Genomic DNA, 121,896 nt, shown 5'->3' on the forward strand with positions numbered 1-121,896 from the left:
GCTGTTCACCTTCCCCTTTCAGTATGTCCTGCAGCCGATCTGAGACATCCCTGACCCGTGCACCCGGGAGGCAACATACCATTCGGGAGTCTCGTTTTCGACCACAGAAATGCCTGTCTACTCCCCTTATGATTGAATCCCCTATGATTATAGCCCTGCCAGTCTTTTTCCCGCCCTTTTGTGCAGCAGAGCCAGCCACGGTGCCATGAGCCTGGCTACTACTGCCTTCCCCTGGTGAGTCATCTCCCCCAACAGTATCTAAAACGGTATACCTGTTTTGGAGGGAGATGACCGCAGGGGACACCTGCACTGTCTTCCTGCTCTTTCTCTGCCTTTTGATCACCCATTCCCTGTCTCCCTCACCAACCCTAATCTGCGGTGTGACCAACTCACTGAACGTGCTATCCACAACCTCCTCAGCATCGCGGATGCTCCAAAGTGAGTCCATCCGCAGCTCCAGAGCCGTCATGCGGTCTAACAGGAGCTGCAGCTGGACACAATTCCCACACATGAAGGAGTCAGGGGCATCGGCCGCGTCCCTGAACTCCCACATTGAGCACGAGGAGCATAACACGGGTCCGGGATCTCCTGCTATTTTTACACTTTACCTTAACTGATTACAAATATAAGGATTTTACTAACCAATCACAATACTTACCAACCCAGGAAGAGTTAAATTTCTCCCAGCTACTTACCTTCCCGACAGACCCCTGGCCACTGCTCCCGCCGAAAATCACAAGTTCCCTCCACTATCCCTGATCGGCCCGACTCTCACTCTGATCATCCTCTTATTTCTCACATACGTGTAGAACGCCTTGAGGTTTCCCCTCATCCTTCCCGCCAGGGCTTTTTCATGCCTCCTACCTCTCCTCAGTCCATTTTTGAGTTCCTTCCTGGCTACCTTGTAACCCTCTAGAGCCGAGTCAGATCCTTGCTTCCTCAGCCTTACGTGAGCTTCATTCTTCTTCTTCACTAGAAGCTCCACTTCTCTTGTCATCCAAGGCTCCTTCACCTTACCTTTCTTTCCTCGTCTCAGTGGGACAAAACTATCCAGCACTCGCAGCAAATGCCCCTGAAACAACCCCTACATTACTGCATTTCTCCAAGAACAATTGTTCCCACTTTATGCTCCTCAGCTCCTGTCTAATGGCAGTATAATTTCCCCTCCCCCAATTAAATACCTTCCCATACTGTCTGTTCCTATCCCTCTCCATGACTATGGTAAAGGTCAAGGTGTTGTGGTCACTGTCACTGAAATGCTCTCCCACCTGAGGTCACCCTGTCCTGAATCCTCCGTGCGGGAAGCAGCTGAAATTCCCTTACCTGCCTTCTCACAAACGCCCTCACCTGCATGTACTTAAAAGCGTTTCCGGGGTGGGTAACCCAAATTTCTCCTCCAGCACCCCCAGGTTAGCAAAAGCCCCGTCGATAAATAGGTCCCCCATCCTTTTAATCCCGGCCCGATGCCAGCTTAGGAATCCGCCATCTATCCTGCCCGGTGCAAACCTATGATTATTCCGTATTGGGGACCAAATTGAGGCCCTCAATTCACCCCTGTGTCTCCACTGCCCCCAGATCCTCGGTGTTGCCGCCACCACCAGGCTCGTGGTGTACCGCGTCGGCAAAGGTGCCGTCACCAGCGCTCCCAAGCTGGTGCCCACGCCTGACGCCGCCTCTAATCTTTTCCATGCCACCCCCTCTCCCTCCATTACCCATTTCCGAATCATTGCCACATTGACTGCTCAGTAATATCTACACAGGTTCGGTAGCGCCAGCCCACCCATGTACCGACTACGCTCCAGAAACAGCCTCTTGACGCTCGGGATCTTACTTGCCCATACAAACCCCATAATGCTCCTGCTTACTCGCTTAGAAAAGGCCTTGGGGATGAGGATGGGCAGGCACTGGAACACAAACAGGAACCTAGAGAGGACTGTCATCTTAACGGACTGCACTCTGCCCGCCAGGGAGAGTGGCAACACGTCCCATCTCCTAAAGTCTTCCTCCATCTGGTCTACCAACCGAGCCAAATTAAGCTTATCATAGAATTTACAGTGCAGGAGGAGGCCATTCGGCCCATCGAGTCTGCACCGGCTCTTGGAAAGAGCACCCTACCCAAGGTCAACACCTCCATCCTATCCCCATAACCCAGTAACCCCAATCCACCTAACCTGCACATCTTTGGACTGTGGGAGGAAACCGGAGCACCCGGAGGAAACCCATGCACACACGGGGAGGATGTGCAGACTCCGCACAGACAGTGACCCAAGCCGGAATCGAACCTGGGACCCTGGAGCTGTAAAGCAATTGTGCTATCCACAATGCTACTGTGCTCATGCAGGGCCCCTCCACCACCACCCCCCCCTCCCCCTCCTCCCAGGACGTCCCCTCCACCACCCCCCCCCCCCCAAGGTTGCTGCTGCTGCTGACCGACCTTCCTCTAACGCTCCGTGAGATAGTCTAGGAACGGTTGCCACCGCCTGTAGAACCCCTGCGCAGACCCTCTCAAGGCGAACTTAATCCTCTCCAACTTTATGAACCCAGCCATATCATTTATCCAGGCCTCCAGGCTGGGGGGCTTCGCCTCCTTCCACATTCCCAATGACCCAGGGCCTCCTGCCCCCCTCCTTCCTTCGAACGCGAGGAGCGGCCCCTCCAAAACAATACCCATGCCCATTAAAACACACACATCACACCCAATCACCCATTCCCAATCCCCAGCTTTCCCAAAACCCACAGCAAACCATTAGTTTGAGTCCAATTTTTCATTCTGAATAAAGGTCCACGCCTCCTCTGGCGTATTGAAATAATGGTGGCGGTCCTGAAAAGTGACCCACAGTCGTCCTGGCTGCAACAGCCCAAACTTCACCCCCTTTCGGTGGAGAACCACCTCAGCCCGGTTGAATCCTGCCCTCTTCTTAGCCAGCTCTGCCAAGTGTGATGATATGCATAAGGCAAGTTTATACATAATATTATGCATGATCTATGACCACTAGGTGGCAGTGTAAATCCATCACATGACCCTGTGGGCTGGGAGTTGGGAATGGGTCGAGCTGGAGGATAGATATATTTTGCAGTAGTTCCACAATAGTTAATTAGTGTTAGTAGTTCATTATTTTATTTCTCCCACTTATCTTATCATGCAGTTCTTCTACAATAAATTATTTAAACTAAATGTTCACTTGATCCTTCACTTCAGTTAGTCTACAGAACATGACACCGAGGGAGTAACGGGGGCGGCCAGGAGGTGGCAGTGTGGTCGGGCACGGACCACCATTTCCGCAACCAGCCATGCGTCTGCGCATGTCGCTGGCTGCCCCACTGTGAACTTAGCGCCACGGGTCATAGAATCATAGAATCATAGTATTTACAGTGCTGAAGGAGGCCATTCGGCCCATCAAGTCTGCACTTGGAAAGAGCACCCTACCCAAGCCCACACCTCCACCCTATCCCTGTAACCCAACTTAACCTTTTTGGACACTAAGGGCAATTTAGCATAGCCAATCCACCTAACCCACACACCTTTAGACTGTGGGAGGAAACCGGAGCACCCGGAGGAAACCCACGCAGACACGGGGAGAACGTGCAGACTCCGCACAGACAGTGACCCAAGACTGGAATCGAACCTAGGACCCTGGGGCTGTGAAGCAACTGTGCTAACCACTATGCTACCGTGCTGTTTCATATGGGTGCCTCCCCAGGCCACCCACCTAGGTACCCTCTGGCCCCAACTGATCCATCAATGGGATGGATGTGCTCCAGCACAACCAGTTCTTGGCTGGGGTGAGCGTGTGTAGGGAGTGGAGTGTCTATATGCAGCTCCTGCTGGTCAGGCTCTCCAGTTCTGATCCCGACCCCGGCATGCACTGGAATTGCACTAGTTCCACGTGGCGCCTGTGCGAGCCCATTAACCTGATCTGAATTGCTCCGGGACCGGCACCGCTTACAGGCCCTAAAACACTCACGATTCAGTCCCGGCATCAGCACTTAGTCTCCCAGAAGAATATCATCCTCTCTCTTAATTAACTGTTCTCTCAACAAGTTCTGGCATCATCAATGACTTATGTGCATATCCACTGAGGTCACTTTGTTCCTGCACCTCCTTAGGAGTTTCTCCCTTTATTTCACATTCTACAAAATGAATCATCTCAGACGTCTCTGCATTTGGATTGGATTGGATTTGCTTATTGTCACGTGTACCGAGGTACAGTGAAAAGTATTTTTCTGCGAGCAGCTCAGCAGATCATTAAGTACATGAGTAGAAAAGGGAATAAAAGAAAATACATAATAGGGCAATACAACATATACAATGTAACTACATAAGCACTAGCATCGGATGAAGCATATAGGGGTTAGTGTTAATGAGGTCAGTCCATAAGAGGATCATTTAGGAGTCTGGTAACAGTGGGGAAGAAGCTGTTTTTGAGTCTGTTCGTGCGTGTTCTCAGACTTCTGTATCTCCTGCCTGATGGAAGAAGTTGGAAGAGTGAGTAAGCCGGGTGGGAGGGATCTTTGATTATACTGCCCGCTTTCCCCAGGCAGCGGGAGGTGTAGATGGAGTCAATGGATGGGAGGCAGGTTCGTGTGATGGACTGGGCGGTGTTCACGACTCTCTGAAGTTCCTTGTGGTCCTGGGCCGAGCAGTTGCCATACCAGGCTGTGATGCAGCCCGATAGGATGCTTTCTATGGTGCATCTGTAAAAGTTGGTAATTTACCTTCATCTACTACTTTTGTGCCCAATCCACCAACATGTCCAGGTCCTTTTGAAGTTCAAGACAATCCTCTTCACAGTTGACAATGTTTCCAATCTTTGTATCATCTGCAAATTTTGAAATCTGCTCTGAACACCACAGTCCAGGAGGGCCATTAATATATAATCAGGAAAAAGAAGGGTCCCAACATTGGCCCCTGGGGAACTCCACAACAAACCTTCATCAAATCTGAAAAACAGTCATTTCTCACTACTCTCTGTTTCCTGTCACTCAGACAATTGCTTATCCAAGTGCCTCATTTTCCTTTCTTCCATTGGCTGGTATTTTGCTCACAAGTCTCTTGTGTGACACTTTATCAAAAGCCTTTTGAAAATCTATATACATCACATCAACAGCGTTACCCTTATCAACTTTCTCTGTTACTGTCTCAAAAAACTCCAGCAAGTTAGTTAAATGTGAATTTCCCTTAATGAATCCACACTTGCTACCTTAATTATCCTGCCCTTGTCTCAGTACCATTGATTTTGAACTATAGTATCCGAAAGTTTCCCTACCACTGAAGTCAAACTGACTGGTTTGTCATTGCCGGTTTTATCCTTGCACCTCTTTTTAAACAAGGCTGTAACATTCACAACTCTCCGGACCTCTAGCACCATTCCTGTGTCTAAGGAAGACTGCAAGATATCATTCGTGCTCCTGAAATTTCCACTCTCACTTCCCTCAGTATCCTTGGCTCCATCTCATCCAGTCCTGGTACCTTATCTATCTTAAGTAAAGGAAGCTTTTCTTTTTATTTTTTTTATTAGCATTTTATAATTTGTTACAAATAACACAACATGCATATAAAAACTGTTAACAGTACAGAACAATTACTCTTCGTACATAAAAACAGAAAAAGGCAGGAGAACACCAGAACATTGGTTCATAAACCTTGTGCCTCTAACTATATAACAGACCAGCTAGAGAATAGGGGGGAAGAGGATAAAACAATGGAGATTAAGTAATAAGATGCACAATGGTACTCCATGACTTATGGAAAACCTTGTAGGAGCGGGTCAGACATAGCCCAGCCTATAAATTTGAGACGGGGGTCCCACACTTTTCAGAATGTATCTGATTTGGAACAGAGTACAGAAGTCAAGATCTCCATAGGAATAATTAAATAATTATTGAATTATGTAGGCAGTGGGGGAGTCCTGGGGGGGGGTCGGCAGGATTTGCATTGTTGGGGGAAAGTGGCCCTCCGATGGACTTTGGAGGCAACTCCCTAAAAGAATTCACGGTAGCACAGTGGTTAGCACAGTTGCTTCACAGCTCCAGGGTTCCAGGTTCGATTCCGGCTTGGGTCACTGTCTGTGTGGAGTCTGCACGCTCTCCCCGTGTCTGCATGGGTTTCCTCCGGATGTTCCGGTTTCTTCCCACAGTCCAAAGATATGCAGGTTAGGTGGATTGGCCACTCTAAATTCCCCTTAGTGTCCAAAATGGTTTGGTGGACTGGGTTACCGGGATAAAGGGGATCGGGTGGAGGCGTGCGGTTTGGTGGACTGGGTTACCGGGATGAAGGGGATCGGGTGGAGGCGTGCGGTTTAGTGGACTGGGTTACCGGGATGAAGGGGATCGGGTGGAGGCGTGCGGTTTAAGTCGGGCGCTCTTTCCAAGGGCCGGTGCAGACACCAGTTGGCTTCCTTCCGCACTGTAAATTTTATGATTCTATAACAGCAATCCAATTCTCGCCGCATGAAGTCCGGCCCACAGGACTGGAGAATCACACAGGCTTGGAGAATCCGGTACCCAGTCCGTTAACAGGATGTAGTTGGGTCAATTTGACCCATTTGTCTCCTCCCGCTGACATGGGATGTGAACTTTAACACCGTCGCCATCGCTGGTGCATCGGAATGGGATTGGTGCGGGGTGCTGATCTGATTTTTGGCTGATGCTGGATTCACTGTTGCATCGGCAACTCTACAACCAATGGTGGGCGGCAGAGAATCCAGCCCAAGGTTTTGTTGTGTTCCATATAAACAAGCTAATCACCCCTTTCATCTCCTTATGACCCAGAAGATAGCAAGGTTGGCAGCATCTGCAAATGATATAGTAACCTAGACAACACATTAATCTTCACCAATACAATCCTCCCCAGCCAGGATATCGGAAGGGGATCAGTGGGTCAAGTCCCACCTAATAGACGCAATTGACTGGGGGAAATTTGCCCCAGACAATTACTTAAACAAGGGGGTAACTACAACACCCAGGTAAGTAAACCCTGAGGGGGACCACCTGTAGCGCACAAAGACTCACGAGAGACGAATAGAAATGAAGTCGATGAGGCTTTATTAAGCGTGACTTGTTCCCCGCAGTTCAGCAACAGACTGGCCTGCGGGGGAGAACTCCTGGTTCTTATACTCCGCCTTCAGGGCGGAGCTAGAGATCAACAGCCAACCAGGACCCGGGATCTGTCAGCCAATGACATCACGGCTTCACAGTGCCACATGACCCCTAATGCACACTACCACATTCACCCCTTGTTAAAAATGAACCCGGCGGGGTGGTGCTTCGCATGGTGGTAGGGGTTTACAAGTCCTGGGAGGAAAAAAAACATTTGCATGTCATCACAGTGCCCTACACTGGGCTATGTACAGGGTTTTTTGTTTTGAACTATTTACAGTATTCGTAAGAGGGAAAAAGGAAAAAAAATTCTCGTTAAAGTTCACAACATTCTAGTGTTACACCGATGCCACGAGTCGGTCGGGTGGTCTGGTCGTCCTTGTCGATCGCCTCAGCCCCGGTGGTGGTGGTGCTTGTTCCAGTGTTGTCGTCTCCGGGAGCTTTACGGTTTCTGCTTCAGCTTCACTTCTGGTCGGACCTGGGAGGAGGACCGATCCTCCCGGGAAGGGGGCGGTCGCGGGGTGCGCCGGTGGCAGGGAGGGGGTGATTGGTGTCGAGGGGGTGTGCGTGTTGCCGGCGGGCGCCAGATCTCGCAGGGAGACCGTGTCCTGTCGGCCGTCGGGGTACTCCACATAGGCGTACTGCGGGTTCGCGTGGAGGAGGTGAACCCTCTCGACCAACGGGTCCGACTTGTGCGCCCGCACATGTTTCCGGAGCAAGATGGGTCCTGGGGCCGCCAGCCAGGTCGGCAGCGACGTTCCAGAGGAGGACTTCCTGGGGAAAACAAGGAGGCGCTCATGAGGCGTTTGGTTAGTGGTGGTACACAGTAGCGACCGGATGGAGTGGAGGGCGTCCGGGAGGACCTCCTGCCACCGTGAAACTGGGAGATCCCTGGACCGTAGGGCCAGTAGGACAGTCTTCCAGACCGTGCCGTTCTCCCTCTCTACTTGCCCGTTCCCCCGGGGGTTGTAGCTGGTCGTCCTGCTCGAGGCTATACCCTTGCTGAGCAGGAACTGGCGCAGCTCGTCACTCATGAAGGAGGACCCCCTGTCGCTATGGACGTATGCGGGGCAACCGAACAGTGTGAATATGGTGTTAAGGGCTTTAATGACTGTGGCCGCTGTCATGTCAGGGCAGGGGATGGCGAAGGGGAAACGGGAGTACTCGTCCACCACGTTCAGGAAGTATGTGTTACGGTCGGTGGAGGGGAGGGGCCCTTTGAAATCCAGACTGAGGCGTTCAAAGGGACGGGAGGCCTTGATCAGGTGCGCACTATCCGGCCTGAAAAAATGCGGTTTGCACTCTGCGCAGATGTGGCAGTTCCTTGTGACTGTACGGACCTCCTCCACGGAGTAGGGGAGGTTGCGGGACTTTATAAAATGGTAGAACCGAGTGACCCCCGGGTGGCAGAGGTCCTCGTGGAGGGTTTGGAGACGGTTAATTTGTGCATTGGCACATGTGCCGCGGGATAGGGCATCGGACGGCTCGTTCAGCTTTCCGGGACGGTACTCATAGTTGAAGGTGGAGAGCTCGATCCTCCACCTTAAGATCTTGTCATTTTTAATTTTGCCCCGCTGTGCATTATCAAACATGAAAGCTACTGACTGTTGGTCAGTGAGGAGAGTGAATCTTCTGCCGGCCAGGTAATGCCTTCAATGTCGCACAGCTTCCACTATGGCTTGGGCTTCCTTTTCCACTGAGGAGTGGCGGATTTCTGAGGCGTGGAGGGTTCGGGAGAAAAAGGCCACGGGTCTGCCCGCTTGGTTAAGGGTGGCCGCTAGAGCTACATCGGAGGCGTCGCTCTCGACCTGGAAAGGGAGGGACTCGTCGATGGCGCGCATCGTGGCCTTTGCGATATCCGCTTTCATGCGGCTGAAGGCCTGGCAAGCCTCTGTCGACAGAGGGAAGGTCGTGGTCTGTATTAGGGGGCGGGCCTTGTCTGCGTACTGGGGGACCCACTGGGCGTAATATGAAAAGAACCCCAGGCAGCGTTTTAGGGCTTTGGAGCAGTGAGGGAGGGGAAATTCCATGAGGGGGCGCATACGTTCGGGGTCGGGGCCTATTATCCCATTGCGCACTACATATCCCAAGATGGCTAGCCGGTTTGTGCTAAAAACGCACTTGTCCTCGTTGTATGTGAGGTTCAAGGCTTTAGCGGTCTGGAGGAATTTTTGGAGGTTGGCGTCGTGGTCCTGCTGATCGTGGCCGCAGATGGTTACGTTGTCGAGATACGGGAACGTGGCCTGCAACCCGTGTTGATCAACCATTCGGTCCATCTCTCGTTGGAAGACCGAGACCCCGTTTGTGATGCCAAATGGGACCCTTAGGTATAATCGCCCGTCTGCCTCGAAGGCTGTGTACCTGCGGTCACTTGGGCGGATGGGGAGCTGATGGTAGGCGGACTTGAGGTCCACGGTGGAGAAGACCTTATATTGGGCAATCCGATTGACCATGTCGGATATGCGGGGGAGAGGGTACGCATCTAGCTGTGTGTACCTGTTGATGGTCTGGCTATAGTCTATGACCATCCTTTGCTTCTCCCCGTCTTTACTACTACCACCTGTGCTCTCCAGGGACTATTGCTGGCCTGGATTATGCCTTCCTTCAGTAGCCGCTGGACTTCGGACCGAATGAATGTCCGGTCCTGGGCGCTGTACCGTCTGCTTCTAGTGACGACGGGTTTGCAATCCAGGGTGAGGTTTGCAAACAAGGATGGGGGCTCAACCTTGAGGGTTGCGAGGCCGCAGATAGTGAGTGGGGGTATTGGGCCGCTGAATTGGAAAGTTAGGTTCTGCAGATTGCACTGGAAGTCTAATCCCAGTAATGTGGGCGCGCAGAGTTGGGGAAGGACGTAGAGCCTGTAGTTTGTAAACTCCCTCCCTTGCACCGTTAGGGTCACTATGCAGAAGCCTTTTATCTGTACGGAGTGGGATCCTGCAGCTAGGGAAATCTTTTGCGCGCTGGGACGGATGGTCAAATAACAGCGTCTTACCGTGTCGGGGTGGATGAAGCTTTCTGTGCTCCCGGAGTCGACCAGGCATGGTGTCTCGTGCCCATTGATCAGCACCGTTGTTGTCGTCGTCTGGAGCGTCCGGGGCCGTGCTTGGTCCAGCGTCATTGAGGCCAGACGTGGTCGTAGTGCTTCAACGTCTTCCTCGAACCCCGTGGAGCCGTCGATGCTGGGGTCCATTGTTGCCGTCCAAGATGGTGGCGGGGGGTGAACAAAATGGCTGCCCCCATGCATCGCACATGGCTGGGGGGTCACAAGATGGCGGCGGGGGTGGACAAAATGGCCACCCCCATGCGTCGCACAGGGCTGGGGGGGTCCCAAGATGGCGGCGCCCCTCCTCCCCTCGTGGTGGCCGGGACTCAAAATGGCGGCGCCTGCGGGTCGCACATGGGGCGATGGGGGGGTTGGGGAGCGTTTGAAACGCGCAGGACTCCTTCTTCTCCGGGGACAGCGGTGGCCGGGACCCAAGATGGCTGCGCCTGCGGGTCGCACATGGGGCGCTGGGGGGGTTGGGGAGCGTTTGAAACGCGCAGGACTCCTTCTTTTCCGGGGACAGCGGCGACCCCCCGGGACCGGCACACAGCCGCGAAATGGCCCTTTTTCCCGCAGCTCTTGCAAATCGCTGCGCGGGCCGGGCAGCGCTGCCGGGGGTGTTTCGCCTGGCCGCAGAAATAGCAGCGGGCCCCCCGGGACGACTTGGCGTCTGAACCGCGCAAGCCTGTGGTGGGGGGGGGGTGTTTGTCGCGACGGGGGTCCACGGAGACCAAGGGGCTGCCGCGCGGTAGGTGCCGTAGGCGCGGGCGTTTCGCGCGGCCACATCTAGGGAGGCTGCAAGGGCCCGTGCCTCTGAGAGTCCTAGCGACTCTTTTTCTAAAAGTCTTTGGCGGATTTGGGGACAGTTCATACCTGCCACAAATGCACCGCGAATTAACATGTCCGTGTGTTCAATCGCGTTTACCGGCGGGCAGCTGCAGGCCCGTCCCAAAATTAGCAGCGCGGCGTAGAATTCGTCTAGCGATTCTCCGGGACTTTGCCGTCTCATTGCAAGTTGGTAGCGTGCGTAGATCTGGTTCACTGGGTGAACATAGATGCTGTTTAGTGCTGTGAACGCCGTCTGGAAATCCTCTGCGTCTCCTATGAGAGGGTAAATTTCCGGGCTTACCCTCGAGTGCAGGACCTGTAGTTTCTTGTCTTCTGTGACCCTGCCGGGGGCCGTTCTGAGGTAGGCTTCGAAACAAGTCTGCCAGTGTTTAAAAACTGCTGGTGAGTCCACTGCGTGGGGGCTGATCCTCAGGCATTCCGGGACGATCCTGAGCTCCATAGTCCTTTAAGCACGCTTAATAAATTGTAGCGCACAAAGACTCACGAGAGACGAATAGAGATGAAGTCGATGAGGCTTTATTAAGCGTGACTTGTTCCCCGCAGTTCAACAACAGACTGGCCTGTGGGGGAGAACTCCTGGTTCTTATACTCCGCCTTCAGGGCGGAGCTAGAGATCAACAGCCAACCAGGACCCGGGATCTGTCAGCCAATGACATCACGGCTTCACAGTCCCACATGACCCCTAATGCATACTACCACACCACCTAAAGAGGAAGTTAGCAAAGACGGGATGCCTTCTTCTGAGCCCACTCACTGTATAGCCTCAGATTTTATAAAATTAATTTTGTAACCTGAAAAAATACAAGGGCGCAATCTAACCGAGTGGTAGCGAACAGGAATTGCAGGGAGTTTCCCGACAGCTGACCTGGCGAGGTGGTCACCGGTATCCAACGGTAATTAGGCCACTTATTGGAGCACCATGGGATTCACGCCTTAAATGACTGTCACGTCGACTGATTTGCTGGGACCGCGCTTGGCAGCTCCCCGCTAATGAGGGAGAGCAGCACTTAAACCAATCCTGCAGAGCAATCCCAGACAACATGCAGCTATGCCACCGTGCAGATACCGACCTGGCCAGGCTCATAGATGCGGCGGAATCAAGATAGGATACCCTGTTCCCCCAGGAGGGCAGAGGGTCAGCCACTGGGCAGCCATTGCTGCCTGGGAGGCAATGGCAGGTGCTAGCAGCTAGGAGAGCATGACACGGAGGACAGCTACTCTGGGCTGCAAGAAGGTCAACGACCTCCACTCGGCCACAAGGGAGAGTTGGCATCGGCCCCCTGGCACCAGTCGCATCAGTCACCCCCTTCCCCAGCACAATACTGTCACGTGCCCCAACACTCTCTGGCATCCACCAGTATACCCCACCCATGACCAATGTCGGGGCCCACGGCTGTCCCCAACAATAATGCCCATCCCCACCCTCCGGTGCATGAAACGTGCAGCTCACGATGCCCCCTCTGTGTCCTTGCAGGAGAAGTTAGCCCTCGACAGATGGGACAGGGCCCAGACAGGTGGCAGGGTGCTGGATCTCAGAGTCCTCACTCCCTACGAGGAACAGGCCCTGGAGGTCGTGGGTTGGCGAGGACCACAGAGGTGAGGATCCACTGGCCCCCACCCAGATGAACTGTCACACGTGAGTTGTTCATGCCAGAATGGTGATCCTTTCCTCCCACTGACCACATTCTCTCGCAGTATCGCCCCCCACCCATTTCCCAAGAGAATACCTCGGGGGGGAGCTCCGAGGATGCCACCATCGTCGCATCATGGCTGTCATCCCCACCCTCCACCAGCGCTGAAACACACACCTCTGTGGGCAAATGTAGTGGACAGGCTTCTGGGACACATTCTGGTCAGCGCCACACAATGCAGATGCACATTTAGTTGAGGCAGGAATGTCCAGGGGAGGCAGCAGTCAGAGGTCTGCTGGATCCCAGCACCAGGTGGGTCCCTATCAGATGCTGAACTCCCCTAGCTGCTAACACCTGCCACTGCCTCCCAAGCAGCAATGGCTGCCCTGTGCCTGACCCTCTGACCTCCTGGAGGGAACAGAGTATCCTGCCTTGATCCCCACAACCACAATCTATTAAAAGTTGTGGGTCAGGTGAACTCCATGATACACTTTGGGATTCTCTAAACCCTGACCCATAACAAATTGGGGGCTCGTCCAGGATAAAAGTCTATCTATTGGATTGGCTCAGAGAACTTAAAGACAGTGAGGGGTGAGCATATTGTGTTTGCTTTTCAGGTGTGGTATTCCAGTATAAGTTGGGAGTGTGTTGTGGACAATGGCTCTTTCAGAGGCTCTGACGTTTTTGGGGGTGGAGATGGTCACAGGCAGTACCTCACGGACAGAGACTAAAAACAAGCTTTTAGATTTGGCAAAAACATTGCAGTTAACATCACCTGACAGAATGCGAAAAGATTAGGTACTTACGGTGCTCGCTGAGCGTTTAAAATTGCCTGAGATACAGTCTGAGTCATTGGAAATGGCAAAGATCCAGTTGCAGATTAAGCATCTTGAACATGAAACAGAATTAAAGCAGCTTGAATATGCAATGAGAGACAAAAAAAGAGAAAGGAGATACAGATCAGGGAAAAAGGAAAGGAGAGAGAAGAAAGAACAAAAGAAAGAATAGCCCTGGCAGAACAAAAAGAAAGAGGAAGGGAGGTACAGATCAGGGAAAAAGAAAAAGAGAAAGAGATAGAAAGGAAAGAGAAAGAGATAGCAAGGAAAAAGAAAAGGAAAGAGGAAAAAGAAAAGGGGAGGGAGGAAAGGGAAAAAGAGAGAGAGTTTGAACTTCAGAAAATGCCATGAAACACATATCAAGTGATAGGGAAACCTCAAGCAATGATAAAACCAACGCCCCTAATACCCATTCCAGCATTTGAGGAACATTTTAGTGGTTTTAATTGATTGCGTAGGCCCGCTTCCTAAAACAAAAAGTGAGAATCAATATCTTTGGACTATAATGGATGTGTCTGCTAGGTTTCCAGAGGCCATTCCAGTATGTAATATTACAGCCAAAAGATTGTGGAGGAGTTACTTAAATTCTTAACTAGATATGGACTACCCACAGAAATACAATCGGATAAAGGATCATATTTTATCTCAAAGATATTCAAAGAAGTTATAGATAGCTTAGGAATACTTAAATTCTTTACTAGATATGGATGACCCACAGAAATACAATTGGATCAAGGATCACATTTTACCTCAAAGTTATTCAAAGAAGTTATGGATAACTTAGGAATAAAACAATTTAAATCAACTGCGTACCATCCAGAATCGCACGGAGCGTTAGAAAGGTGGCATCAGACATTTAAGACAATGTTGAGGGCTTATTGTCAAGATTATACAGAGGACTGGGATAAAGGAATTCCATTCATACTCTTTGCAATTAGGGATGCACCTAATGAGTCAACCAAATTCAGTCCTTTTGAACTAATTTTTGGTCATGAGGTAAGAGGACCATTTAAATTGATTGAGGAAAAATTGGTGAGTGAAAAATCAGAACTTACATTATTGAACGATTAAATAGAGCAGGTGAATTGGCTCGACAACATTTTAAAATTGCACAAAATGTGATGAAATGGGTAGCGGACAAGAAATCCAAAGTTCGTAGTTTTGCCAGTGGAGATAAAGTTTTAGTATTGTTGCCAGTGGTAGGTGAACCTTTAAAAGCAAGGTTTTGTGGACCTTATCAGATTGAAAGTAAATTAAGTGAGGTGAATTATGTGGTAAAAACGCCAGATAGAAGGACGACTCACCGAGTGTGTCATGTGAATATGCTTAAAAGGTACTTTAAAAGGGAAGGAGAGAAAGAGGAGGAAGTTTAAATGATTCTAACTCAAAGTGACGAACCAAATCCAGATGATTTTGAATTTGACATACCTCAAATTAAATTGGAAAACGAGGATGTTCTTAAGAATTGGGATAAATTGTTGAGTTACCTTCCAGAGGAAAAACGGACTGACCTGAAAGATATTGATATCACATGGGCAAGTTTGTGGAGATAAATTGGGAAGTAATAAAATGGATATACATGATGTAGATGTGGGAAATGCTGATCCAATCAAACAACATCCATATAAGACTTAACCCTTTAAAATTGGCACAGGTTAACAAAGAGATTGAAAGTATGCTTAAAAATGGCATACTTGAAGTGGGTTGCAGCCAATGGAGCTCACCCATAGTGATGGTACCTAAACCAGATGGTACCCAACAGTTGTGTGTGGACTATAGAAAGGTTAATGCAGTTACAAGAATGGACTCTTATCCTATCACACGTTTGGAGGATTGCATTGAGAAAGTGGGACAATCAGCTTTTATTTCCAAACTGGATTTACTTAAAGCAGGCATTGTCAAACTCAGGGGCGCGACCCGTGGGTGGGTCGCAGACGGGTGTCGGGATGGTCGCCGAGGTGTCCGTCGCGGCACTCCCAATCGCGTAAATCTGCGCGCAACATCCGCAGCAGCCGGCTCTTAATAATGCCGGCTGCAAGCGGCCTTCAAAATGGCCACAAACATGTAAAGAAAATGCGGCTGCACTGTGCATGCATGCCAGATCATCGGCGCGCATGTGCAAAACTATGCGTATACACACCGATGATCGGTGTGCATGCGCAGTGCAGTCGCTTTTTTTTTTAAAACGGTCGCAGCTTTTTGTTTTACAAGTTCGGAGGAGTTTTATTCATTTATTTTATTATTACATTTTTATTTTTTTCATTTATTTTATTAATTCTTTTTTACAAGTTCGGGTTTTTTTTATTCGATAAAATCTTACAGGAAAAAAAATGCAGAACTTTGGACAGATGGAGACTCCATACTTTCCGACACCGGAAGGCTTCACCTTCATCCAACAGGTTCCATTGGAGGAACATGTACGAGGGCCAAAGGGACCCAAAACCATTTTCTCCATTTTTGTCAGCAGCAAACAAGGTAAGAAAAAATGGTGGGTCGCGAAGGTCGGCCGGCGTGGGTCACGAAGGTCGGCCGGCTTGGGTCGCGAAGGTCGGCCGGCTTGGGTCCCGAAGGTTGGCCGGTTGGTAAAAATGGGCCCCTGGAAAAAAAGTTTGAAGAACATTGACTTAAACGTTACTGGCAAGTACCTTTATCCGAAAGGGCGAAGGGATTTCAGCTTTTGTGACTCCAGATGGTATATACTAATTCAAAGTTATGCCATTTGGCATGAAAAACACCCCAACCACATTTATTCAGTTAACTAAAAAAGTTGTTTCAGGATTACCCAATTGTGCGGGATACATCGACGATCTGGTAATTTTCAGCCAGACATGGACAGAACATTTAAAACATCTGATGGAGTTATTCGATCAACTTCAGGAGGCGGGTTTGGTGGTAAACCTAGCCAAAAGTGAATTTGGAAATGCCCAAGTCACTTTCCTTGGCCATACAATCGGACAGGGCTGAATGGTCACACGGGATGTGAAAACAAAAGTTATTGGGGAGTTTCCGATACCCTCGACACGAAGGGAAATAATGCGATTTCTTGGCATGAGTGGATTTGATCGACATTTGTGACAAATGTTTGTAGCGCGGTTGTTCCACCGATGGACTTGCTGAAGAAACGTCGAAAATTTCAGTGGATAGTGGCGTTTCAACTGGCAGTTGACTACCTGAAAGCTGTGATAACCAATGCTTCTGTGTTGAAGAATTACAATGGACTCTGTGATCAGATTGAACTAAAGTATCTGACTTTAAAGCGAAATGCCGAGGCGTAGAGAAATGGATGGATCACGCAGAGACCTTCTTGTCCAAAGAGACTGTCAATCAAGAAGGATTCCAGTTGGAGGAAGAAGAACAAAAATGGACTATGTTATTATAAATGTTTGCGTTTTTGTTTGTTAAAAAAGAAATGTATATTCACTGTCCATATTTCTTAAAGGAAAGTGAAAAGGTGAAAAATGAAACCATCTTGAAGTTGATGGGGGCTTTTTTTCTGGGGGGGGGGGGAGGTGTCATGTGAGAGTACCTTTAAGAAATGGGTGTTTATAAAATAGCTGTAGTGGATGTACCTTTAAGAAATGGGTGCTTATCAGTGATGTCAGAGTGTGGGTGGAGCTGGGCTGTCTGTCTGCTTTTACTTCGCTTTAGGCGGTCTGCTACAGGGTCTGTTTAGTTTTGTTTTAGACTTGGAGCTGCAGTCACAGCAAGAAGGTGTATTAATATCTCTCTCTGCAATCTAAAGATCGTCTCCAGATCCATTGGTGATTTAAAACTAATACCTGTTTCTGTAGAGAAGTTAAACTTGATGTCTTTCTGTAAAAAGGTTTTTAATTTGTCTTATGGTATTGTGATCTGACAAGACTGGTATAAAGAAAAATTGAGAAGCCCAAGAGGATGTTGGTTGCTATGCTATTAGGTTCTATTGCTATGTTGGCAACAAAAGGACATCCAAGCAGACTTGGGGGCTGCAGATGTGCTTCCTTCCCCCAGTGAGCTGGGAGGGGCAATTCTGTACACCACAACCTGCTGATGGCAGCTCCCTCCCCCCCCCCCCCTCCCCCCCTCCCCAAGTAGCCACCTATATCACAATGCCAAGGGGTCCATAACCAAAGTGATAGCTGGAGGAGATTCAAAAGGACAATCTTGGCAGAAGAGAAGCACCACAAACCTACACTCCTAAAAAGTAAATCTTGGAAATGGTGTTGGGGGAGGCAAGCTTAAAAATGGCTTTAAAGGGAAATTTCAGTCAAGTTTGGGATAAAAGTAAAAGTAACTGTTGATTATATTTTCAAACATTGTTCTAGCAGGGGCATGGGAACCTGGATTGTAGTTTTAGGGTACGGGAGAATGAGAGTAGAGAGGTCAGGAGCACAGATTTGACATCGCAGGAGGGGGCCAGTGTTCAGGTAGGTGGTTTGAAGTGTGTCTACTTCAATGCCAGGAGTATACGAAATAAGGTAGGGGAACTGGCAGCATGGGTTGGTACCTGGGACTTCGATGTTGTGGCCATTTCGGAGACATGGATAGAGCAGGGACAGGAATGGATGTTGCAGGTTCCGGGGTTTAGGTGTTTTAGTAAGCCCAGAGAAGGAGGCAAAAGAGGGGGAGGTGTGACGCTGCTAGTCAAGAGCAGTATTACGGTGGCGGACATGCTAGATGGGGACTCTTCTTCCGAGGTAGTATGGGCTGAGGTTAGAAACAGGAAAGGAGAGGTCACCCTGTTGGGAGTTTTCTATAGGCCTCCAAATAGTTCTAGGGATGTAGAGGAAAGGATGGCGAAGATGATTCTGGATAAGAGCGAAAGTAACAGGGTAGTTATTATGGGAGACCTTAACTTTCCAAACATTGACTGGAAAAGATATAGTTCGAGTACAATAGATGGGTCGTTTTTTGTACAATGTGTGCAGGAGGGTTTCCTGACGCAGTATGTTGACAGGCCAACAAGAGGCGAGGCCACTTTGGATTTGGTTTTGGGTAATGAACCAGGCCAGGTGTTGGATTTGGAGGTAGGAGAGCACTTTGGGGACAGTGACCACAATTCGGTGACGTTTACGTTAGTGATGAAAAGGGATAAGTATACATCGCAGGGCAAGAGTTATAGCTGGGGGAAGGGCAATTATGATGCCATTAGACATGACTTGGGGGGGATAGGTTGGAGAAGTAGGCTGCAAGTGTTGGGCACACTGGATAAGTGGAGCTTGTTCAAGGAACAGCTACTGCGTGTTCTTGATAAGTAAGGGGAGGAAGGCGTCGAGCGAGGGAACCGTGGTTTACCAAAGAAGTGGAATCTCTTGTTAAGAGGAAGAAGGAGGCCTATGTGAAGATGAGGTGTGAAGTTTCAGTTGGGGCGCTTGATAGTTACAAGGTAGCGAGGAAGGATCTAAAGAGAGAGCTAAGACGAGCAAGGAGGGGACATGAGAAGTATTTGGCAGGTAGGATCAAGGAAAACCCAAAAGCTTTCTATAGGTATGTCAGGAATAAAAGAATGACTAGGGTAAGAGTAGGGCCAGTCAAGGACAGGGATGGGAAGTTGTGTGTGGAGTCTGAAGAGATAGGCGAGATACTAAATGAATATTTTTTGTCAGTATTCACTCAGGAAAAAGATAATGTTGTGGAGGAGAATGCTGAGACCCAGGCTATTAGAATAAATGGCATTGAGGTACGTAGGGAAGAGGTGTTGGCAATTCTGGACAGGCTGAAAATAGATAAGTCCCCGGGGCCTGATGGGATTTATCCCAGGATTCTCTGGGAAGCCAGGGAAGAGATTGCTGGGCCTTTGGCTTTGATTTTTATGTCATCATTGGCTACAGGAATAGTGCCAGAGGACTGGAGGATAGCAAATGTGGTCCCTTTGTTCAAAAAGGGGAGTAGAGACAACCCCGGCAACTATAGACCGGTGAGCCTCACATCTGTTGTGGGTAAAGTCTTGGAGGGGATTATAAGAGACAAGATTTATAATCATCTAGATAGGAATAATATGATCAGGGATAGTCAGCATGGCTTTGTGAAGGGTAGGTCATGCCTCACAAACCTTATTGAGTTCTTTGAGAAGGTGACTGAACAGGTAGACGAGGGTAGAGCAGTTGATGTGGTGTATATGGATTTCAGTAAAGCGTTTGATAAGGTTCCCCACGGTAGGCTATTGCAGAAAATACAGAGGCTGGGGATTGAGGGTGATTTAGAGATGTGGATCAGAAATTGGCTAGCTGAAAGAAGACAGAGGGTGGTGGTTGATGGGAAATGTTCAGAATGGAGTTCAGTTACAAGTGGCGTACCACAAGGATCTGTTCTGGGGCCGTTGCTGTTTGTCATTTTTATCAATGACCTAGAGGGTGGGTGAGTAAATTTGCAGACGACACTAAAGTCGGTGGTGTTGTCGACAGTGCGAAAGGATGTAGCAGGTTACAGAGGGACATAGATAAGCTGCAGAGCTGGGTTGAGAGGTGGCAAATGGAGTTTAATGTAGAGAAGTGTGAGGTGATTCACTTTGGAAGGAATAACAGGAATGCGGAATATTTGGCTAATGGTAAAGTTCTTGAAAGTGTGGATGAGCAGAGGGATCTAGGTGTCCATGTACATAGATCCCTGAAAGTTGCCACCCAGGTTGATAGGGTTGTGAAGAAGGCCTATGGAGTGTTGGCCTTTATTGGTAGAGGGATTGAGTTCCGGAGTCATGAGGTCATGTTGCAGCTGTACAAAACTCTGGTACGGCCGCATTTGGAGTATTGCGTACAGTTCTGGTCACCGCATTATAGGAAGGACGTGGAAGCGTTGGAGCGGGTGCAGAGGAGATTTACCAGGATGTTGCCTGGTATGGAGGGAAAATCTTATGGAGGAAAGGCTGATGGACTTGAGGTTGTTTTCGTTAGAGAGAAGAAGGTTAAGAGAAGACTAAATAGAGGCATACAAAATGATCAGGGGGTTGGATAGGGTGGACAGTGAGAGCCTTCTCCCGCGGATGGAAATAGCTAGCACGAGGGGACATAGCTTTAAACTGAGGGGTAATAGATATAGGACAGAGGTCAGAGGTAGGTTCTTTACGCAAAGAGTGGTGAGGCCGTGGAATGCCCTACCTGCAACAGTAGTGAACTCGCCAACATTGAGGGCATTTAAAAGTTTATTGGATAAGCATATGGATGATAATGGCATAGTGTAGGTTAGATGGCTTTTGTTTCGGTGCAACATCGTGGGCCGAAGGGCCTGTACTGTGCTGTATCGTTCTATGTTCTATGTTCTAGTCTGTTAATATTAGCATTCAGGCTCTTGGATTTCTGTGTAGCAATTAGCTGGAGCATGCTTGGATTGCAAATAAAACAGACCTGGTACTTACTGAGGTCAGATGTTCTTGTCTGCTACCTACTTCAGGGGATAGTCCTTCAAATAGCTGGCATCAGCAGGTGAAGTTACAAGATTGAGCAAGAGCCTCTGATGGGTGTGTGGCGCACAAAGCCGGTGCCTTCCCCCGCATGCCAGTTTACTATCGGGCTGCTGGGGAACAGACACGCTTAATAAAGCCTCATCGACTTCACTCTGTTTGTCTCACGGAGTCTTTGTGCGCCACAATTTATTAAGCGTGTCTGTTCCCCAGCAGCCCGATAGTAAACTGGCATGCGGGGGAAGGCACCGGCTTCTTATACTTCGCCTTCAGGGCGGAGTATGAGGTCAACGGCCAACCAGGACCCGGGATCTGTCAGCCAATGACATTAGGGCTTCCAGTCCCACATGACCCCCAATACATACTACCACAGGGTGCTGCACCTAAGGCCTACTCAACCATGTGACAAAAGCTCCAAGGTCCAGATATCACCTGGATCACAGCTGTCCAAACTCCGAAGTATACTGCCTGCTTAATATTGGGAAAGCCTGGATTGGGTTAAACAGGATTTTTAAAAAAGAGAATACCCAGGAGGCCTTGTTCATAGTGGATGCGGACTTCAACCAGGCCTAAATTCTACCAACACATCTCCTGCCCCATAAGGACCCCCACCCCAACTTGTTTGGCCACTGCTGCACAAACATGAAGGGCACCTATTGATCCATGCCCCAACCCGGTGCCCCTGCCATACCAAGCAGAAACTTAGTGGGAGAGTCTAGTTCAGATGCTGGTCCGAAGCAATGAAAGAGGACCTATGCAACTGCATGGAGTCAGTGGACTGGTCCATATTCAGCAGCCAACCTAAGTATGCCACCACTGTCAAGACTTCAATAAGTATATAGAAGATTGGGTGCTAAAGGAGATAGAACATGAGGTAGGACATGCGTCCCCCAACTGGAAACCATGGTTTAACCAGGAGATTCACTCCCTACTGAAGGCCAGGTCTGATGCCCAAGACAAGCAACCCTGACCCATACAAGAAATCTCAGGACGACCTCGGCAAAGCCATCAGGGACGCCAAGAGACAATATCAGACTTGCTAAAGTCCCAGACTGTCGGTTGTGGCAAGTATTAAAGAGAACGGTTACAAAGCAAGCTAAGTAGAATCTCCAGCAACAGCGCACCCACTGTAGCCATTTAAAATGGCCACCTGCAAACGACTACAGGAATTGTGGTCAATTTGGGACACAGACAGGTACACAGCCTCTGTGTATTGTGCAAAGAAAACAGACCTGGTAAGAAACTCACAGTTCATTAAAGATCCATTTTCCCCAAGACAATAGCATTCACATTAAGGACCATCAATGACAGCAGACCAACTAGTGCCACCCCACTCTCATTTGGAAAGGCCTACGTGCCTGGGACAATGATAGCTAGAACCCGCCCAACCAGCGAGGTATCCGCCCGCTAATTGGCGAAGATCGATGAGGGTGATCAAAACCCTATCGATCTGTTGGACCTGGAGTAAGGACACCCAAAACGGCGCGAAAGAGATAGAACATAGAACATAGAACAATACAGCGCAGTACAGGCCCTTCGGCCCACGATGTTGCACCGAAACAAAAGCCATCTAACCTACACTATACCATTATCATCCATATGTTTATCCAATAAACTTTTAAATGCCCTCAATGTTGGCGAGTTCACTACTGTAGCAGGTAGGGCATTCCACGGCCTCACTACTCTTTGCGTAAAGAACCTACCTCTGACCTCTGTCCTATATCTATTACCCCTCAGTTTAAAGTTATGTCCCCTCGTGCCAGCCATTTCCATCCGCGGGAGAAGGCTCTCACTGTCCACCCTATCCAACCCCCTAATCATTTTGTATGCCTCTATTAAGTCTCCTCTTAACCTTCTTCTCTCCAACGAAAACAACCTCGAGTCCATCAGCCTTTCCTCATAAGATTTTCCCTCCATACCAGGCAACATCCTGGTAAATCTCCTCTGCACCCGCTCCAAAGCCTCCACGTCCTTCCTATAATGCGGTGACCAGAACTGTACGCAATACTCCAAATGCGGCCGTACCAGAGTTCTGTACAGCTGCAACATGACCTCCTGACTCCGGAACTCAATCCCTCTACCAATAAAGGCCAACACTCCATAGGCCTTCTTCACCACCCTATCAACCTGGGTGGCAACTTTCAGGGATCTATGTACATGGACACCTAGATCCCTCTGCTCATCCACACTTTCAAGAACTTTTCCATTAGCCAAATATTCCACATTCCTGTTATTCCTTCCAAAGTGAATCACCTCACACTTCTCTACATTAAACTCCATTTGCCACCTCTCAGACCAACTCTGCAGCTTATCTATATCCCTCTGTAACCTGCTACTTCCTTCCACACTATCGACAACACCACCGACTTTAGTATCGTCTGCAAATTTACTCACCCACCCTTCTGCGCCTTCCTCTAGGTCATTGATAAAAATGACAAACAGCAACGGCCGCAGAACAGATCCTTGTGGTACTCCACTTGTGACTGAACTCCATTCTGAACATTTCCCATCAACCACCACCCTCTGTCTTCTTTCAGCTAGATGAAGGATAAAAAGCCCTGCACACTAGGGATCGGCCTCTTTTGGGACCGGCCTGTGCGTGACCAACTGTAGCAGAACAACCAAATTCAAGGACCCGCGACCATTTCCTGAAGGACGAGTCCAGCTGAGCCGAACCCAACAACTTCCAACCGACCACATGGACCCGGATAAAGGCCTTGTCTCACACAGTGCCGGTCACTTGAAGTTAAGTAAAGGTCATCTTAGTTGTTAGGTGCAGTTTGGTACGGAGCCGCGTGTATTACTGCATAGAGATACAAGTCCAGTGTTATTAATAAACTGTGTTTTGAGCTAACATACTGGTTGTGTGGTCATTTGGTCAATATAAGAAACAGCTTGTGGTTCACCTAAAGGGTAAAAAGGCAACATTTATTGGCGACTCCGCCGGAACCTCGATTAGCTGTCTGTGCGGAGTCTGCACATCCTCCCCGTGTGTGCGTGGGTTTCCTCCGGGTGCTCCGGTTTCCTCTCACAGTCCAAAGATGTGCAGGTTAGGTGGATTGGCCATGATAAATTGCCCTTAGTGTCCAAAATTGCCCTTAGTGTTGGGTGGGGTTACTGGGTTATGGGGATAGGGTGACGGTGTTGACCTTGGGTAGGGTGTGGTGCAGACTCGATGGGCCGAATGGCCTCCTTCTGCACTGTAAATTCTATGAAATCTAGAAGTGATTCTGTTACTCCGAGGGATCTCACAACTTTGAATTAAATTGGGGAAAGAGAACAAACCACAAGAGTAAGTTTCATATCGAGAATGATGAATCCACAGCAGCAACCCGAGGTCGCAGTAGCCGACAAATCAGAGCAGTGCCCCGTATGGGAGGATGTGTTGAGAAAGTATTTAAAGGGGAAAGGATGGCCCCTTTGGTCGAATGTTTGTGCACAAATACGGAGTCAGGTCCAGGGAAGATAGGACAGACTTGGTGGGAGAATTTATGCGAGGTATACAAGTAGAATGCCGCAAGGTTCAGAAAGCCAATAGCAATAGTGTGCTGCTTGGCACAGTTGCGAGGCACCGAGGAGGTCGTCGAGACGCCCCGCAGACAGTTAGTAGAGGAGGAAGAGAATGAGGGAAACAGTAGAGAAAGGAAGAACATTATTGAGGAACTCCGGGAGAGGTTAGCCGCCAAAGACAGGGAAATCGCCGATGTTAAACGCGCCCACCAGTCTTGCAGAGTACACCTTAGCAGCTTCCAAACCCAGTATGACAAGGCCTATCAAGACACAGCGCGCAGTCTTGATGAGAGGAGACTGAACACCAGGTCACCCAATCAACAAAGAAATGCGCCGATTTACAGGCAGCTTTAAGAGCGCTCCACCCGTCCACTGAAGGACACAGGCAGAGCACCGTTGACCACGTTAAATGCCAGCGAAAGATAGGTAAGCTCCAGACGTTACTTTCAGTTCAGAATGTTTTTATGTGTACCTTCGGGACAGACGAGACAGATGAGGAAGAGATGGCAGATTGGGAAGAGTTAACTGAAAGCGCACAAATGTATGTTAAAGGAACGGAAAGTCAAAAGCAGCCGCCACGCAGCCCAAAAAGAAACGCACCGGCAGCACCGGCTGCACAGGGGGCACCAACCCCCACCCCTGCCCCTGCCCCGACACCCATGAATCCGATAACCACAGAGAGAAGGATTAGAGACCAAGCAGGCCCAGATATCACCTACACCACCCCACTTTCGGTAACCCAGTTAAGGGACACCTGCGGTATAATTTACTCCATTTCAGCCCACCGCAGACCCATATAGCTTCTTCAAGGAGGTGCGCCAGCAAAAGGTCATGTACGGGTTACATGAGAGGGAGGAAGTAAAATTGATTGTAATGAGTCTCAGCCAGTCAGTACAATCAGCTTTGCTAGAACCCCAAAACGTAGGAGGAGGAACCCTAGAGGAAATGAAGGCCACAATATTAGATGCTATCGGATACAACAAAGGAAATCCGGTCAAGGGTTTGAACAAATGCAGGCAAAAGAAAGGGGAACCACCGCCTTTGCTGGTCGCCTCTCGAGACATTTCAAGGCAGTACACGGAAATTTAAACCGCGCTCACCTAAATGAGGACGAAACCACTAAATGGTCCCGTACTTTAGTTTCACATGCCACGGAAGCAGGTAAAGGGCTTGCACAAACTATGACCTGGCAGTTACTATACACAATGAGATTTGGGTACTTAGATGCCTATCCAGAGCATGGGAACAGTTACTTCAGGATCAGATGGACCAAAGTGGATTAGAAGCCACAATGTCCCAGTAAGAACTAGCCAGGAACCCCCATGGATAAATGAGGGCACAAGAGAGGAACATTACCCTGAGAACAGCATCCCAGAGCATAAGGCCCAGCCCACACACCACGAGGTTCATGTTACAATTGTGGACAAGTAGGACGTTTCGCCCGCGAGTGCAGACAAAACCCCCACACAATAAACAACCTCAACAGCCCAACCTCCCCCCCCCCAGAAACAATGGGCCAGACCACGATTGCCAGCCGCGACAGCTAGAAGGCAACATTCGCTCCATGCATAACGCAAATGCCCGATCAGATAACCTTGCTTATAACTCCCTAAATTGACGGTGTCCAGTGTTTCCAACATGGGTCTGAGACATGCGCTAGGATAATGTCGGAAGACCGGTAGTCACAGGCATAGTCTGGGGACATGCAGTGGATTTTCTTTGGGACACAGGAGGATCCCGACCACACTAAATTCCTCAGACCTTTTCCAAAAAACACCCTGGCCCACCACCGATACCATTACACTCAGTGGATTCACAGGCCACATGCAAGAGGGATACATCACAGCCCCTATACCCGTCCAAATAGAAAACATAGCCACTACCCACCCAGTTGTTCTAGTAGAACTACCCCCGACTGCAGAACACATCCGAGGGATAGGTTTCATTAAGTCATAACGTCTCCTTCGACCCGTAAACAAGTGTGCCTGGCGAATGTCCAAGACAGCGAGAGCCCCGCCACGCTCTCAGTAGGAGATTACGAAAACAGGATTTGCTCAGTAGGGGACTATTGGTTTCACCCTTCGGCAATAGCACAGACGCCACCATTAGACGGGTATTAGCCACACACAAAAGGTGCATTTGCCCAACACAAGCACGACTGTCGGCAGATTCCAGGTATGATTATGATCTCAGATCCCGACCCCAAACCACAGAAACAGTATGGATTTCCGCAGCAGGCTGAGGGCGAAATTTTAAAGGTTATTAACAATCTGTTAAAACAAGGAGTGATTCGACCTGTAGCTTCCACTAATAATGCCCCGATTTGGCCCGTAAAGAAACTAGACGGTTCATGGCGACTCACCATTGACTACTGCGAACGAAACAAAGTTACCCCTTTAACAGCTCCCACCATTGCCACGAGTCCCACGACCATGCTTAAGCAGGGAGTGCAAGCAAAGTATATTACCGTGCTGGATATCAGCAATGGTTTTTGGTCCATTTCCCTAGATCGGGCTTGCCAGTATAAATTCGCATTCACTTTTCAAGGCCAACAGTACATGTGGACGTGTCTTCCCCAAGGCTTCCATAATTCCCCCTCCATTTTCCAGACAGCTAGCTGGTGGTCTCTCCGAATTCTCCCGCCCCGAATGTCTAATTCAGTATGTAGACGACCTGCTCCTGCAAACCGATACCAGGGAAGAGCACGTGGTTCTATTAGCTAAATTACTAACCCTGCTCCAGTCCATCGGATGCAAGGTAAACCCCCAAAAAAGGCACAGATTGAGGGAAAAGGTACTTTATTTAGGCACCACTATTACCCACGGCAAACATGAAATTGAACAAAAATGAATGACTCCATTGTGAAATTGCCCCTGCCCCATAATGTAAGTGCATTCCGCTCACTTCTAGGTTTAGTGGGACATTGCAGAAATTATATTGATAGTTTTGCCACCAAGGCCGCCCCGCTCACGAGCTTCTGAAAACAAACACCCCATGGAATTGGCTTCCCCAGCACCCAGACGCCATAGACGATTTAAAACACGGACAAGGTAAAGCTTCTGCTTCACAAGTCCCCGACCCCGACTTGCCCTATGCCATAGAGGTAGCAACCACCGACCGAACTCTATCAGCAGAGATCCTACAGGAACGCCATGACAGACTAGGACCGGTAGCCTAAGCCTCTACAGTTTTAGACCCCGTAGAACAAGGATTTTCTGCCTGTGAACGAGACTTGCTTGCAGTCTTCTGGACAGTCCAGTACTTGGCCTACATTACAGGCCTCAACCCAGTCCCGATATTAACCGAGCACACCCCCACCCAACTGTTGTTCGATGGCAAACTAAAGGATGGTTAAGTTAGCCAGATCAGAGCAGCTCGCTGGACACTTATTACAAGGCAGGGATATTTCTGTGAAACGCACCAAGACCCACACGTTCCGAGCAAACAATTACAATAGGCAGGGACCCCACACAAATGCCAGATAATTGCAGCCACACACCCCACACAGGACCCTTGGTTCCCAAATCGCTACAACCACGTGTAAATGATGAGACACAAGGTTCCCAAGACACAGGGGACACAGTAAAGATCTATGTAGATGGCTCCTCCACTGTTGAGGATGGAGTAAGAATCACAGGATGCGGGATTTACATGGAGGACTCACAGGGACGCCCACTAGAAGAGGTATCTTTAAAATTACCCGGCCACTTGGGTTCGCAGGCAGCCGAACTCACAGCCATAGCTTATGGAATGGATTACCCAGACTCCTTTCCAACACCTGCAGACATATACAAGCTGTGTGTTTGCAACAGTTTAACCAAATTCTTTCCCCTATGGGAATCTCGAGGTTTTGTATCCGCCGACGGAAATTCCACAGAGCCTACCACCCCCAGTCCAGCGGCATAGTAAAGCGCATGAACCGCACTTTAAAAACGACCATTGGGAAAACGGTACAACAGAACAATTCCACTTGGGACACGGTACTACCCTTCGCTCTCATGATTATCAGGAACACAGTTTCCAGTTCCACAGGTTTCACCCCCCCAAACCCTTATGACAGGGATACCCGTGAAAGGCATTGAATATTTATTAGGGCTCGATTTGGCAAATTCCGCAGTAACCGCGCTCACCCACGAAAAAGCAGTGCAACAGGTCACATAACATTAAAGCGGCACAACTAGCTGCTGCTGTCCGACTAAGCGCGAGGAAAAAGCAGAGTAAAGCCAGCTTTGACAAAAAGGTTTACCCCATAGAGTATACAGTCGGCCAGCAAGTTATGATCTCGTTGTACAACCCCAGCTCCTTCCTAGCTTCTAAATTCGCAGGCCCCTACTCCATCTCTGACAAAGTAAGCCTCTCGGTGTACAAGATAGCATACCCCAACAGTAAGACTGGTTGGTTCCACATCGATCAACTCAAACTCTACGGATCATGACGTAGCCACGCCCACCATTTAGACTTGGTAATGGGAGAGGATGACGCTCTGTCCACTAACGATTCAGCCCGCCCCCCACTCCAACCCCGCCCCGCCCCCCTCTCCAACCCCGCCCCGCCTCTCCTCCCCCGCCCCCCCTCTCCTCCTCCAGACAACACTCTCCCCTCGACTCAGTCCATAATCACCGGTATCAACCTCGAAATTGGCTCTGATGATAGCCTCCTGGATTTGACTACCATCCCTAGCAACTGGCGCAATCTCTCCGCCACCCTAGCCCCCGGAACGACGCCTTGGATTTGTTCGACCCCTTGTACGACCGTCCCCGCCCAACGACTCTGCCTACACCCACTCCCAGCAACGTTGCTTCCACTTCCAGTACACCAGTTCCCGACTACCCTCCATCACACCACAACCCCGATACTCCTTTTTGGCACCGTGACAATTCCTACAGGTTGGTAAGACATGACGAATCGTACCATCCACAGGCCTATGCGGCTAATGCTCAAAATCTGTAGACATGAGTCTGGCAACCAGGAGAAGGTGATGATTTAAGCAATGAGCCCCTTCTGGGAAATGATTTCATGGAACTGATGCAGGCAAATATCTAAGATGTCCAGATGATGAGAAACGGACACTACCTAGAATTGAGGTGTCCAAATTTCTGATGGAGCCTGCCCGTCTTCTTGTTTTTAACCTCCTCTTCTCTCTAAAAAATGGTTTTAATCTATGTCGGCCCGACACTCAGTTATACAGTCGTAGCTACTCTTGTGATTGAAACATCAGACGCGGTCTACCCACTACAAATTCTTCCTGTTAATCCTGGTCACCCAGGTAGGGAGTCACGGCACTGATCCCTGCCATACAGGAAAGCACCAAAATTATCCGGTCAATCACGCTCGGGTAGTGGAGTAACGGCACTAATCCCCGCCCCACGCATTCTTGTCCCGCAGCGGCCCACACGCACCCCACGTTTCTCATCATGCTCGCTGGAATGGTTTACTACACATTTTGCTGCTTTGGGCAGGTCTTGAATCTTACTTTCCGCTCCAAACCTAAACCCTTGTTTCCTCCACTATTCCTTCAGACCCCTTCGGGTCACCTCCAAATGCTACCTACACATAAAAACACAATGGTTGCTGATCACTGCTCCTACCTCTGAGCCCTTGGGATGAAACTCTATAAAACTGGCCGCCCTGAAATTCTGCTGGTTAAGCAAAGCCTCAACTTCCCATGGTTGTTAGTAAAGATGGAGAATGGTCAAAGAAAGCATCTGCCCACTCATCACATCAACCACACAAGCTGTGAGACACTGGAACATTTGAATTGAGACACTTGGGATTAGTACTTCAAAATTTTTAAATTAAAAAAAAAAAAAAAAAAAAAAAATGGGGGAGTCACACATGGTGACAATCATAAAGGGAAATTGGAACTAAGAGAGAGTCTAACACACAGATATTAACCAACGATACTGACATGATTCTATCCACTGACATGATACTAGTCAAATCCGGGAGGCTCTCCTCAGTCAATTTCAAGGTTGATTCCCTAGGATTACACGGAAACCAGACACCGCAGGATGAACTGTAGCCATGTAAAATGGCTGCGTTCCGATTAATCTGGCCAAAACCCAGTTTAAAATGTCTAACCCGAAAGACTGCTGGGAAAAGCAGCCAAAAAGACACAAGCAGGCAGCTGCAGACAGGTTTGCACATTCAGCTCTGGGAACGTAGCCCAGATCGATACTCAGGGCTATCAACAGCCCATCAACCCAGGTATCCGCAGTTGCATTCAGGACTGTTTACACCTAATCTACTCAGACATCCACAGTTAAATCAGCTATCCCCGGGAACAATTGCAACATATTAGCAATTGAATACTGGGCCAGACCTGTCGGCGCCTGCAGTGGCCGAAACAAAGACAGGCGAGCGACCACCCCCCGATCAAGGAATCGCCTCACCATTGGACACATCGACCCCAGAGACTGGGGACAGAATCCAATCACTTGGGACTCAGGGTCAAGGGCCGCCCCGGGAGGCGGAAAGCCCCTGGGCCCTATAAAAGTGAAGGTCCAAGTTCAGATCGCTCTCTCTCATCTTCGCCTGCTCGAGACCTTCGCAAGACCAGCCACCGTGTATCATAAGTTTGAATCCAATGATCGCTATCCGGTAGAGACACCTAGCCACCGACCTGTAGCAGCCTTTTGAATCCCGCGGGCCAGATTTGATTGGACAAGCCATTCGTTTCCCTGACCTGGTGGGCTCTTCCTAAGTTAAGTATTGGCCAGCAGTGATAGGTTTATTATACAAATAGTAGTATTAGGGTATTAATATTGCTTGTTGTATATAATAAATGACAGTTGTTTTAATCCTTACTAAGCGATGTGCTGTGTTATTTATCATAACCTGAACCACGTGGCAGTATCATAAAGATACCTGGCGACTCATGAGCAAAGGTGACCTAAACAGAGCAAATAGACTAAAGCTAGAAAGAGTAACATATCCAGCACACATGGTCTTCGTATGGATAATTGCCGCACTTACCAAACTCCGAACACAAAGAACAAAGAACAATTACAGCACAGCACAGGAACAGGCCCTTCGGCCCTCAAAGCCTGCGGCGATCCAGATCCTCTATCTAAAACTGTTGCCTATTTTCTAAGGATCTGAATCCCACTGCTCCCTGCTCATTCATGTATCGGTCTAGTGTTATGGGCGAGGCTTTTCAGAACCCCAAAATGTATCATGGAGTTCAACCAACCTCTCTCTTTAATGGATTTGTTGCTTTTCCGAGCACACGGCTTTTTCCCTAGGTGTGGGATTACAAGTATGGACACGTGGGTTTTTAAACACAAAACACTGTTTATTCAATGAACTCAACTTAACATCTTAAATAAACATTGGATCTCTTAACACCCCTTACTTCAAAGATGACTCAGAAAATATGGCAACAGTAAATAATTCCTTAAAATGTTCCTTCAAACTTCCAAGAGACTTAACACCTTTAAACAGAATCACATCAGACTTTACTTTAAATCACCCAAATGATCCAGAGATAGTCTTTCATAGCAGAGGTCACAGCAACTCCAGCTCACTGCAAAACAAGCTGCTTTTCAAACTGAAACTAAAAACCTGCAAAACACAGACTGCAAAATGGCTGAACTGAGGTGAGCTCCACCCACCTCTATGACACTGTTTTCTTAAAAGGTACTTTGAGATAATACCCTAATACTACTATTTATATAATAAACCTATCACTACTGGCCAATACCTTTTTTCTTAAACATCCAGTTCTTAAAGGCACTCTCGCATGAAACTAGATACATCTTAAATGATGCTATCGTGCCCGCCTCTACCACCTCCGCCAGCAATGCGTTCCAGGCACCCACCACCCTCTGCATAAAGAACTTTCCACGCACATCTCCCTTAAACTTTTCCCTCCTCACCTTGAACTCATGACTCCTAGTAATGGAGTCCCCCACTCTGGGAAAAAGCTTCTTGCTATCCACCTTGTCTAGACCTCTCATGATTTTGTAGACATCAATGAGGTCCCCCCCTCAACCTCCATCTTGCTAATGAAAATAATCCTAATCTACTCAACCTCTTTTCATAGCTAGCGCCCTCCATACCAGACAACATCCTGGTGAACCTACTCTGCACCTTCTCCAAAGCATCCACATCCTTTTGGTAATGTGGCAACCAGAACTGCACGCAGTATTCCAAATGTTGCCAAACCAAAGTCTTAATAATTGTAACACGACCTGCCAACTTTGTACTCAATACCCCTTCCGATGAAGTAAAGCATGCCGTATGCCTTCTTGACCACTATTGACCTGTGTAGCCTCCTTCAGGGTACAATGGACCTGAACACCAGATCTCTCTGTACATCAATTTTCCCCAGGGCTTTTTCATTTACCGTATAGTTCGCTCTTGAATTTGATCTTCCAAAATGCATCACCTCGCATTTGCCCAGATTGAACTCCACCTGCCATTTCTCTGCCCAACTCTCCAATCTATCTATATTCTGCTGTATTCTCTGACAGTCCCCTTCACGATCTGCTACTCCACCAATCTGAAGTGTCATCTGCAAACTTGCTAATCAGACCACCTATAACTTCCTTCAGATCATTTATGTATAATCACAAAGTGGTCCCAGCACAGACCCCTGTGGAACACCACTGGTCAGAGTTCTCCATTTTGAGAAACTCCCTTCCACTACTACAGTCTCCTGTTGCCCAGCCAGTTCTTTATCCATCTAGCTAGTACACCCAGGACCCCATGAGACTTCACTTTCTTCATCAGCCTACCATGGGGAACCTTATCACATGCCTTACTGAAGTCCATGTATATGACATCTATAGCCCTTCCCTCAATCAACTTTGTCACTTCCTCAAAAGAATTCTATCAAGTTGGCAAGACATGACCTTCCCTGCACAAAACCATGTTGCCTATCACTGATAAGCCCATTTTCTTCCAAATGGGAATAGATCCTATCCCTCAGTATCTTCTCCAGCAGCTTCCCTACCACTGATGTCAGGCTCACCGGTCTATAATTTCCTGAATTATCCCACTACCCTGCTTAAACAGGGGACAGCATTAGCAATTCTCCAGTACCTCACCCATGTTCAAGGATGCTGCAAAGATCTGTTAAGGCTCCAGCTATTTCCTCAGTAACCTGGGATACCAAGGACTTTCTACAACCACCCCCCAGCTGCAGGGCAATGTGGCACCCTATGGGTGCCTAAGAACAAAAGCATATTTGGAAGCAATAACCAACAGACAATTTACAGAAAGCCCAACGGGACCACAATCAGAATGTTACATTAGCACAACAGAAAAGAGGAGAATGGTGGGAACTTACTAACAAAGGGTGCCCCAAAATTAGATGTTTAAATAAAATTGCAGGGAACACAATAAGAATCAGACACAATTGCCCCAGGCCACCCACTAAGGTAATTTGGCAATACACATAATTATAGTAGTACCTAAGCCAGCCCTGAATGCCACCACCCCACAGATCACCTCCAGTCACAATACCACACAACTGTTGAGACCGAAACCCCTACCTGGTGGGAAGGCATTGCAAAATGGAATCCACTCGCCTGATTGCAGTAATCTATAGTGCAGTCCTCACATTCAAACTCCGTAAATGGAAAGCAAAAGCCTCCAGGCCCGCTATATACAGTTTGAACCCCCCTCTTTGGAATCCAATAGAGCGCTATTAAGAATGTACCAAAAAACTGCTGCTAAATGGACCCTTTGCCTCTGTACTGATGAAATGGAATGAGGAAGAATGTGGTGCTGCTTTTTAAGTTTTGTAGATTGTGTGGTGTTGTAGATAAATTCTTTGTAAAAACAGCAGCTCAAGCGTAGCATAAAGTTTTAGTTCGCAACCAACTGTTTAGTATGAATTGAAGTTATATAATTAGCCCATTAGTCGTGAATTGATTTAATGAATGGATGAGATTAGGTAAAATTGTACAATGAATTCTAGGACAGTTGAGTTGGACCTGAACGGAGTGGCCGGCTTAATAAGGTAGACTACAGAATCAAGACTGATCACCAGGATCAAAGGGATGGAATAGCGCCATTTAAAATGGCCACCTGCAAAGGACTATGGGGATTGTGGTCAATTTGGGACACAGACAGGTACACAGCCTCCATGTATTGTCAACTCCCAGTTCATTAAAAATCGATCAACATTTTCCCCAAGACAATAGCATTTGCATTAAGGACCAAATTTAAAGTCGCTTCTTCCCCACTGTTACCAGACTCCTGAATGACCCACTTATGGATGGAGTGGAGGATCTCTGTAGCGCTACACTATGTCACCCCCTATCATGTCCATCATATGTATGGAATGTGTACCTGTGACTGTTATTTCCATTCCTGCATTCTGGGTCGAAACAAGATTTCTGCAAATAAAACATGCAAGAAAGCCCAAAGTACTTTTATATATATTTTGGCCCAAAGAATTTTGACTGCAATTTTATATCCTTAGCCAAGGTAGTTGGTCTGATCCTATTAACCGTGGCTATTTCATGGTCACACAAAACAAAGGCTTATTTGTCTGTCAAATTTTTTTATTCGTAGAGTCTACAGTTCAATTTCACTACATTGAGAAGCAACAGCTCTTGGTCTCTTCATGAACACTGCAGCCATCACCAGCAGGGACAGAGAGAGCATCATTAAGCCAATGGATACTCCTTCCAAAACCCAGGAAGGAGATTCAGCAGCACCTAGTGGGAGATTAGAAGACATGATATTTGAGGACATGACATTTGAGAAGAGTTGGCAAGTTACCTATTGAAGAGGCTCTACTTACCATTTGCTTCATGCAGTTTCTTTGCCTCGAGATCATCTCCCAGGAAGATGGGACCAGGAGCACTCACTAATGTTCCCTTGTGGTCACTGATGCTTCTGCGTCTCTCTATTGGGAAGAGAGAAGAAGGTTAAACAGTTCTGACCCAATTCAAACTAGTCTAGTTCATCAGATGGTCAATACTTGACCCACAACCAAGCTCTCTGAAAATATCCTGAAATTAATTATCCAACAAGGAATGTGAATTAGAATTTCAGCTATTTATTGATGACACTCCACATGTAGTGGCATTGCTAGATGCAGACCAGGTCAATGTTCACAATGATAGAGGGATGTGACAGGCCGAGAGAGCAGAGTACCCATTTATAGAAGGAGCTGTTCATCTCAGAAGCCCTTTAACAAGGGGTCTTTTGCTTTGATGAAGCACAAGAACTCACTTGGGCCAAAGAACTCAATTGGACCACATTTGGATACACAGTCATCCTGGCTAGAGGGTGAACAGACTTCAGCACTGCAGTGCAGGTAAACCTGAAGAGAAAAAGAAAGTTGTTTTAGCGAGAGCAACCAAGTTTGTTAATGTCAGTAAGAGAATCTCTGCTGGAGTTATTCTTCAGTTTGGTTACCTGTCCAGAGAGAGGTTGCTTCAACTCTCCATCCAAGAAAACAAAGGTCTTCACTTCAAACCGCTTGTGATGTGTTGGGAACTTCAGGCCAGAAGACACATCCACTGGGTGTAGAAGAGTCAGATAATCATCACCCTCATAGGGACACCTGTCACCATGGAAGCATTCAGCACATCAAATCTGCACCAACTCCCAAGAGCATTCGACCAAAGTCCACAATATCCCAACTTACACATGTTTGGACACCCAAGGACAATTTAGAATGGGAAAGCCTCCTAGTCTGCACATCTTGGGGAGGAAACCCATGCAGACATGTGTCTGACTAACCAAAACGCCATTTATCAAATGGGTGTACTCCGTTTGACTATTGAAAGCACCCTAGAATCACTGGAGATAAACTCAGAGTGCTCATTTGCCAACTTACAGAACAATTAGAATAGACTGCACGTTTCCCATCTGCCCAAAATTAGAGCTTCTCGTCTAGGGAACAGATTGCACAGGTTTGTTTAACATTTGGCCAAGTTCTTGTGGCCAAGAGACTGGGTTCAGTTGCTACATTATTGGTGTAGAGTTTTCACTCCTTCCCCTTGGTTTATGCCTCCTGCAGCATGGAGATTGGCAAGATACAGGAATCAGTCTCATCATATTGCTTCGGTGTCTAAAAACCATTAGCCTTCCCATTCAGACTTACCCATCCACCAATAAACTCCATTGCACTCCATGGTCTGGGGCATGAACAGGAGTTGCCCAGCAGTCATGCAACCTCAGGACAATCATTGGGTCAGTGCGATCCAGGACACGAACCTCCACAAACACTGGTTCCTGAAGGATTCTCTGAATGGGGTAGTCACTATCCACATACCAGGATCTGTAGTCACCACCTGAGAGGCAGACACAAGAACCAGTCACTCCCCGTATGGATACATCCCCACTGCTTCCATAAACCATTACCCAGGCCAGCTCTACCTTTTGCTATTCGCAATTCCAGTTCCAGAATCCCATCTTCAGAAGCAGGAGGTGGAGGAGAAACAGTGTAAACGGTGACATTGATCTGTAAGCCAGTCTCTTGACTCCCTGTGTACTTGCACTGGACATGAAGGCTGCAGAGAGACAGAAGTAGGTGGAGCTTCATTTAGTAACACGTCCCCTCCCAATACAAACATCTCCCACCATCCCCCTACCTGAAGGTGCTGTCCCGGGTTATTGAACCCAGTTTCCCAGTCTGAATCATCCTCTTTCCCAAGACATTAGTTTCATATACCAAGGATCCATCTTCCTCCTGCAATGAAGAGGCTGTTTTAATAAGAAGCAGACTCCTTCACTGGGAAAATGCTTTGACCCTTCAATACTCACCCGCTTGCTGGAGCCACAAGAGGTAATTGGAAAGTGGAAAATCACAAATTCAGCAGTGGTTACTTTAGGCTTGCACTCGGCCTCTTGTCCATCCTTCACATACAGAGATGACAGGTTGAGGGCAGGACGGGTCAGGTTCCTGGAGATCACGATGAGGAACTGACCATCAGCTGTGCACACTGCAAAATATAATCCAGCTGCTCAATCTTGTCTGGATATCAGACATGTTCAAACTCTGAAGGAAGCACATCTCCATTATGCTGAAGACAGACAAATGTTGAGGCCCACAACCCCTAGACACCAAAGGACAAGTCCAAGATGTGCAGGTTAGGTGGATTGGCCATGATAAATTGCCCTGAAAGTGTCCAAAATTGCCCTTGGGTGGGGCTACTGGGTTATGGGGATAGGGTGCTCTTGCCAAGAGCCGGTGCAAACGCAATGGACCAAATGGCCTCTTTCTGCACTAAGTTCTATGATAATTTAGCATAGACCATCCACCCAGAGCAAACATGTAAGCTCCAGTCACCCAAGGTCAGGATCAAACCTGGGTGACTGACAGTGAGGCAGCAGTGCAAACCACTGTGCCACCAAACCTCCTCTCCAGCCCCACAAGCCAATAGGGTAGCCAACCACCTTGGAAGTCATGGCACCCAAACCATCAAGTGTTTTAGACCAGAGATAGGCCTGAACAATAAGTCAGTACAGGGCTAAAGCAGCCAGCCAGCCAATATGCTCAGAGTGGATATATGTCAGTGAAGGCATTCAAGACTTGAAGCTTCAGATGTCAAATACTCATTCCCACCCTGCGCCATTACACAGAGACAGCAACAAATCCCTGGATTAGTTCCTGATTTGCCAAGTTGGATTTTCTCATCACTAGTCTGCTCCCTAGACTGGGGACAGGGTTTGTTACCTGGGCTCTTTCTCAGATCGTAGAAACAGGGATGGGGACTGGAGCTCTGCGGATCAAAGCAGCAGCCCTGGCGGCTGCACTCGGTACTGCTGACCCCGGAGTGACCGCACTCAAATCTCCAGCCTGGCTCTGGGACACAAACATCATTCCCGAGGAGTGGCAGCTGGGCTGAGAGTAACGAGCCGGCCAGGAGGCAGAGCGAACAATAACCCAACCAACGTCCCATCCTGACTACTGAATCAGGATAATAACTCCCCCAAACACCAGCCCGCTTTATAGCCGGGAAGCCGCCTCCAATCCCTGTTGTTGTATTTTAGGTCCCAATTTCCCGGCTCCCTGACCCACGAGATGTTGCAATTGCGATCAATTATTTATTCCCAGTTAGGTGCATTTCCGAATGAAGTAATCTGTGAACACGAGGCGTGTTAGCCTTTGATTCCTCGCGCTGGGTCCATCTAATCCCGAATTCTAACTGTTCCTCAATAATTAGATTTGGTGAGGGTGTTTTGCCAGCTGTTACGATTTTGTCATTAATGTGGCTCACATTATTACTTAATTTGACTTCATTACAGGTATCATGGACTCGGACAAGCTGAAGTCACAACATTACATCTCACTTGCAATGGTGTGGCTTAAAGTCATGGATTGAAGTCACATGGCAGGGATCTGGGGCAGGATTCTCCCTCATGCTGAAATCGGGAAAGGCGATTGGGCGGAGAATCGGTTTTGATGCTGAAGTCGTGGCGAGCGCCAGGTTCACAACAAACCGAAATTCTCTGGTGCGTCGACAGCGGTGTCAATGCGTTCTACTCCGCACGTACAGTAAACACCATTTGCATATCATTTACGGGCCTGGCCTGGTATTTTCCAGGCCCTTTGCGATTCCCCGCCTCAACTGGGGGTAATTTCGGACGCCGCAGTTCACGTGTGCTTTTAAAAATTGCGAAACAGGCGTCGTGGCTGATGAGGGAGAGAGAGGAGGGAGGACACCGAGAGGCGTGACTGTGAGCAGCCGGACCCGACACTGGCTGGGATGGCCGGGCTCGGTGTGGGTGTGGGGGTCCCTGCCAAGGGACTGGGGCGGTGTCCAGTCACAGACCGCCATTGCTGGGGCCTGCAAGGCAGCCATCTTGCTGCACACCCCACAGACCACCCACTGTGGCCCCTGGTCTGCAGAGTGCCACCAGCTGTATGGGTACCCCCACCTCACCACCCCTGCACCCCAGCCCCCACCCTCTACCCATCCACCCCCTGCACCCTACCCTCCGCCATACTACCCCCATAACCGGCCTCCACCCACCGTCGCGGCATCACATGGCTCGTTCACAGTACCCCCAACAAGGGGCCGCTGTACGGGGGCCACGGAGCGTGCCGCTGGCAAGTGCTGCACTAACCAACGGTTCCGCTGCCAGCAGGGACGGGCGCCAGGGTCAGAGGCCCCCAGGGGAGCAGGCACCAATAGCGCCAGGTGTGCGGGGATGGGGCTACATGCAAGGGCAGAGTCCACAGTGCCAACCGGGGACACCAAATAGCCTGTTGGACCTGGTTGGGATGGGGGTACGTACCATGCTAGCATGTCAGCCTTTCACCCATTGCAGATAATGGCTATTGGAATACAACCAGCAATGGTGGCCTTCCTCCTCATCGCTGCAGCCCTGGGGGTTTGACTACCGTGTACGAACTGGAGCTGCTCAAGGAGGAGGAAGCTGTCGCAGCCTGCCCCAGAAGAACATGGGGCAGTCGGTGAGGATGGAGTGCTGACCACCCAAGAGGCTGAGGAGGAGATGCGAAGGAGGCCGGACCAGGTATGCCATCGAACACTCCGGTTGTGCAGGGGGACAGTGTGAAATATCTGCCAGATCATGGCGTACCTGACTCCGCGGGGGAATCAGGAAGGACACCCTCGCCCGGTGGCCATCAAGGTGGTGGTCACCCTGAACTTTTACGCCACGGGGTCCTTCCAGGCATCGAGTGGGGACCCGTCGGAGCTCGGTGCACATGTGCATCCGTGCCGTCATGGAGGCCCTATATGCCCAGTCGGCACAATACATCCACTTCAATGTGGACCGAGCCCAGGGCAGCACGGTGGCACAGTGGTTAGCACTGCTGCCTCACGATGCTGAGATCCCAGGTTCGATCCCGGCTCTGGGTCACTGTCCATGTGGAGTTTGCACATTCTCCCCGTGGGTGGGTTTCGGCCCCACAACCCAAAGATGTGCAGGGTATGTGGATTGGCCACGATAAATTGCCCCTTAATTGGCAAAAATGAATTGGGTATTCCAAATGTAAAAAAAAAATATGGACCGAGCCCACCAGGCTGCCCGGGCAGCGGTGTTCGCTGCCGTCACCAAAATGCGCCATGTCCAGGGGGTGATCGATGCGATGTGTCATGTGAGAGTACCTTTAAGAAATGGATGTTAAGCAATGTACCTTTCAGAAAATAGTGATGTCAGAGAGTGGATGGAGCTGAGCTCAGTTCAGCCATTTTGAGGTTAGTTCTGGGTTTTAGTTTCAGTTTGAGGAGAAAGCTGGGAATGTCTGTGTTTAGCTGAGAGCTGCAGGAAGAAAACACAGAGCTGGTCTGTGGATGTCTGCAAATCCAAAGACTATAAATATATTGAATGTAACCTCATGTCTGTTTTTGAAGGTGAAGTCCTTTGGATGTTTAAAGGAACAGTTTGAAGGATTATTTAGTGTTGTAGTCCTTTGGGGTTATCTTTGAAGTAATGGGTGTTAAGATATTCAATGTTTGTTTATAAAAGGTTTTCTTGAGTTCATAGAATAAACATTGTTTTTTAAAAAAAAACATTTGTCCATAATTGCTGTATCACACCTGGAGAGTACGCCGTGTGCTTCCCACACCACAATCTATTAAAAGTTGAGGGTCGGTTGAACTCCATGAAACACGTTGGGGTTCTGTAAACCTGGACCCATATCAATTGGGGGCTCATCCGGGATAAAAGTCTATCTATTGGATTGACTTAGTGAACTTAAAGACAGTGAGGGGTGAGTCTATTGCGGTTGCTTTTCAGGTGTGGTATTTTAGTTTCTGTGGGGAGTGTGTTGTGGACAATGGCTCTTTCAGAGGCTCAGATGTTTTTGGGGGTGGAGACGGTAACACGCAGTACCTTATGGACAGAGACTAAAAGCAGACTGTTAGATTTGGCAAGCATTGCAGTTAACATTACTGGACAAAATCCAAAAAGATGAGGTAATTATGGCGTTGGCTCAGCATTTAAAGTTGCCTGAGATACAGTCTGACTCATTAGAAATAGCAAAGATCCAGTTGCAGATTAAGCAACTTGAACATGAGAAAGAATTAAAGCAGATGGAATACGAAAGAGAGAGAGCGGAAAAAGAAAGAGAGAGAGGAAAAAGAAAAGGAGAGAGAAGAACGGAGAAAAGACTAGCCCTAGCAGAACAAAAAGAAAAAGAAAGGGAGATACAGATCAGGGAAAAAGATAAAGAGAGAGAGTTTGAACTTCAGAAAATGGCCATGAAACATGACAGTCAGTTAAAATTAGCAGATGTAAAGGGAAACGATAGTTGGATGATAGTGATGAGGATAGGGAGAAAGAGCGTCAAAGTCAAAGGCTTGGTGGGAATCTATTTAAATATGTCCAAGCATTGCCAAGGTTTGACGAGAAGGTAGCTAAACAAATGAAATGGCCACAGGACATGTGGGTATTACTGATTCAAACAAAGCTGGTAGGTAGAGCTAGTGAAGGCTTTGCATCACTACCGGAGGAGGTATCTGGGACGTATGAGGAGGTGAAAAAATCCACCTTAGGTGCATATGAATTAGTGTCTGAAGCCTACAGACAAAGGTTTAGAAATTTAAGGTAAAAATTTGGTCAAACATATGTGGCAATTCCCCTCTATTTTTCATGTGTTCTAAAAACCCTTCTCAAAAACGTAATTTATCTGCAGCGCCGAACAATAAATTGGGTAACGATATTTGGCCACTAGGGGGCACTTGGAACTACGATAATTGCATTTCTGCTGAGAAAACTATTTGGCAGAGAAGCGCCACGAACAATCACTATTAATGAGTTGGAGAGATGACGCCCGTAGAAAAGGGATTGATGATTGTGTGGATGGTAAAGCAAAAAAGTGGGAGACTTTAAAATTGGAATGTGAACTTTGGGATAGAAAGCATAAATAACAAGGCGAAAATAAAAAATCTCCAACCAATAGGCAGAGAGGGCTAGCCCAGCAGATTAAACGAAAGGAAGATCCTCCCAGTTGCTCTGGCATGCCGATGTTTCCCTATTCAGGCGATACGGAAGAGGAGGAGGATTTAACCCCTGGACCCCACCCTCATCCTGCACACACCGATTCTACAATTCCACCGTCCCAAGTCCAGACTCCCCCTTATGGTCCCACTGCCAATGAAACTCCTGCTAACGCATCCCCTGTAGCAACACGCACTCGGTCACATACGCAAGCCGTTAATATGGAACAACCCTTCACCTCTGTTAATCAGGCTTTTCTTGGTTTATCACTCCAACCTAAGGAGGAGGAAACTTTTCCGCCGCCATCTCCACCCCGCAAATTATCCCATTAGGAGTGTTATTAACCCCCACGCTGGTGATAATGACGACCCATTCATTGAGGTGTGGCAGGCTTTTAAACCCCATGAGCTATGTTTGATCATGGCCCAATGTCCCTCCTGCAAAGAGGACCCAGAGGGGTTCACTGAGTTTTTGAGGAGAACTGCGACCATGTACGGTGCTACCGCAGGTGATCAATATTCTCTGATTTATTCATCCCTTCCCCCAGAATTAGGGGAAAGATGGAAAAATGAATTAGGACTTCATGGGGAGACGTGGACGGCCTTCAGCGCCGCACACCAACTGGAGGACGATCAGCGTACTTTAATGTTCCCTGCACTAAAACGGGCTCTCCGTAAACCCGTTGACATCGCCAAACTCCTTGAATGTACCCCCACTTCTAAGGAAGGTGGTCCAGAATTTTTTGACCGCTTTTGTGGCATGCACACTCTTTACTTCGGGGACTTTGCTTTCAATGCAGGCACACAGTCTCCCCAATTTAATGCACTATTAAAACAGGTTTTGCCTGAACGCGTAGCATCCAGTATTAAAACTAATAACATGGACTGGTCTGACAATTCTAAACCTCAAATGAAATGTGCTGTGTCTTATTATTGGAGCAATGGCCGCAACCGTGAGACCTGTTACAAAGACACTTCGCCCAAAATTAAATCCGAATTTATCCAACGCCCCTCTGAAAGAAGAGCTCCTAAAGGTCAGAACTCTCAGACAGATTCACGTTAGTATCGCCCAGATTGCACGGACCCTCCTGAATTTGGTTACCGCTCACAGGCTCCTTACTCCTTCACTCCACACATGGAGGATTTCGACAGCGCTCCTCCGCGTCGTCCTCCTGCCAAACATAATGTCACTTGCTTCAACTGTCAACGTACAGGCCACTACGCTAGGGATTGTCCAGCACCCCGACGGCAAGGTAGATTTTAACACCGTCGGCAGACACCCTTTACTACCTCTAACCCCTACTGACTAGCCAGATCAAACTTTCCGATCCTCTCAACAGACCACTCTGACGAGCCCACCGCTACGATTTACATAGAGGGCGTGCCTATCCCCTTCCTGATTGACACTGGCGTGACTCATTCTACGCTAGACTGGACATTAATTCAGAAACATTGCTTTCCCCTTTCTGATAAGCATGTGGATCTTGCTGGTTACATGGGGGAAGGTGCTGTTTATCCACTTACGAAGCCGCTCTCTGTTCAATTTGAGGGCCGGGAATGTTGCATCCCTTTCACAGTTACCCGCGTCCTCGGTGTCAACCTGGCCGGACGTGACTTGCTGTGTCCCTTGCAGGGGGAAATTGTTTGCCTTGATAACGGCATTACTATATCAGCTATCCCGCAGGCCCAGCTTCAAAACTTTCCCCTTTTCATTACTCCACAGTGGTGGTCGGTTGATTTTGATCCCTCACACTTTTCACCTCCCTTAAATATTCCCGAACCACATGTCACTCTTTGCTACGATCATACAGGATGCTCGCCCGATTTGGAGAGCATTTACCAAGACGCCCTCGGTTCTCTACAATCCGTTTCCTTTGTTGGCCTCGCTAAGGGAAAAGAAGGGTCTGCCTTTCTTGTCAATTTACCGCATGGCCTCTGGCGTCAGTCGGGACTTGTGTCACCCCACGTGACCCTTTCTGTGAACAGAGTCAAATCCTACCCGCAGGCACTTTAGAATATTTTCAACGCCTATTTGTCCTCATTGGCACACTGCACCACCATCGTTCAGTCCAATCAAGGACTTCTGAACTACCCGCAGATTTATGGGCGGCCTCCAAACACAAAGTTGGTCTCACTAATGTCCCTCCCGTTGTTATTAAAGTTAAACCTAACATGCCTTTGCCCTCGATTTCACAGTACCCTTTGTGCCCCGAGGCTGAAGAAGGAGTCTCGGTCATGATTCAATCGTTCCTTCAACAGGGAATTGTGGTACCATGCCAATCGACCTGTAACACCCCGATTCTTCCAGTTCCTAAGATGGGAAGAACATCCGAATGGCGTTTGGTCCAAGACCTCCGACGTATTAATCAGATAGTGGAACCCTTACATCCTATTGTCCCAAACCCGGCGACAATCCTTAGTAATGTCCCACCGGAAGCGACTGTTTTCACCCTTGTTGATTAACAACAGGGGCGAAATTCTCCCCCAACGGCGCGATGTCCGCCGACTGGCGCCCAAAACGGCGCCAATCAGACGGGCATCGCGCCACCCCAAAGGTGCGGAATGCTCCGCATCTTTGGGGGCCGAGCCCCAACATTGAGGGGCTAGGCCGACGCCGGAGGGATTTCCGCCCCGCCAGCTGGCGGAAATGGCCTTTGTTGCCCCGCCATCTGGCGCGGAAATGACATTCGGGGCGGCGCATGCGCGGGAGCGTCAGCGGCCGCTGACAGTTTCCCGCGCATGCGCAGTGGGGAGAGTCACTTCCGCCTCCGCCATGGTGGAGACCGTGGCGGAGGCGGAAGGGAAAGAGTGCCCCCACGGCACAGGCCCGCCCGCGGATCGGTGGGCCCCGATCGCGGGCCAGGCCACCGTGGGAGCACCCCCCGGGGTCAGATCGCCCCGTGCCCCCCCAGGACCCCGGAGCCCGCCCACGCCACCTTGTCCCGCCGGTAAATACCTACTTTAATTTATGCCGGCGGGACAGGCAATTTCTTGGCGGGACTTCGGCACATCCGGGCCGGAGAATTGAGCGGGGGGGCCCGCCAAACGGCGTGGCCCGATTCCTGCCCCCGCCCAATCTCCGGTACGGGAGACTTCGGCGGGGGCGGGAGACTTCGGCGGGGGCGGGATTCACGGCGGCCAACGGCAATTCTCCGACCCGGCGGGGGTCGGAGAATGACGCCCCATGCCTTTTTTGCGATACCCCTCGCCCCTGAATCACAGTATTTGTTTGCCTTTACATTTAAGGGCAACCAATACACTTGGACTAGGCTCCCACAGGGCTTCAGTCATTCTCCAACCCTTTTCTCACAAGCATTGCACTCCCAGTTAGCGACATTATCAACTCCTGGTGGCTCCACCATCATCCAATATGTTGATGACTTATCAGAGCGCCAGCCCTGACTTCAACGCTAACCAGCGTGACACCATTTACCTGCTCATCCGTCTCCATTCATGGAGATATGTGATCCCGCCCACTAAAGTTCATAAAGGCCAACGGCAGGTCAAATTTTTGGGTGTCCTAATAAGTGGTACGGATCGCTCCCTTACTCAGGAACGCATTACTCCTATACTGCTGACCCCATTTCCTACATCGCCCAAGCTGATGCGAGCCTTTTTACGATTGGTGAACTTTTGCAGACAATGGATTCCGAATGTTACTGTCCATACTAAAGATTTAACTCCATACTCCTCTCAAAATGCTCCTCTTAAGTTGGAACTTCCTGATTGAGCAAAACAATCTTTTGTTACTCTCTAAAATGCCCTGGCTACCGCCCCAGCACTAGGACGACCTATGTATGACAGACCCTTTCAGTTGTACGTTAATGTTCTTGATGAATGTGCCACTGGTGTTCTGTCACAAGAACACGGTCACCGGCGTCGCCCGGTCGCCTACTATTCTACGAAATTGGATCCTGTAGCTTGCGGTCTACCTGCAGGCAGCTGCAGAGAGGTTTGCATATTCAGCTCTGGGAACGTAGCCCAGATCGATACTCAGGGCTATCAACAGCCCATCAACCCAGGTATCCGCAGTTGCATTCAGGACTGTTTACACCTAATCTACTCAGACATCCACAATTAAATCAGCTATCCCCGGGAACAATTGCAACATATTAGCAATTGAATACCGGGCCAGACCTGTCGGCGCCTGCAGTGGCCGAAACAAAGACAGGTGAGCGACCACCCCCCGATCAAGGAATCGCCTCACCATTGGACACATCGACCCCAGAGACTGGGGACAGAATCCAATCACTTGGGACTCAGGGTCAAGGGCCGCCCCGGGAGGCGGGAAGCCCCTGGGCCCTATAAAAGTGAAGGTCCAAGTTCAGATCTCTCTCTCTCTCATCTTCGCCTGCTCGAGACCTTCGCAAGACCAGCCACCGTGTATCGTAAGTTTGAATCCAACGATCGCTATCCGGTAGAGACACCTAGCCACCGACCTGTAGCAGCCTTTCGAATCCCGCGGGCCAGATTTGATTGGACAAGCCATTCGTTTCCCTGACCTGGTGGGCTCTTCCTAAGTTAAGTATTGGCCAGTAGTGATAGGTTTATTATATAAATAGTAGTATTAGGGTATTAATATTGCTTGTTGTATATAATAAATGACCGTTGTTTTAATCCTTACTAAGCGGTGTGCTATGTTATTAATCATAACCTGAACTTTAACCACGTGGCGGTATCATAAAGATACCTGGCGACTCATGAGCAAAGGTGACCTAAACAGAGCAAATAGACTAAAGCTAGAAAGAGCAACATAATTGGCGACATCCTGACGGGACACGACATAGAAGTGGAAAACCACTCCGGGAGAACCCCAACATTTTGAATTAGAATCCAATCGGAAAAAAAAAAAACCCACAAGTGTTCAAGCGGTTCTGGTTAATAATTCACAATTCGGAAGTGTGTGTATGCATGCGTAACTAACAGGGTTATAAGGCAAAGATTTTTTGTTGCGTCAAAACTATCGGCAGTCGGTATTTCGGAAATTAGCGCACGCCGTACCCGGATCTACCACACCACCTTGGCCCCCTGTTCCAAATTTGAACGTAACGAGCAGATACGAGAGCCATGCAGGCAATGCAAGCGATGCAGCGCCTCATGAACCTCGAAGATTTTGCTGTCGCACCAGTCAGCAGCGTAGGAGCGGGACAGTGTCCCGTTTGGGAAGTGGAAAACCACAAAATTCTGCAGGGCAAAGGATGGCCCGTGTGGAGCGGTTTCTGCAATAATGACGACTCAGGCCTCGGAAGTATAGGGCATACTTGGTGGGAGAACCTGAGTGAGATCCACAAAAAGAGTTTAGCAAAAGCGCGCAAGCCGATGGCAATTGTGTCCTGTCTGGCACAGTTGCGAGGCACAGAGGAGGTCGTCAGGACGCTCCGCAAGGAAATAGAAGGCATACATCAGATAAGTAAAACCGATATATGTGAAATTGAGAAAGAGAACCAAGAATTGAAAGGGAAATTAGCAGCAAACGATGAAGAGGTGGCTGACGCCAAACGGGGTCACCAATCTTGTCTGGCGCACTTGAGTAGTTTCCAGTCACAATATGAGAAGGCTTATCAGGACCTGCAGCGTGCAGTCCTGGTAAAGAAAGAAACAGAAAACCAGTTAGAGAAGCTCCAAAAACAATGCAGTGATCTCAAGGCAGCCTTGAGAGCGCTCCACGCCACAACAACGGAACAAAGGCAGAGTACTTTAGACCATGCAAAGTGCCGAAAGCAGATTGCAGACTTGAAAGCACTGCTTTCTGTCCAAAAGGGATTTCAAGATACCTTTGGGAAAGTTTAGAACAGGAAGACAGCCCTGATTGGGAAGAACTGCAAGAGACAGCGCAGAGATATGTTCAGGGAGCATGTGCGCAGGGAAAACCCCAAAGGAGGAAAGCACCCCCACCCCCCACACAACAGATAATACAGGCTCCCATGAACCCTGTAACGACCCACCGCACCGCCACAGCATACGAGGCGGAGGTCTTATATTCCACCCCCCTCACAGTGACCCAATTATGGGACGCGTGTGCCAAAATCACACCGTTCCTCCCCGCTTCAGACCCACACCATTTCTTTGCCACCGTCAAACACCAGGCGACCATGTACGGCCTGGATGAGAAAGAGCAGGTAAAGCTCACGGTCCTCAGCTTAGACCCATCGGTCGCAGCAACCCTTCCCGACCCACAGAATGTTGGAGGAGGCACCCTTGCAGAAATGCATACCGCGATCCTGGCTGCGATCGGGTACAACCGGGGCGACCCCGTAGACTGTCTGAATAAATGCAGACAGAAAAAGTCTGAACACCCCACAGCGTTCGCAGGACGCTTGTGGATTCATTTTGAAGCCGTTTTCGGCAACGTAGATCGTGCCCATTTGTCCGCAGACAATATGGCCAAGTGGACCCACACCCTTATCTCCCATGCCACGGAAGCAGGACAGAATCTCTTAGCAATTATGACCCCTCGGAGGAGGCTCATAATGAGAAGTGGGTGGTCAAGAGATTGTCCTGCGTTTGGGAACAAGCGGCTCACGGTAAATCAGCCACTAGAACACCCGAGGAAAACCAAGCCGCCGCAGACGTGCAGGCAGTAAGAACCACTCTTCACAACCGCGCCTGGGTAAACGAGGGAAAGAACAGCCCCCCAGCCAAACCGCAAGAGTGCTGCAATTGCGGCCAATTGGGACATTTTGCTAGGGAATGCAAAGGCCCTAAGAAACCACAGAGTGCCCAACCGACAGGCACTCGCGATAAGAAAAAGGCAGAACCCGTAGCAACCGAGAACTGAGGTGTCCACATGATGATTTAAAGGAGACACTTGGTGAAAAGTGTTGTCCTTCCTGATGGAACCTGCAGAATGTTTTATGTTGTCTGTCTGTTTGTTAAATGTTGTTCGTTGTCTGTCTGTTTGTTAAATGTTGTTCGTCCTACAGGAGAATTTTCTCACCGCCCCACACCCATTCACTTTTTAACTTTTCCCACTGACACCCACCGTGGCCACACGCCCATTCTGCCGATACCTCTGAGGACTTGCCTCAGACACCCGATCGTAACTACTCTTCTGATTTGATGGTAGAATCAGAACAGTAACCCCACCATGATGACTACATTTTTGTCCGTTCTGTGGTCGCTCAGGCAGTGGAGAAACGGCGTGAGACCCGCCCTGCCTGGGGACCCCCCCGTTGGTCAAAAACGCTCGGGTAGGGAAGATACGGTATTGGTAGCCGTCCTACCCGGGGACTCCACCCAAATCGTGCCCGTCGCGGCCCACACGCACCCCATTCGAACTTTTCTTTCAAAAACCGTTTTATTTTATTTAGGCAACCTTTGGGTTGCTGCCACATGCTATTTACATCCGAGAGCATTTGGATGGTAAAGTTAGCACTGGTCCACCATTGGGAAGTGTGCCGTGTCCAAACATTTGTTTTGAAAAAAAATGGGGGGCGGAAGAGTCACATGCTGTGACCAATTATAAGGGTTTAATTGGCCCCAAGAAGGACAGACACACTAACACACCAGATATTAAACCGAAGTATTTACACACACTACGCTTGTCTTACAGAACTCCAGAAGCTCCAAGTCCGGAGAAAACAAGCAAACAGGAAAAGAAAGAAGACAGCCATGAGGACTCCTTTTTTCATGCTCAACATATTTATGATGGACTTTTGGTTGCGCGGGAACGCGGACCCCATTACTCCAAACCCCCCTGCCGTTAACGCTTCACTGCCCCGTAGTACCGAGGGCCCAGTCACCAATCACGCTGCGTTATCCTGGTGTGCCAAGCTCATAACTTGGTACTCTCTATCATACATCATTGAGGCACTGTTGGCATTGGCTATACTCAGTTGTGCAGTACAGACCATGCACCTCCGCAAGTGGAAAAGGAGAGCGTACCGCGCTCGAACCCCGGTCTATCGGATCCAATCCCCGATATTCGGCTACAACCAGACCCCAGAGACATATGAATAATAAAACATGCACTGGCGGTTTGTTTGTTTTTCCTGTAAATAAAAAAAGAGAATGTATGGAAATGTATGATCCTGAGCTTGACTGCCAAGCCAGGAAAGAATATATTAAATGTTGTAATTGTCATTGTATAGAGAGATAAGACTAAGTTTGAAGAATTGTTTAGGTAAACTTAGGTTCCCAGTTTATTTTTTCCAGACACATGCCCCTGCCTGACATAGCGCCCTCAAGAATCGTTTAGGTAAATTTTTGTGCATCGCTAGGGTCAGAGTAGTGGCCATGTGGGAGGTGCCCCCCCAGTCGGGAAACGTAGAGGACAAAATTTGTGTGATCCTTCACGCTTCGCGTTAGGATCAAAAGGCGGGAATGTAGCCATGTAAAATGGGTGCGTTCCGATTAATCTGGCCAAAACCCAGTTTAAAACGGCTAACCCGAAAGACTGCTGGGAAAAGCAGCCAAAAAGACACAAGCAGGCAGCTGCAGACAGGTTTGCACATTCAGCTCTGGGAACGTAGCCCAGATCGATACTCAGGGCTATCAACAGCCCATCAACCCAGGTATCCGCAGTTGCATTCAGGACTGTTTACACCTAATCTACTCAGACATCCACAGTTAAATCGGCTATCCCCGGGAACAATTGCAACATATTAGCAATTGAATACCGGGCCAGACCTGTCGGCGCCTGCAGTGGCCGAAACAAAGACAGGTGAGCGACCACCCCCCGATCGAGGAATCGCATCACCATTGGACACAGACCCCAGAGACTGGGGACAGAATCCAATCACTTGGGACTCAGGGTCAAGGGCCGCCCCGGGAGGCAGGAAGCCCCTGGGCCCTATAAAAGTGAAGGTCCAAGTTCAGATCGCTCTCTCTCATCTTCGCCTGCTCGAGACCTTCGCAAGACCAGCCACCGTGTATCATAGTTTGAATCCAACGATCGCTATCCGGTAGAGACACCTAGCCACCGACCTGTAGCAGCCTTTCGAATCCCACGGGCCAGATTTGATTGGACAAGCCATTCGTTTCCCTGACCTGGTGGGCTCTTCCTAAGTTAAGTATTGGCCAGCAGTGATAGGTTTATTATATAAATAGTAGTATTAGGGTATTAATATTGCTTATTGTATATAATAAATGACCGTTGTTTTAATCCTTACTAAGCGGTGTGCTATGTTATTAATCATAACCTGAACTTTAACCACGTGGCGGTATCATAAAGATACCTGGCGACTCATGAGCAAAGGTGACCTAAACAGAGCAAATAGACTAAAGCTAGAAAGAGCAACATAATCCAGCACCCATGGTCTTCGTATGGATAATTGTCGCACTTACCAACCAAACTCCGAACACAAAGAACAAAGAACAATTACAGCACAGCACAGGAACAGGCCCTTCAAGCCTGCGGCGATCCAGATCCTCTATCTAAAGCTGTTGCCTATTTTAAGGATCTGAATCCCACTGCTCATTCATGCATCTGTCTAGTGTTATGGGCGAGGCTTTTCAGAACCCCAAAATGTATCATAGGAGTTCAACCAACCTCCCTTTAATGGATTTGTTGCTTTTCTGAGCACACGGCTTTTTCCCTAGGTGTGGGATTACAAGTATACACACGTGGGTTTTTAAAACACAAAACTCTGTTTATTCCATGAACTCAAACTTAACATCTTAAATAAACATTGGATCTCATAACACCCCTCACCCCTAACTTCAAAGATGACTCAGAAAATATGGCAACTGTAAATAATTCCTTAAAATGTTCCTTCAAACTTCCAAGAGATTTAACACCTTTAAACAGAATCACATCAGACTTTACTTTAAAATCACCCAAATGATCCAGAGATAGTCTTTCATGGCAGAGGTCACAGCAACTCCAGCTCACTGCAAAACAAGCTGCTTTTCAAACTGAAACTAAAAACCTGCAAAACACAGACTGCAAAATGGCCGAACTGAGGTGAGCTCCACCCACTCTATGACACTGTTTTCTTAAAGGTACATTGCTTAAACATCCAGTTCTTAAAGGCACTCTCGCATGACACTAGATACATCTTAAATGATGCTATCGTGCCCGCCTCTACCACCTCCGCCAGCAATGCGTTCCAGGCACCCACCACCCTCTGCATAAAGAACTTTCCACACACATCTCCCTTAAACTTTTCCCCTCTGACCTTGAACTCGTGACTCCTAGTAATGGAGTCCCCCACTCTGGGAAAAAGCTTCTTGCTATCCACCTTGTCTAGACCTCTCATGATTTTGTAGACATCAATGAGGTTCCCCCCCCCCCTCAACCTCCGTCTTGCTAATGAAAATAATCCTAATCTACTCAACCTCTTCATTGCTAGCGCCCTCCATACCAGACAACATCCTGGTGAACCTCCTCTGCACCTTCTCCAAAGCATCCACATCCTTTTGGTAATGTGGCAACCAGAACTGCACGCAGTATTCCAAATGTTGCCGAACCAAAGTCTTAACAATTGTAACATGACCTGCCAACTCTTGTACTCAATACCCCTTCCGATGAAGGAAAGCATGCCGTATGCCTTCTTGACCACTATTGACCTGCGTGGCCTCCTTCAGGGTACAATGGACCTAAACACCCAGATCTCTCTGTACATCAATTTTCCCCAGGGCTTTTTCATTTACTGTATAGTTCGCTCTTGAATTGGATCTTCCAAAATGCATCACCTCACATTTGCCCGGATTGAACTCCACCTGCCATTTCTCGGCCCAACTCTCCAATCTATCTATATTCTGCTGTATTCTGACAGTCCCCTTCACTAGCTGCTACTCCACCAATCTTAAGTGTCATCTGCAAACTTGCTAATCAGACCACCTATACCATTTATATATAATCACAAAGTGGTCCCAGCACAGATCCCTGTGGAACACCACTGGTCAGAGTTCTCCATTTTGAGTAACTCCCTTCCAGTAAGACTGTCTCCTGTTGCCCAGCCAGTTCTTTATCCATCCAGCTAGTACACCCGGGACCCCATGAGACTTCACCATCAGCCTACCATGGGGAACCTTATCACATGCCGTACTGAAGTCCATGTATATGACATCTATAGCCCTTCCCTCAACCAACTTTGTCACTCCCTCAAAAGAATTCAAGTTGGTAAGACATGACCTTCCCTGCACAAAACCATGTTGCCTATCACTGATAAGCCCATTTTCTTCCAAAGCCCATTTTCTTCCAAATGGGAATAGATCCTATCCCTCAGTATCTTCTCCAGCAGCTTCCCTACCACTGATGTCAGGCTCACCGGTCTATAATTTTCTGAATTATCCCACTACCCTGCTTAAACAGGGGACAGCATTAGCAATTCTCCAGTCCTCCGGTACCTCACCCATGTTCAAGGATGCTGCAAAGATCTGTTAAGGCTCCAGCTATTTCCTCAGTAACCTGGGATACCAAGGACTTTCCACAAACGCCCCCCAGATGCAGGGCAATGTCAGAGTGGCACCCTATGGGTGCCTAACAAAAGCATATTTGGAAGCAATAACCAACAGACAATTTACAGAAAGCCCAACAGGACCACAAATCAGAATGTTACATTAGCACAACTGAAAAAGGGAGATTGATGGGAACTTAACAAAGGGTGCCCCAAAATTGGATGTTTAAATAAAGTTGCAGGGAACACAAGAATCAGACAAAATTGCCCCAGGACACCCACTAAAGGTAATTTGGCAATACACAATTATAGTACCTAAGCCAGCCCCGAACGTCACCACTCCACAGATCACCTCCAGTCACAATACCCCTCCAGTCACAATACCACACAACTGTGGAGACCGAAACCCCTACCTGGTGGGAAGGCATTGCAAAATGGAATCCACTCTCCTGATTGCAGTAATCTATAGTGCAGTCCTCACATTCAAACTCCGTAAATGGAAAGCAAAAGCCTCCAGGCCCGCTATATACAGTTTGAACCCCCCTCTTTGGAATCCAATAGAGCGCTATTAAGAATGTACCAAAAAACTGCTGCTAAATGGACCCTTTGCCTCTGTACTGATGAAATGGAATGAGGAAGAATGTGGTGCTGCTTTTTAAGTTTTGTAGATTGGTGTAGATAAATTCTTTGTAAAAACAGCAGCTGAAGTGTAGCATAAGTTTTAGTTAGCAAGCAACCAACTGTTTAGTATGAATTGAAGTTAAATTATATAAAAAACTTTAAATTTAGATATAATTAGCCCATGTAGTAGTGAATTGATTTCATGAATGGATGAGATTAGGTAAAATTTGTACAATGAATTCTAGGACAGTTGAGTTGGACCTGAACTGAGTGGCCGGCTTAATAAGGTAGACTACAGGATAAAGACTGATTAGGATCAAAGGGATGGAATATCGCCATTTAAAATGGCCACCTGCAAAGGACTATGGGGATTGTGGTCAATTTGGGTCACAGACAGGTACACAGCCTCCATGTATTGTCAACTCCCAGTTCATTAAAAATCGATCAACATTTTCCCCAAGACAATAGCATTTGCATTAAGGACCAAATTTAAAGTTGCTTCTTCCCCACTGTTACCAGACTCCTGAATGACCCACTTATGGATGGAGCGGAGGATCTCTGTAGCGCTACACTATGTCACCCCCTATCATGTCCATCATATGTATGGAATGTGTACCTGTGACTGTTATTTCCATTCCTGCATTCTGGGTCAAAACAAGATTACTGCAAATAAAACATGCAAGAAAGCCCAAAGTACTTTTATATATATTCTGGCCCAAAGAATTTTGACTGCAATTTTATATCCTTAGCCAAGGTAGTTGGTCTGATCCTATTAACCGTGGCTATTTCATGGTCACACAAAACAAAGGCTTATTTGTCCGTTAAATTGTTTTATTCATTCAGAGTCTACAGTTCAATTTCACTACATTGAGAAGCAACAGCTTTTGGTCTCATGTACACTGCAGCCACCACCAGCACAGACAGCGACAGCATCATTAAGCCAATGGATACTCCTTCCAAAACCCAGGATGGAGATTCAGCAGCACCTAGTGGGAGATTAGAAGACATGATATTTGAGGACATGACATTTGAGAAGAGTTGACAGGTTACCTATTGAAGAGGCTCTACTTACCATTTGCTTCATGCAGTTTCTTTGCCACGAGATCATCTCCCAGGAAGATGGGACCAGGAGCACTCACTAATGTTCCCTTGTGGTCACTGATGCTTCTGCGTCTCTCTATTGGGAAGAGAGAAGAAGAAGGTTAAACAGTTCTGACCCAATTCAAACTAGTCTAGCTCATCAGATGGTCAATACTCGACCCACAACCAAGCTTTTATTTAGTGCAAGTGAAAATATCCTGAAATTAATTATCCAACAAGGAATGTGAATTAGAATTTCAGCTATTTATTGATGACACTCCACATGTAGTGGGATGCAGACCAGGTCCATGTTCACAATGATAGAGGGATGTGACAGGCCGAGAGCAGAATACCCATTTATAGAAGGAGCTGTTCATCTCAGAAGTCCTTTAACAAGGGGACTTTTGCTTTGATGAAGCACAAGAACTCACTTGGGCCAAAGAACTCAATTGGACCACATTTGGATACACAGTCATCCTGGCTAGAGGGTGAACAGACTTCAGCACTGCAGTGTAGGTAAACCTGAAAAGAAAAGAAAGTTGTTTTAGCGAGAGCAACTAAGTTTGTTAATGTCAGTAAGAGAATTTCTGCTGGAGTTATTCTTCAGTTTGGTTACCTGTCCAGAGAGAGGTTGCTTCAACTCTCCATCCAAGAAAACAAAGGTCTTCACTTCAAACCGCTTGTGATGTGTTGGGAACTTCAGGCCAGAAAACACATCCACTGGGTGTAGAAGAGTCAGATAATCATCACCCTCATAGGGACACCTGTTACCATGGAAGCATTCAGCACATCAAATCTGCACCAACTCCCAAGAGCATTCCACCCAAGTCCACAATATCCCAACTTACACATGTTTGGACACCCAAGGACAATTTAGAATGGGAAAGCCTCCTAGTCCGCACATCTTGGGGAGGAAACCCTGGCAGACATGTGTCGGACTAACCAAAAAGCCATTCATCAAAATGGGGGTACTCCGTTTGACTATTGAAAGCACCCTAGAACCACTGGGGATAACAAACCCAGTGAACGCTCATTAGGTTTGCCAACTAACAGAACAATTAGAATAGACTGCACGTTTCCCATCTGCCCAAAATTAGAGCTTCTCGTTTAGGGAACAGATTGCACAGGTTTGTTTAACATTTGGCCAAGTTCTTGTGGCCAAGAGACTGGGTTCAGCTGCTACATTATTGGTGTAGAGTTTTCACTCCTTCCCCTTGGTATATGCCTCCTGCAGCATGGAGATTGGCAAGATACAGGAATCAGTCTCATCATATTGCTTCGGTGTCTAAAAGCCATTAGCCTTCCCATTAAGACTTACCCATCCACCAATAGACTCCATTGCACTCCATGGTCTGGGGCACGAACAGGAGTTGCCCAGCAGTCATGCAACCTCAGGACAATCATTGGGTCAGTGCGATCCAGGACACGAACCTCCACAAACACTGGTTCCTGAAGGATTCTCTGAATGGGGTAGTCACTATCCACATACCAGGATCTGTAGTCACCACCTGAGGGGCAGACACAAGAACCAGTCACTCCCTGTATGGATACATCCCCACTGCTTCCATAAACCATTACCCAGGCCAGCTCTACCTTTTGCTATTCGCAATTCCAGTTCCAGAATCCCATCTTCAGAAGCAGGAGGTGGAGGAGAAACAGTGTAAATGGTGACATTGATCTGTAAGCCAGTCTCTTGACTCCCCGTGTACTTGCACTGGACATGCAGGCTGCAGAGAGACAGAAGTAGGTGGAGCTTCATTCAGTAACACATCCCCTCCCAATACAAACATCTCCCACCATCCCCCTACCTGAAGGTGCTGTCCCGGGTTATTGAACCCAGCTTCCCAGTCTGAATCATCCTCTTGCCCAAGACATCCGTTTCATATACCAAGGATCCATCTTCCTCCTGCAATGAGGAGGCTGTTTTAATAAGAAGCCGACTCATTTGTGGGAAAATGCTTCGACCCTGCAATACTCACCCGCTTGCTGGAGCCACAAGACGTAATTGGAAAGTGGAAAATCACAAATTCGGCAGTGGTTACTTTAGGCTTGCACTCGGCCTCTTGTCCATCCTTCACATACAGAGATGACAGGTTGAGGGCAGGACGGGTCAGGTTCCTGGAGATCACGATGAGGAACTGACCATCAGCTGTGCACACTGCAAAATATAATCCAGCTGCTCAAAGTCTTGTCCGGATATCAGACAGTTCAAACTCTGAAGGAAGCACATCTCCATTATACTGAAGACAGGCAACAAATGTTGAGGCCCAGCTTCGAAGACACTCTAAGAAACCAATATTACCTGCATGGGAGAGACCTCTAGGTCAGGTAAAATAGAGAGATGTCAAATAATTAATTTGACAGGTACATGGGTAGATCAACATAATATTGCCCCTGCCTTTTACACCGTTTTCAGTGTAGATAACACAAGTGCCAAGCCAATTAGGACTTCCTAGATCAAGTGACTGTGGAGCATGCTACAGGCAAAGATTCAATAACCTCTTGAAACATGGGAACTGAACAGTATTAGCTTTGTACATAGTGAATCACCTCCTTCAATAGATACGAGAACTAAACTCCCCACAGTAGCTACTTCTGACAATGCCATCTGCCCTCCCACATAGTGAAATCAGTTAACTAGCACGACTAGTTATCAGTAATTCAAAGCCAATGTTGCTGCTCATCTTTTACAAAGAGGTAGCCTTCACAACAGAATCATCCATTAATGAGGAATAGAGTCTCTGCAATGGAGAAAGATGCCTTTTGGCCCATCAAGTCTGCACCACCCCTCAGAGAGCACTAACCTAGGCCCATTCTCCATCCTATCCCCACAACCCCTAGACACCAAAGGACAAGTCCAAGATGTGCAGGTTAGGTGGATTGGCAATGATAAACTGCCCTGAAAGTGTCCAAAATTGCCCTTGGGTGGGGCTACTGGGTTATGGGGATAGGGGGCTCTTTCCAAGAGCCGGTGCAAACTCAATGGACCAAATGGCCTCTTTCTGCACCAAGTTCTATGATAATTTAGCATAGACCATCCACCCAGAGCAAACATGTAAACTCCAGTCACCCAAGGTCAGGATCAAACCTGGGTGACTGACAGTGAGGCAGCAGTGCAAACCACTGTGCCACCAAACCTCCTCTCCAGCCCCACAAGCCAATAGGGTAGCCAACCACCTTGATGGTTTGGGTGCCATGACTTCCAAGTGCTTTAGACCAGAGATAGGCCTGAACAATAAGTCAGTACAAGGCTAAAGCAGCCAGCCAGCCAATATGCTCAGAGTGGATATATGTCAGTGAAGGAATTCAAGACTTGAAGCTTCAGATGTCAAATACTCATTCCCACCCTGCGCCATTACACAGAGACAGCAACACATCCCTGGATTAGTTCCGGATTTGCCAAGTTGGATTTTCTCTCTCCACTAATCTGCCCCCCTAGACTGGGGAGAGGGTTTGTTACCTGAGCTCTTTCTCAGATTGTAGAAACAGGGATGGGGACTGGAGCTCTGCGGGTCAAAGCAGCAACCCTGGCGGCTGCACTCGGTACTGCTGACCCCGGAGTGACCGCACTCAAATCTCCAGCCTGGCTCTGGGACACAAACATCATTCCCGAGGAGTGGCGGCTGGGCTGAGAGTAACGAGCCGGCCAGGAGACAGAGCGAACAAAAACCCAACCAACGTCCCATCCTGGCTACTGAATCAGGATAATAACTCCCCCAAACACCAGCCCGTTTTATAGCCGGGAAACCGCCTCCAATCCCTGTTGTTGTATTTTAGGTCCCAATTTCCCGGCTCCCTGACCCACGAGATTTTGCAATTGCGATCAATTATTTATTCCCAGTTAGGTGCATTTCCGAATGAAGTAATCTGTGAACACGAGGCGTGTTAGCCTTTGATTCCTCGCGCTGGGTCCATCTAATCCCGAATTCTAACTGTTCCTCAATAATTAGATTTGGTGAGGGCGTTTTGCCAGTTGTTACGATTTTGTCATTAATGTGGCTCACATTATTACTTAATTTGACTTCATTACAGGTATCATGGACTCGGACAAGCTGAAGACAAAACATTACATCTCACTTGCAATGGTGTGGCTTAAAGTCATGGATTGAAGTCACATGGCAGGGATCTGGGGCAGGATTCTCCGTCATGCTGAAATCGGGAAAGGCGATTGGGCGGAGAATCGGTTTTGATGCTGAAGGCGTGGCGAGCGCCAGGTTCACAACAAACCGAAATTCTCTGGTACCCCTTTTCACGGTAACTTCATTGAAGCCTACTTGTGACAGTAAGCGATTATTATTAGGATGGGTGCAAGCATGTGGTACAGGGTGGGGGTTCGGACGCTCTCCAGATTTGGGGGAGGCGGTTGGGTCACAGTGTGTGGGACGGGGGTTAGTGCTAGGGGCACAATGTTGCTTACTCACCCTCGCCGCCCTGAGGAGGTTGTGCCTGTCCAAACGGTGCTGCGCACGGCGCTGACCATCTCGGCCGTTTGCGTCCAGGGCTGGCGAACGGGAGAATGGCAGCCTCCTTCCCACCGGCCTCTCCTCCACGGTGTCTAGCAGGGTTTAATAATAATCTTTATTAGTATCACAAGTAGGCTTACATTAACTGCAATGAAGTTACTATAAAAAGCCCTTAGTCGCCACACTCGTCCACCTGTTTGGGTACACTCAGGGAGAATTCAGAATGTCCAATTCACCTAACAAGCACGTCTTTCGGGACTTGTGGGAGGAAACCGGAGTGCCCGGAGGAAACCCACGCAGACATGGGAAAAGCGTACAGGTTCCGCACAAACAGTGACGCAAGCCGGGAATTGAACCCGAGTCCCTGGTGCTGTGAAGCAACAGTGGTAACCACTGTGCTACCGTGCTGTCCACACTAGGGGCGGGATTCTGCGGGAATCGGCCGGCGGGCAACTCCGGCGGGAAGGAGTGGCGTGATCCACTCCGGCATCGGGCCGCCCCGAAGGTACGGAATCCTCCGCACCTTCAGGGGCTAGGCTGGCGCCGGAGTGGTTTGCGCCGCCCCGGCTGGCGCGGAAGGAGCTTGGCGCCACACCAACCGGTGCCGAAGGGCCTCCGCCGGCCGACCCGAATTGGCGCATGCGCGGGAGCACCAGCGTGTGGTGGCGTCACCCCAGCACATGCGCACGGGGGGTTCATCTCCATGTCGGCCATCGCGGAGGTCCACAGCAGCCGATGCGGAGGAATACACTGCCCCCACGGCACAGGCCACCGTGGGGGCACCTCCTGGGGCCAGATCCCCCCCACGCCCCCCGGAGGACCCCGGTGGCCACCCGCGGGCAAGTCCGGCCTAAAACGGGCGGCCACTCGGCCCATCGCGGGCCGGAGAATCGCCGGGGGGGGGGGGGGACTGCAGCCAGTGGCCGCCGACCGGCACGGCACGATTCCCGCCCCTGCCAAATCCCCAGCGCCGGAGAATTCGGCAGCCGGCGGGGGCGGGAGTCACGCCGCCGCCCCGCCGATTCTCCGACCCAGTGGGGTGTCGGAGAATCCCGCCATAGGCATAGGTTTCCAGTTCAGCGATAGTGAACCTCAGATCTGGCGTCTTGCTGCCATCTTGTTGGCTGGAACGCCCCAGTGTCACCACTTAATCTCAGGAACGGCGAATCCTGCCGCTGAGCACCTGATGCGCAATCAATTGCACAAAGACGCAGATTGGGTACAACTGTGGCTATATTACAGTCAGATGCGTGGCCTCCTGCTGCAGCTGGCGAAATGGCAGGGCACTGGAGGTCATGCATATTTATACAGTTCTTAGTGGGGGGAGCCAGCCGGCAGGGGCTACCGGCGAACCTGTAGTGCAGGTCCTACCTTACATCCCCTAAGACAGTGGTCCACCACATTCACCCCCTGTTAAAAATGAGTCCGGCGGGGGTGATGTGAAACTATATACAAATAGTACAATTATGTACAATGTTAAGAAGAAAAAAAAGAAATGTCCATGTTGACGGTCCGGAGTCGGTCAAAGGTTCAGCCAGTCCGGTGCTTTGGTGCTTCATTGGGAGCGGCGTAACGGTGGCGGCGAAGCCGGAGCTGGCAGTGGTGGATGTGGCACCGATGGCGGTGGTGGCGGTGCTGATGCTGGCCAGTCATCGGGGAACTCCGGGAGCGTGCCGAAATCCTCTTTGTTCTCTTGTGCGGAAAGTGGGGTGTGGTCTGGTGGGGTCAGTGTTGGCGGCGCGGTGGGAGGGGGGTGGCGCATGGGTGGGGGGGGGGTGTTGTGGTGGAACCTGATGGTGCCAGGTCCCTGAGTGAGACTGTATCTTGGCGGCTGTCGGGGAACTCAACGTAGGCATATTGAGGGTTGGAGTGGAGCAGGTGAACCCTGTCCACCAAGGGGTCCGCTTTGTGGAGTCGGACGTGCCTACGGAGAAGGACCGGTCCTGGAGCTGCGAGCCAAGTCAGGAGCGATACCCCGGATGTGGACTTCCTGGGGATGGTAAAAACATGTTCATGGGGTGTGTTATTAGTGGCGGTGCACAACAGTGACCGGATGGAGTGTAGAGCGTCAGGAAGGACCTCCTGCCAGCGAGAGGCTGGAAGGTTCCTGGACCGTAAGGCCAGCTGGACGGCCCTCCAATCTGTCCCATTCTCCCGTTCTACTTGCCCATTTCCCCAGGGCTTTTAGCTGGTCATCCTGCTGGAGGCTATACCCCTGCTGAACAGGAACTGACACAGCTCATCGCTCATGAATGAGGATCCCCTGTCACTGTGGATGTAGGCGGGGAAACCAAACAGAGCGAAGATGGTGCTGAGGGCCTTGATGACGGTGGCAGACGTCATATTGGGGCATAGGGTGGCGAAGGGGAATCTGGAGTACTCATTGACCACACAGAGAATGTACGTGTTACGGTCGGTGGAGGAGAGGGGCCCTTTGAAATCCACGCTGAGGCGTTCAAAGGGGCGGGAAGCCTTCACCAGGCGCGCACGGTCTGGCCGGTAGAAGTGCGGCTTGCACTCCGCACAGACCTGGCAGTCCCTGGTGACTGTCCTTACTTCCTCGACGGAGGAGGGCAGATTGCGAGCTTTGACCAGGTGGTACAATTGAGTGACCCCCGGGTGACAAAGGCTGTCGTATACGGCCCGGAGTTGGTCCACTTGTGCGCTGGCACATGTACCTCGGGAGAGGGCGTCTGGGGGCTCGTTGAGTTTACCGGGGCGATACAAAATCTCGTAATTATAGGTGGAGAGCTCGAGTCTCCACCGCAAGATTTTATCATTTTTGATCTTGCCCCGCTGTGTGTTATTGAACAGGAAGGCTACCGACCGTTGGTCAGTGAGGAGAGTGAATCTCTTACTGGCCAGGTAATGCCTCCAATGCCGCACAGCTTCAACGATAGCTTGGGCCTCCTTTTTGACGGATGAGTGTCGAATTTCAGAGGCATGAAGGGTGCGGGAAAAGAATGCCACGGGGCTGCCTGCTTGGTTTAGAGTGACAGCAAGGGCGACGTCTGAAGCGTCGCTTTCTACTTGAATAGGCAGTGACTCATCCACTGCGCACATCCCAGGCTTGGCGATGTCTGCTCTGATGCGGGCGAAAGCGTGTTGTGCCTCGGCCGCGAGGGGGAATTGGGTGGACTGAATGAGTGGGCGGGCCTTGTCCGCATAGTTTGGGACCCACTGAGCGTAGTAGGGAAAGAACCCCAGGCAGCGTTTGAGGGCCTTGGGGCAGTGGGGGAGGGGAAGCTCCATGAGGGGGCGCATGCAGTTGGGGTCGGGCCCGAGAAGAACGTTTTGGACTACACAGCCGAGAATGGCTAACCGGGTCGTGCTGAACACACACTTCTCTTTGTTGTAGGTCAGGTTGAGAAGAGTGGCAGTGCGGAGGAATTTATCGAGGTTGGCATCATGGTTCTGCTGCTCATGGCCGCAGATGGTGACATTATCTAAGTATGGAAAGCTGGCCCGCAAACCGTACTGGTCGACTATTTGGTCCATCTCCCTTTGGAAGACCGAGACCCCATTTGTGATGCCGAAAGGCACCCTAAGGAAGTGGTAGAGGCGACCGTCTGCCTCGAAGGCAATGTATGGCCGGTCCGACTTCCGGATGAGGAGCTGGTGGTAGGCAGATTTCAGGTCAACTGTTGAGGCGATCCGGTACTGTGCAATCTGATTGACCATGTCAGATATGCATGGGAGGGGGTACGCGTGGAGCTGCGTGTATCGATTGATGGTCTGGCTGTAGTCCATGACCATCCTGTGTTTCTCCTCAGTTTTAACCACTACCACTTGGGCTCTCCAGGGGCTGTTGCTGGCCTCGATAATATCCTCCTTAAGCAGCCGCTGGACTTCGGACCTGATGAAGGTCTTGTCCAGGGTGCTGTACCGTCTGCTCCTGGTGGCAACGGGCTTGCAATCTGCAGTTAGATTAGCAAAAAGGAAGGGGGGATCGACCTTGAGGGTCGTGAGGCTGCAAACGGTAAGGGGGGGTAAGGGCCTGCCGAATTTGAGGGTGAGGCTCTGGAGATTGCACTGTAAGTCCAGGCCCAACAGGAGTGCAGCGCAGAGATTGTGAAGGAAATAGAGGCGGAAGTTACTAAATTCTACGCCTTGGACCGTGAAGGTGACTGTACAGAAGCCTCGGATCGGGACGGAGTGGGATCCGGAGGCTAGGGAGATCCTTTGATTGGCAGGGTGGACCGCGAGGGAGCAGCGCCTTACCGTATCTGGGTGTACGAAGCTTTCGGTGCTCCCGGAGTCCAGCATACACGAGGTCGCGTGGCCGTTGATTTTCACCGTCGTCGACGCGGAGGTCAGGTTGTGCGGGCGAGATTGGTCCAGCATCATCGAAGCGAGCTGCGGGTAGCCGTCGGATGCTTCGGGTGGCGAGCCTGTGCGGTTTCGATCTCGGGATGTCCGGAGACCCTGTGGGGGACAAAATGGTGGCGCCCATGGTGCGCACATTGCAGGGTCGGGACAGGATGGCGGCGCCCATGGTGCGCACATTGCAGGGTCGGGACAGGATGGCGGCGCCCATGGTGCGCACATTGCAGGGTCGGGACAGGATGGCGGCGCCCATGGTGCGCACATTGCAGGGTCGGGACAGGATGGCGGCGCCCATGGTGCGCACATTGCAGGGTCGGGACAGGATGGCGGCGCCCATGGTGCGCACATTGCGGGGTCGGGACAGGATGGCGGCGCCCATGGTGCGCACATTGCGGGGTCGGGATAAGATGGCAGCGCCCATGGGGCGCACGTGGCCGAAGGGGGGCAAGATGGCGGCGCCCATTGGTCGCACGTGGCCCCAGGAGGAGAAGATGGCGGCTCCCATTGTGCGTCTGGCGTGGGGGAGGGGGCGATAGCGGGCGCGATCGCAGCGATTGCGCAGGCCTTGCACACAGCCGTGAAGTGGCCTATTTTACTGCAGGATTTTCAAACGGCAGTGCGGACCGGGCAGTTTTGGCGGGGATGCTTCCGCTGAGCGCAGAAGTAGCAGCGGGGACCTCCGTGGTGCGCGGATCGGCGTGCGGCGCAGGCGTATTGGGAAGGCAGGGCCCCAGCTGAGGAGGTCATCGGCGGGGTTGTCGTCTTTTAAAATCTTTCCTACTTCAAGACTGTGAGAAAAAACAACTTTACAACTCTGTTTCAAAATAAATAACTTTGTCTTTATTGACCAAAGTCTGCATGCAGATGGCTACAGGTTAGAGAGAGAGAGAGCTGTTAAGGTAAACCTGCTCATTCTTTCTCAAGCTCGCAAAGACATGGAGAAAACGTTCAATATTTATACACAAGCTGTATCATTTTACAAAAACAGACCTTGTTCAAAAATGTCAATACAGTCATAACTTCTGATCAAACATGTTGTCATGGAAAGACCCTGACTCGGCTTATTTGCAGTAGTTTGTTTTTAGAGGAAATAAGACGTGGTCCTATTTTGTTTTTCACCTCTGCCCTCATGATGCCTTGACGCAGATGGACCTAGGTCATGAGGAAGTTGTGTTATTAGGACATTCCTAGATCGTGGCTTTGTTATCAGGTTTTAATAAGGTCAGGCACTATCTTCCCTCTTCTGGCCTTGTATGATACAATTATGTGGATTCTTAGCTTTGTCTAGTTTGTCAGGGTCTGATCTTGGCACTAGCTGACACAGCTTTCTCACACTTGGTTACATAAGTTGGCTATTTTTCCCATCATGCTATTGCTGAGTTTGTACACTTTCACATTCCCTCCTGTTGTCCCATCAGGACAACCACTCAATTTGTTCAAATAGGGATATTCAGGAGACGGGTGTAAATACATTGACACAAGCATCCAAGCAATCCTATTGCTAATAGTAATAATATGAAGGCCTTAAAGATCCAATCGAACAATCCGTGTCCCAGCCAACCTAACCAACCTGGTGGGTTATAATTGTGAAATTCTTGGCCAATTTCTTGAAGTTGATCCGCCTGTCTTCTTATATGGTCAGCTAGGTTGGTAATATTTTCAGAGGCATCTGGGATATAAGTACAGCATTCCTGACCTATAATGGCACACGTTCCTCCCTGCGAGGCTAACAGATAATCCAGAGCCATTCGATTTTGTAATGCCACTGTCCGGACAGCCACCAGCTCAGCCGAGACCTCGGCTAGTGCCCGTCCGGTTGCCCTGGATTCTGCTGCTGTTATGTTCGACAGTTGTTCCAATGCCGAGGCCATAAGGATCAGTTCGTTTGCTGCCTTGCCTGTTCCGTATTGTGGAAAGGCGATCATAAAGAACTCCTCGGTTTTACTAATGGTCCTCCTGATTCGTGAGGAATGTTGTTTAAGGGAGAGTAGGTGGTGCATGCAGGGTACGACATATCCTAGATAACAGGACCCTGTCCAATTTCTGGGAAGCCAGGAGTATGCTTTAGTGCCACATATGAAATAGGTCCCGTTATAGGCCGTAAAATTCTCAGCCATTGTCATCCAGGGTACCTGGGAATTATGCGTTCATGAGCTATTTGATGTTTTATTCCACACCCTGGACCAATCAAGAACAAACATACCCTTGTTGGAGATGTTTGGTATCGGTCCCTGCCATTCAGTTGTAAGATTACACCTACTCTGCCCCATTGATGGTCCTTCTCCTGATTTACTAAAACATAGGGATCCTTGCGCAGTGCTCGATGGGATGGTAAGGGCAGGGGGATTCAAAACATGGGGATATCCAGGTTGATACCAGGCTGAAAATCTAGTCATCCCATAGCCAGCTGATTTCCAAATTTTCATATCTCCACCGAACCCCTGTGTTCGGTTTTGACGCAGTATCCACTCAACTGTTTCTGCTAAGTGGAATGGGAGTGATTGGAGAGGTAGCCTCTCCTTGGAATGGATGGGGATACGGGTACAAACCCAACAGTTACTTACATTCAATCTGTCAGCATAAATATATGACATATATAGAAAGCTATTAGCACGCAGCTCTTGGTCAGTTTGTTCGCCTACTGTCGAATGGCCATTAAGACCAATTAGTCCAAATAGTCCAAATGTGATAATGAAGATCCTCATTCTGCGTCCTCGTTGGGGCTGGAACCAATCTTCTTACAATCTGATAGGTGTACCCAACTCGAACGTCCTTCGAGTTTAACGGCAGTCGGTGTAGTAGTCAGCAATACCTGAAAAGGGCCGCTCCAGCGTTGCCCTAACTTCTCTCTGTCCCAATTCTTTATCAGCACGTAGTCTCCTGGTTTGACTACTGGATATCGAGGGATCTTTGTTCCGGCTGCTGCTGGGAGATGGGCCTGTTTTACCTGCGAGTGGAGAAACTTTAAAGAAAATGTTAATTGCTTCAAATAACTCAGCATTTTATCTCCCATAACGTGGAGGTCTACTCCCTCTAGGGGGTCTTCATGGGCATCCCAGGGAGTCCTCATTGGCCGACCGTAGACTATCTCTGCAGCTGACAGTCCGGACCGCGAATGTGGAGTAACCCTCATGTGAAACAGTGCCAAAGGCAATACCTTTAGCCAATTTAATCCAGTTTCTTCGGTCAATTTAGATAATTTTTCTTTTAAGGTCCCATTTGCTCTCTCTACAATTCCTGCTGCCTGTGGATGATACGCGCAGTGCGGCTGTTGTTTAATTTTGAGTGCTTCGCATAATTCAGAATTGATTCGAGCCACAAAATGTGTTCCATTATCTGAGCTCATCATTCTGGGAATCCCAAATCGGGGAATAATTTCTGTCAATAGTAATTTTACCACCGTATGTGCAGTACAGTTGGTGGTGGGGAAGGCTTCAATCCATTTACTAAATACATCAATGATCACTAAACAATATTTATAGCATTGTACTTTAGGTAATTCAATAAAATTAAGCTGTATGCAGGCAAAAGGACCATCTGGCAAGGGGGTTGTTCCGGGAGGGCATTTAATGCCTTTACCCTTATTATTTTTCATGCAAATAAGACATCGATCCAGCCGCATTTGTGCTGCTGTATTCAGATCTGGGTGCCACCAAGTTTTCAAAAGTAGCTGTACCATTCCCTCCTTGCCAAGATGGGTACAAGAATGCAAATAATCAATAAGTATCGGCAATAACGAATCTGGAACACAAACTTGACCTACTAAGCCAGAGGTTTTGTGTCAACGAGTGCGAACACCCCATTGACTTCCATAGTGTGCGCTCAGAATCAGAGGCGTCCCTCTGTAACCTTTGAATTTCAGCTAACTCTGGCATGCCCTTTTTTGCTAGAATAGGTAGCTGATTTAAAGCCTGTGTACCCCCTGCGGGAACAATCATAGGGGCTGATGCAGACGCTGCCTTAGCGGCTGAATCAGCACGGGCGTTTCCTAATTGCACAGGAGTGCCCCCGGAAGTGTGCGCAGCACATTTAATGATAGCCAATTGACGAGGAAGTTGAATAGCAACGAGGAGATTTTTAACCCAAAGAGCATTTAGAATGGGAGAGCCTGCAGAGGTAAGGAATCCACGTTGCTGCCAGAGGCGGCCAAAATCGTGGGTGACACCAAAAGCGTACCTAGAGTCTGTGTACACATTCGCACTTTGGTCTTTGGCCAGAACACAAGCTCTAGTAAGGGCGAATAGCTCGGCTTTCTGCGCCGAGACTGGAATCTGGAAAGCAGCTGCTTCCAGAATGTCAGTGTCTGTAACAATGGCATACCCCGATTGCGGGACACCCATTTGGGAAATAGAAGAACTGCCATCAACATAAAAAGTGAGATCAGGATTATCAAGAGGGTCAGTTAAATCGGGACGAGGTGCGGTAAGGAAGTGATTCCTAAGCAAACAATCATGTGGTGGATCAACAAGTACATCAGGGGGATGTTCGAGGAATGCTGCGGGATTTAAAGTGGAACAGTAATGGAAAGACAGATATGGGTTCTGTAATAGACCTCATATCGGCTCAAGCGGGCCTGTGTCAGATGCTGGGTCTGCTGAGATGTAAGGAGAGCCACAACAGAGTGTGAGGTATACACATGCACGGGCTGATGAAGGGTTAGATTAGAGGCTGCCTGAGCTAACACATGTACAGCAGTGAGAATTTGAGTGCAGGGGGGCAAACCACAAGCTACTGGATCCAATTTAGTAGAATAATAGGCAACCGGACGGCGTTGGTCACCATGTTCCTGTGTCAAGACACCCGTGGCACATAGGTCAAGGACATTAACATACAACTGGAAGGGCCTGTCATAAAGAGGTCGTCCTAGAGCCGGGGCGGAAGCCAGCGCGTTCTTGAGAGTAACAAAAGATTGCTGTGCTAAATCGGGTAGTTCAAACTTAAGGGGTGAATTCTGGGAGGAATAAGGAGTAAGCTCCTTGGTATGAGCAGTAACATTCGGAATCCATTGTCTGCAAAAGTTCACTAAACCTAAAAAGGCTCTCATCTGCTTCGGCGAGGTAGGAAGTGCGGTTTGCAAAATGGGAGTAATACGATCCTGCGTAAGGGAACGTTCAGTAGCGCTTATCAGAACGCCCAGAAATTTAACCTGCCTCTGTCCTTTGTGTACTTTATTAGGTGGTATTACATATCCCCAGGAATGGAGACGGGTGAGCAGATAAATGGAGTCGCGTTCGTTAGAAGCAAAGTCAGGGCTAGCAAGGAGTAAGTCATCGACATACTGTATAATAGTAGATCCCCCCGGGGGTGTCAAAGTAGCTAATTGGGAGTGCAGTGCCTGTGAGAAGAGTGTCGATGAATGAATGAAACCTTGCGGTAGCCTAGTCCAAGTGTACTGGTGCCCTTTGAATGTGAAGGCAAACAAATACTGGGATTCAGCGGCAAGGGGTATCGCAAAAAAGGCATGTTGTAAGTCCACAAGGGTAAAGACAGCTGCCTCAGGCGGGATATTACTGAGGATTGTAGCCGGGTTAGGGACCAGGGGATGCAAGGGTTCAACGATTTGATTGATACGGCGGAGGTCCTGGACCAAACGCCATTCAGACGGCCGCCCAACCTTAGGAACCGGAAGAATAGGAGTGTTACAGGGCAAATGGCACGGAACCAAAATTCCCTGTTGAAGGAAGGACTGTATCATGCTGGAGATTCCTTCCTCAGCGTCAGGGCGAATAGGGTACTGAGAAATGGAGGGCAGGGCACACCGGACTTAACCTTAATGAGAACTGGAGGCACATTAGTAAGACCCACTTCGTGATTGGACGCAGCCCATAAGTCTGCAGGAATCTCTGGGGATGAGGAACGGTTGGTCCGATGGTGGTTCAATGTACCATCAACACAAAAGGGCTGTGAAAAATACTGTAACGTGCCTTCAGGGAAGGTCTGTCGTCCAGTATAAAAAGCATCACATTTTCCTTGGAGGGTAGCAACCAGAAAGCCCAGTGACCTGGCACTGTAGCCTGCATTGACAGTGAGGGTAACGTGAGGTGCCACTAGTCCAGACTGATTCCAGAATACGAGGGGCACTTCAACAAGAAATGCAGAGCCCTCTTTTCCCTCAGCATGAGCGATGAAAGTAACCGCCACCATGGACCCGAGGGAGTCCCGGTAGATGGTCTCCAAATCGGGCAAGCACCCCGTGTGGTCAGAGCAAAGGGTCACGTGTGGATGAGGAACATGCAAGGGAGGTAAAAAATTGGAGGGATCAAAATCAACGGACCACCATTGGGGAGTGAAAAAAAGGGGTATATTTCGAGGCTGGACTTGTGGAGCCGTGGAGATCGTGGCTTTGTTATCAGGTTTTAATAAGGTCAGGCACTATCTTCCCTCTTCTGGCCTTGTATGATACAATTATGTGGATTCTTAGCTTTGTCTAGTTTGTCAGGGTCTGATCTTGGCACTAGCTGACACAGCTTTCTTATACATGGTTACATAAGTTGGCTATTTTTCCCATCATGCTATTGTTGAGTTTGTACACTTTCACATTCCCTCCTGTTGTCCCATCAGGACAACCACTCAATTTGTTCAAATAGGGATATTCAGGAGATGGGTGTAAATACATTGACACAAGCATCCAAGCAATCCTATTGCTAATAGTAATAATATGAAGGCCTTAAAGATCCAATCGAACAATCCGTGTCCCAGCCAACCTAACCAACCTGGTGGGTTATAATTGTGAAATTCTTGGCCAATTTCTTGAAGTTGATTCTTCTTATATGGTCAGCTAGGTTGGTAATATTTTCAGAGGCATCTTGGATATAAGTACAGCATTCCTGACCTATAATGGCACACGTTCCTCCCTGCGAGGCTAACAGATAATCCAGAGCCATTCGATTTTGTAATGCCACTGTCCGGACAGCCACCAGCTCAGCCGAGACCTCGGCTAGTGCCCGTCCAGTTGCCCTGGATTCTGCTGCTGTTATGTTCGACAGTTGTTCCAATGCCGAGGCCATAAGGATCAGTTCGTTTGCTGCCTTGCCTGTTCCGTATTGTGGAAAGGCGATCATAAAGAACTCCTCGGTTTTACTAATGGTCCTCCTGATTCGTGAGGAATGTTGTTTAAGGGAGCGTAGGTGGTGCATGCAGGGTACGACATATCCTAGATAACAGGACCCTGTCCAATTTCTGGGAAGCCAGGAGTATGCTTTAGTGCCACATATGAAATAGGTCCCGTTATAGGCCGTAAAATTCTCAGCCATTGTCATCCAGGGTACCTGGGAATTATGCGTTCATGAGCTATTTGATGTTTTATTCCACACCCTGGACCAATCAAGAACAAACATACCCTTGTTGGAGATGTTTGGTATCGGTCCCTGCCATTCAGTTGTAAGATTACACCTACTCTGCCCCATTGATGGTCCTTCTCCTGATTTACTAAAACATAGGGATCCCCGCGCAGGTTCGAACCCTGCTCGCAGCGCCACTGTCGTCTTTTAAAATCTTTCCTACTTCAAGACTGTGAGGAAAAACAACTTTACAACTCTGTTTCGAAATAAATAACTTTGTCTTTATTGACCAAAGTCTGCATGCAGATGGCTACAGGTTAGAGAGAGAGAGAGCTGTTAAGGTAAACCTGCTCATTCTTTCTCAAGCTCGCAAAGACATGGAGAAAACGTTCAATATTTATACACAAGCTGTATCATTTTACAAAAACAGACCTTGTTCAAAAATGTCAATACAGTCATAACTTCTGATCAAACATGTTGTCATGGAAAGACCCTGACTCGGCTTATTTGCAGTAGTTTGTTTTTAGAGGAAATAAGACGTGGTCCTATTTTGTTTTTCACCTCTGCCCTCATGATGCCTTGACGCAGATGGACCTAGGTCATGAGGAAGTTGTGTTATTAGGACATTCCTAGATCGTGGCTTTGTTATCAGGTTTTAATAAGGTCAGGCACTATCTTCCCTCTTCTGGCCTTGTATGATACAATTATGTGGATTCTTAGCTTTGTCTAGTTTGTCAGGGTCTGATCTTGGCACTAGCTGACACAGCTTTCTCACACTTGGTTACATAAGTTGGCTATTTTTCCCATCATGCTATTGCTGAGTTTGTACACTTTCACGGGGTCCAGGAGGGGTAGGAAGGGGTAGAAGGGTGGGCAGCACGGCGGGAGGGGTAAGATTGCACATTACGAGATGCGACCGTCATGGAGAGCGCCAAGGTTTTCATCTTCGTCAGTTCGAGCGTGGCCCCCTCCAGTAATCATTCTCGGATGCGGTCCGACGCAATCCCCGTCACGAAAGCATAGCGCACGATGAGATTTGCATGTTCGGCGGCCATAACGGCCTGACAGTCACAGTCCCGGACGATTGGAATCAGGACGCGCCAGAAGTCTTCAATGGACTCACGAGGTAGTTGCGAGCGGGTGGCGAGTACATGCCTGGCGAAGAGCGTGTTCGCCTTCTGTGTGTAGTGTTCTTTAAGGGGTTCCATTGCTTTCGCATAATTCGTGGCGTCTTGGATCAACGGGAACACACTGGAGCTCAGTCTGGAGTACAGGACGGTTATCTTCTGAGCCTCCGTTGGCACAGGGTCCGCAGCGTTGATGTAGGCCTCAAAACATGCTAGCCAGTGAGTAAAGTCTTTTCTGGCATCGGGCGAGTGCGGATCCAGCTGCAGGCGATCGGGTTTGATTCTGATATCCATTCTGTGGAAAAATCTGACTGCAATAAATTGATGCGCAATCAATTGCACAAAGACGCAGATTGGGTACAACTGTGACTTTATTGCAGTCAGATGCGTGGCCTCCTGCTGCAGCTGACGCAATGGCAGGGCACTGGAGGTCATGCATATTTATACAGTTCTTAGTGGGCGGAGCCAGCCGGCAGGGGCTACCGGTGAACCTGTAGTGCAGGTCCTACCTTGCATCCTCTAATACATGGTTCACCACAGCACCAGTCCTCATCTGCTACTCCAGTGCAGTGCAGAGGGAGTGCTGTACTGTAGGAGGGTATGCCTTTCACATCAGTTGTTCAGCAACTTGGAGGTGACTATACCTTTTGCAGGAGGGTACTAGAGTGTTTCCTAGTGCTAAGGTCAATATTTACTCCTCAACAAACAACAAAGAACAAAGAAATGTACAGCACAGGAACAGGCCCTTCGGCCCTCCAAGCCCGTGCCGACCATGCTGCCCAACTAAACTACAATCTTCTACACTTCCTGGGTCCGTATCCCTTTATTCCCATCCTATTCATGTATTTGTCAAGATGCCCCTTAAATGTCACTATCGTCCCTGCTTCCACCACCTCCTCCGGTAGTGAGTTCCAGGCACCCACTACCCTCTGCGTAAAAAACTTGCCTCGTACATCTACTCTAAACCTTGCCCCACTCACCTTAAACATATGCCCCCTAGTAATTGACCCCTCTACCCTGGGGAAAAGCCTCTGACTATCCACTCTGTCTATGCACCTCATAATTTTGTAGACCTCTATCAGGTCGCCCCTCAACCTCCGTCGTTCCAGTGAGAATAAACCGAGTTTATTCAACCGCTCCTCATAGCTAATGCCCTCCATACCAGGCAACATTCTGGTAAATCACTTCTGCACCCTCTCTAAAGCCTTCACATCCTTCTGGTAGTGTGGTGACCAGAATTGAACACTATACTCCAAGTGTGGCCTAACTAAGGTTCTATACAGCTGCAACATGACTTGCCAATTCTTATACTCAGTGCCCCAGCCAATGAAGGCAAGCATGCCGTATGCCTTCTTGACTACCTTCTCCACCTGTGTTGCCCCTTTCAGTGACCTGTGGACCTGTACACCTAGATCTCTTTGACTTTCAATACTCTTGAGGGTTCTACCATTCACTGTATATTTCCTACCTGCATTAGACCTTCCAAAATGCATTACCTCACATTTGTCCGGATTAAACTCCATCTGCCATCTCTCCGCCCAAGTCTCCAAACAATCTAAATCCTGCTGTATCCTCTGACAGTCCTCATCGCTATCCGCAATTCCACCAACCTTTGTGTCGTCTGCAAACTTACTAATCAGACCAGTTACATTTTCCTCCAAATCATTTATATATACTACAAACAGCAAAGGTCCCAGCACTGATCCCTGTGGAACACCACTGGTCACAGCCCTCCAATTAGAAAAGCATCCTTCCATTGCTACTCTCTGCCTTCTATGACCTAGCCAGTTCTGTATCCACCTTGCCAGCTCACCCCTGATCCCGTGTGACTTCACCTTTTGTACTAGTCTACCATGAGGGACCTTGTCAAAGGCCTCACTAAGTGAGTCCCAGTCAATATTGGGGAAGTTGAAGTCTCCCATCACCACAACCCTGTTGTTTTTACTCTTTTCCAAAATCTGTCTACCTATCTGCTCCTCTATCTCCTGCTGGCTGTTGGGAGGCCTGTAGTAAACCCCCAACATTGTGACTGCACCCTTCTTATTCCTGATCTCTACCCATGTAGCCTCACTGCCCTCTGAGGTGTCCTCCCGCAGTACAGCTGTGATATTCTCCCTAACCAGTAGCGCAACTCCGCCACCCCTTTTACATCCCCCTCTATCCCGCCTGAAACATCTAAATCCTGGAACGTTTAGCTGCCAATCCTGCCCTTCCCTCAACCAGGTCTCTGTAATGGCAACAACATCATAGTTCCAAGTACTAATCCAAGCTCTAAGTTCATCTGCCTTACCCGTAATACTTCTTGCATTAAAACATATACACTTCAGGCCACCAGACCCGCTGTTTTCAGCAACTTCTCCCTGTCTGCTCTGCCTCAGAGCCCCACTGTCCCTATTCCCTAGTTCTCCCTCAATGCTCTCACCTTCTGACCTATTTCTCCCGTGCCCACCCCCCTGCCATACTAGTTTAAACCCTCCTCAACTGACATCATTGAAATAGATTATCTGCTTTATGATATTAAATAATATATCTGTAATATAAACCTGGTCCCAGGAATTGTGATCACGGCAGGTACCTTCGATGTTTGTAAAAACCTATCTGGTCCACTCTTCACTTTAGGGAGGCAATTTTCATAATATTCCTACAGTGCTAGGCAGCATGGTGCTGCAATGGTTAGCACTGCTGCCTCACGGTGCTGAGGACCCGGCTTCGGTCCCCGCCCTGGGTCATTGTCCATGTGGAGTTTGCACGTTCTCCCCGTGTTTGCGCGGGTCTCACCCCCACAATCCAAAGATGTGCAGGATAGGTGGATTGGCCACACTAAGTTGCCCCATAACTTTGAAAAAAAAATGGGTACTTTAAATTAAAAAAAAAAGAACTGCTGCAGTGCAGAAGGAGCCCATTCAGCCCATTGAATCTGCACCGGCTTTCCAAAAGAGCACCCACCCCCAAGCCCACTACCCCCGTAACCCCACCAAACCTGTACATCCTTGGACACTAAGGGGCTATTGATGATGGCCAATCCACCTGGCCTGCACACCTTTGGATTGTGGGAGGAAATCAGAGCACCCGGCAGAAACCCACGCAGACGTGGAGAGAACGTGCAAACTCCAAGCAGACAGTCACCCGAGGCTGGAATTGAATCCAGGTCCCTGGTGCTGTGAGGCTTATTCTGAAGGCAGATTGAACAAACTAGTGATGTATACCCTAGAATTTAGAACGTTAAGGGGTAATTTGGCTGAAGTTGTCGGGAAACAGATGAAGAGAGACAATTTCTGGTGGTTGGGAAATCTAGATATGGGAGACATGTCTGAAAGTTAATGACACTGTCTGTCAGGAGTGAATTTAGGAAACATCGCTACACATCAATGGGTGGTAGAAGTTTGGAACTCCTTTCTGGAAATGGCAGTTGCCGCTAGGTCAATTGTTAATTTAAAATCTGAGATTGATAGAGTTTTGTTCAGCAATGAATATGGGGCAAAGGTGGAATGTGGAGTAAGGTCACAGATTGGACATGATCTAATTGAAAGCTGCTCCAGTCCAGCTACCACACTGAACTCCACACACAATGTGGAAAATTGTTCAGGTTGTGCTGTCTATAAGAAGCAGGACAAATCCAATTTGCTCCATCAGTCGCTCTCAATCATCACCAGGCAGCGCTATTAATCAGCACTTTTTAAAACAATAACCTGCTCACCAATTCTCAGTTCAAGTTCCGCCTGGGTCTCTTGGCTCCAGATCTCATTACAGCTTTTGTTCAAACATGCGTAAAAGAGTTAAATTCCTAATATCAAGGCTGCATTTTATCGAGTGACACTGAGGAGCACTAGCAGAACTGGAGTCAATGGTAATCTATGGGTGTAGCTACACCTCAGAGACTGCTGTGATTCAAAAAGGCAGCTCACCACCACCTTCTCAAGGGTAACTAGGGCTGGGCAATAAATGCTGGCCTAGCCAGCGACACCCACATCCCATAAATTAATTTTTTAAAATCTGGTGGAAATCTCTTTGCTGGCTGGAAGCATTCCCAGCGCAAGGAAGATGGTTATGGTTGTTGGAGGTCAAATATGGCAACTCGAGAACAACTCTTCAGGAGTTGCTCAGGGTGGTAGTGTCTTAGACCCAGCCATCTCCGGTTGCTTTATCAATGACCTTCCCTCCATCATAAGATCATGGGGATGTTCGCTGGTGATTGTAGAATGTTAGTCCAATTTCAACTCCTCAGACACTGAAGCGCCTGGATACAACAAGAACTGACCAATATTCAGGCTTGAGCTGATAAGTGGCAAGCAAATGTCATGACACAGAAATGCCAAACAAGAACAAATATAATTATCTCCCTGTAATCTTCAGTGACACCACCATTGAATCGCCCACCATTAACATCCTGGGAGTTACCATTAACCAGAAACTTGGGTGACCATCCATATAAATACTGTGGCTATAAGAACAGGTCAGAAACTCACCTCATGATTCCCCAAAATCTGACCATCATTTACAAAGTCCAAGTCAGGAGAGTAATGGGATATTCTTCACTTTTCTGGATGAGTGCAGCTCCAACAACACTCAAGAAGCTCAACACCATCCAGGATAAAATTGTACCCACCTCGACCACTGCCTCTGGCAGCTCGTTCCAGCTGCTCACCCTCTGTGTGAAGAAATTTCCCCTCTGGTCGCTTTTGTACTCTCACCTTAAACCTATGCCCTCTAGTTCTAGACTCCTCTACCTTTGGGAAAAGGTGTTGACTATCTACCTTATCCATGCCCCTCATTATTTTACAGACCTCTATAAGATCACCCCAAGCCTCCTATGCTCCAGGAAAAAAAGTGCCAGCCTATCCAGCCTCTCCTCATAGCTCAGACCATCAAGTTTTAGGGCAGCATGGTAGCATTGTGGATAGCACAATTGCTTCACAGCTCCAGGGTCCCAGGTTCGATTCCGGCTTGGGTCACTGTCTGTGCGGAGTCTGCACATCCTCCCCGTGTGTGCGTGGGTTTCCTCCGGGTGCTCCGGTTTCCTCCCACAGTCCAAAGATGTGCAGGTTAGGTGGATTGGCCATGATAAATTGCCCTTAGTGTCCAAAATTGCCCTTAGTGTTGGGTGGGGTTACTGGGTTATGGGGATAGGGTGGCGGTGTTGACCTTGGGTAGGGTGCTCTTTCCAAGAGCCGGTGCAGACTCGATGGGCCGAATGGCCTCCTTCTGCACTGTAAATACTATGACTATGACTATGAAATTCTGGTAGCATTCTCGTAAATCTCTTCTGCACTCTTTCTAGTTTAACAATATCCTTCCTATAATAGGATGACCAGAACTGAACACAGTATTCGATGTGTGGTCTTACTAATGCCTTGTACAACTTCTCCCCGTGTCTGCGTGGGTTTCCTCCGGGTGGTCCGGTTTCCTCCCACAGTCCAAAGATGTGCAGGTTAGGTGGATTGGCCATGATAAATTGCCCTTAGTATCCAAAAAAAAAGGTTGGGTGGGGTGGCTGGGTTACGTGAATGGGGTGGGGGGGGGGGGGTGGGCTTGGGTAGAGTGCTCTTGCCAAGGGCCGGTGCAGACTCACTGGGCCAAATGGCCTCTTTCTGCACTGTAAATTCTATGATTTTGTAAACAAGACGTCCCAACTCCTGTATTCAATATTCTGACCAATAAAACCTTGCGTGCTGAATGCCTTCTTCACCACCCTGTCCACCTGCGACTCCACCTTCAAGGAGCTATGAACCTGTATTCCTAGATCTCTTTGTTCTGTGACTCTCCCCAACTCCCTACCATTAACTGAATAGGTCCTGCCCTGATTTGATCTACTAAAATGCATCGCCTCACATTATCCAAATTAAACTCCATCTGCAATTCATCGGCTCACTGGCCCAATTGGTCAAGATCCTGTTGCAATCTTATATACTTCACTATCCACTATGCCACCAATCTTGGTGTCATCTGCAAACTTACTAACCATGCCTCCCACATTGTCATCCAAATCTTTAATATATATCACAAATAACAGTGGGCCCAGCACTGATCCCTGAGGCACACCGCTGGTCACAGGCCTCCAGTTTGAAAAACAACCCTCCACAACCACCCTTTGGCTTTGGTCGCCAAGCCAATTTTGTATCCAATTGGCTACCTCACCCTGGATTCCGTGAGATTTAACCTTTTGCAACAACCTACCATGCGGTACCTTGTCTAAGGCCTTGCTAAAGTCCAGTTAGGCAACGCGACTGCACTGCCCTCATCTACCTTCTTGGTTACCCCTTCAAAAAACTCAATCAAATTGGTGAGACATGACTTTCCCATAACAAAGCCATGCTGACTTTCCCTAATTAGCCTTTGCCTGTATAAATGCCTGTAGATCCTGTCCCTCAGAATACATTCTAACAATTTGCCCACGACAGAAGTAAGGGTAACCGGTCTGTACATAAAACATAGAACAGTGCAGCACAGAACAGGCCCTTCGGCCCTCAATGTTGTGCCGAGCTTTGTCCGAAACCAAGATCAAGCTATCCCACTCCCTGTCATTCTGGTGTGCTCCATGTGCCTATCCAATAACCGCTTGAAAGTTCCTAAAGTGTCCGACTCCACTATCACAGCAGGCAGTCCATTCCACACCCTAACCACTCTCTGAGTAAAGAACCTACCTCGGATATCCCTCCTATATCTCCTACCCTGAACCTCATAGTTATGCCCCCTTGTAACAGCTACATCCACCCGAGGAAATAGTCTCTGAATGCCCACTCTATCTATCCCCTTCATCATCTTATAAACGTCTATTAAGTCACCGCTCATCCTCCTCCGCTCCAATAAGAAAAGCCCTAGCTCCCTCAATCTTTCCTCATAAGACCTACCCTCCAAACCAGGCAGCATCCTGGTAAATCTCCTTTGCACCCTTTCCAATGCTTCCACATCCTTCCTATAGTGAGGTGACCAGAATTGCACCCAATATTCCAAGTGTGGTCTCACCAGGGTCATGTACAGTTGCAGCATAACCCCACGGCTCTTAAACGCAAGCCGCCTGTTAATAAACGTTAACACACTATAGGCCTTCTTCACGGCTCTATCCACTTGAGTGGCAACCTTCAGAGATCTGTGGACATGAACCCCAAGATCTCTCTGTTCCTCCACATTCCTCAGAACCCTGCCGTTGATCCTGTAATCAGCATTCAAATTTTTCCTACCAAAATGAATCACCTCGCACTTATCAGGGTTAAACTCCATTTGCCATTTTTCGGCCCAACTCTGCATCCTGTCAATGTCTCTTTGCAGCCTACAACAGCCCTCCACCTCATCCACTACTCCACCAATCTTGGTGTCATCAGCAAATTTACTGACCCACCCTTCAGGCCCCTCCTCCAAGTCATTGATAAAAATCACAAATAGCAGAGGACCCAGCACTGATCCATGTGGTACACCGCTGGTAACTGGTCTCCAGTCTGAAAATTTTCCATCTACCACCACCCTCTGTCTTCTACGTGATAGCCAGTTACTTATCCAATTGGCCAAATTTCCCTCTATCCCACACCTCCTTACTTTCTTCATGAGCCGACCATGGGGAACCTTATCAAATGCCTTACTAAAATCCAAGTATACGACATCAACTGCTCTACCTTCATCTACGCACTTAGTTACCTCCTCAAAGAATTCAATCAAATTTGTGAGGCAAGATTTACCCTTCACGAATCCGCGTTGACTATCCCGGATTAAGCTGCATCTTTCCAAATGGTCATAAATCCTATCCTTCAGGATCTTGTCCATTAACTTATCGACCACCGAAGTAAGACTAACCGGCCTATAATTACCAGGGTCATTCCTATTCCCTTTCTTGAACAGAGGAACAACATTTGCCACGCTCCAGTCCTCTGGCACTATTCCCGTGGACAGTGAGGACCCAAAGATCAAAGCCAAAGGCCCTGCAATGTCATCCCTTGCCTCCCAAAGAATCCTAGGCTATATCCCATCCCATCCCATCGACCCTAAGGTTTTTCAAAATTGCTAATCCATCCTCCCTCAGAACATCTACCTCCTCCAGCCTACCCACCTGTATCATACTCTCATCCTCAAAAACATGGCCCCTCTCCTTGGTAAACAATGAAGAAAAGTATTCATTCAACGCCTCTCCTATCTCTTCTGACTCCATGCACAAGTTCCCACTACTGTCCTTGACCGGCCCTAACCTCACCCTGGTCATTCTTTTATTTTATTTCACACATAAAACCTTGGGGTTTTCCTTGATCCGACCCACCAAGGATTTCTCATGCCCCCTCCTAGCTCCCCTCAGCCCTTTTTTTTTAGCTCATTCCTTGCTACCTTGTAACCCTCAAGAGACCCAACTGAACCTTGTTTTCTCATCCTTACATACTCTTCCTTTTTCCTCTTGACAAGACATTCAACCTCTTTTGTGAATCATGGTTCTCACACGTGGCCATTTCCTCCCTGCCTGACAGGGACATACCTATCAAGGACACGCAGTATTTGTTCCTTGAACAAGCTCCACTTTTCATTTGTGCCTTTCTCTGACAGTTTCAGTTCCCACCTTCTGCTCCCTAATTCTTGCCTAATCGCATCATAATTACCCCTCCCCCAATTATAAACCCTGCCCTGCCGTATGGCCCTATCCCTCTCCATTGCAATAGTGAAAGACACCGAATTGTCATCACTATCTCCAAAGTGCTCTCCCACAAACAAATCTAACACTTGGCCCGGTTCATTACCCAGTACCAAATCCAATGTGGTCCCACCTCTTGTCGGCCTATCCACATATTGTGTCAGGAAACCCTCCTGCACACATTGTACAAAAACTGCCCCATCCAAACTGTTTGACCTATAGAGGTTCCAATCAATATTTGGAAAGTTAAAGTCACCCATGACAACTACCCTGAGACCTCCACACCTATCCATAATCTGCTTTGCAATTTCTTCCTCCACATCTCTATTACTGTTTGGGGGTCTATAGAAAACTCCTAACAACGTGACCGCTCCTTTCTTATTTCTAACTTCAGCCCATATTACCTCAGTAGGCAGATCCCCGTTGAACTGCCTTTCTGCAGCCGTTAAACTATCCTTGATTAATAATGCTACTCCTCCACCTCTTTTACCACCTTCCCTACTCTCACTGAGACATCTATACCCCGGAACTTCCAACAACCATTCCTGTCCCTGTTCTAACCATGCCTCCGTAATGGCCACAACATCGTAGTCCCAAGTACTAATCAACGCTCTAAGTTCACCTCCCTTATTCCGGATACTCCTTGCATTGAAATAGACACACTTCAACCCACCTTCCTGTCTGCCGGTACACTCCTGCGACCTTGATACCCTCCTCAGTACCTCACTACTCTCAACACTGGCTTCTGGACTACAGCTCGTATTCACATCCCCCTGACAAATTAGTTTAAACCCCCCCGAAGAGCCGTAGCAAATTTCCCTCCCAGGATATTGGTGCCCCTCTGGTTCAGGTGCAAACCGTCCTGTCTGTACAGGTCCCACCTTCCCCAGAATGTGCTCCAATTATCTACGTAACTGAAATCCTCCCTCCTACACCATCCCTGCAGCCACATGTTTATCTGCACTCTCTCCCTGTTCCTCAACTCGCTAGCACGTGGCACCGGCAACAAACCAGAAATGACAACATGGTTTGTCCTGGCTCTCAGTTTCCACCCGAGCTCCCTAAATTCCTGTTTTAAATCCCCGTCACTTCTCTTACCTATGTCGTTGGTACCGATGTGTACCACGACGTGTGACTGTTCCGCCTCCCCCTTAAGGATTCTGAAAACACGGTCTGAGACGTCACGGACCCTGGCACCCGGGAGGCAACATACCATCCGTGAGTCTCTTTCGCTGCCACAGAACCGTCTATCTGTCCCTCTAACTATCGAGTCCCCAATAACTATTGCTCTCCTGCTCTCCCTCCTTCCCTTCTGAGCCACAGGGACGGACTCAGTGCTGGAGATCCGGTCACCGTGGCTTACCCCTGGTAGGCCGTCCCCCTCAACAGTATCCAAAGCGGTATACTTGTTACTGAGGGGAACAACCACAGGGGATCCCTGTACTGACTGCTTCCTCCCAGCCCCTCTCACTGTCACCCATCTATCTACATTCTTCGGAGTAACTACATCCCTGAAGCTACTATCTATGACCACCTCTGCCTCCCGAATGATCTGAAATTCATCCAGCTCCAGCTCCAGTTCCCTAACGCGGTTTCTGAGGAGCTGGAGACGGCTGCACTTCCCACAGGTGAAATCAGCAGGGACACTCACGGCGTCCCTCACCTCAAACATTCTGCAGGAATGTAGTTCTAAAGCTTATCCCTACAGTCCTTCTTAAACATGGGCACAACATTTGCTACCCTCCAATCTTCAGGCACCTTTCCTATGGCTGTTGATGATTCAATTATCTCAGCAAGGGGGCCGGCAATTTCCTCCCTAGCCTCCCACAACGTCCTGGGATACATTTAATCAGGTATTACATTTATCTATCTTGATGCACTTTGATATCTCCAGCACCTCCTTTTCTGTAATATGTACACTCCTCAAGACATCACTTTTTATTTCCCTAATTTCCCTAACATTCGTGCCTTTCTCAACAGTAGATACTGACGAGAAATATTCATTTAGGACCTCTCCATGCCCTGTGCACTGCACAAAGACTACCTTGTTTATCCTTAAGAGGCCCTACCCTCTCCCTCGTCACCCTTTTACCCTTTATGTATCTGTAAAAGCTCTTTGGGTTTTCCTTTGCCTTATCTGCCAAGACAATCTCATGTCTCCTTTTTGCCCTCCTGGTTTCTCTCTTAACTCTACTCCGACAAGTCCTGTACTCTTCAAGGGATCAATTTAATCCCAGCTGCCTATGCATGTCATATGCCTCCTTCTTCCTTTTGACCATGGCCTCAATACCCCGAGTCATCCAGGGTTCCCTCCTTCTACGAACCTTACCCTTCACTTTAAGAGGAATGTGCTCACCTTGTACCCAAGTTAACACCTTTTTGAAAGATTCCCACTTACCAGCGGTCCCTTTGCCTGCAGATAGGCAACCCCAATCAACTTTTGAAAGTTCCTGCCTAATACCCTCGAAATTGGCCTTGCCCCAATTTAAAATTTTAACTTTTGTTCCGGAACTATCATTCTCCATAGCTATCTTAAAACTAATGGAATTATGGTCACTGGTTCCAAAGTGATCCCTCACGAACACTTCCATCACCTGCCCTTCCTTATTCCCCAAGATGAGGTCAAGTTTTGCTCCCTCTCGGGTAAGGTGCAGGCAATGGCAAAGGGACTGAGGGGATTCATGGAGCAAATTGGGGGTGGGGCTGACCCATGGAGGGCTAGTCGGCCAACGGGGAAGGAGTTTTCGTTCTATTCACAGGTGTATTCCCGAATTGATTTTTGCATCATGAGCAGGGATTTGCTGGCGGGGGTGACGGACGTAGAATATTCGGTGATCGCTATTTCGGACCATGCTCCACATTGGGTTGATCTGCAGGTCTGTAAGGAAAGCTTTCAGCGCCCTCAATGGAGGTTAGAGGTCGGCCTGTTGGCGGACGAGGCGGTGTGTGGGAGGTGAGGAAATGTATGCAAAACTACCTGCAGGTCAATGACACAGGGGAAGTCTCAGCTGCGGTGCTCTGGGAGGCGCTGAAGGCAGTGGTGAGAGGGGAGCTGATCTCGATTCTAGCACATAGGGGCAGGATGGACAGGGCAGAAATGGACTGACTAGTGAAGGCGGTTTTACAGATAGACAGGAGATATGCGGAAACCCCGAGGGCAGAGCTTTTAAGGGAACGACGAAGGCTACAGACAGAGTTTGGGATGTTATCCACAGGTAAGACTTGGTAGGAGATCCGGCAGGGCTGAACAAGGTGTTCAGGGACTTCTATAGTAAGCTTTATACCTTGGAATCCCCCGCAGGGCCAGAGGGGATGAGGCGCTTTCTGGATGGACTGACCTTCCCAAAGGTGGGTATGGGATTGGTAAATGGACTGGGGGTCCCGATTAGGACCAAAGAAATATTGGTGGGCCTGAGGGCCATGCAATCGGGTAAAGCCCCGGGGCCGGATGGGTATCGGATATATAAAATGGTCTCTGAGATGTTGGGGCCGGTGCTGTTTACGGTTTTTAATGAGGCAAGAGACAGAGGGGTTTTACCCCGACGATGTCACAGGCCACCATCTCCCTGATATTGAAAAGGGACAAAGACCCGGAAGCGTGTGGGTCCTATAGGCCGATCTCTCTGCTCAATGTAGAAGCAAAATTACTGGCTAAGCTCTTGGCTGCTAGGATTGAGGACTGTGTGCCGGACGTTAATATGGAAGACCAAACTGGGTTCGTCAAGGGCAGGCAATTGGTGGCCAACCTAAGAAGGCTGCTGAATGTGATCATGATGCCCCCGGAGAGTAGGGAGGTAGAGATAGTTGTGGCAATGGGTGCCGAGAAGGCTTTATCGACTGGGTCAGGCTGTTGTACCAGGCTCTGGAGGCCAGTGTTGGGATGAATAGGACGACGTCGGACTATTTTAGACTTGCACAAGTTGAAATTATCTCGGTTGGTGGAGCAAATGAGGGTTGAGTTCCGGAGGTGGGATGCGCTCCCACTGACACTAGCGTGGAGAGTGCAGACGGTTAAAATGACGATCCTCCCGAGATTCCTGTTCGTATTCCAGTGTACATTTCCATTTTCATTCCGCGGTTCTTTTTTAAGAAGGTCAATAAAATGATGAGGGGTTTGTGTGGGCGGGAAAGTCCCCGCGGGTGAGGAGATTGATGCTCGAGAGGAACCGAGGGGAAGGGGAGCTGGCGCTGCCAAACTTTAGTAATTACTACTGGGCGCCCAACATAGCTTTGGTAAGGAAGTGGATGGTGGGTGTGGGGTCGGTTTCGGGGCGGGTAGAGGCCGCTTCGTGCAGGGGCACCAGTTTGGCGGCCCTGGTTACAGCACCCCTGCCGCTCCCGCCGGCACAGTACTCCACCAACCCGATAGTGGTGGCGACTTTGCGGATCTGGGGCCAATGGAGAATGCACGTGGGGGAAGTGAGAGCATCAGTTTGGTCCCCAATTTGCAACAATCACCGGTTTGCCCCGGGGAATATGGATGGTGGGTTCCGAACATGGCGGAGGGCTGGGATTGAGAGGATGGGGGATCTGTTCTTGGAAGGGAGCTTCCCAAGCATGAGGGCGCTAGAGGAGAAATTTGGGCTGGCGAGAGGGAATTATTTCAGGTGTTTGCAGGTGCGGGACTTTCTACGCAGACAGATTCCATCCTTCCCACGCCTGCCACTTAGGGGGATCCAGGACAGGGTAGTGTACAGTGGATGAGTGGGGGAGGGGAGGGTCTCGGATATATATAAAGAACTTATGGGGGCAGAGGAGACGCGGACCAAGAAGCTGAAGCTTAAGAGGGAAGAGGAGCTCGGAGGTGAGATAGAAGAGGGCTTATGGGTGGAGGCGTTGAGCAGGGTTAACGCGACCGCAATATGCGCTAGGCTCAGCCTGATTCAATTCAAGGTCGTCCACTGGGTTCACATGACAGTGGCCCGGATGAGTAAATTCTTTGGACTGGAGGACAGGTGCGCCAGATGTGCGGGAGGACCAGCGAACCATGCCCACATGTTCTGGGCATGGCCAAAACTCAGGGGGTACTGGCAGGGATTCGCGGACTTTATGTCCCGGGTACTGAAAACAAGGGTGGTAATGAGTTCAGAGGTGGTACTTTTTGGGGTTTTGGAGGATCCGGGAGTCCAGGAGGAGAGAGAGGCCGACGTTCTGGCCTTAGCTTCCCTGGTAGCCCGGCGACGAATACTGCTGGCATGGAGGGACTCAAAGCCCCCAAAGTCGGAGGCCTGGCTATCGGATATGGCGAGCTTTCTCGGTCTGGAGAAAATTAAGTTCGCTCTGAGAGGGTCACTGTCAGGGTTCGCCCGGAGGTGGCAACCATTTATCGACTTCTTCGCGGAAAATTAACTGTCAGCAGGGGTGGGGTTAGCGCAATGTAGATTAGGGGGTTAGTTAGGCGGGTCCTTGTGGGAGGAGAGCTGGTTTTTGCACTATGTTGACTGTTCTTTATTGTTGTTTTGTATTGTTGTTGTTTACTATGCCAAAATGCCTCAATAAAATTGTTTATCAAAAAATGTTTTGCTCCCTCTCTGGTCGGGCCATCCATATATTGAATGAAGAATTCTTCCTAAATACACTCAACAAATTTCTCTCCATCCAAACCCCTCGTGCTATGGCTGTCCCAGTTAATGTTGGGCAAGTTGAAGTCCACAACTATCACCACCCTATTTTTCCGCCAGCTATCTGTAATCTCTTTACATATTTGTCCTCCATATCCCGCTGACTATTTGGGGGCCTATAGTACAGTCCCATCAAAGTGATCGCACCCTTCTTATTTTTCAATTCTACCCATATGGACTCAGTGGGTTAACGATGATTTCATGGTCATCATTGGACTTTAAGTTTCAGATTCTGCCATTGGGGGATTTGAACCGGGTTCCCAGAGCATCATCCTGGGTCTCTGGATTACCAGTCCAGTGACAGTACCACTGTGCCACTGCCTCATGGTGAGAATGTGGGACTCAATATTAGATATAATGATTGAGGTGAATAGCTTAGAATCATTAAAAGGAGATGTGATCACCCACACATGTGAGATGGAGGCTTGCACCGGAGCTGGCGCAATGTTGTTGGTTGCCCCGGGCAACATGGTGATACAAACCTGCCTTCCCCTCCACTGAGTGGTCAGGAATTTGAGGGCAAGTGAGGTCTGGGCTCCCTCTCAACAGCAGAAAAGCCATCAACCTCAAGCAGGCTGATATGGGACAGCATTGTGTGCAGAGTTTGAGCGCTATCGCTATCCCAGGAAGCTCACGCTGGTAGTGACAAATATAAATTTCTTTACTCGTCAGTCTGGCCTCAATAAAAGTCGAGATGGATTTGCAGGTACAGCATTAGTTATTTTATTTGACTTGCAAGTCTGATTCATTTCACAGAGGCACAGGACACAGAACTAGTCTCCTAGACCCTTGGAAAACGAATGAAGAAGGAGACAAAGGGATTTCTGCAAATACATTCAAATGGCATCAAGTTTCACATTCACGATTCCCATAGGTCATCCTGTACCCCTCCTGACCTGGCCATACATCCTAATTGGCTCACTTCCAATCCCTTCCTCTGGCCCTCTATGACCCAGCATCCTTTTCTCCTCCTTTGCTGGACACTCCTCCCCCTTGCTTTGCCATGCGTTCTGAAATCCTTTGTCTGTGAACTCACCAGAATGAGACTGGCCTATCTCTACATTACAGTAACTAATATCTCTAAAACAGTTATTTTATATCACATTCGTCGTTCCCTCCTTTTATCATTCCATGATAACCGAACTATTCAATCCATAGCTACGGTCCCTCATCTAAAAAGATCCGTCGCTGCATTTCCAATTCCTGTAGTAGCCCCCCTTCATCCGCTGCACCCTCATGGATTTTGACAGCCAAGATTTTAGGGGCGTTGATCTGTTCCAGTGCACCCCGCATTCTACCCATCACACATTTAAGGATGGCTGGGCCCACAAAGATGCAGCCAATAGCCACTGCTAAATACATGGCCATATTTATCAACCAGTCCTTCCAACCTCCAAATCCCCAGTTACCCCAAGAGCCAGGATCCTGCATTCCGTCCAGGTGATCCCGTATGCGATCCATAAATTTAGTGATGTTGGCGGTTAAGTCTTGAACTGCCATGATACACTTGCCCTGTACTATGGCGCATGCCCCACCTTCACGGACCAGAAGATAGTCAAGAGCATACCGGTTCTGCATTGCAAACAACCGCAGCTACAAGACGCTCAGAATCCCCCACCCGGCTGAGTGGCCCCGGTTGGGTGCGAGAACCTGAGGTTTTTTCCAGTTCTCGCAGGATTCAGCTGAGACTGCCCGGCGGGTTAACTGAGTATGCAGCATCCACACCGTGGGGCAGGAGACTGTGGTAGGGACTAGAGTCCCAATAGCAATTTGGTGGGGAAATGGGGGTGACAAAACATTGGTCGCTGTGCCATTAAATAAAAAGTAGTATCCTTGCTCCGTGTGCAGGCTAGCATCACAATCAGTATATCGATTGCGCAGGGATCCCCCAGTAGCTCAGTTTATCCAGTTTTCAAACGCCCATTCGGGCCACCTAGCAATGCGGAAAGCCCTAGTCCCAACAGTGATATGAGAGACATTCGCCCAGCCACAAAGGAGCTGGAGGCCGGCGTTCAATGGAACGCAGGTGGTGTTATAACAAACGCCTTGGCCAGACGCCTGGGTGATATGACACCTCCTGTCCGTACAGGTGGGGAACAGACATGTTATATTCGTTTCCACCTCTACCAGCAAACAGCCGTATCCTTCACTGCTGAAACAATTTTCGTACGACCGGGAGTCCCTATTGGGAGTGAAGTGGCTAGGTATATACGCCCTCCACCGTTGCAGCCTATCATACTGTGAGTGGGAATTATCCCAAGGAAGGGGAAGGCAAATAGCTGGTGGTGCTGAACCCGGATCGTAAGGAAGAGTGACTTGCTCGGGCGGTGGCTCGGAATGCTGACAATGAACCACCGTTTGGGGAGTGCCCCAAAGCGGTGAAACAGAAAATAACCTAGACACCGCTGCGGGGTTCGGGTAGCAGACAACCCGTCCCTGGCCATACAAGCGGTGGTAAATCTGGTAAAAGAGATTCATACTACCCGGGTTTTCCTCAGTCTGGGTCCTAAATGAATTAAGTGTATCTCCTGATAACCTGCGTTCTAGTTGTACTCCCCTCCTTCCACGCCCCGTCCTCTCTCTAGTCCCCCTCTCTCTCTCACAACCTCTTCCTACTCTCTCCTGACGGTCTGATTTTACCTTTATGGCACCAATCTTAACACATCCAAAATCAAATTTACATGTACTCCAAAAACAAGGCAATGTCCATATAATGTTCCCTTCCCATTGCCGGGACCGGTGCAATTGCTTCATGAGTCCTGCATTGTCCGTTAGCCTGATGACCTTCCCTGAGTCGATACCATGTCTTCGTATATGGGGGCATCGAAGAACATCACCTCTGCATAACCGAAATGTCCTTGTAGTTTGGTTGGGGTTACAAATGTAGATAATATTTCCCTTTTCCATGTCCATCGCCAATGACACTCCAAGCGAGGTGAGGCCGAAGATCACACAGGTGGTGCGTAGCCACCCCATCATGCTCCACACCTGTAAAACAGCGCTGGGGAAGGGAGGCAGGTTAATCTGTCCAAGAAAATTAGGCCCGTTATCAGAACTCAACTGAGCTGGTATTCTGTACCGGGGAATGATTTCCCATGTCAGAACTTTAACCACAGTAGCAGCTTTATTATCGATAGTCGGATACACCTCAACCCATCTACTGAACACATCCACAATAACCAAAACATATTTATAATATTGACAACATTGACACCTTTCCAACTCAATGTAATCCACCTGGAGCGTCTCAAAGGGACCAGTGGGCAACGGGGTTTGCCTCATGCCACAAGGGATACCTTTGCCGGTGTTATATTGCTGACAAATCAAACACCGAGTGCTGATACTCTGAGCCAACCCCTGCATTTTAGGGTGCCACCAAGTGTCCAGCAACAAATCACTAGTCCCCCGAGCCCCACAATGAGTTGCAAAGTGTACACATTCAGTGGCCCATAAAGCCAGTACATCAGACATACAAGTCTGATGTGCTGGCGTGGTCCATAAAGAGGAAACAGAATCATATGTACAACCTAACCGTTTCCACATTTGTTTATCACTCTCAGGAGCGTCCTCCTGTAACCTTATGACGTCTTGGATGGTTGGCATTGGCTTGTCAGAAGCAGACATATTTATAGTAGATCGTTTAGTCTGACTTAACATTTTAGGCACCATCACTTGCTGAATTTGCGCGGCTGTCCGCGCTGCACAATCTGCTTGTTCATTACCAACATCAACTGGGGTCTTACCGTTTGTATGGGCAGCGCATTTAATGACGGAAATCTGCGCGGGCATAAGGAGGGCCTGTAGTAGGTCATTAACTAAACCCCGGTGGGATATTTGACCACACATAATCATGTCAGGTTGTTCTGACGAAATGTCACTCAAATCGTCCCTTATTGTGGTAGTTTCCTGAATCAAGGCTAAACAGTCGTGGCCAGGTGCGTCTTCATGCACAGGGGGACCACTAAGAAAACAGGCTGGATTGATAGTGGTACAGTGTTTAAATGTCAGACGTGGATTGTTCAAAAGGTATATCTCATACCTATTCTGACGAGCTGCAGTAAGATGCAGAGTCTGCAGTTGCCTCAGTAGTGTGATGACCGAGTGGGAGCTATACACCGTAATATCCTGTTGGAGAGTGAGAGCATGTAACGGCTGTGCGATGGCATTGATTGAACTTAAATCCTGTACTAATCGGTACTGGTCTGGCTTGGCTGGTTTAGGCACAGCAAGTATGGGGGTGTTACATTCTGATTGGCAAGGGACCAAAATACCCTGTTGCAACAGTTCTCGGATTAATTTGTCTATAGACAGGGCAGCTTGGGGTTTCAGGGGGTATTGCCGAATGGAAGGCAGCTTTACATGGTCCTTAATCGTTACCTTAATAGGTGTAACATTTGTCTTTCCCACTTGTGACGGGTATTCTGCCCATACCTGTGGATTGACATATTCCAAAACATCATGTCCACGGTGATGCTGCAGTCGAGTATTAATCGTTTCAGGGACCTCAAAATATTTTATGGCAGTGCCGTCTGGCGTGACTTGAAGTGCGTACTCTGTTGGATCTGAATGATCCACTGCCCTCCTTACCATAGGTCCCAGGTCCCTGGCATGGTACTGGTCGTGGACCTGACGTGTAATATGAGGGCTTACCGAAGCTGACTGTGGCCATAAATGGGGTGGTATTGTAACAAAATCGGCTGTACCTTCTTTTCCCGTGACTGTGGCTGTAACTTTGACTGGCCATTCGGTCCCAATTAATGGCCGGTATTTGTCCTCCAACTCCCTGTTTTGTCCGGTTCTGTCATAGGCCAGGGTAGCGTGATGCAGTGAATGTTCAATGTCTAACGTCCACCACTGGGGGGTGATAGAAATATAGCACTGTTGTCTCATCCTCCATGATTGAACCGTTACCCCTTCGTCTCCGCACTCTAGCTGTAGCTGGAAGATACACAGTAAATCTCGGGCGAACAAGTTACAGTCCAATCCAGTAGTCACTACAAACTGATGATCTGCAGACTTATTCTCGTAAGTGACTGTCACAGGTTCAGAGATAGGATACTCACACACCTGTCCTTGGGACCCCGACAAATGCTGCGTGTGGTCGGATAGTGGTATCGAAGTTCTGATTGTACCGAAGACATGGCTGCTCCAGTGTCGATTACAAATGGGTAATGTTGATCTCCTGTCTGCAGAGAGATACTAGGTTCCCTGTCCGATTGGAGAGTCCTTATGACTAAATTAGCTAGTCAATCCTGTGTTGGGAAAGGGTTTGCCTGGGAGAAGTCAGTGCATCTCGTCTGTCCTCCCCTTGGTGGGTACCCCCTCCTTTGGGTCGGGTAGTCTCCTTCTGCTGCCTGTCTTTTAAAGGGGCATTCCTGTTGCCAGTGATCTGCACGGCCGCAATTAAAACATGCATTGCTCCCTCTATATCTGCCCCGTCCTTTTCTCCCAGTAGACCAATGGCCCCTCAGAGGGGGCGGCGGTTGTAAAGCTGTTGGTATTTACGGTGGGCCATAAAGAGGAGCTGAGGGTCCCTTTGGGTGTGTTTGATATCCTCCCCCTTGCTGATCCACCCACCCAAAGTCACAATATTGGAGTGCCAGCTGGTAAGCCACCGTTTCTGCCGCTGGTTGGGGTCTCAGATCATCCTTTTTCATTACATACTCAGTCTTAATCTTTGTAACTGAGCCTCCTTCCTGGCCTACACCCTCCTTTCACTAAAATCTGACTGCCCTGGTCATCTGGGAAGGGTCGTTCTCTGTCCAATTCATGTTATTACATTTCACGGCAGTAGCCACGGAAGGTGGTAGGCAACGCATTAACATAGCACAATATTGAGGGGAATTCTGACCATTTTGATATGGCAAGTCGCCTGACTGCCCACGGTAGATTTCATTAAAACGTTCCAGAAATTCCTCTGGCTCTTCAATCTTTTTAGGTTTGAGGTCTAAGATAGCAGAAATATTTATGGGCTTTTGAAATGTGCTATTCAACGCATTCAGGATTTGTGTCCGTCTATCATCGTCCAACGCATGGGCTTGCTGAAGTGTGGCGTGGCTAGCATAATTCAAGTGATTAAGATGATTGCGGTACTCTGCTGGGGTTAAAACCTGCTGGACTAGTGCCCAGAGGTCCCTAGAATCAGCTTGATAAATTGAGATGGTAGTTCTCAAGTAATCCACGAAAGCAGCAGGAGATTTTTTTTCTGTCTGGGATTGTAGCCATAATAGCCATCATCTCACTGGGTCTCCATGGGAAATAAACGTCTATCGTGGGCTGGGCCCCGGCCGTCACAGCATCAGGGTTTGGTACTTTCCTAATCGGCAACTGTCTCCGAGTCTCACCAGGGGGCACTCTAGCTATTTCCTCTGGCTCTTCCAAGACTTTGACGTCCCTCCCTGTCACTAGAGGGCTCCTTCTCCTCAGAACCATCCCTTTCTTCTCCCTTTGTTCTCGGAGTTTTCTGTTCCCCCTTATCGGTCTGAAGGAATTTAGGTGGTATGCTTGATTGTTTCTGGATAGGATCAGGCCCTTCTCTCGCTGTCCGAGATCGGGTCCTAGAGCTAATTGGGCTTGTGGAACAGAGCCCCCCTTCTTTCTCAGACAGTGAAGATGGTACCAAAGGGGCTGGACGGGCTGGCATGATTTGAATCTGGGGAGCAGTGACTGGATATGAATTATTATACTCTGGTGGTTCTGGAATTCGTGCAGACTGTGCTACAGGTGCAGTCGGAATCCTAGCCGACGTGGTCAAATTGTCCAATTCGTCATATTCTGCCAATTCAAGGCCAGCCATTGAACTACGTAGCCCATCTTTTGTTTGACCCGAGCCTTCCCTGTCTTTACTTGCGCGTTTTTTTTGAATGCACACCCCTTTTTCAAGACCTGTAATGTTTTTTTTGTTACCCCCTTCACTAATTGGAATTCCCATTTTAAGGGCATTTTCTTGCCAACTTGATAACATGATCTTATCCTTCTCATGTTGACAATATTGTCTCCATAATCTGATTAACTCTTTAGCTTTCATACTTTGGCTCTTTCTTTTTTATTATTATATATTTTTATTTTTTATTTGCTTATTTATGACCAATGGCAATTTTTGCTCCTGGGCAAAATTATTGAAAAGGTTCTAACAGTGCTCTTTTAAAACTTAAAATGTTTGAAAATTCAAATTGAATTACTGCAACCTGCAAGCTTAGCTCTGATCTCAACTCAGTACTAAATTTACGATTTGCTTAACACAAACCTGTATAACTTTTACAACTTAATTAATTCTTTATCTTAACAATTTTCTTTCAACAAGTTTTTCATACATTCACAAAATGTTGGCTGCTATCAATGAGGGAACAGTTAGCTGCGGTGATGTGGTGGTATGTATTAGGGGTAATACGGTACACCACGTGTCGACAGGCTATTGGTGGAGGGATGCCAGGTCCTGATAGGATCTGCCACCTACTGGACTCCACCCAGAAATGCCAGTATAAGAACCCAGTTTTTCCCTCCATTTCCCTCAGCAGTTGCATTCTGTAACCACGCTGCTGGGGATAAAGTTCTGCTTAATAAAGCCTTCAATTGACATTACCTCAACCTGCCTCGCATCATATTGACGGTGCTACAGGTGATTTATACTGGAGCAAAGTCATCTGTCATTTCCAGATTTACACTTTTTAAAATGGTGTCAGTGAGTTTCTTTAAGTTTCTATTAATTCACAAATAAAATGAGATTGACATTATTTCAAGTAAGTAAAACTTAAGATTCTGGCAATTTCAATCAATTGCTTTCGAAAATAATAAACTTTTATCAAAGAGGTGGAGAAACCCACTGGTTTCCTTTAATTAATTGAAAACGTAACTTTGCTGGAGTTCACTGACTCGAAAGAAAGGTATCCGATTACACCACAGGCTGCCTGTTAACTCAAGCTGCTGTTAACCCTTTGAGAGACTTCTGCTTTAACTAACATGCAGCACCCAGTTTGTTTAAAAATTTATCGTTTCTCGCCACTTCAGTCCAAGGATACAATTTTAGCTTAATCAACTATAGATTTAAAACACTCATTGAACTGAACCCTCATCCTGAGGTCACATCAGTTATTCAAAACACTCACATATGGAATTAAACCATCTTTAGATTTAAAATCACTCATTGAACTGAACCCTCATCCTGAGGTCACATCAGTTATTCAAAACACTCGTAGAACTGAACCATCTCCCGATGTCCCATCAATTCATCAACAACACAATTAACCCAAAACTGAACTATCAATTATGATATCCCATCAGTTTAATTTTCTAATCCCCAGACTGACCTTTGATTTCGTCGAGACGATCTTTCCGTACCAACCGCGAGTGACCAGACTAATCAGACAATAAGAAGAGGGGAAAAAGCAATGTGTGGTCATTTTCCAGCTTTACATTGTGGGCCCCTTTTTCCACTCTCCCTCCGTCCATAATCAGTCTAATTCTGAGTTCACAGCTGGCCAATGACCATCTTGAGAAATCCCGGGTTTCCAGCACCAAATGACAAATATACATTTCTTTACCCATCAGTCTGGCCTCAATAAAAGTCGAGATGGATTTGCAGGTACAGCATTAGTTATTTTATTTGACTTGCAAGTCTGATTCATTTCACAGAGGCACAGGACACAGAACTAGTCTCCTAGACCCTTGGAAAATGAATGAAGAAGGAGACAAAGGGATTTCTGCAAATACATTCAAATGGCATCAAGTTTCACATACACGATTCCCATAGGTCATCCTGTACCCCTCCTGACCTGGCCATACATCCTAATTGGCTCACTTCCAATCCCTTCCTCTGGCCCCCTATGACCCAGCATCCTTTTCTCCTCCTTTGCTGGACACTCCTCCCCCTTGCTTTGCCATGCGTTCTGAAATCCTTTGTCTGTGAACTCACCAGAATGAGACTGGCCTATCTCTACATTACAGTAACTAATATCTCTAAAACAGTTATTTTATATCACATTCGTCAGTAGTGGGCTGTCAGGCAGGTTGCTGGCTGTCACAACCGGGACAAACACGAGAACAAGCATCAGAATAGACAGGAGAGCATGGCCATCACCAAGTGCTACGTGTGAACAAGCCAAAATGTTGGGGAGGGAATGGGTCCACAAGGCTTGTCAACCTCTCCTGATGGCTGAAGTATCAAGGAATCCCTATAGTGCAGAAGGAGGCTATTCGGCCCATCGAGTATGCACTGACCCTCCAAAAGAGGTATTGCTACTAATCATAAAATCATAGAATCTACAGGGCTGAAGGAGGCCATTCAGCCCATCGAGTCTGCACTGGTCCCTGGAAAGAGAACCCCACCAAAGCCGACACTTCCACCCTATCCCCATAACCCCACCCCTTTTTGGATACTAAGGGCAATTTAGCATGGCCAATCTACCTAACCTACACATCTTTGGACTGTGGGAGGAAACCGGAGCACCCAGAGGAAACCCACACAGACACGGGGAGAACTTGCAGATTCCGCACGGACAGTGACCCAAGGCGGGAATCATACCTGGGACCTTGGAGCTGTGAAGCAACAGTGCTAACCACTGTGCTACCGTGCCACCCATTAAACCAGAAAAAAAAATGACTTCCACACCTTTGCCTCCACTCCTCCTAAATCAATGTGGCCTCCTGGAGAAGAGGAGAAACTTTTGTTAAAATCCCAACACCAGTAAGCAAAATAAAAATCTTAAAAATTCTACTCCAACCCTTCAGTGATTGAAATTAGTCCAGGAGATCGCACAGACCATAATAAAAATATTCATTTAGAAATGAATGAAAAGTACCACTGTTGTTCTGGGCCGGAATTCTCCGATCGTTGCGATTCACTTTTCCCGCTGGGAGCGCACCATGTTTCCCGGCTTTCCCGGCGGTGCGGGGTGGCTTCAATGGGAAATCCCATTGACAAGAGCGGGAAGGCAGAATCACGCTGCTAGCGATTGGCGCGTCGCCGAGAAACACAAGGCTGGGGAACTGAAGAATCCAGTCTCTGATTATTTCTTGCACATGAATAAACTCAAGAATGTTTGCATGTTAAATGTGAAACAACTTGCCTTTTATTCAATATAATCTCTTGGTCCAGCCAAGAACAGGTCCAGCTCCGATCTATGTTTTGGATGAGCCGTTAAACTGAGGTCCTGTCCTCCCCTTCAATGGATATTATTTAACTCCAGGCTGCATTTACACCAAAACTGGCAGTATCAGGTCACCCTTGGCCTGATTCCAAGCAGCACAGGCGTGTTCTCCTGGGGGCCTGGTCAGTATTTATCCTTCAACCAATATACCTGCTGCAGATTCTCTTGTTGTTATCTCACTTCTACATGTGGGAGCTTGCTGTGCACAAATTGGACACTGTGTTTTCTAAATTAGAATAGTGACTACTTTTCACACATACCTTATTGAATGGAAAACACTTGGAGGTGTCCTGAGGTGGTGAAAGGCGCTACATAAATGCAAGCTCTTTCTGATTCTGTTCTTTCATACTGTTCTGGTGTTTGGATTGTTTCAGATTCAAGTGGATTACCTTGTGGAAGAGGAAATCTGGAGTATATCATGGGTGTGAGATGTGAGGACAGCAGTTAACAGCCCTTCGAGTGCAGTGAATCATGCCAATGAGTTGCTTGTGGTGAATTACTCTAAGCTTCATTAACCAATGATTAAAAAGTCAGTTTGTGAAATTACTTTCTTTTGTTCAGTGTCTGCACAGCTGTTGTAATCTATTGTCAGAGGTGGGGGCAATACTGCACAAACAGAAAGATCTTGCTTTTGTAAGGTTCCTTCCTGGTTCTTGCCTTATTTCCCCTTTCTTTTATTTTGCCATTAGCATTTTTGATCCATGGGTGATAAATGGACATGTGTCTTTAAGTCAAGCAGAAAAGAGATTGAGGAATTCAGAAGTTACAGGAGAGAACACTCTGCTAGTTCGAACCTCAGACATTTCGGCACCAGAGAGAGAGAGAGAGAGATGGGGTGGGACTCGGTTTGATTGATTAGCTGGTGGCCAATGATTTGGTCAAAAGGCCGTAGTCTGCCCTGTAATAGGTGGTGATTGGATCCTACCCCGGTGGGATGATTCTTAAACAACTCAGGGAGCAGTTGAGCCTTAGATACCCTTCTATCTCTCTCTCCATCTCTCTCTTTATCTCTCTAGAAAGGCTGTGAGTGCTGTATTTATGAAGCTGCAGAGACCTGAATGAATCTACAGTAAAAACCTCAAACTGAAAGCAATGTTTTAAGAAGAGAAAGGTGCGAAAGACCACCAACTGAAACAAAGTCTCTTTTCCCCATGATTTTCACCCTTCTTCTCCCCTTTGTGTTTATCTGTCCTGTGTGTACGTAGAGGGTGGGGACAAGTTAAAGTGGAGAATAAAGAATTAGCTGATAGTTAACCATTTGTATTTGCTGCATGTTTCTTTATAGTTTTTGTTATTAATAAAAAAAACTAATTGTGTTCAAATTTACAATCCTGGTGACTGTAGTTATTGGGCAGCAACGGCCAGAGACTTTAGGTATTTTTCTAAGAATTATTGGTTAATGCACTTGTGTTGCGACTCCGGGTAAAGTGGGACTGGAATTGACTATGCAGTTGCCCAGGGTTTTGTAACAGTTTGCATATGGAGGGAGAGTTCATGATGACAGTGATTCTGAACCACCATAGCTCCAGCATGCGTCATCCACAATATGCACTATTGCAACTAATCAAAGCTTCTTTAACAGTGTAAGAGTTTACATAGATTACATAGTTCTTCCGGTTATTTATTTGTTCCCATTTCTTCTTTTTATTGTTGTTGGTCCATGCACCCATAATCGGAATGTGCCTCTAAGCAGAAGTTGAAACAGCCTGCTTGCCAGGACACTGTGTTCCCAGGTTTTGTATTTTGGAAGGGAGAAGCCAGATGCTTCAGTGCCAAGTGGATCTTAGGAACCAGCTTCGGAGGGACTCGGTTCAATTGGTTAACTGGCAACTGGTGGGTTGGCCAGGGACAGTGTTCTGCCTGACAACAGTCAGTGATTGGTTCCCGCGTTTCTGAGAGAACTTAGCAGAAGTGTTTAGACCTTGGACATGAAAGGAACTCCCGCCCTCCTGCTGGCTGAATTGAAAGAACGGTTCTATTGCTCTGAAAGCAGTGAGTGCCAGGCATATCCTTTGCTGTGAACTTGAAATGATGCTGAGTCTGCAGAGAAGGTAAACAACCTTGTCAGAGAAAACCATCTCAAGTCTAGAAGGAAGAAGTACCAAATGAAACCTTGAACTTTGGAAAGACATTGACTGGAAGTCACCCTGGTACATCAAAGATCCTTATCCTTTTATTTTTCTTAATATTTTTATTTTCCTTTCCACCTCCATTTCCCCTCTGTGTTATTTGTCTGTGTGTGTTTATGTGTGTAGAGAATGGGGCGAGTAAGAAAGGGGGAAGGGGCTTGGGCTCAACCAACGACCTCGGGTATTTTAAATAGAATCTAATTGTTGCGAGTCCGGGTCAAGCGGAGCTGGAATTGACCACACACAAGCCCAGGTTGTCACAACACCAGCTCTCCCAAACCTGTGACCTCAAAAAACTAGACAAAAAGGGCAGCAGGTGCAAGGGAACATCATCATCTCCACTTTAAGTTCCCCTCCAAGTCACTCCTCACTCTGATTTGGACACATATCACCATTCCTTCACTGTCACTGGATCAAGATGCTGGAACCCCCTCTCTAACAGCACCGTAGCTGTTCCAACACCACGCTGACTGCAACGGTTCAAGAAGGCAGCTCACCACCTTCTTCGCAAAGAGAACGCAGGACGGATAAAAAATGCTGCCCTTGCTAATGACACCCATATTCCAGGAGTGAATAACATTATGAATTCAGTAATAGATAAAAAATCCCAGTGTGGTTCTGAATACAGACTTCTATTTGAAGATGGATAAACTCTGATAATGCAGGAATATGTAAAATGGTGATGGAACAAGAACTGAAGCAATACGTTTAGGACTTCCTAGACCATATGCTGAGCCAACTATTCAGGCATAAATTGTGAGTTAAGGTGCTACTGGGGCAAATTGTGGAATTGAATTGATTAACTCCGGGTTATATCTAGACCGTGACATCTGTAGGACAGTCATTAAAAACCTGTCAAGTCAGTCGCTAGGCCAGGTAATCGCCCAGGCAGGGATATTAAAAATCACCCCAGTCATTCCCACCACATTGTATTTGAATGTAACCCTAGTGCTATCAGTATGTTATGGCACGTTCTGATGCCCCATTATTTATCCCCTGACCCTCGTTCTGGAAGGTGAGCTGCATGCTGTCACTAGACGATATGTTACTAACAATAATAAGTCGATTATGTGGGTGGTACTTTGTTCTCAAATTTCAAAGCCTTGCATTACTGATCAAAGCATGGTGCTCATAAAACTCACCATTTGAATGACTCAGCACATTAATTTCTTGGCAAAAGTGATGTGCCTATCATACACAGTGATCCAGTTCCATGTTTCATGGACGCTCTGCTTTTCACATGTTTTCTGGCACTGAGCTAATTGCTGATTCACACCAGATGACACTAAGATTCTGCAGAAACGCAGAGGCAGCTTGGCTCAGTGGGTCGCACTCTCACCTCTGAGTCAGAGGCTTGTGGGTTTCAGCCCCCCCCTCTCAAAGTTACATGTGCAGACTAAGATGGCTCTTCAATGAGACAGTGATTCATCGTAGAAAGTGCCAGCCTTTCAATGTGACATTAATCCTCAGCCCCTGCTTTCTTCAGTGGCTGCAGTAGATATTAATAACATCTTGGCAGTAGTCAAAGGAGAGAAGTTAGCTCTCGCAGCGCCTTGACCAGCCTTGTTTCAGCAACACATCTTGCCAATCCATCACTCTTTCTGAGGTCTAGTTGAACAAAATAGCAGCAGATCTTGACACGTGACAGTGCACCAAAGCAGTTCATACTGCTTGCCGATGTGTGTGAGAAAGAGAGTGATGCTTTCTATGTTCAGGCCTTTGATGTTTCTTAAAGCCTGGTGATGACCGATGCTGACAAACTCGTACGTGCTCAATTGTGCTGTTTTGCCCTGCGACATCATTGTGACTCCTTCGTGAACACAATTGTCAGATTAACACAATAACATTTTTTTAAAGTTGTCAAATAATTGGTTGAAAATCAGTGTTAATGAGGCAGCTTTTAAAACTGCAAACAAACATTTAACCAATAAACGATGATAGGTCTTTAATGGTTACTTGCGGAGGCAGGGATCAGAGGGCCCCAGCTGCATGCCCTTTGGGCAGGGTGGTGTCCTGGCACTGCTGGTGCCACCTGGGTACCCTAGCAGTGCCAACCTGGTACCTTGGTAGTGACACCCTGGCACTTCCAAGATGCACAGGTGGCACTGCCAGCTGTCTGGGGCACTGTCACATTGGCAAGGTGTCAAGCTGACATTTTTTGCGCGTGCGCGATCAGGCCGGGATTGCCCGGTGTGGGTGTTGGGTGGGGTGCAGGGGAGGGCCTCCCATATTGTGTTCAGGCTGGGCAGAGGGGGACATTCTTATGGGGACCTCGGAGATCAGGACGCCATTTAAAAATGGCGCCCCATTCTCTTGCTACAATTGGGAGTTCCGGCGAGCAGAGCTCCCCATTGTAAAAAATGGGCTATGTGCGGCCTTGGTCATGCGTTCCCCATTCAGGCCCCTTATGCAACACAAGTCGCGTTGAGTAGCCATGTGTTTCCTAGCACCTCAAGTGCTGGGAAACACGCGACTAAATGCACTCGTTCAGGGACTTTGTTCCCTTTTGTGAAGATCGCGCCCAATATCTTTCCTTAAATAAGGGGACCAAAACTGCTCACAGTACTCCAGATGTGGTCTCACCAGGACCTTGTACAGTTGTAGCAAGACTTCCCAACTCCAACCCCCTTGAAATTAGTGCCAACATTCCATTAGCCTTCCTGATCACCTGCTGTGCCTGCTTGCTGGCTTTCTGTGTTTTGTGCGCAAGTCCCCCCAAGTCCCTTTGTATTACACCTTTCTATCAGTGTTCTCCATTTATATAATACTGTTCTCTGTTGCTCTCCCTTCCAAAATGAACATGAAACTGCACCTTTGTGCCGTTTACACACAACGCACATCTGTCCATGTGCAGTTGACACCATTGAACACCTTTTCCCCAGCAGGACCATTCACCTTTTCAAAATAATCTGTGTTCAATTGCTTGCCAGATCCTTTTGAGCTGGAGCCGGGGCAGTGGGGGAGTGGTGTGCGTAAGTGAACCATTATCAAATTGATCCTTCAGTTGGTGTGTCTGAGTTAGGGGACATCCAGCAGCTAGCTGGATAAACATCAATATTGGGAACAATGTACAAGATTAGCACGAACTCCAGCTTCTTTCAATTGTCTGCAAACAATTAAAGGCAACTTTAAAGGTGTCACAGGAAAGAATCCAGATGTCTGGGTTTTGACTGTGGTGGAATAAATCAAAGCTGGGGGGGGGGGGGGGGGGGGCAGCGTCATTGGTTTTCTGTGCCTGTGTGGACTACTGCGTATTCCGTGTATCAGTGGCCACCTCGTGGAGGCACAGTGATTGTGGTAGAACTTGCTGTTGGATAAATGGAGTTCGCTCACAAATCAACCATAATCTCATTAAATAGCAGCAAAACAGCCTGGAGGGGCCAAGTACTGTTCTTCTGATAGATTTTCCACACTACATCAGCGTAAAAATTAAAGCAAAATCCACCTCAGTACCACAGCAAACATAATCAAAATCTTTATTGTCACAAGTGGGCTTACATTAACAATGCAATGAAGTTGCTGTGAAAAGCTCCGAGTCGCCACATTCCGCCGTCTGTTCGGGTACATAGAGGGAGAATTCAGAATGTCCAAATTACTTAACAGCATGTCCTTTGGGACTTGTGGGAGGAAACCGGAGCACCCGGAGGAAACCCACGCAGACACGGGGAGAATGTGCAGACTCTGCACAGACAGTGACCCAAGCCGGGAATCAAACCTGGGAACCTGGCGCTGTGAAGCAACAATGCTAACCACTATTCTACCATGCTGCCCCATGTTGTCTGAAACCAAAGAGAAAATGCTGGAAAATCTCGGCAGCATCTTTCGGGAGAGATAAGAGCTAATGTTTTGAGTCCAGATGACCCCTTGTCAAAGCTGTATGTGTTGTCTGGGTCTTTCGGCAAGAGGGCACTGAATGTTCAGTGTCTGACTTAAAGTATGCATGGCTCAACCTTCCTTACCTCTGTAATTTCCTCTAGCTCAGCAATCTTCCGAGATATCTGCTCTCCCTCCAATTGACCTCTTGTTCACTCCCATTTTAATAACTCCATCATTGCTGGCTATGTTTACACCTCCCTCAGCTCTAAGATCCGAAATTCCTTCAACTATACCTCTCTGCCTCATTTTCCATTCTTTGAAGATGCTCCTTAAAAACAACCCGCTGTCTCCCGGTACATCTCACTAAACTTCTGCTCACCTGTCCTGGATTAAAGTTGAGGCAGAAGATCAGCTTTGATCATATCGCTTCGCGCAGCAGTTCAAGGGCCGAATGATCTCCTTCTGCTCTTGTTTCTTAATACCTCCTTATGAGCTTCGGAATCAAACTTTGTTTGATATTGTGCCCGTGTGATGCTTATTTTACTATGTGAAGGGCACTATATAAATGTGTGTTACTGTATGCACCTTGGATCGATGGGACTAAGAATGATCACAGCTCCATGTTCAGCCCAAGAGACAAGGTAACAAGTGACATGGATCAGAAATTTCTCTTTTTAAGTGTCAACCTTGTGGATCTTTCTATCTTGCATCTGAGTCAGGATGTCGGTGGTTTCAAAGTTCCACCGCAGAGAGTTGGGCACATAATCGAGGTTTGCACTCCTAGTGCCACTCCGAGGGAGTGTTACACTGTCAAAAGCACTATCTTTCCGATGTGTTGTTGAACTGAGGCCCCGTCTGCCCTCCCAAGTGCAGATGAAGGATCCTGTGATGATATTTGAAGAAGAGATGGGGGGCATTCTCCCCGTGCCCTGTCCAATATTTATCCCTCAAGCCAATACTACAAAACAGATGATCATGATCATATTGCTGTTTGTGGGATAAGTCTGTACAAATCGCTGCACAATTCCAACAACAGCATCACAATCAATAATATTCCATTGGTTGTAAAGCACTTTGGGATATCCTCAGATTTTGAAAGGTGCTATATAAATGCAAACCTTTCTTATATATAATCCTTATTCGATGTAGCAGGGAGTAAGGTTGGAATGGAAGTTCCTCGTCCAGTTGTCCCTTATTAATCTCCTGTACTTTATTCAGCTCATGCGATGAACCACATTGTGCAGTATCACCACATGAAAACATCCTTGAGTTTGAAGTTTCTCACTCTATTACATGATGGGTTTGATGGATGAATGCCTTGTTTACACATACACACACACTCACACACACACAGACTGACATGAAAGGTGCTACCTTCTGTAGATGTATATATAAATGGGAGCATATGTAAGTGAGTGGGGTGGTGTATGTGTGTTGTGTGTGTTTGGGCGAGTGTTTGTGTCCGGGTATATGGATGGGGATGTGAATGGGAATGTATATTGTGGGGGTGCTGCATGCAAGACTGCGCTTGGGAGAATGTGTACCTGCATATGCGCATAATCATGTCCACAAACATGTGAAGGTATGTCAATATATGTGTGGAGATGTGTGTGAATATACATGCATGTGCGTGTGTGTATATGTGAATATATGTGTGTGTGCATTTATGTGTGTATATGTGAAGTGTGACCTGTTAAGAAGGACGGGTTGCATCTAAACTGGAGAGGCATAAATATCCTGGCCGCGAGGTTTGCTAGTGTCACACGGGAGGGTTCAAACTAGTATGGCAGGGGGTGGGCACCGGAGCAATAGGTCAGAAGTGCACTACGACACCTCAGAGGGCAGTGAGGCTCTATGGGTAGAGATCAGGAATAAGAAGGGTGCAGTCACAATGTTCGGGGTTTACTACAGGCCTCCCAACAGCCAGTGGGAGATAGAGGAGCAGATAGGTAGACAGATTTTGGAAAAGAGTAAAAACAACAGGGTTGTTGTGATGGGAGCATCCAGGAGGGCTTCTTAAAACAATATGTAGACAGGGGCTGTACTGGACCTGGAATTGGGGAATGAGCCCGGCCAGGTGGTAGAAGTTTCAGGAGGGGAGCATTTCGGGAACAGTGACCACAATTCAGTAAGTTTTAAAGTGCTGATGGACAAGGATAAGAGTGGTCCTAGGGTGAATGTGCTAAATTGGGGGAAGGTTAATTAAAGCAATATTAGGTGGGAACTGAAGAACCTAGATTGGGGGCGGATGTTTGAGGGTAAATCAACATCGGACATCTGGGAGGCTTTCAAATGTCAGTTGAAAGGAATTCAGGACCGGCATGTTCCTGTGAGGAAGAAGGATAAATATGGCAAATTTCAGGAACCTTGGATAACAAGAGATATTGTAGGCCTCGTCAAAAAGAAAAAGGAGGCATTTGTCAGGGCTAGAAGGCTGGGAACAGACGAAGCCTGTGTGGAATATAAGGAAAGTAGGAAGGAACTTCAGCAAAGAATCAGGAGGGCTAGTAGGGGTCAAGGAAAATTCCAAGGCTTTTTACACGTAGATAAAAAGCAAGAGGGTAGCCAGGGAAAGGGTTGGCCCACTGAAGGATAGGCAAGGGAATCTATGTGTGGAGCCAGAGGAAATGGGCGAGGTACTAAATGAATACTTTGCATCAGTATTCATCAAAGAGAAGGAATTGGTGGATGTTGAGTCTGGAGAAGGGTGTGTAGATAGCCTGGGTCACATTGACATCCAAAAAGATGAGGTGTTGGGCGTCTTGAAAAATATTAAGGTAGATAAGTCCCCAGGGTCTGATGGGATCTACCCCAGAATACTGAAAGAGGCTAGAGAGGAAATTGCTGAGGCCTTGACAGAAATCTTTGAATCCTCACTGTCTTCAGGTGATGTCCCGGAGGACTGGAGAATAGCCAATGTTGTTCCTTTGTTTAAGAAGGGAAGCAAGGATAATCCAGGGAACTACAGGCTGGTGGGCCTTATGTCAATAGCAGGGAAATTACTGGAGAGAATTCTTCGAGACAGGATCTACCCCCATTTGGAAGCAAATGGACGTATTAGTGAGAGGCAGCATGGTTTTCTGAAGGGGAGGTAGTGTCTCACTAACTTGATAGAGTTTTTCAAAGAGGTCACTAAGATGATTGATGCAGGTAGGGCAGTGGATGTTGTCTATCTGGACTTCAGTAGGGCCTTTGACAAGATCCTTCATGGTAGAGTGGTACAAAAGGTGAAGTCACATGGGATCAGGGGTGAGCTGGCAATGTGGATACAGAACTGGCTAGGTCATAGAAGGCAGAGAGTAGCAATGGAAGGGTGCTTTTCTAATTGGAGGTCTGTGACTAGTGATGTTCCGCAGGGATCAGTGCTGGGACCTTTGCTGTTCGTAGTATGTATAAATGATTTGGAGGGAAATGTAACTGGTCTGGTTAGTAAGTTTGCAGACGACACAAAGGTTGGTGGAATTGAGGATAGCGATGACGACTGCCAGAGGATACAGCAGGATTTAGATTGTTTGGAGACTTGGGCGGAGAGATGGCAGATGGAGTTTAATCCGGACAAATGTGAGGTAATGCATTTTGGAAGGTCTAATGCAGGTAGGGAATATACAGTGAATGGTAGAACCCTCAAGAGTATTGAAAGTCAGAGAGATCTAGGTGTACAGGTCCACACATCACTGAAAGGGGCAACATAGGTGGAGAAGGTAGTCAAGAAGGCATACGGCATGCTTACCTTCATTGGCCGGGGCATTGAGTACAAGAATTGGCAAGTCATGTTGCAGCTGGTTTAGCACAGGGCTAAAGAGCTGGCTTTGAAAGCAGACCAAGGCAGGCCAGCAGCACGGTTCAATTCCCGTACCAGTCTCCCAGAACAGGCGCCGGAATGTGGCGACTAGGGGCTTTTCACAGTAACTTCATTTGAAGCCTACTTGTGGCAATAATCGATTTTCATTTTATTTCATTTTCAGCTGTGTAGAACCTTAGTTAGGCCACACTTGGAGTATAGTGTTCAATCCTGGTCGCCACACTACCAGAAGGATGTGGAGGCTTTAGAGAATGTGCAGAAGAGATTTACGAGGATGTTGCCTGGCATGGAGGGCATTAGCTATGAGGAGCGGTTGAATAAACTTGGTTTGTTCTCACTGGAACGACGGAGGTTGAGGGGCGACCTGATCGAGGTCTACAAAATTATGAAGGGCATAGACAGAGTGGATAGTCAGAGGCTTTTCCCCAGGGTAGAGAGGTCAATTACTAGGGGGCATAGGTTTAAGGTGAGAGGGGCAAGGTTTAGAGTAGATGTACGAGGCAAGTTTTTTTTTTTTTTTTTTTAAAACACAGAGGGCAGTGGGTGCCTGGAACTCGCTGCCGGAGGAGGTGGTGGAAGCAGGGACGATAGTGACATTTAAGGGACATCTTGACAAATACATGAATAGGATGGGAATAGAGGGATACGGACCCAGGAAGTGTAAAAGATTGTAGTTTAGTCGGGCAGCATGGCCGGCACGGGCTTGGAGGGCCGAAGGGCCTGCTCCTGTGCTGTACTTTTCTTTGTTCTTTGAGTATATGTATCTGTGTAAGGTGGCACAGTAGCACAGTGGTTAGCACTGCTGCCTCACAGCGCCAGGATCCCAGGTTCAATTCCTGCTTGGGTCACTGTCTGTGTGGAGTCTGCATGTTCTCCCTGTGTCTGCGTGGGTTTCCTCCAGGTGATCTGGTTTCCTCCTACAAGTGCTGAAACACCGAACAGGCGCCAGTTTGGCGACTAGTGGCTTTTCACAGTAACGTCATTGCAGTGTTAATGTAGTCTACTTGTGACAATAATAAAGACTATTTTATATTATTTTTATATCCATCTACAGAAGGGAGTGCCTAATGATCAGAGGGCAAAACCTTTCATGTCAAAATGTGTGTGTGTGTGTAGTTTGTACCTTCTCCCCGTATCTGTGTGGGTTTCCTCCGGGTGCTCCAGTTTCCTTCCACAGTCCAAAGATGTGCAGGTTAGGTGGATTGGCTATGCTAAGTTGCCCCTTAGTGTCCAAAGGTAAGTGGGGTTGCAGGAATAGGGCGGGGGGGGGGGGGGGGGGGCCCTAGGTTAGGGTGCTCTTTCAGAGGGTTGGGCAGACACGATGGGCTGAATGGCCTTCTTCGGCACTGTAGGGATTCTATGATTCTGATTCTATGATTCTATATGTGTGTAAATATACATGTATGTGTGTGTGAATATACATGTGTGTGTATGTGTGGTACTGCTGTCTCAGTCAGTTACCTGTCCTCTCAAAACCTTCAGCGTTTGTGGTTGATATTAATTCTTGTCTTACTTGGAGCGCCAAAAGAGAGTGTCATTCTTGTAAGGGTGCCGCTATGTATTTTAGGGACTGCCAGGAACAGCTGGGAAATGTTTCAACTCAATTTCTGGGAGGACACTTTTCAGATGCTTTTGCAATGCAGGATGTTGATTCTGAATTTGGGTCTCCATTGCGACCATTTTACACCCAATATCCCTGAGACAATGAAGTGTAAAAGATTGTCAGACTCTTGCACGAATCAGGCAATGTTGCTGAGTGACTCACATTAAACATGTACACACCAGCAAGGGGAAGTAGAGCACAGCTAGTTAATAGTTACTCTTACCAGCTTTCATCTTCTCCGTGCTTCTTCCGTTTTATTGGTCAATGGGCTGCTGTGATGCTTTGCCGATTCTGTGAACAGAATAAAGGTTGAGTTTGATGGCTCTGGAGTGTGTACAGCCTGGGTGAAGAGGCTAAACTGGGTTTGGGGGCACTTAACCAATCAAGACTGCATCTGCCACTGTTAACTGAGTTCAAAGGTCACCTTAAAAGAGCGCGCTATTCGTCATTGTAAATAAACCCTTCACAATGGAGCTTTATAACGTGCTAAAGTTTGATGGGAACAAAGGTTCTGAAATGTTTGAAGAATGTAAAAAGGGCCTATTGTGCACATAAATCCTCTGAGATTTTCCTGTATAAAGGCCAAAATCTGTTTAAAATACAAGAGTTTAGAATAGAGCACAGCCAAGAGTGAGGGTGTATTAATATTAGATGCTCTATTTATTACATACCCGACAAGAAAAAAAACCTTTGTAACTTGTTTTAAGAAGCAGAGGAATGATTGTGGGCAATGTTAGTGTTTGATTGCATTTCACGTTTCCGTAACTTTCCACAGTTCCTATTTGAATGGAGCTGTTAATATCATATTTAGTCAAGTGCCTGCAAATTTGCAGATGATACGGAGATTGGTTGAATTATGGATAGTGAAGAGGGCTGTTGTCGGCTGCAAAGAGACATAAATGGGATGGCAGACCTGGGCTGAGAAGTGGCAGATGGAGTTTAACCCTGAAAAGTACGAGGTTGTCCATTTTGGAAGGACAAATATGAATACGGAATACAGGGTTAACAGTAGGGTTCTTGGCAATGTGGAGGAGCAGAGAGATCTTGGGTCGATGTTCATACATCTTTAAAAGTTGCCACTCAAGTGGATAGAGCTGTGAAGAAGGCCTATGGTGTGCTAGCGTTCATTAACAGAGGAATTGAATTTAAGAGCTGTGAGATGTAGCTGTACAAAATCTTGGTTCGCCACAACATTGTGGGCCAAAGGGCCTGTTCTGTATTTTTATGTTTCATGGCCATTTTCTGAAGTTTAAACTCTTTTCCCCTGATCTCACTTTCTTTCTTTTTGTTCTGCTGGAGCTATTTTGTTTCTTTCTTCTCCTTTTCTTTTTCCCCGATCTGTATCTCTTTTCATATTCAAGCGGCTTTAAAATTCTTTTTCATGTTCAAGTTGCTTGATTTGTAACTGAATTTTGCCAGTCAGACTCTCAGGCAATTTTAAAATGCTCAGCCAGCACCGTAAGTATCTTCTTTTTGTGCACTGTCAGGTAACACTAACTGCAATGTTTTTGCCCAATCCAAAAGCCTTTTTTTTAAAAAAAAAAAGTCTTAAGGTACTGCGTGAGACCTTCTCCACCCCCCAAAAACCTCAGAGCCTCTGAAAGAGCCATTTGCCCACAACACACTCCCTACTAACTGGTATACCACACCTGAAAAGCAAACAATGCTCACCCCTCAGTCTTTAGTTCACCAAGCCAACCCAATCACAAAAGATTGACTTTTATCCCAAGAGCCCCCAATTTATTATGGGCCAGGATTGAGAGAACAGGAGTTCACCTGACCCACAACCAAATAGATTTTGGTTAGGGGGAGCACAAAGGCCCACTTTACAGGTGTGATGCAACAGAGCCAATGTATGTTTAAAACAAAGTTTATTCTATGTATCAGTCATTATTCCTTGGGGTTGTTTAATCTGGTGTTTTAAATTTGCCTGTAAAGTCCAACAGGTTGTTTCAAATCACTGGGTGAAGGAGCAGCATTCCAAAAGCTAGTGAAACAAAACTTGGTGTTGGAAGACAGACTTGGTACTACGGAGGGACTTGGGGGTGGGGGGGTTATTTTACCATGTCAATGTTATAGTTATTAAAATTGCAAATAAAAATATTTAAGACTCCTTACTGTGCCCACCCCAGTATCTCCACATCATGTACAATTTTAAAAGTCAGCTGAATTGTCCGACTGCAGCTGACAAATGATTCAGTAAAATGCAAGGCAAATGTGTCTCTGGTTAGTTGGATTTTTATTCAGAGTCTACAGTTCAATTTCATTACATTGAGAAGCAACAGCTCTTGGTCTCTTCATGAACACTGCAGCCACCACCAGCAGGGACAGAGAGAGCATCATTAAGCCAATGGATACTCCTTGCAGAACCCAGGAAGGAGATTCAGCAGCACCTAGTGGGAGATAAGACAAGATATTGGAGGACATGATATTTGTGAAGAGTTGACAGGTGACATATTGAAAAGGCTCTACTTACCATTTGCTTCATGCAGATTCTTTGACTTGTGACTCTCATCTTCCAGGAAAACGGGACCAGGAGCACTCACTAATGTTCCCTTGTAGTCATTGATGCTCCTACGTCTCTCTATTGGGAAGAAAGTTACATTTCTGACCCAGGCGAATCTCCCAAGATGGAGAACTAGTAACATAGACTTGGCCGAATGCTTACTGACACAACCAAGCATATATTTAGGGTGCAGATAAGTTGAAAGGGTGTTGGTTACTGCACCGAAAATTAATGTGCTTTGATGAAGCTTAATTCTGACTTAGTAGATATTAAACAAGAACTCACTTTGGCCACATTTGGGTGTACAGTCATCCTGATCAGAGGGCGAACAGATTTCAGCACTGCAGTGCAGGTAAACCTGAAAGGATAAAGGTTATTTTAGGGTGAGCTTTATTTAGCTAGATTGTTACAACACCTGGGCCCCACTCGTGTCCCAGAAGTGAATTAACCAACAGTTCTTAAGGATAATGATGGAATTAGTAATCACAACTTGATAAGCTAATGTACTACTCCTTTTTATTATCCGGGTGACAGACCTCAGCACACGACTTAATTTCCAGCTGCTAATGGTTTTCTTTGAAGAAAGATCATTCAGGGTCCCAGCAGGTTAGAAAATTCAGTCTTCACTGGCAGTTAGCTTTCTGCAAGGACCAGGCATTCAGCCAGAGGCTCACAGGGCCTCTGCAGCCTCTAGAGAACAGCACAAAGTTACTGGAGAGAAAGTCCACCCTCTTCTGAAGAGAGTTTAGCTGGAGGGAGAGAATCCATCAGAGCTGCAAAACCAAACTGGAACCTGGTGACTGAGAACATGCCAGTGGGATCCAATCAGCATCTCTTACTGGGCAGAGCATTGAAACCAGCCAATTAAGTTACCAATCAACAGCACAGCCTTCTGGAAACTTTTGTTTGAATTAGGTCCATTAAACATCCATGGATCAAAAATGTAACAGTAAAAAAGGAATATACAGTACCAAGGACCCTTACAAGATGAACTAGGCTGTTAATAAACTAAACCAGTAAAAGCAAGTCTTGGCTCAGATTATTCTTCAGTGTGGTTACCTGTCCAGAGAGAGGTTGGTTCAACTCTCCATCCAAGAAAACAAAGGTCTTCACTTCAAACCGTTTGTGATGTGTTGGGAACTTCAGGCCAGAAAACACACCCACTGGGTGTAGAAGAGTCTGGTAGTTATCACCCTCATAGGGACACCTATAAAAACGAGAGAGCGTGCGATCAGAGGGCATTTGATCCATCAGACATTTCCTGGCAGTATTGGTGAGGCAGTTCAATGAAATGTTTCCCAATTAGTTCACACCAGTGTTCCAAGCTGGCTTTCCCAGTGTAGGGAGAATTCCATGTTGAATAATAGTGGATGACACAAAGCCAAAATATTGTACCAGAAAATGGGATCATTTACATGGTTTATCTGTGTCAAAGGTATAGAACCACTGGGGTAACAAGCCCAGTGAGATTCCAATTTAAAGACATTCAGCTCACTTGGGTTATCATGCCTGAAGAATGTAGCCATGGTGGCTATAAAAGGCTGCTGGATTGTAGAGGAAATTAAAATAGACCACATGTATCTTCCATCTAACACACGAGTGGAGCTAGGTTTTCGTTGTTTTTTTAATATAATCATTTCATTGTTTCTTCTGTTATAAAACCATAAACACAATATACAAATAGTGCACAAAAAAAGTATTTTTCCTCCCTCACGGGTCTCACCTGTTCCAACACCCTACTCGGAACTAAACCCATCCCCCACACCACACTCCTTCATAACCACCACCAGAAATCCTGGAGTATTAAGTTGACGCGGACTCTGCAAAGTTAGCAAGAAATTAAACTGGTCCCAGAAGGGAGCAGACAGGTTTGGTGCGACTTATGTAACCTAATGACTGGATTCAGTTGCCAGAGACTCTTGGGTCAAGAATTCTCTCTCTGTGGGTTTGTGGCTACCGAGGCAAGGGTAAGAGATCGGAATGAATAATCATATTGTTCTTTTCCCCATTCATACTCACCCATCCACCAGGAGATTCCATTGCACCTCATGGTCAGGGGCAGGAACAGGAGTTGCCCAGCAGTCATGCAGCCTCAGGACAATCATTGGGTCAGTGCGATCCAAGACTCGAACCTCCACAAACACTGGTTCCTGAAGGATCCTCTGAATGGGATAGTCACTATCCACATACCAGGATCTGTAGTCACCATCTGAGGGCAGACACAAGAACCAGTCACTCCCAGTATGGATACATCCCACTGCTTCCATAAACCATTACCCAGGCAAGCTCTACCTTTTGCTATTCGCAATTCCAGTTCCAGAATCCCATCTTCAGAAGCAGGAGGTGGAGGAGATACAGTGTAAACTGTGACATTGATCTGTAAGCCAGTCTCTTGACTCCCTGTGTACTTGCACTGGACATGCAGGCTGCAGAGAGACAGAAGTAGGTGGAGCTTCATTCAGTAACACATCCCCTCCCAATACCAACATTTCCCACCATCTGCCTACCTGAAGGTGCTGTCCCGGGTCACTGAGCCCAGCTTCCCAGTCTGAATCATCCTCTTTCCCAAGACATCTGTTCCATATACCAAGGATCTATCTTCCTCCTGCAATGAGGAGGCCGTTTTAATAAGAAGCAGACTCCTTTACTGGGAAAATGCTTTGACCCTTCAATACTCACCCGCTTGCTGGAGCCACAAGAGGTAATTGGAAAGTGGAAAACCACAAATTCGGCAGTGGTTACTTTAGGCTTGCACTCGGCCTCTTGTCCATCCTTCACATACAGAGATGACAGGTTGAGGGCAGGACGGGTCAGGTTCCTGGAGATCACGATGAGGAACTGACCATCAGCTGTGCACACTGCAAAGAGAGAAAATCATTTCCACTGCTGCTATTGGTGGTTAGGGACCTCAAAAGATCACTGACAAAGCCACAAACTGCTCATCTGCCTCTTGCAGCCCAACCATGGTTTGATTGGAGGAAATCATCAAGGGTGCATTTTTGACCAATCACAGGAAAATCAGGCATTGGAGTAGTGAGCTGAGAACTAAACACCTCATCCCTAAAGACAAGACCACCCTGGAGAGAGATGACCACCTTGCTGCAGAAGAAAATATTTCCTCACATTCCATTGCCCCAAAGATGTTAAAAGCAGTGCCTCTAGTTCTTGCCATCAGCTAGTGGAACCAGTAATCATGTACACCTACAATCCAACTACCCCGCCTCCACTTGCTCCAAGAGAACAATCCCAATCTTTTGATAAGCCCAAGCATATGGTTTGCCAATTACTCACCAAGCCCTGTTATCTTCACCTGCATTCCTCCCACCACCACATGCTTGTAAACATCAGAATCATAGCTCCCCCACAATTAAAATGGATCACCTCACTTCTAGCAAACTCCATCTGTCTTGCCCATTCTGTTGACTTTGTTACAAAGCTGTTCTGTTCCCCATTATCCAGCCTGGTGATATTTCTCAAACACAAATCTACATAGACTGCATCCACCACCAGCAGGGCTGGTTTAGCACAGTGGGCTAAGACAGCTGGCTTGTAATGCAGAACAAGGCCAGCAGTGTGGGTTCAATTCCAGTTCCAGCCTCCCCAAACAGGCACCAGAATGTGGCGACTAGGGGCTTGTCTATTGTTATTATTCAACCAACTGCTTCTTCAAAAACAGTCCTGCTCAATCTGCCACTTCAAAATTACAACAGCTCAAATTTTATTTTTTCTTGATTATAGGATTTCAATACCATTACCCACTATTGACAAGAACTCATCCAATCTGGCACCACCAACATAATTAATATAGTCACAAGTAGGCTTACATTAACACTGCAATAAGTTACTGTGAAAGTTCCCTAGTCACCACATTCCAGCACCTGTTCAGGTGCACAGAATTCAGAAGGTCCAAATTACCAAAGTAGATCTTTCAGGATTTGTGGGAGGAAACCAAAGCACCCAGAGGAAACCCACAGACACAGGGAGAACATGCAAGATGCAGACTCTGCACAGACAGGGACCCGAGGCCAGAAATTAACCCAGGTCCCTGGCACTGAGGCAGCAGTGCTAACCACTGTGCTGCTATGCTACCCCCTACCTAGCCTGCCTGTCCAAAACGCATCAGTTTCACCAAGGGCACTGTTTTTGACTCACAACCTTCATTTGAAGTATCTCTCCCTTAAAGACAAACATTGTACCATTACAAGTTTAGTTCTAGTAGATAAGCTAAAACCTGCGATGCAATGATCAGTTCCCCAAACCCTCCCCCATTAATACTGGTCTAACTGACAGCTCATTGCGCAGCAAGGCTGCCTTTCCAGCTGGGCTACAAATATTTCGGTCAAAAAAGGTTCCCCTAAACAGTTCAGAAATTCCTCCTCCTCCCACTTACTCCCCCACTCGATTCTTGCACCAGTGATCTCCATGCAGACTTCTTCCTCAGTAGGAACAGACCACTCCCAAAAATCGTAGGTTTGACATTTCTCTAAAGGATCAACACTCCAATCGTTCATAAAAATTACCAAACTAAACCCAATTTGTTGATCGCATACTTTCGATTCTCTATCAGCAAAGCAGCCTCAGCCGCCTGCAATATGATAGCGGAATCATTGCGTTGGGAAGGTTAAACCTACCCCCACAACCCAGTTAGTAATTCCCCCCATTCCTATTCTCCATTACACAGACAGCAACAAATCCCGGGATTAGTTCCTGATTTGCCAAGTTGGATTTTCTCATCACTAGTCTGCCCCCTAGACTGAGGAGAGGGTTTGTTACCTGAGCTCTTTCTCAGATTGTAGAAACAGGGATGGTGACTGGAGCTCTGCGGGTCAAAGCAGCAACCCTGGCGGCTGCACTCGGTACTGCTGACCCCGGAGTGACCGCACTCAAATCTCCAGCCTGGCTCTGGGACACAAACATCATTCCCGAGGAGTGGCGGCTGGGCTGAGAGTAACGAGCCGGCCAGGAGGCAGAGCGAACAATAACCCAACCAACGTCCCATCCTGGTTACTGAATCAGGATAATAACTCCCCCAAACACCAGCCCGCTTTATAGCCGGGAAACGGCCTCCAATCCCATTCCCACGGGTTACTCGGGAATGTATTCAGCATCTTTAATGAGCTCTAACTGTCAGCCTGTCTCCATTCCTGCTCCAAATGACACTTTCACAAACTTGCACACTCAAGTCTGTTCCAGGAGAGAAAGTTTACCTGGATTGGAAAGTGAGATATAGGTAATTATATACTGCCATCACCATCTCCCTGTAGTACAGGATAGGGTTCCCAACCCTCCAGGATTGGCCTGGAGTGACCATGAATTCAGGATCAATCTCCAGGACAATGCGTTGTGTGACCCTGGAGAAATATAATAGGGAAATTGTTTATTTTGCCATTTTCTTTGAACATTTCTCTTGCAAAAGATATTGATGTAAAAAATATTGAAATTTTTTTCGGGTAGAGAGAGGCTGTTTGACTGTCACAATGGTGTAAAGAATTTTTTGCTTTCCAATTGGTCACAAGGATGGATGTATTGGCCGATAAGCAGCTGGAGTCTGGGGGAAGGTCATGTGAGAAACCTCCAGGAATATATTTAATCACAGTTGGCAACCCTCTAAGTGAGATGGAATAAGGGCAGATGGAATAACGCTGTGCATTAAGTTGCTGCAGACCATCACAGCAGCAGAATTGTGGAGCATCACAACTGGTCCTCACTCCTTCACCACCAGCAATCCAGGTGAATAAACCTTCCTCAATGCAAGTGCACAAGAGTGAGCCAGGAGCAGCACAGGAACACCGCTGGGAAATAGACCTCAATTCAGTGTTGCCTGCATCCTGAACACCAATAGCATCAAGATGTAGATGCGCAGTCAGTAGTCAATGGATCAAAGTCTCTGTTGTGTACAGTAGAGAATGGTGGTGGATAAGCAAGCAACTAATTGAAGATCTCTGTCAAATCTCTTTTTAGCCTTTTCTACAAGGAAAAAAGTCCCAACCTTTTGTATTCTTCCTATGGCTGCAGTTCTTTATCCCTGGAATCATTCTTCTGAATCTCCTCTGGACAATGCCTTTGATCCTTCCTCAGGTATGGCACCCAGAACTGGATGAGGAACTCCAGATGAGACCTAACTAGTGTCTTATACAAGTTCAACATGACTTCCTTATTCTTGGACTCTATGCCCCATTAATAAAGCCTCAAGTACGATATGCTTCATGAACTGCTCTCTCAACCTGCCCTGCATCTTCAATGACTTATGTACATAGGGACCAAGGGTCTTCTGTTCCTGCACCCCCTGGAGTTTCACCCTTAATTTAAACTCTCCATATTCTTACTGCCAAGATAAATCATCTCACACCTCTCTACATTGAACTTCATGTGCCACGTGTCTGCCAATCCATCAACATGTCCATATCCTTTTGAAGTTCAAGACTATCCTCATCACAGCTGACAACATTTCCAATCCTGGTATCATCTGCAAATTTTAAAATTATGCTCCGAACACCACAGTCTCGGAGGGTCATTAATACATAATCAGGAAAAACAAAGATCCCAGCATTGACCCCTGGGGAAGTCCACTACAAACCTTCCTCAGATCTGATAAACAATTAATTATCACTACTCTCAATTCTGTCACTCAACCAAATTCTTATCCAAGTGTCTACTTTCCCTTTCATTCCATTGGCTAGAATTTTGCTCACAAGTCTGTTGTGTGGCATTGTATCAAATACCTTTTGAAAAATCATATACATTACATCACCAGTGTTACTTTTATCACCTTTCTCTGTTACCTCCTCAAAAAACTCCAGCAAGTTAGTTAAACATGATTTTACCCTTAATGAATCCATGCTGTCTTTCCTTAATTATCCTGCCCTTGTCTCTTTTCCCATTGACTTTATTCCAAGTTGTAGTTCCAGATGTTTCCCGACCACTGAAGTTAAACTGACTGGTCTGTAGTTACCAGCTTTATCCTTGTACCTCTTTTTGAATAAGGAACTGACATTCACAACTCTCCAGCCTTCTGGCACTATCCTTGTGTCTAAGGAAGACTGGAAGATATCATTAGTGTCTCTTGCAGTTTTCGCCCTTAACTTCCCTCAGTATCTTTGGATGTATCTCATCCAGTGCTGGTACCTTGGGCGCGATTCTCCCAATGGGAGTCTATGTGCTGACGCCGGAGTGAAAACCGGAGTGTTTCACTCCAGCGTCGGAGCCTGCCCCCAGCCCCTATTCTCCCGCCCCCGGGGGGCCATGAGTGGCGTGGCGTGGCGTAATTTATGCACGCTGGGCCTTGGCGCCGCATAAATGACGTCACCCGCGCATACGCGGTTGCCATCCTCCACGAGGTAGCCCCGCAAGAAGATGGCGGATAGATCTTGCGGGGCGGTGGAGGAAAGAAGGTCCTCCTTTAGAGAAACTGGACCGCCGATGGTTGGGCACCGCTTGTGGGCCAGACCCCATTGGAGGCCCCCCCCCCGGTGCAGGAACCCCCCCCCCCCAGAGGCCACACCCAGCGTTCCCACACAGTTCCCGCCGGCAGCGACCAGGTGTGGCTGGCGCCGACGGAAACCTGTCGTGTTGGGGCAGCCGCTCGGCCCATCCGGGCCGGAGAATCGCCGCTGGCCTTGTGCAAACGGCGAGTGGCGATTCTCCCAGCGGCCAGCCGTGATTCTCACAGCGCTGATTTGGGGGGGGGGGTGTGGGAGAACCGCGTGCGGGTGTCAGAGCGGCGTGGCGGGTCACGTGCGGCTCCCCGGCGATTCTCCCACCTGCCGTTGGGGGGGAGGAGAATTCCGCCCAATTATCTACTGTTGTGGAGAAACGTACAGCTAGTTAATCTTCCACTCACACAAAACCAGAGAAAGACTTTTGGAGTAAAATAAATAGTCCTTTAATACAAGCCAAAGTAAGGCCTATTAACATTCCAAACTGGGACGCCAGAGAGCTCAGATTCAAGGATTGTAGACAGTTATACTTCAGATCCAATTACAAGAAATGAGTTAATACCAATCATAGGGGCTTTTCACAGTAACTTCATTGAAGCCTACTTGTGACAATAAGCTATTATTATTATTTTACTGGTTATCTCTGACTATCAATTAAGAATTTAGAATTTCTCTCTTTATTTATACTCTCTATCCATATTCTTCCAGCCAAAATAAATCACCACACACCTCTCTGCATTGAACTTCACGTGCCACTTGCATGCCCAATTGACCAACATGTCCATTTCCTTTTGTAGTTCAAAACTATCCTCATCACAGTTGACAACATTTCCAATCTTCGTGTCAACTGCAAATTTTGAAATCATGCTCTGAACACCACTGTCTCGGAGGGTCATTAATATATAATCAGGAAAAACAAGGGTCCCGACATTGACCCCTGGGGAACTCCACGACAAACCTTCCTCAAATCTGCTAAACAACGATCATAAGAATAATTAACCATTTACATTAAAGGCCTGCATGTTTAATTAAACTATTCAACCACTACAAAGGCACATATGTTGTCTTGCAATTAGTGATATGTGGGGTGTAGCTATCAATCACCTTCCTCCCTGCTTTATTTTAGAAATCCTGAAGCCACAGCAACTGGTACATTGTCCCACCCTGTAGAATAGACATCAAATTTTACTATCTGTAGCTTTTATGCCTGGAAATTGGCCCCAACTAACAGATTGTCCTTGTGGTGACTTTTTACACTTTGGCAGCTTGTCTGTCAGAACTGAAGATTTTAACTTCCAGTAAAGAATGGAACTAGTTTTTTTAACTTCTTGCAGTGTAATACCTAATATCTAAAGATGCCCAAATTGCCCTCTTCATCTACCTTAAATAAAGATTGTGTTTTTTTTAATTTTATGTATTTTTATTACAGTTGTATAATTTTCTTTACAAATAAAGCAACAATCTGGCATATAAAAACTGGTACAGTACAGAACAATTACTTCTTCACACATAAAAATAGAAAAGGGCAGGAGAATGCCCAAACATTGGTTCATAAACTTTGTGCCTCTAACTATATAACAGGCCAGCTGGAGAATAGAGGGGAAGAGGATAAAACACAGTAGATGAAGTAACAAGATGCACACCTTTTCATAGAGCAAATTCACAATGGTGCTACTTGACTTTATCATAGACGAGCCTATAAATTTGAGATGGGAGTCCCACACTTTTCAGAATGTATCTGATTTGAAACAGAGTACGGGAGTCAGGAACTCCATAGGAATGCGTTCCATAATTATTTTATGCCAATTTTTAATCAAAGGATACTTGTCGCTAATCCAAGAGTAAAGGATATTTGACCTTGCTACAAAAGTTAGGATGTTATAAAGCCTTTTTTCATTAACGTCAATAATTCTCCTACCTGGGAGACCCAGAATTAGGAATAAAGGATCAAATTCTAGGGCCATGCCGAATATTGTCTCAAGCTTTTAAACTACACCACGCCAATAGGATTGAATTTTGACACAGGAAGACACTCAGTGCACGTAGTCACCCTCAACTACCTGGCACTTTAGGCACATTGCCAATTTGGCAGGATCAAACCTGTGTCTCAAGCTCAGTGTGATGTGCAAGCACTGCAATATTTTGAACTGAGTCTCCTTCATTCTCCTATAGGCCAAACCTTTATTGGCATATTCCCATATACTACTCCAGGTCTCCTCACCAGCATTGACTGCCAAGTCTTTCTCCCAAGACCACAGCATTCCCAATATATTCACACAGGATCTACAACACAAGATGTCATAAAACCTGCTAATTAACTGTTGAGGTTCCACAGACATCAGGATTTTTTTACACCAGGGAGATTGAAGCATCAAAGAGAACAGTTGTCTTATTAAGGATAAAGTCTCAAAGTTGTCTTGCTACACAAGTTGCTGGCATAGCTTCTGAAAAGGTGACAAGCAAGCACCACTGAACATGTCTACCAGCCTACACATGTCCCTATCTCCCCAGATATCAAATGCATGGCCCATAAGGCCTGGTGGGACATCTGGGTTGCCCTGAATGAGAACGGGCGTGGAAGTTAATTTAAATCTTTTATCCAATGGGCAGACCATCCTCCACGCTCCAAGTGTGTTGATAATTATTGGATTCTCAAACTTAGCAGAGTCAGTCTTGAAATCTTTATAGAACAACCGGACCTGGAAAGAATACACCGACTGGCCCCCTTTCCTCCTCCTCTTCATTTCCACCTCCTTACCCCCTTTCCTCCTCCTATCCCCTTCCTCCTTTCCTCCTCACTCCTTTCCTCCTCCCGCTCTTTTCCTCCTCCTTCTCCCCTTTCCACCTCCCTCCTTACTTCTCTCCTCCCTTCCCCTTTCCTCCCACCCCTTTCCTTTTCCCTCCTTTGTCTTCTCCCCATACCCTACACACGCTCTCCCTTTCATCCTCCCCCATGACACCCCCTCCCCCAACCATCAGCAGTGGCGTAGTCGGAAATTCTGAGGTACTGGAGCTCTAAGAAAAGGTGTTGGCCAGATAGTTTCTCAATAATCTATTACATTACTTTCCTATGTATTAATCATTTGAGTCCCCAAACATCAGTAAAACTATGCTTTCTAAGTGAAAAAGTTTTGTGCTGGTTTGACATTTTATTTCAAACTGTAAATCATCAAATCATTAGTGTTTAACACCATTAGAAATTCATAATGGGGGACCTCCGATGGCAACATGTAGAAGGAGGTCACACGTAAGGATCTCCCGCTAGAGCCCTTGGGTTTTGATCTTTTTCACCCAGTTCCCAGGGGTAATTAGTGGACAGACTCATCCTATTTGAGAGCCTTTGGAGAGAGGATGTCCAAATGTGCAAGAAAGGATATTGGGAAGAAAGGTGTGAGCGGTAGCTCTTCTGAGGAGTTGAGTATGGTACAGAGTCCAGCAGGATCGAAGATGGTGGAGGCAAGCTTGATGGGTGGGGCCACACCTATTACAGTGGACAAGCTGACAGAGGAAATAGCTGTCGAATTTGAAAGGCAATTCAGCAAGCATTTCAAAAAGTCGGAGGATGAAGCATTGGTCCCGATAAAGGAGGCATTGAAAAAGATGTCAGAGATGGTGTGGGAGCATGGTGAGGTGTTGAAGGGGTGGAGGACACACTGCCGCAACACAATGGTCAGTTGACCTTGCTGGATGTTGAGCTGCAGAGAGTGGAGGAAAGGAACAAGGGCCTGAGAGCTAAGGTCAAGGACGTACAGAATAGGTTGAGATGGCAGAACCTC

General features: G+C 47.7%; 3 protein-coding genes across 3 annotated transcripts in view; 1 reads left to right on the top strand and 2 right to left on the bottom strand.

Moving 5' to 3' along the window:
• LOC140394738 (uncharacterized) overlaps positions 1-5,664 on the top strand; it is a 56,289-nt gene extending 50,625 nt beyond the window's left edge. Inside the window, exon 4 of the mRNA XM_072481956.1 lies at positions 5,573-5,664. Coding sequence (XP_072338057.1) covers positions 5,573-5,664 — 92 coding nt within the window. The remainder of the gene's footprint in view (positions 1-5,572) is intronic.
• Positions 5,665-34,869: 29,205 nt separating this feature from the next.
• LOC140394739 (zona pellucida sperm-binding protein 4-like) lies at positions 34,870-38,210 on the bottom strand. The gene is made up of 9 exons (XM_072481957.1): positions 37,985-38,210; positions 37,072-37,250; positions 36,900-36,997; positions 36,685-36,818; positions 36,410-36,599; positions 35,719-35,866; positions 35,533-35,623; positions 35,099-35,203; positions 34,870-35,012 (listed from the first exon to the last, which is right to left on the bottom strand). Exons 1-9 carry the CDS (start codon positions 38,208-38,210, stop codon positions 34,870-34,872), a joined length of 1,314 nt encoding a protein of 437 aa, XP_072338058.1.
• A 16,793-nt stretch (positions 38,211-55,003) lies between these two features.
• On the bottom strand, positions 55,004-115,109 carry LOC140394820 (zona pellucida sperm-binding protein 4-like). The gene is made up of 9 exons (XM_072482000.1): positions 115,075-115,109; positions 113,364-113,542; positions 113,192-113,289; positions 112,977-113,110; positions 112,704-112,893; positions 55,878-56,025; positions 55,693-55,783; positions 55,254-55,358; positions 55,004-55,167 (listed from the first exon to the last, which is right to left on the bottom strand). The coding sequence occupies exons 1-9, from the start codon at positions 115,106-115,108 to the stop codon at positions 55,028-55,030; spliced, it is 1,119 nt and encodes a 372-aa protein (XP_072338101.1). The 5' UTR covers position 115,109; the 3' UTR covers positions 55,004-55,027.
• Between the last annotated feature and the right edge of the window lie 6,787 nt (positions 115,110-121,896).

The sequence above is a fragment of the Scyliorhinus torazame genome, chromosome 18 (genome assembly GCF_047496885.1).
Source record: "Scyliorhinus torazame isolate Kashiwa2021f chromosome 18, sScyTor2.1, whole genome shotgun sequence".
Taxonomy (NCBI): Eukaryota; Metazoa; Chordata; class Chondrichthyes; order Carcharhiniformes; family Scyliorhinidae; genus Scyliorhinus; species Scyliorhinus torazame.

Coding starts and splice junctions, on each gene's coding strand:
- LOC140394739 (XM_072481957.1), bottom strand. CDS start 38,210: ATGGGACGTTGGTTGGGTTATTGTTCGCTCTGCCTCCTGGCCGGCTCG. Junction 35,624..35,718: donor AGCAACCTCTCTCTGGACAG/GTAACCAAACTG, acceptor TTTTCTCTTCAG/GTTTACCTGCACTGCAGTGC. Junction 35,013..35,098: donor GAAACTGCATGAAGCAAATG/GTAAGTAGAGCC, acceptor ATCTCCCACTAG/GTGCTGCTGAATCTCCTTCC.
- LOC140394820 (XM_072482000.1), bottom strand. CDS start 115,108: ATGGAGATCACTGGTGCAAGAATCGAGTGGGGGA. Junction 113,543..115,074: donor TGCAAGAATCGAGTGGGGGA/GTAAGTGGGAGG, acceptor CTCTCTTTGCAG/TGTGCACAGCTGATGGTCAG. Junction 55,784..55,877: donor AGCAACCTCTCTCTGGACAG/GTAACCAAACTG, acceptor TTTTCTTTTCAG/GTTTACCTACACTGCAGTGC.